General features: G+C 35.1%; 1 protein-coding gene across 1 annotated transcript; it reads left to right on the forward strand.

Annotated features, from left to right (window-relative positions):
- The first annotated feature begins 37,367 nt into the window (after positions 1-37,367).
- Positions 37,368-85,874, forward strand: LOC147398185 (DExH-box ATP-dependent RNA helicase DExH3-like). Its single transcript, XM_086447336.1, has 19 exons — positions 37,368-37,869; positions 41,172-41,326; positions 41,411-41,498; positions 41,874-42,119; positions 54,136-54,231; positions 56,153-56,341; positions 56,479-56,638; positions 56,721-56,851; positions 58,543-58,710; positions 58,817-59,089; positions 73,515-73,709; positions 80,532-80,735; positions 80,976-81,045; positions 81,153-81,301; positions 82,784-83,089; positions 83,241-83,300; positions 83,491-83,643; positions 83,760-83,870; positions 84,976-85,874. The coding sequence occupies exons 1-19, from the start codon at positions 37,453-37,455 to the stop codon at positions 85,447-85,449; spliced, it is 3,645 nt and encodes a 1,214-aa protein (XP_086303462.1). The 5' UTR covers positions 37,368-37,452; the 3' UTR covers positions 85,450-85,874.
- The last annotated feature ends 20,413 nt before the right edge of the window (positions 85,875-106,287 follow it).

Raw genomic sequence — 106,287 nt, forward strand, 5'->3', positions numbered from 1 at the left:
CATATTAGTTGATCTCTGGACACAATCAAATGTGAGATCCGAAGTGCTTTTGTTTGAACCTCAAGGATTTATCCAAAAGTTTTATGAATTTAAAACCTGAGTTTTTATTTCTTTTGAACCTCAAGAGTTTTTTGAAGAACTGTTATCAAAAGGGTAACCTTAAGTTTGAGGTTTTTAGGATTAACATTGCTCCAAAAACAAAATGTCCCTAGTTTGACAATAAACATGGCATTGAAAATAATTGTACACATCATTAAAAAATGCCCCTGGTATAAGGAGGGAAATTACATAATTTAGAGGAAAAAGAAAAATGCCCCTTGTATGAAGGTTTGAAATATTTGATTACCATAAGCGCAATAAAGATCCAACTTTTAATTTTGATTAATTTTATTGAAGATTTTGAGTCAGGCTTAAGAGAACAAAATATTTCCTTTTGAGACTCATCCTAGAATTCACCCTTCTCTCCATTGGTTCACTTGGGGAAGTAAGAATTTTCAGATCGATCGTAGATAAGATACTTGTGGCTTCTAAATCTATGCCTGGTTTAAGTTGAGTATTGAACTTGATTATTCGGACTTCTGATGTTTCAGCTCGAACCGCTCTCAACTTGGGATTTTCTTCTGTTTTTCTTTGTCGTTCTAACTTTTGCCTAGATCGTCTTTTCAAATTTTCAATCTATCGAGCTTGCTCTAACTTTTACCTAGATCGCCTTTTTAGATTTTCGATCTAGCGAGCTTTTTCTTTTTTCTTGGCACTGATTGTTGCCAAAGTTGTCCTTTCAGATTTTCAACTTAGCGAGCTTGCCTTAATTTTTGCCTAAGTCGCCCTTTTCGGGTTTTCAACTTAGCAGGCTTCATCATTTTTTTATCTTTATCTTTTTCTTTTCCTCTGAAGTTCTAAAATTACTGTCTGATCATGCTTCGCTACCCTCCTTGACTTTTTCACACGGTACTTAGGAGGACTTTTATAGGTAGGCTTGGAACTAGGCATAAAAAGAAAGGAATTTTGAGGCTCAAAAACCCAAATGCCCCTTGTGTGGCATTTCATTTAAAATTTTTTTCTTGAACTTTCTTCCCCATTTTGGATGATATTTCTTTTTCTTTTGAATTTTTTTTCTTCTTAGATTTTTCCTTTGTCGGGGAATCTATATATATTTTTTTATTTTGATGTGGCCGGGCCTGAAGTAACTTCTCAGGTTGCCTACGTACCCCAAATTTTTGGGATCAGACCAAAACGTAGTTCAGATCTTCCCTCCCCTAGGTTAGGTGATCGGGCTGAGAAAGAAAAAGGCATAATTTTTTTTAAAAAAAGGCTGCAAAGGGCTGAGAAAGGAGATAATAAACTGGGTAGCAGGAAAATTGATTCGGCCAAAGATGGCCTCCTTAAATGTAGTACCATTTGATCTGGTCAAGGTTGGTTGACTCTGGTAGTTCACTTCCATCATGATCTTGAAGTCTGACGACTTTTCCAGATAGTATTTCCTTAATGAATGAATTTTTCCAATTGGGTTCAGACTTTCTCCTATAGTCGAGGAGAAGTATTTAATCTTCTTTGAAGTCTGATAGTTAAATCCTTGACTTGTAAATGATGAGCTTTGACCTTTTTGTCAAATGCACGGGTGACTCTTCTTAGATAAGCTTGCACATGGTACAGGACTTTAACTCGTTTTCTTCGATCAAGTTTAATTCTTCATACTGCTGTCGAACCCAATCTGTTTCTAACAAATGATTTTCCAACAAGACCCTGAGAGACGAAATTTCCATTTCAACTGGCAAGACTACTTCCATGCCATACACTAAGGAGTAGGGAGTAGCTCCAGTAAAGGATCGAATTGAAGTTCGATATGTCCATAGCGTGAATGATAATTTTTCTGACCAATCTTGATGTGATTGACACATTTTCCTGATGATAGTCTTAAGACTCTTACTAACTGTTTCAACCGTTCCATTGATCTGAGGACGGTAGGGGGATGATTTGTGCTTCCGGATCTTCAACTTTAAACATAGAGTAATGATTTATGCTTTGAAGTACGACCCATTATCAGAGATCAGTTCAAAAGGTACCCCCATATCGACTGATAATATGTGATTTGAAACTCAAGATGTAGTAAGGATAGTGCTGATACATTTTATAACATCTTCTTTGATTCCATCGATATAGACGAGTATCTATTCCGTGTTGAACAACACTCAAGCTTGTACTTAACATACCCTCATATGATCACACGAACAAGTCTTTTGAAATTTCTGAGTAAATTTATTATCCCTTCGTGTTCCTTTAGGGATAAGATGATTTCTATTTGAATCTCTTTAGGAATTATTTTTTGTTTCGAGATCAAAGACATTTCTTTTCTCGATTAAAGGTTGAGCCCGACTCTTATCTTCTGGTTCAGAAACGAAATCTATCAAATTATTAATTAATTCGTTAATGCGCACGAGGTATTCAAAAATTTCCTTTATCCGATCAATTTCAGATGGGGCAACAGACATCTCTATAGACTCGATGAACTAACTTGACTCAATAGGAAAGAGTAGACTCAATCTAAGGAAGACATGACCTTCCTGGAAAAAATGACTCAAGCTAACCCTAATGACTCATGAAAACTAAAGACAAGTACCCACACGAGTTTGATTAGGACTGAGATATTGTTTATAACCGATAGGATTGAAGCACTATGATCTTCATAAAACAACTGGACGATTTTGAGAAATTTTGAGGTCATTTCTGACTGTTGACTTGATATTGACGTTTACTCTAACTAACCGGATTTACAACCCTAGCTAGACGATGGACGATTGAGCTTAGACACAATGATAACCCTTAAACCTCTTTGAAGTTGAATTTAACCAATTTCAGTGTCACCCCTTGATAACATTTTAAATAAACCCTAAGATTTTATTGAATTTTGTGCACCAATCCATTAAACAATTCATTCATTCAATGATTATTTAGAAGGAAAATAATTTTATTGCACTCTTGAAATAATGTTTTTATTGAATAAAAATTTTCACAATTCTGATTATTTTTTGCAATCATTTTCTTTTTAGAAAAACATATTTTGATAATTTTACAAGGTCCATGCAAAAAATAGATTTTTGGTAAAAAACATATTTCAAAAATTTTCCATGCAAAAATAGATCTTTTGTAAATCATTTTTCCTTCATTTTCTTTTCTTTCGAAAAATATTTTCTTCTGAAAAATAGTTTGTTATTTGAAAAGCATTTTCTCTTGGAAAATCTTGTTCTTCTAGAAAACATTTTTTCTTAGAAAACATTTTTTCTTAGAAAACATTATTTTCTAAAGAATAACACTTTTTCTGGAAAACACTTATTTTGGAAAATACTTTTTCTAGAAAACACTTTCCCTTCGTAAACCATTTTTCTTCTTTGAAATTTTGATTTTTATTTCAATTTAAATGGCCCAACCCACCATGATTATTGGATCGGGATGGACTGAGTCATTATTGTAAAAGAATGGATTCTTTATTGGGTCGGTGCACTCATTTTACGACTACAGACTAACAGGAGACCCCTCGCGTCAAAGCCTATCAAGAGGCATATACATGTGAACCCTGCCTACCTCTACACTATATAGAGACCGTCTTTACACATAACGTTCCCCAAGAAAGAAGTAAGAGAAATTCCTAGATCTCATAAGCTGTAATATGTTTTAACGTATCCAATATTACAAAAGAACATATGAAATCTAGTACTGATCCTTGATTGACCCACCGCTTCCAGATATATAGCAACGAATCACTCTTTATAGGTTTTCCCACAATTCTTTTTCGGTAAATAAATTATTTTGTTTTGTATATAATATATCATTTTCTTTTATCGAAAATACAAACAAGGACTAACACCTTTACCGAAAGTAGATCTAACAACAAAGACTAAATGGGAGGATTTACACGAGGAACTCTCACCGTTAGTTTTTGAGTGAATCAATCACTCAAGTAACAACAAAGGTAATTTTTTTATTTTAGATTTAGGCCGTCTTTACAATGTAAATATTTAAAAAGAGTAGAAATCAATTTTCATCAAGCAAGATTGGTGCCTAACACCTTTTAATCTCATAATATGATACTCGTACTCATAATCCATTCATAATTATGTGTTTCTTGTCCGTTTAAAGTAATTTTTTGGTTCCTAAACCATAAAACTAGGTGGCTACTCATCAAAAAGAAAAATTGGATTCAAACTCCATGTATTGAGGGCTCTTGCAATGGTAACTCCACTAGGGGACAATTTTGAGGATCAAACTTGAAAGTTCAAATATTACTATATTGTAAAATTGTCCTAGTTTTTATTCTATTTCATTTTTTTGCTAGCACGGTTATGGGTTGTTTGATTGGTTTTATAGTTTTTGGGTGTTTTCCTTTTAAAAAATTTTTCTATGGTCCAAGTGAGGGTCACCTTGAGTAGCCCAAAATAATTTAAGATTTTCAAAAAATAATGAAATTAGGATAACGGGATTTATGTCGAGAAGGAGTGTCACGTCCAAAGTACAAAGATGTTAAAATGTGAATGAAAAAAATAAAATATCAAAAGAGAAAGAGGGAGAGATTACTCATTTGTTACTCAAGATTGATTAGAACCTGTACGAGAAACTAATTCACAATCCAATATGGTTTCATCTCGACGAATCGATGCCATGGATTTCTTTCATCAAAATCTCGACTTAAAAGAGATTCAGAAACTCAAAGGTCATACTGATTGGGTTTGGAATCTCTCATGGAACCCCACCAACATAGTTTTCGGGATTCCAATGATGTTGGTATCTTGTAGCACGACAAGACTATTTAAATATAACAGAAAAATCCATCCAGATGACCATCAAATTTGTGGGATTGCAAAACAGTTTTGGATGAAGCACATATTAAGACTGTTAGATCTTCTTCTTGGTCTCCATGTGAAAAATTATTGGATACAACAAGCTTTGATTCCACAACTGATATCTAAAAACATATTGGGGATTGTAGACACCCCACTTTTGCACTTTTCTGATTAGTCAACTCGTCAACCCGATTGCGACGATTCCCAATGATGGATGAATATTCTAATATTTTATTTGTTACTAGATATGTTTCAGAAATTCAGATAAAGTATCTCAAGTAAATAAAACTCTAGAAACCACGTTACGATAGGAAAATATGATTCAAAACATAGAAATCATCATTTTTCAAACAAAAAGAAGTTTTACGATAAAAATCACTAAAAAATGATAAAATTACCAAAATACCCTTAACATCAAAACATCCTTAGGGCCCACAATATGCTTAGAAAAATCCTTTCAAACATATAAAATAACAAATTAAAAGTAAATTAACCATTTCGATAATTTTTACTAAATTTGATAAAATTATGAAAATACCCCTCATAAGGTTCACAATCATTTCATACAAACAAATTTATAAGTGACATAAACCGATAATCCCATTGAATTCCTTATGAAAAATCGATTCTAAAACATCCTACAACATCGAAAAATGACCTGAAATGCAAAAGTTTTCTTCAAGGACAAAACGATAATTTTTTAATTTTAAATTTTTTAAATTTTAAAATTAATAATTAAAACATCAATTAATGTAAAGTGAAATCTTAATAAAATTAAATTAAAATTTTAAACGAAGAAAATCAATCAATCAAGCTTTCAAGAAAAAATTTAGATGGTTGTCCACTTTTTTAAGTGGAACCCCCCTGATATTTATTAAAAGACCCTTCCATGTGGGGGCCTAAAGAATTAAAATATAATTAAGGGGGTTCTTCAAAAATGAAAAATATATTCTTTCATTATACGTAAGAATTAAAATCATAATCTAAAGAAACCTAGTCAATCAAATAAGACTAATGTAACACCCTATGTTTTTAACTCGTATCTCGAAGAGATCAGATATTATTAATTCGAAGAATATTCTAAAAAAATAAAACTTAAATTCAAGTACCCGAATTATGCTATGTTCATTTTTGTTGAAAATCGACTTTGCCATTAGTTTCAAAATGATCGAAATAAATAGTTTAGCCTGTAAGCAAGTTTAAATTTAAATTCGGGTGAAAAAATTTAACAAATCCTAGAATTTCGTGTTGAGTGTGACCCAAAAATAAAAAAAATTTGTTAGAGGGAGAATCAGGAAGATTCGAGCACACCATTAGGACCGCAACAAAAAATTATTCAAAATGGTATACTCGTTTATCACATTTCGAGTCAAAATAGTCAAGTTACGGTCAAAACTATAAATAATAAGGAAATTACAAGTATGCCCTCACCTTTGTTATAAAAGAAAGTTGATTTTCTTTTAATCTATTCTTTTTCTTCTCCAAAGTACCCAAACTCAGCTTTTTCTCAAACCTAGGGTTCTCCTCTCTTCACCTCAAGATTTATTGAGAAGGAATGACCGATGAACCCCAACGAAGAAGATAAAATTGTCGGCTACAACCTCATCCTCTTTGTTAACCCATTCACGTCCGTTTCCTCACCTTCCACCGAAAATCAGCAAGTAAGTTAGGGTATCATCAAACTCGAAGCTTCACCTTTTTAGTAGAGACTCGCCTTCCAATGTAGAAGTAAAGGAGAGTGTCATCGTCGAAAGAGTTACAAATTTTCGCTTACCTTGCATCAAACTCAACTCAACATTGACTCTCTCGCCACCACCTTTGAGACTTGTATGAGTTCATCACCTTTGGCATCCACCAACCAAGTAGGGGACTTTCGATTCCTATTGGTAACTTTAGATTTTTGAAAATGTGCATTTAGGGATTTTTATTGAAATGTGTTGTAGTTATAAATCGTAGAAAACTTTTGTTTAATTTTAAAATTCATGGTAGAAGTAGTTGTTTGATGGATTTTATCAAATTTTGATAACAAACTCGTGGGTGGGTCGAATGGTTTGAAGAATGGAAGAATAAATTGAAAAGGGGATCGAAAACTCAAAGGTTCGAGTAAGGTTCAAGACTGTCGGCGGGAAGGGTCGATGCCACCGACACCTACCGAAGGCATTCTGTCGGTCCCACCAACAGAATAAGATTTCTACCACCGACAAAATCAAGAACCGCAAGAAAATTTTGTTCTGTCGGCAGATGCCGTCGGTCCCACCGACACCTGTCGATGAGCATTATGTCAGTTCCACCAACAGCATCCTGATTCTGCCGCCAACAGCCACCGACAAAAACAATTCTCTTCAGAACTGAGTTCTGACTTTTGCCTTAACCTCCTCTTTAATTTTTACTTTCCATTTACTTTAAGTTTTTTAATGAAATTAAGATTTTACCCCCCATTCGGAACAATGGGAATGATTTCGAGATCCGAATCTCAAAGGATCAAAATCCAAATTTTGATTTCAAGAACAAAACGTAGTTTTCGACAAATTTTCAAAATATAATAACTTTGGCATTACTTTGAATTAGATTACAAAAACTATATGGTGTCGAATCTCGTGATCGAGACTTTCATTTTCAAAAACCCATTCCAATTTCGAGAACTTTGAAAAATTGAGTTTCCGACACTTAGCCAAATTTTCACCAACTTTCCTTGTTTTTAATAGCTTTGGTCCCGTACATCATCGGGACCTTGTTTTGAATAAACTTTGATGATTTTCAATGGAAAGACCAAAAATGACTTTGAAAGATTGAAAATGAATGGTTTGACTTAAAGAGACGAAAAGTAAGAATGTCGAGAGAATGAAAAAGGGAATGAACGATAAAATATCAGAATTACATTGTATGTTGTATGTAGGTTGGTGAAAGGATATCCAGGTTATTAATGAAAGGGTTGCATATTTATTTACGATTATGTTAGTGCGTGCGTTGAGTACTGTTATTTATTTTAGGCCGGGGAGCCACAGTTGCATTGTAGGAACTGGATATTCATTCTCAACCCTGTTCTATTAATATCTCTTTTGTTTTAAATGAAAAATCATATATATACGTAACTATTTTGTGAGCTATTAAAGGGTCTGTGAATGCCTTAAGGGATAGTGCGTCACATCATCCGGAGGGGTGCACTATCCTGAGATGTACGGTAAGTACCACCAAGCTCATACGTGGTATGGGACGCATATGAGAGTGGAGTCACAACTAGAATCCGGGTCCATTTATTTCTTATCTTTACTAGTGAACGTGTATTGTAAAGGTGATCGTATATGAGTGTGAAAGCGCCCTCGATCCGCGGGGTGCGTGGATCCGCTTTTGACCCTTGAGGTTTGGGAGTCGCCACCTAGTTGTTAAGGTCTAGGAACTAAACTGACTCTAAAAAAAGGCAAACTAATCTACGAAAGAGAAAAAGAGTCCGGGGATCACGTTACAGGGTTGGAAGGTGTTAGGCACCAACCCCGCCCGGCCAAAGTCGGTCTATACTAACTTTTCAAGTAAATCACATTGCTAAAAACCTAGATAGAAATAAAAATAATAATAAAAAAAACTGATACCTTTCCGATAGCAAGGATTTTGCTCCCTCAGATCTGACAAAAAGAGCTCCTTGTACTGTACTCTCTTGCTTCGTTCTGTCTCCGGATTTGACTTCGGATCTCCTAGATCAAGGTATCTCCTTGTTTTTGAATCTGAACTCTTCAAGTTTGTTGCGGATTTGAGGGTGTTTTTGGAGGGATTTTAGGTGTTTTCTAGACTAAAATTGAAGGAGGGATGTTAGGTAAGGAGTTGGGGCTCCAAAACTAGGGTTTATGAGGAACTAAGGGAGCTTCTAGACCTACTTCTCCTAAGGTTTATGATTTGATACGAAAATAGGGTGTGAGCACCTCTATTTATAGATGTTTTTATGGGTTGATTTGGATAGAGTTAGTATTTAATTAGAGTTCTTTTAATTAGAGTTGTGTTTTAGTTAGACTTGATTTAGTTAGAATTGTGTTTTAATTAGAATTGTTTTAGATAGAATTGTTTTTTAGTTAGAACTCTATTAGATTGAGTTATTATTTAATTAGAATTCTATTATGACTTTTGGTCTTATTTGATTGACTTTTAATGTTTTGACTTTAGTCTTAATTGATTGACTTTTAATATCTTGACTTCAGTCTTGCTTAATTGACTTTAATTTTGACTTTAGTCTCACTAAATTGACTTTAATACCTTGACTTCAGTCTTGCTTGATTTACTTTAAATTTTTGGAGGACCCCTCTCTATTATTTCTTTAATTATTTGGACCCCCAAATTGAGGGGTCCTTAAAAAAATATCTCACGAACCCTCAACAATTTTGCCTGAAAGCCTGATTGATCGATTTTTTTGTTCACATTTTAAAATTAATTTTATTAATGTTTCATTTTAATTATTTAATGTTTTATTTATTAATTTCAAATTTTTTAATTATGAAATTACTATTTTGCCCCAGAGAGGACTTTTCACGTTTTAAGTCGGTTTTTAATGTTCTAGGATGTTTTAGAATCGATTTTTCGTAAGAAATTCAATGGAAATATTAGTTTGTGTGAGCTCTCCCCGAATTAAAAGGTTGTCAGGTCCTTGAGTGTGAGCTCTCACTGACAGTGTTAGATCCTCGAATTTTAGAAAATTCTCTCTGACTAATGTAAAAGTGCACGTGTGTGCAATGGTGTGATGCTTACTGAGTAAAAATGTGTCAGGTCCTAGAGATCTTCTCTCACTGACAATAATGATTCAAAATTGAGATGCACTTATGCAATGAAAACAATCATGGCAAGGTTTAACAATGTGGTAATTGGAGTCATAACATTGTAGGAACTTCATTAAATCCTATTTGAAATTCTTTTTTAGAATTCGAAAAAATGAGTTTCATTTATCGAATTCGAACCTATTGTAACCACGCTTCTCGGGCTAAAGGACTTAAATAATCTTGTTAATTCAATATGATTCAATCAAAGCTGGAGTCTCGTTTCTCGGACTCCGACTAAGGTTTAGAGGAACTTAAACAATCCTATTAAAATTGGAGTTAGGCACTTCAAAAAACCTACTCATTCTATGATTCAAAAAGTTGGAGTCTCGTTTCTCGGACTCGCACTTAGGTTTGTAAGCACTTCCAAAAGCATACTCATTCTATGATTCAAAAAGTTTGAGTCTCTTTTCTCGGACTCGAACTTAGGTTTATAGGCACTTCGAAAAGCCTATTCATTCTATGATTCAAATAGTTGGAGTCTCGTTTCTCAGACTTGAACTTAGGTTTGTAGGCACTTCAAAAAACCTATATATTATTCAAAAAGTTGGAGTCTCGTTTCTCGGACTCGAACTTAGATTTATAGGCACTTCAAAAAGCCTATTCATTCTATGATTTAAAAAGTTGGAGTCTCGTTTCTCGAACTCGAACTTAGGTTTATAGGCACTTCGAAAAGCCTATTCATTCTATGATTTAAAAAGTTGGAGTCTCGTTTCTCGGACTCGAACTTAGGTTTGTAGGCACTTCAAAAAGCCTATTCATTCTATGATTCAAAAAGTTGGAGTTTCGTTTCTCGGACTCGAACTTAGGTTTATAGGCGTTTCAAAAAGCCTATTCATTCTATGATTCAAAAAGTTGGAGTCTCGTTTCTCGGACTCGAACTTAGGTTTGTAAGCACTTCAAAAAGCCTATTCATTCTATGATTCAAAAAGTTGGAGTCTCGTTTCTCGGACTCGAACTTAGGTTTATAGGCACTTCAACAAGCCCATTCATTCTATGATTCAAAAAGTTGGAGTTTCGTTTCTCGGACTCGAACTTACTAAGCCACGTTTCTCGGACTTAGATTTATAGGAACTTAAACAATCCTATTAATTCATTTTATGATTCAAAATCGAGTTCAAAGTTTGAAAGATCAAGCCTTTATTGGCTTATCATGCATCTGGATTCATAATTATCATTGGGCTTCACCGGACTTTTAAGTTTTTGTAAGATTTTCTTTTTATCATGTGATTAAGAATAAAAACTTTGGAATTAAATGACCTTCAAAAATGCCCCTAGTTTCAAGGTTGGCTTTAACTGAGACTTGACTACGAGACTGATGGAATGGATTACGCTTGGACTCTAATGTATGACAAATAGAAGCACTGACATTCTCTTAAATTTAAGACTCTTAAGATTATCATATGTGTAATAAGGAATTCGAACATTTTCTTTTTGAGTATCTTTTGAAAAATGCTTGAGCTAGACTTAAAAAATCTTGATAAATATTAGAATAGAAGATCTTCCTCTTCAAAGTGGTTGATGATTCTACATTTTTTATTAGCGAACACTTAAACAAGTAAACACACTTTTGAAGATCCTACAATGTTTAAGATGACTTCTGATTTCTTCGACTTCAACATTGTCTTCGTCGGATGTGAGCTCTTGGCTGAAAAATGAATATTGTGGCTTGAATGGTTCTACATTTTCTAGTTTCTGCACAAGCTTCCTTCTGAATTTTTCTTCTTGATGGGACCTTTCCTCCCATTTGATGATGCCTTAATTTTTGCCTAAATCACCTATTTAGGTTTTCAATCTAGCGGACTTTATTTTTCTTTTTCTGATGATGCCTTGATTTTTGCCTAGGTCGCCTTTTCAGGTTTTCAACCTAGCAGGCTTTCTTTTTTATGGTTATGCCCTAAATTTTGCCTAAGTCGCCCTTTCAGGTTTTTAACTTAGCGGGCTTCTTTTTTTTCTTGATGATCTTATATAACCAACTCGACAACTTCTTAGTTCTCTGCACCTTAACCTAGTCAATTAGCATTCAGGAGGACTTAATAGGTGGGCTTAGGATATGGTTTAGAAAGAAAAGATGTAAGGCTCAACTTCCCAAAATGCCCCTAGTTTGATATTCTCTCTTTTCTATCAATTTTTTTTTCTAAATGCCCCTAGTTTGGCATTCTTTTATTTTTATCAATTCTTTTGATTCTTTTTACTAATGCCCTTAGTTTGGCATTCTTTTCTTTTGAACATTTCAATAGTAGATTTTTCTTTTGGATGACACTTTCCTTAAGAGAATATATTTTTCTTTTAATGACCGGGCCTGAAGTAACTTCTCAGGTTGCCTACGTACCCCAAATATTTCTTTTTTTCCTTTTGGGATCAGGTCAAAACGTAGTTCATACTAAGATTCCCTCCCAAGGTTGGTTGGTGTGGTTTAGAAAGAAACAGGCTATTTGATTTTTTTTAGAGGCTGCAAGGGGCTAAAGAAGGTTTTCTTTTTCTTGGTAAGACAGGAAAATGGTTCGACCAATGAAGGCCTCCTTTTGTGAAATACTACTTGATTTGTTCAAGGTTTTAGGTACTTGATGTCTTGATTGCTCTATCGAGTAAGGTCTTCTTTTGAGAATGAGTAATCTTCAATCTTCTTCTGAGAATAAATAATCTTCAGTCTTTTTCTGATAAAGAGAAATCTTTAGTTTTCTTTTACAAAGTTGAATGTGATTGACTTCTTTGTATTTGACGTTGACTTGTTCCATATTTTCCAAACTTCAAAAAAAAATCTTATATTCTTTTGCGAATGAGAACTCTTCTTTCTTTTGAGTGAGAAACATAGTAGATCCACTTGCAAGTCTTAGCATCTTTGTTGATGCTTTCAGCTATATCATCTTTGACCGATAATCTTTGACTTTGAAATCACTCTTGACTTGATCTATGTTTTTGTGTAATTCATCCATATATCCTTATGAGATCATGCAAGAAATATTGTTGAATTTCTCAAGTAAGTTTACTATTCTCTCATGTTCTCTTGAGGATAATGTATCACCAATTTGCACTTCTTGAGTGTACTCTTTAATTCCAATATTTATCAAATTTGGTTAGTGAGCTTTAAGTCATTTCTCATGTTAGATTTTATATTCACATCATTATTGCACACATGATAATCAAAAGCTTCTTTATTTATTGGAAGAACATAGACTGACAAACCTTACTAAAAAACAAAAATAAAAATGAAGAACTGAATTCAAAGACTGACGCAACTAAAACTAAAAGAAACTAAAAAGACTTAAAAGACGACATCATTCTGAATGGAGGGACACAATTCTAGAGTCTATGCCACTTCAATTATCTTCGATGGATGACTTGAACTTGCCTGTTTTTACTATGTCTTCATATTCTGATTCAAGCCTGTCAGATGCGGGACAACCCGTTACTTTAATAATTTCTCTGTTCTTCAGTTTTGTCACTGCCTTAGGGTAGTTGAGCTCATTCTGGCATGGAGTGAATGCATTATTAAGATCGATTGGGTGAATGAAGGAAACTGGGTCAACTGATTCAGGTTTGAATATTGATATTAGGTTTAGAGTAGGAGGGGGTTGATTTTGAAAGGTAGGCAAAGGGTTAGTCTTAACATTGGGAGTAGTAGGAGTGGATATGGTGACTTTTCCTTGCTCAATAAGGTCTTGGATAGAATGTCGAAGAGTAATACACCTGTCAAGAACATTACCAGGCATCTGATGGAATTCAGAGAATTGCCCATTATCCATGTTTGGGGGAAGAGGATTAGGCAAATGCTTAGGTTGTAAAGGTGCCAGCAATCCCCTTTTCATCAATTTTTGATAAGCAACACTAAGGGATATTCCAAGATTGGCAAACTGTCTCGTAGGCTTAGCTTGTGAAGGCTGAGTAGCTTGTGAAGATAGTGCGAAGGAGGTGTTGGTCACTTGTAAGGAATTGACATTAAGTTTGAAATGTTTGAGTTTTGACTCAGACGAGTTACCAAAAAGTCCCGAAGAGTAAGCATCTTCAACTTGATTTCCAGCCTCAAGGAGGGATTGAAAAGTAGGCAAGTATTGAGGCATCAAGTACTTGGCATAATTTGGAGTGAGATTCCTGAGGATAATCTTGACTTATTCCTTCTCTTGAGGTCGGTCCCACAGTTGAGTGGCTTTAGCTCTCCATCGAGCAATGAACTCAGTGAAAGTTTCTCCGGGTTTCTGTTTTGTAGTTTCTAGGTCTCTTCTTATAAGTTCAATATCTGTGTTGAATGAGTACCGACCAATAAACTCCTTCATCAATTCATGCCATGTTCTTACCCGAGATGAGTCCAATGACATTAACCAGCGTAGTGCAGGACCTGTCAGGGTTCTTTGAAAAAGTTGAGCCATCTGTTCTTCACTTAAACCCTGAGATTGTATTATGCCGACATATACTTTTAAGTGAGTCCTAGGGCATCCAATACCGTCAAACTTCTCCATATCAGGCATTGTGAACTTTTCTGGTAGACGGACCGTGGGCAACAAGGTCATTGACCCTAATCCAAGAGTAAGATCATCAGGGTCTTTAATGTTCTTCAAAGCAGTTTCAACTTGAGTTATTCGATGAGCTAGGATAGGGTCGACGTGTAACTGATCATCTTCTTGGTTTTCAACGAGGTCAAACACATCTTGAGGTTCTATAGCTTTATCTTTTCCCTTTTCAATTTTCAAGGATTCAATTTGTATTTGGACAGAGGTAATAATCTGGACTTGAAAAGATTCTAAAATCTGACGGAGCGCAGCTTCATCCATGGTACTCGCTTTTTCTTGTGGCAATGACTGACTACTATGCAATGATACTCTAGAAAGACGACTCTTTTCACGGACCCAAAGTGGTACAGATGGAGGTTTAAAACATTTGGGACCAATTATCACTCAATTGGAAGTAAACCAAGGTTAACCATTGACTCTAAAGGTTTGACTCTTAACCACATGATTAAAGTTTTGACATAAAATAGTCCAAGTCTGGCGGAAAATATCGAATCCAAATGCACCATAAGTCTATAGTGACCAAGAAAGTGAGAAAGATTAGGCACGGGTCTACCCCTGATTCGGATTGAACCTTTGATCAGACAAATTAATTTGATCCTAAGATCGAATCTTTCTATATAAAGTGGTCTGGATCTTTAAAAGTGAAACCAATTAGTCCAACTGATTTGGTATTGATCAGTTTGATCCATTTGTCAATTGGGCCAACTGGTTTAAGTGATTCAAATTAATTGGTACATTTCACCGATTGGGTTGGACCGATATTGCGGGTTCTGTTTGATTATTCTGGATCGGTCCGACCACTTACCTGTTGGTTGGATTGAATAAAGCAACCCGGAAACACCCATAGTCATTCGAGTCGTGACCTACAAGGAAGGTTTCTAGACTCTAAGCTTACTACGTGTAATGCATTTCATCTGGCCACCCTTACCCAAATACACATATATACCTCTCAATACGTGGTGACTTGGTTTGATATACCGTATAGGTGATAATCTAAAACCTCAACTTACTTCTCTAAAGTCAAAAATAGCCAGTTTGATCTCCAGTTGAGAGGTGGCGCACAATGCTGAGCAAGGGCCCACTTAAATACCTCTCGTCTAGAATAGACGTAGTCTATCCCCCTCGTACAGTAGGGTACAGCGGGGCAAGATCTTGCTTAGGCACCGATTTTGACCAAAAAGTGCAATTGATATACTTAGATTATCTTTTATACCTATGGGTACGAGTCAAGAGTTGTAGCTTTCATAAATGGTTTGGCATCCCACGAGGGGACCGACCACGTACTAGTACTACGTTGGCAATCGGGACATGTGACTGTGTGGCTTACAATAGGTCAAAGGCTCAGGTCGCTCCAGCCTGGGTGCATCAATATACTTCTCAGAATCACCTGATCAGATGGTATCGATGCCCCCAGTTTGATATACCCTAAGGTACGTGATTGGAGTTGTGGGTTTCATGAATGACGTCGCATCTCCGAAGAGACCGGGCCACGCACTAGTGCCACGTTGGCTAAATGGGACGTGTAAGTGAGTAAAACAGTAAACATGAATGTGGTGTGTGCAAAACAGGGTGGGGTGTGCCCGGGGCCTTTTTCAAACACGTGAGCCCATGGGCCAGATTATGTCATCACATATGGATATCAAATGAATATTGATCAAGAAAATAATCCAAAACCCATCACATCGAAATTAAGATGAAATCAAACACATCACAAATATATCTGTCAAGATCATGGCAAATCAATTAATGAGCATGGCATATAATAATTTATCAAACAAACATTGCAATAGGCATAATTTTTATAATTTTTAAGGTCCAATCAATGATCACTTTTGGGTGATCCAAAATAAATCGAGATTCCAATAGGTGTTACATTGATGATAGAATGACAATGGTTGAGATGAGCTCACTTTCAAGAACATTAATTGTGTTAAAAAGATTTTCTGTGAATTAAGAAAATACAATCCCAACTTGCATCGATGATATCTAAGGCTCCCGATAACGAAATCGAATGAACTCAAGTTCTAAATTAATCTACTCGATGAGATCTACATTTTATTAAGAGGTTCCCAGACTTAATTCTCACTAGAATATTCTGTAAAAACGTTTTAACGTTGCTGTCCCAACTTTCATTCAGAAATAATTCCAGATTTACAGATTGAACTTGCATCGATGATATCTAAGGCTTCCGATAACGAAATTGAGTGAAATCAGATTCTAAATTAATCTACTCGATGAGATCTATCTTTTATTAAGAGGCTCACAAACTTAATTCTCACTAAAATATTCTGTAAAAATGTTTTAACGTTGCTGTCCCAACTTTCATTCAGAAATAATTCCAGATTTACAGATTAAACTTGCATCGATGATATCTAAGGCTTCCGATAACGAAATTGAGTGAACTCAGATTCTAAATTAATCTACTCGATGAGATCTATATTTTACTAAAGACTCCCAGACTTAATTCTCACTAGAATATTCTATAAAAACGTTTTAACGTTGCTGTCCCAACTTTCATTCAGAAATAATTCCAGATTTACAGATTAAACTTGCATCGATGATATCTAAGGCTTCCGATAATGAAATTGAGTGAACTCAAGTTCTAAATTAATCTATTCGATGAGATCTACGTTTTATTAAAGGTTCTCAGACTTAATTCTTACTAAAATATTCTGTAAAAACGTTTTAACGTTGCTGTCCCAACTTTCATTCAGAAATAATTCCAGATTTACAGATTGAACTTGCATCGATGATATCTAAGGCTTCCGATAACGAAATTGAGTGAACTCAGATTCTAAATTAATCTACTCGACGAGATCTATGTTTTATTAAAAGGCTCCCAGACTTAATTCTCACTAAAATATTCTCTAAAAACGTTTTAATATTTCTGTCCAACCTTCATCATTCCATCAATTTGAATCTTTCATTATTTAGGGGTCATCAAAAAGTGATCCTTAATTGAAAAAAAAAAATGCAATGCCCAAAATCATCTACAATCAAGATAGAAAAAAAATAAATAAACAGAAAAAATAAATTCAACTAAATAATAAAAAAAAAACTAGGTCATCTTGGCAATGCTCCCATACTTGGGGTTTTTCAAGTTTGATCCTCAATAGTCCCCAGCAGAGTCGCCACTGAAAGCGCCCTCGATCCGCGGGGTGCGCGGATCCGCTTTTGACCCTTGAGGTTTGGGAGTCGTCACCTAGTTGTTAAGGTATAGGAACTAAACTGACTCTAAAAAAAGGCAAACTAATCTACGAAAGAGAAAAAGAGTTCGGGGATCACGTTACGGGATTAGAAGGTGTTAGGCACCAACCCCGCCCGGCCAAAGTCGGTCTCTACTAACTTTTCAAGTAAATCACATTGCTAAAAACCTAGATAGAAATAAAAACAATAATAAAAAAAATTGATACCTTTCCGATAGCAAGGATTTTGCTCCCTCAGATCTGACAAAAAGAGTTCCTTGTACTGTACTCCCTTGCTTCGTTCTGTCTCCGGATTTGACTTCGGATCTCCTAGATCAAGGTATCTTCTTATTTTTGAATCTAAACTCTTCAAGTTTGTTGCGGATTTGGGGGTGTTTTTGGAGGGATTTTAGGTGTTTTCTAGACTAAAATTGAAGGAGGGATGTTAGGTAAAGAGTTGGGACTCCAAAACTAGGGTTTATGAGGAACTAAGGGAGCTTCTAGACCTACTTCTCCTAGGGTTTATGATTTGATACGAAAATAGGGTGTGAGCACCTCTATTTATAGATGTTTTTATGGGTTGATTTGGATAGAGTTAGTATTTAATTAGAGTTCTTTTAATTAGAGTTGTGTTTTAGTTAGACTTGATTTAGGTAGAATTGTGTTTTAATTAGATTTGTTTTAGATAGAATTGTTTTTTAGTTAGAACTCTATTAGATTGAGTTATTATTTAATTAGAATTCTATTATGACTTTTGGTCTTATTTGATTGACTTTTAATGTTTTGACTTTAGTCTTAATTGATTGACTTCTAATATCTTGACTTCAGTCTTGCTTAATTGACTTTAATTTTGACTTTAGTCTCACTAAATTGACTTTAATACCTTGACTTCAGTCTTGCTTGATTTACTTTAAATTTTTGGAGGACCCCTCTCTATTATTTCTTTAATTATTTGGACCCCCAAATTGAGGGGTCCTCAAAGAAATATCTCACGAACCCTCAACAATTTTGCCTAAAAGTCTGATTGATCGATTTTTGTTCACATTTTAAAATTAATTTTATTAATGTTTCATTTTAATTATTTAATGTTTTATTTATTAATTTCGAATTTTTTAATTATGAAATTACTATTTTGCCCCCAGAGATGACTTTTCACGTTTTAAGTCGGTTTTTAATGTTCTAGGATGTTTTAGAATCGATTTTTCATAAGAAATTCAATGGAAATATTAGTTTGTGTCATTTATGAAATTTTTTATGTGAAATGGTTGTGAACTTTATGAGGGGCATTTTCGTAATTTTGTCGAAGTCTGTGAAAATTAGCTAAACGATTTATTTGATTTCGATTTATTATTTTATGTGTTTGAATGGGTTTTCCTAAGCGTAATGCAGGCTCTAGGGTTGTTTTGATGTTAGGGGTATTTTGGTAATTTGATAGTTTTTTAGTGATTTTTATCGTGAAGCTTTTTTTTGTCTGAAAAATGATGATTTCTATGTTTCTGGAGTCGTATTTTCCTAGCGTAGCGTGGTTTCTAAGGTTTTGTTAGTTTGAGATACCTCATCCGGATTTCTGAAACACATCTGGTAACAAAATAAAGCAATGGAATACACATTCATCATTGGGAATCATTGCGATCGGGTTGACGAGTTGATTAATCAGGCGGATGCAAAAATGGGGTGTCTACAGAGTGGAGTGTTATTTTGGGAATCACATGTACGCCTGATAAGCATAGACGAAGATGATTGGTCACTGATCACTAACAATCTAGTAGTAGTCGAACGTTCTAACACATCGAAAGAGACCCATTGCTTACGGTCACGTCAAACGGCCCGCCTGAGCGGGATAAATGATCACCAGTGTGGTAAGCGCAGCGACCGACCACAAAATCAGGAATTAAAAGTTAGATTTACGTTGTAATATCATGTTCCGACTGGAAGCAATCCAGTCGTGAATCCCAACGCTCAAATTCCATTACTCCACCACTTGTACTATGTCTCTGTGTTATATTTCGAATCATAAACTGAAAAACATGTCTACTATTTCAGTGTTGTCAACTATATTTGCATAAATGGAAAATGTATAATGAGTATGGATGATTGATGCTATATGTAATTTTTAAACTGTTTAGTTGCTCATCCCTAGCTATATGTACCAGTTAATCGTAGTTTCAATTGTAAAACTTGTATATTTTGAAATGATGTAGTATGATTAGTCAATCATGTTAGGTGAGGTTATTAGTAAGAATTGTTTGTGGACCTACTGAGTAATCATTGTTACTCACCCTTTCCTTCCATGTTTTTTTTAGTTGCAGAGCCTACAGTTGGTGAGGCGAGTGTTGAACCACTAGTCGAGGAGCATCTGGTCGATCAGATCGATGACCAGAGTCCATTACCTGATGAGCATCATGACTACTTCTACTAGGAGTCTGTTCTTCCTAGGAGAGGTCTATGTTTGTGGGGCCGAGTGCTAGGTCTATGTTAGAGTGAGGAAAATTTTGTAATCCTGTATATCTTTATTTCTTTTTGCGCAACTCTGACCTCACTTTATGTTGTTCATAAAAAATTTCGTCTTCCGTTTCTTATTCATTGTGGATACGTTGCTTTATACAGGATTGTTTAGATTTGGTTTATCTGGTTTGAGTTTCGTGAAATGCTAACATAAACAGAGGAGACCATGTCGAAATTTCGAGGTACCACCTAGTGCCTCAAGGCGACCTTGGGATTTGTGTTAGCGTTTGGCAGGGCGCCACATATGGTATCAGAGCCTATTAGTAGTTCTGTATTGGGATTACGAGCTCTTCTGTGTCTAGAGTCCATAGAGCTTAGTAAGATTAAAATAAGATCTTAGGTTCATTCAGTTAGTAATGAAAATGGTGTTCATTACTAAATTCTTAATTAAGATATCGATAAATTATTCCATAAGAACAACCTTAGCCTTATAATAATGGATGCCTTGTTGATGATGAACAGAAACGAGATGAGCGGACGGGGTAGAGGTAGAGGCCGAATTACAATAAAAATGGGACAAGCATCGGATCAGTCCCCCGATCCGATAGCACAGCTAATGTCATTAATGGGACAAATGGCTGAGTCCCAGAACAAGTTTAGGGAAGAGATGTTCGAGTCACAGGCTAGGCTAGCCAAGGAGGTAACTGAGTTGAGGGAGCGTCTGGCTTCTTCACAAGAGGCCGACCTTATAGCAGACTCTATCATTATAAATCCAATGAGATTTGTGCTTGATGATCAAAAACATATATAGCATAAATAGTTCAAAGATGGTTTCAAATCAGCATTTCTCAAACCAAAACACAATTTTGTATCTATGTTACTTGTCATTCAACCCAAATAAATTTGCACCACTATAAAATTTAGATACTATTGAATGATTGTCTCAATAAAACAGAGCAAACTTACTTATAAGGGAGCTTGAAACATTTTTCTGGTGAAATCACTACAACATTTTTGATGTACAGGGGCGGTTTACAACAGCGGATAATTTTATCTGCCTCTATTGATATATTTGATGCAGCAGATAATTTTATCCGTCACTATAGATACACTTTTTTGCTACGAATAATTTTATTCGCCGCTATAGGGATATCATGCATACCAAATAATTCACCCTATGCTTATCCATGCCATATAGCAGCGGAAAAATATATCTACCACTACAAAATCATTGTTTTTATATAAAAATATTAGTTTAGTGAATTGTTTTTATCAATTTTTTTTCTTAAATTGAATATAGCAGCGGATTAGTATATCCGCCACTAAAATAACCAATTTTTTTAATAATTTTTTACCATAACAACGGATTAATAAATCCGCCACTAAAACAATCAATTTTTCTCAATTTTTTTAAATTGAATATAGCAATGGATTAATGTATCCACCACAAAAAAAATCAAAAAAAAAATTTGGTTTATTGAGTTCTCTTTATCTATTTTTTTAAAATTGAATATAACAGCGGATTATTATATCCGCCACTAAAAATATCAAAATTTCTTTATCTATTTTTATTAAAATTATAGCAGCAGATTATTGTATCCGCCACTAAAAATATCAAAATTTTTTAAGTGAGTTCTCTTTATCTATTTTTTTTAAATTAAATATAGCAACAGAATGTTGCATCCGCCACTATAAAAAATTAATTTTTTTAAATAAAAGCATCATTTTAGTGATGAGTTCTCTTTATCATTTTTTTTTTTAAATTATAATATAGCAGCGGATTATTGTATCCGCAACTATAAAAATTAAATTTTTTAAATAAAAAATTGGATATAGCAGCGGATTATTATATCCGCCACTATAAAAAACCAATTTTTTTAAATAAAAACTACGATTTAGTAATTAGTTATGTTTATTAATTTTTTTTTTAAAATTGTAATATAGCAGCGGATTTTATTTTCGCAGCTATAGAGCAAATTAGGGGTCTTAACAAATGCTGCACAAAATCAATTGATTGGCGAAAATTTTCGCTGGAAGTTTAGAGAGCTCAAAATTCCGTCACTTCCTCTATTATTTTCTCCTTTTCTTCTCATTCTCTCTCTCTCTGAAATTAGAAGCTCAAAACTCCCACTTTCTCTGTCATTTTCTCTTCTCTTCTTCTCATTCTTTTTATCTCTTTGAAATCCCTAAAAACTTGGGAGTTTTAACGATTCGTTCTTCATCAGTTTGAGTCCCGATTGGAGTTTCTATTTACCCTTCCATTTAGAGGCTTGGTTCAACCCCTGATTTCCAACCTACTTCGTAGTCGCTGTGGAAGTTTCCTTGATAAGGATCATCCCCTTCATCAGGTATTTTGATTACATTTACTTGTGAGGTTCAAAATAGATAGAAAGGATGCAGAGAATAAGATGAGATTAACCACATTTTCACTAATTTGTTAATTTCTAATACTATCTGTTAACCACATACTTCGTGAAACATAACTGGTCTCATTGCCATTACATAAACTTTACTTTTAAATTTGTCACATAAATTTGATGTTTAGGAAATCTCACCTAAAAAGCAAGGTCAACTGAGAGCATGTGACACCCCGCCAAACGCTAACACAAATCCCACTGCTAAATCTCAAGGTACTAGGTGGCACCTCGAAATTTCGGCATGGTCTCCTCTGTTTATGTTAGCGTTTCACGGAACTCAAACCTGAATATAAAGATGTAGAGACAAGAATAACAGCGAAAGATTAATTACCTCTAACATGTAATTAGATCAGAGTGCGGAAGATTATCAATATACAGGCTTACCAAAAATACCCTCACTCTAACATAGGCCTAAACTCTCAATCCAAAAACTATATACATCCTGGACGAAACTGACAACACTAACGGATGTAACCTTAGTGCTTACCAGGCAATAAACTCTGATCGTCGATCTGATCGACCAAATACTCCTCAATTACTGACTCTACGCCCATCTCGGTAGTTGCAAATGTTAAAACTAAAAAAAATAGGAAGGAAAGGGTGAGTAACAATGGTTACCCAGTAAGTCCACAACCAATTCCTACTAATAACCTCCCCTAAATATGATCGAGTAAACATGCTGAACAGTTTAGCAAATGCAAAGTTTTACAAGAGAAAATACGATTAACTGATACATATAGCCAGGAATGAGCAGCTAAACAGTTTAAAAATTTACATCACATCAATCATCAGTACTCATTATAAGTTTTTCATCTTTTGCAAATATAGTTGACAACATTGAAATAATAGACATGCTTTGCAGTTTATAATTCGAAATATAACAACAGATACATAATACAAGTGGTGGAGTATTGGAATTAAAGAGTTGGGATTCACGACTGGATCGCTCCCAGTCAGGACATGATATTCCTCAATAACATAGTAGTTCTTGATTTTGTGGCTGGTCGCTATTTACCACGCTTGCGGGACTATTTATCCGGCTCAGGCTAGTCGTTTGACGTGACCGTAAGCAATGGGTCTCTTTTCGATGTGTCAGAACGTTCGACTACTACTATATTGTTAGTAATCACTGACTAATCATCTTCGTCTATGTCTATCAGGCGTGCATGTGATTCTCAAAATAACACTCCACTCGTATATGACCACCTTTACAATACACGTTCACTGGTAAAGATAAAAAAGGAATGGACCTAGATTCCAGTTGTGACTCCACTATCATACGCGTCCCATACCACGTATGAGCTTGGTGGTCCCTACCGTACATCCCAAGATAGGGCACCCCTCCGGATGATGTGACGCACTATCCCTTCAGGCATTCACAAAACCTTTAACAGCTCACAAAATAGCTACGTATATATATGATTTTTCATTTAAAATAAAAGAGAAAATTAACAGAATAGGGTTGAGAATGGAAATCCAGTTCCTACCCTGCAACTGTGGTCACCCGGCCTAAAAATAAATAACAGTACTCGGCATACGCGCTAACATAATCAAAAATAAATATGCAATCCTTTCATTAATAACTTGGATATCCTTTCACCAACCTACATACAACATACAATGTAAAATGCAGATATCACCCCTCGGGTGTGATTCTGACATTTTACCGTTCATTCCCTTTTCTCATTCTCTCGACATTCTCACCTTTCATCTTTTCAAATCAATTATCCATTTTCAATCTTTCAATGTCATTATTTTGGTCTTTTCATTGAAAACCATCAAAGTTTATTAAAAAACAAGGTTCCGACGATGCATGGGGCCAAAGCTGTTAAAATCAAAGAAAGCTGGTGAAAATTTGGCTAAGTGTCAGAAACTCAATTTTTTAAAATTCTCAAAATTGAAAATGGGTTTTTCAAAATGAAAATCTCGATCACGATATTCGACACCATATAGTTTTTGAAATCTAATTCAAAGTAATACGAAAGTTATTACATTTTAAAAATTTGTCGAAAACGTCAAAATTTGTATTTTGTTCTTAAAATCAAAATTTGGATTTTGATCCTTTGAGATTTAGATCTTGAAACCATTCCCATTGTTCCGAAATGGGAGGTAAAACCTTAATTTTATTAAAGAACTTAAAGTAAATGGACATTTACTTAAATATTTTTAATGAAATGAAGGGTGAGAAATAGTGTATAGGCAATGGAAAAGTCAGGCCAAGAGTTAGAGTCTGTTTCTGACTCAGAAATATGTTGTCTGTGACAGAAACTTGTTCTGTCGGTGGAACCAACGGTTCTTACCGACAGAGGAAAATTTTCGATGGCAGAAGTTTCATTCTGTCGATGGGACCGACAGAATGCCTTTGGCAGGTGCCGATGGCACCGACCCTTCTCGCCGACAGCCTGAACTTCACTCGAGCTTTCGAGTTTTCGATCCCCTTTTTAGATTCTTCTTCCATTCTTCGAATCATTCGACCCACCCACGAGTTTATAGTTAAAACTTGATAAAACATCATCAAAACATCTACTTCTACCATGAATTTGAAATCAAATACCAAATTTCTATAATTTAAATACAGACAACAAGTTTTGTTTCAAAACCTAAATGCACATTTCGGAAATCTAAAGCTACCAATAAGAATTGGAAGTCCCTTACAGTTGTGGTTGTCGATGGTGATGAATCAACACTAAGGATCAATGTTTGGTGGTTCGAAGTCCCGAAAGTGGTTGAACTCGGGTGCCTATAGAGTGGTTGGTAGTGAAACCCTCTTTGAAGGTGTTCTGCCCTTTTCTAATGGTAAACAACGACTCTCTTACAATCTTGATGAGGTTCCAAGTGGTTATGAACAAACCCACTTCCTAATTTTTGTGGGAGGTTAAGAGAAACGAAAAGGAAATGGAGGTTGAATGGGGTGAGGACGTCGAACTCGACAACGCCGACAATGTTGCCTTCTTCGTCGAGGTTCAACTCGGCTTCGTTCACTCTAGAACTTGGCGGGAATGGGTTGAAACCCTTGGGTTGAGAAGTGGCTGTCGTTTGGTCCTTTAGAGAAGAAGAGAAATGAAATAAAAGAAACTCCACTTTCCTTTAAATAATAGACTTGAGGGTAAACTTGTAATTTCCCTTCATGGTTTATAGTTTTTGCGATAACTCGATTATTTGGACTCGAAAAATGACAAACGAGTACACCATTTCGAATAATTTTTTGTTGCGGACCTAACGATGTCATCAAATCTTTCTGATTCTCGCTCTAACAAAATTCCACTATTTTGGGTCCCATTTAACGCGAAATTCGAGAATTTTATAACTTTTTCATCCGAACTCGAATTCAAACTTGCTTACAGGCTAAAGTATATATTACGATCATTTTGAAACTAATGGCGAAGTCGGTTTTTCTTGAAATTAATAATAACAAGATTCGACTATTTTACTCTAAGTCTCTCTTTCGATATTTTCTTCCAAATCTCACCATTTAATTTTCTCGAGATATGAGTTGAAAATTCGAGGGTGTTACAGAGCATATCAATTTAGGTTTTTTTGTTTCTGGAGAAAGTTGTGTTGATCAGCTGGGGTAAGCCGTTAAGGTTTACTAGCAATTGGCATAGTTCATTTTATTTCTGCTCTTAGTTCACATTTTGATGTCTCTTAATTGAGATTTTTCTAACGTTATATCAAATTTTGGGGACTCCAACCAAAGAAGATATTAAATGCATGAATCCAAATAACACAAAGTTCAAATTTCCTCAAATCAAAGGTCACCCATGACACAAGGTCCGGGCTACATCTGTCGGAGGGTTTATTTTCATTTGATCTATCTTGATATTGACTGCAATTGTCTCATAAACCGTCGAAGAGAATATTAACCTTCAAGTTTTGATAGAATGTTGTTGTCATGTTTATCTTTTGATAAAAATGTTAAGATTTTATCTTTCTGCCTGTGTATGAACATGTATGTGTGTGTGCGCACATGTGAACATGTTTTTGGGTGATAGCGTGAGTGTTGGTGTGGCTTGTGGGTGTGTGCATGCGTGTAAAAGTTAAAAAGGAAGGTTTGTAATAAGGACCTGATCTGGTAAGGATATCAATTTGGTTTTGGATCGACAGGGAACCATTTATAATTTGGTTGGCATGCTTGGTTTTGCATTGGTTTCTCAATTGAGATTATCTTCTTGTTTATATGAACCCCCTTTTATTAAGATGTAAGTGCTTTTGAACCTTTCAGAGTTCCAATTTTCTTGTGTAAGTCCAGTGAAGAACCATGAACCCCTTCCCCCACCTCAATCCACTCTCTTTATGTGCAATTTTGTAATCTTGGAATTTATATTATTTTGGCTGTGTTATCTTCTTTTTATCTCCAATGAGTTCTTTGATTATTTTTTTATATCGTGCTACTTGTTGAACAGTAGAAGCATCGGACCTCTTACCTTCGTTCTTTATTTTTTTTTATGTTAAAATTGGTATGATGTTTCATATTAATTGGTTTTCTGAAATTCATACTGCACGCAACGCAGGTTATGTTCAATGCAGTCTTAGAGAATGCATGCAGTGAACAAGAAGCAAGGATGTCTACCATGGATAGCTCCAGCAAAAATGCTGGAGAGATGCTTGATCGCCTCATACTTACTTATAACATGTTGGTTTCTCTCTCTGTTTCTCTCTCTCTCACACGCACACACACACACACGAATATCATGCCACCTTGATGTAGAAAAGGGTGATCCTACATGAATATAGAGGGAAACATTAAAACTGATCATTTTTTACTTTTTTGTGATTTTTTGCTAATAGGACCCATCAAGCATCGATCACCATAGAGCTGATTGAGATTATTTCTGAAGCATCTACCCTTACTGGCTAATTACAGTTTTTTTTTTATTGTTCTAATTACACTTGTGATGCACCCACCCTGACAATGATATGACAATAATTACACTTTTCGTTCACTTTTGAATTGTAGATGAGTACTTTCACGATGGTCCATCATACGGCTCCCCACATACCATTTAAATCTTTGGAAGAGTGGAATGCTGCTCAGGTTCAGCTTAATGGGACAATTCATTGTGACTATCCTCGTTGGTGATGCCTTTTGTAAGGAATTCAACCCGAAATTCCCAACCTGTGAGAAACAAGAAATAGAGAAAAAACACACACGTCGAAAAAGAAAACAATCACACGCACAAGACAGTATTTACGTGGTTCGACAATTTGCCTACGTCCACGGAGTTGTAGAGATTTCACTATTTCGAGAAGAATTACAAAAGTGCGGCTCAAGTCTCAAAGACGACAACCAAAACCTTAAAAAACCCTAATCACCAAAAACGACTTCTATATACTGCGCACAAGATACACAATGGGTTACAAAACGGGCCCAAAAAAATTTTTCCTATTGGCCCAAGCCTCCACTCCATGGATTAAGCCTCAGAAAATATCCCATCAAAATACCACGCAAACATTATTCGGGTCGGGTCGGGTCGTCAACCGGATCAAAATATAACTAGGCTCCACAAAGCCCAACACCTTTATCCTGCTTCATTTTTTTTTCGTTATTTGTTTTGCTTGTTTGTATTGTTTTGTAGTGTAGGAATGGAGAGAAACTACTTAAAAATGCGACGAGTAAAGTAACTAATTAGACTAGTGAAAATAAATTATGTTTACAAGTATGTTTAGCTGAATCATTATTTAACACTACAAGTTAAGGTTATAGGACTTCACTTATAGAGAAATACATTTTTTTTGATATACCAGTGAGAATTCCCACCTTTGGTGAGACTAAAACTCCTTCGGGGCTTGTGCAGTCCCCCCCTTGCAACACTTACCGGGAATTGTGGGCCGTACTATACGAGGGCTGATGATGCAAGACTATGATGCTTAACTAAATAGAAGGTTTGAGTTCAAGATAAGATTACCAAAAGCAATTGAAAAACATAAACTAACCCCTCATTCATCCATAGCATAAGAATATAAAATGAATAATTATATTAAAATTACAAAGCAATCACAATCCCACAAAACTGAATCCCTCAAATAGGAAGAGAGGGGATGCCAATGGAAGATTGGACTTCTACTCGCTTAGAATTTCTATCATAAATCCAATGTGAATTTTTTTTTATTTCTTCAAGATTTCAATAATAGTTTGAAGTTGTGTCATGTTCCTATTAAATAGGATTGGTGTCTATGTGGCACACTTTAGTTAGTGTTTAAAACACCTTGAGGGCTCTTAATCAAGCTGTTCACACAAACCGATGTATTTTTTTCCTAATCAAATTGTGCCACGTAGACACCGTTCCTATCAGGTGCCACATAAGTATAGGAAATCAAATTTTATAAACTTTTTTAGGTTGTGGTAGTTATTATACAGATAAATAATCCCATCTCCAGAGCTCTTGTTTTCTCTTGACTTTGTCACATAGATTCTAACAATGAAGATGAACATATTGATTGACACTCGAACAAAAATACATGTACACAAGCTAAGGTGTGTTCATATTATTGTTACTTGGTGAGAACGTATTTTATGTTGTTTTTGATAAAAAGATTGTTTTTGATTCTTGTTACAGGTCAAACTGAGCCCAGGTTCTCGACTAGAGGTCCACAAACTTATATCTCGGATCTTTCCTCTTGTTAGATAAGTATTTTGCTCTGTCTATGGTATTATATAGGATAGATTGTAGAGCTGAATTTGTATTATGTGGAATCTCAGATGAGTATATCTAAGAATTTCTGAGATACCCATTTGTGATTTTTCTGTGGGGGGTTTATTAACAACCTTGAAGAAGAGAAATACCCATTTGAGAATTTGTGTTTTTTCATGTTTTTTGTTTGGGGTTTGAATCTGTAGCTGAAAGAAGAAGAGGAAAGGCCCATTTGAGGTTTTGTGAGATTTTGATTGATCTTTGGGGGCTGTGGTGAGTACATTTTAAAAGACAACAAAAACCCATATGAGGATTTGAGAGTATTCTTGGAGGTTTGAACATACCGATATGAGGCTTTGTAGATTTTTCTTTGTTTTTCTATTACACCCAAGTAAGATTATATTGACAAAATCTTAATTTTTTATTTTATTTTTCAAATTTTTTACTTACTTAAGAGTTTCCTATGTTGAATGAAGAAAAAGAGATCGAAGACAATGATGTCATGGACTGTTGAATTGGGAGTTACGAGCATTGAAGAGAGCAAAGAAATTGAGAGAGAAGACTTGGAAGATCAAGTAGAAGAACAGGAAGATTACTCAAAGAAAATTCTTCTATGAAAGGAACAGATCACTATAAGGGAACTTATTGCAAGTGTGATTGTAATGAAGGTCAATCTCACAACTGGTCTTGTCCCCAATCTCAACGTCTCCGCTACGCTTCTCGTATTTGTGTTCATCTGGTGGTGGACAAAGTTGCTTCAAAAGGCCAAAATTATCTCAACGCCATTCACTCAGCAAGATAACACTATAATTCAAACATGCGCGGTAGCTTGTTATGTTGGAAGATCTAATTCTTGTAAATTTTTAAGAAAAGTTTTTTTATTTTTTATTTTGGTCTTGGGGTTTTCTTATTAATCTTTATATCTATTGGATTGTAGGTGATTTTGGGTCTTATCTATTGGGATTGCATAAGAAAACATTTGAACAAGCACACGGTCAAAGACAATTGAAACAAAAAATATTTTTTTTATATTATAAATCAAGAAAAACGACTGTCGTTTTTGTCGATTGTTTAAGAAAGTCGTTTTTACTGTTATTTTTTCCGACTATTTTGGTCAGTCGTAATTAAAAAATCACTCATTTTAAAACGACTTATTTTGCGACTGTAGGAGCAGTTGTTTTTGGCGCATTATGACGTAATGTGATGAGGATCTAGAGGATTTGAAAGCACGGAAACTTTATTTTGCTATCAATGATGCTAAGTGCAGTACCGCTGTTTAGCTTTTGTTGATCCATGTATTCAATTTTATTTCCTTCCATTTTTTATGACTATAGATATTCCAAATACACAACATTTCTTGTTAGATATTGGATAAGGGTTGAATCATTGATTTTTCTTAGAGTGAAAATTTCACCCATCTTAAGTAAAACTTTTTAATGTCTAATTGTACACTTTGAGGAATGCATAAACATAGCATCGTAATATAGTATATTTGAAATAAGCATATTGATCTTTCACTTGGTGCTATGTTGCACAATAATTGTCAGTTGGAGAGATCATGTCCACCCCCACCCTTGGCTTCCCCATGACAAGTTAGGGATGAAATGCTGCCAGTCTTCCCATCTTAAATCAAGTTTCCTTGCATTTATAAGTACAAATACCTCGCTGATGAACAACAATTGCTAAGGTTTTAATTCAACCCTTGAAAACTAATAGTTAATATACATAACCAAGCATATTGGATCTCTACACAACAGTGGGCTTAGTGTTGTCATTTCAGATCACCTTGGTGTAATTCTTCTTTCAAGCTTTAGCATCCCAAGAGTTCGTAGGTCAAACTCGTCTCCTCTGAAATTGCCAAAATCTATCATCCCAGCCATATGTTGGACACAAATCGTCAAAACATTGGAGACATTTTGGTTTAGTTGTATAACTATACAACTATAATTATTCCCAAAGTTAAGGATGGACTACCTGGTCTCTCTAAGGTTTTGTTCTATTTCATTTTATGTATCTCAAAATACTCATGTGAATTCTTGACATAGAACTCATCTTTCTTTTGTGGTTTATTTTATACATTTTGAACTCATCTTTAGAATTTCCTTTTTTTTTGTTGGATTTTCTTGTTCTCTTGGTTGGTTATCTAGTTTTCCAATATGAATTTGTATAATTTGCACCATAATCATATTTAATTTTCGATGACGAACAAATTGTATAAATTTTTTATTGATAATGTGAGGTTGTATGACATGTTTTCAAAGTATGGGAATATGATCAGACCCTTGTCACTTTCCTTCATCTTCTCCTCAAACCCATCTAGTAACCACCTTTGTTCTTAGACTCCATTGGGTTTTCCTAATAATTACCCATATGAAACACAAGCCTAATTGGAAGTTTTGTTTGGATAGAGGAATTTAATTGAGAGAGAAAGATGGGCTGGAGGAGAATCGTTTCCATGTTTTTGCATAACACAATGATTGATGTTGAGGGTAAAACTAGTTTCCATCTTTATTGGGTCAAATCAGGATCAATCAAACTTTAGTTTAGTCTGCTTATTCATCCTATTGTGATTTATTTGGCCATATCAAAGCTTTATCCCAAATATTGGTGTATGTGGCTGACTAAATCAGAAATTGAAAATGTCAGAGGAGACAAGCACTTTTGGAGAGTCCAACAGAATCCAAGTTACCCCGTACACACAGTATAAGAACAAATTCCAAAGTCCAAATAGAATAATGGTGTCTCCATTGAACTGGGCCCAACAAGATGATCAATCGGCAGAAACTTTATCAGATTTTGATATCTATTTTACCTTTTCTCTTACGTGCAATTCATCTTATTTTTTCCTTTGCTTGATTAGTCTGCCATTTGGTACTCTTACACTTCCACAATATTTTTAGTGTTGGTGTTGATGCTTGATTAGTCTACCATTTGATATTCTTATACCTTCACAATGCATTTGGTACTATTCGTATCGATATTGGTATTGGTATTTGTGTTGGTGTTGATGATTGATATCATTGAGTTCTTTGGTACTTTTGCACTTTCACAATGTTGTTGGTGTTGCTATTGATGCTTCATTAGTGAGCCATTTGGTGCACTTGCACCTTTGATATGTATTGTTGATGCTTGCTTAATGATCTATTTGGTATGAACTTTTACTAGTTCAGTTTAGAGTCATTTTGGAATGTATTGTTGGTGGTTAGAACGCATTTAGGTACAACTCAAACATGTATATTTAGCTCAAACAAGTACATTTAGTTATGAACCAAATGGTGTTGGTCAAACAGTTACACAATCACAGTACCGTTAGTGTTGGTGTTTCATTCAATTTTGATTTTTTTTATTTTTATTTCTAAGAGTATGGATGATTTGCAGCAGATTTTAATTGGGGTTGTTGATGTTGTAGTTGGTACAAGGTTGTTAGCTTGCTTATAACTTACAAGTAACCTACAAGCTGATTCTTGATTAGAGGCTTAGAGCAAAATATTATTTTGATTAAAGAAAAAAAATTACTAACAAATTTGTAGAGTCAAGAATCTTTAAATAGAATGTCGAAGATGTCTTTTATCTTGTTTGACAAGTAGTGCGTCACTTGAAACTGATCTGTTTCATATATTCCAGATGCAAGGGCATTCTATATTCAAGTGTTTAAGGTTCAAGAGGTATTATATGCTTTATTCATTTAGCTAATTTATTTTTTCAGCTTAAAGGTTTAAATGCTCCATCATAGACACATTTTATAGTAATATAAAGGTTCTAGGCTAATGTTATTAAATACTTAAGAATTTTGTAGGTTCTTTGAAGATTACTAAATCGATGCTTTGAAAATCTTTCCAATGAACTTGTTGAACTCTGAATCTACTATTTTTAGTTATCAATTTGTATTTAATTTTTTTTTTAACTTGAGATCTACAAAATTAGTTTCAATGTAGAGGAAATTCAGTTCGTCTTGTCTTGAGATCTGAATTTTAATTTCTAGTTTCTAGTTTTTAATTCTGATCTATATTTGTTTGTGTTGGCAAAATATATTTATTTTTTAATGATCTCTCCAAGTTAGATTTGGAGAGAATCAGGCCTCTGGAATAATTTATCTGAAAGTCTTGTATTGCGGCAAAAATGACGGCGACATTGCCATGGAGTTATACTACCAGCAATAGTGGCAGCCATGGAGCGAATGATCTAGTATTACTTTGACTTTGTCACTTGTATTGTTCTATGTAATTAGAATTATGAGAATATTTGGATTTGTGGTGTTCCTATCTGGTATTTATGAAATGTAATTCAGTAGAATTAAATGGAAAAAAAGTCACAATTTTCGCTCACTCAATTGATACTGTTGGTTTGTTAGTGGGCATGGTACCTGGTTGCCAGTTTAGACTGAAATGTATACAAAATTTTGGTTCTAATTCTTGGGAAGGGAGATTTGATGCAAGAGAATTCAATGTATTTTTTTTATATCTAAAATCTGAGAAACCAACATCTATGTATAGTCGTACATTTGTTTTGCAAATTTTTGAAGATACTTCATGATTAAATAATGTCATATTCAATTTGTCTAAATCTAGTATTTTTCACAATCCCTTGGGGATAGATATCCTTAGGGAGAGATTAACCATCTTACCCATAAATTAACATTTAAAATAGTTCAATTTCTACTTTTTGATGATTATCACAGTCCCAACATAGATCCATTGTAGCACTTTAGGCCACTTTCAACATAGAACCATGTTCTAGCACTTTCGATAACTAAGTTTTAAACTAGCTACTATTGGCATTTGTTTTCCATTAGTCTTTTCTAAGTATTGAGCAACGAACATTGGTTGTGGAAACATTGAAGGAGACTTGTAGTCCTGAAGTTATTGAACGGTGTAAAATTGAACATAAAGCTTATGTCATACCAACTTTGTGTAGTTCTTTGGTGATTTACTTATGAATTGGTGTGTGATTAGTAAAAGTTAGTGTGGCAATAGCATCTCTTTTATTAATTATTTTAAAGTTTTTAATGTATGCAGGTTGGAGGACATAGGTTGAATGTATAATATATATATAAGAAAAAGAAACTTACAGCAACGGATATTAAGATCCATCGCTATATGAGCATATTTTATTAATTTAAACATTAACCTATTGCAGCGGATATGAAAATCCGCCGCTATATGTAGTATATTATGTTAATTAAAAATTGACCTATTGCAGCGGATATTAAGATCCACCGTTATATGATGTATATTCTATTAATTAAAAATCAACTTATTATAGCAGATATTAAGATCCGTCGTTATATATTTTATATTTTATTAATTAAAAATTAACCTATTGCAGCGGATATTAATATCCGCCGCTATATGTTGTATACTCTATTAATTTAAAAAGTGATCTATTGCAGTGCATATTCAGATCCGAAGCTATATGTTGTTTATTCTATTAATTTAAAAAATTGACCTATTGCAGTAGATATTAAGATCCGCCGCTAAAGGTATTACATTTAATAGCGGAACATATCTTCCGCTGCTACATTTAGCGACCGAGGCAACAACGTCGGATTTTGCTTCCGCTGCTCATCGTCGCAATAGCTTTTACTAGCGGAAAATTTTCCCTGTAGTGGCGGAAAAATCCGCCGCTGTAGACCAAAAATGTTGTAGTGAATGTTGTTTTCTTGATCCTTAGAATTTGCAAAATCAGCAAATTCTTTTAGGCATGTCAAGAACAACGTCATAGCTTTGTCGTAGCGAGTGCTCCAAAATAGATTCACGGGACCAAATCTAGGAAAAAAAATAAATCAATCACCTAAATTAGTTATAGATAAATAAATAAATAAATAAAAGAAGAAAGAATACCAACGAGGGAAAATGTGTTTATTTGGTAAAGACCAAACAAATGGTCTAGGATTTGTTTAGTGGCCAATATGGAGCATAACAAGTCATTGAACTTCAATGGGTTAGTTTAGAGCAATCCATTAACAATCAATAGGTACTTGGTACTTACAATTCATACGCATTGTTGTTATTGTCCATAATCCGAGGGTAGCTTCCCATTGGAAGAATTTTAATTTGATATCTAGTAATCAATAAATTATGGATATCCCACCAACTATTTCATATTGAATTTTTCTTACAAGGAAAAATTATTCACATTTATAAAAAGTTCCATCAATTTCTACAACAATTGACACCAACATTGTTTTAATATCTTAAGCATGGAAGCAAAACTCATCTCCACAAATGATGAGTTTGAACCATGATCTTAACAAACCCCATATAAGTTTATTAATAAAAAATAAATAATTCAACTTCAGAAAGGCTTACTATTACAATTTAAACAAGTTTTGATAAGCATGCTTCTAATTATTTTGGTTGAATTTAAAGGCCATGAGCTCCTTAGTTGACTAAGGGTATACTCAAGCTTGTAGTGGGCAATATCCAAATATCCGCTCAGCAAAGGCATGAGATGAACTAAACCCTTGGTCAACTGAGAAATCATTTTTTTTAAACTCAAAAGAACCATGTCACTAAAAAAGGGAAAATGTCATTTTGATCAAAGACAAAATAAAGTGAAAAATATAACATGCTAAGAAATATATATACAAATAGGCTTAGTAACATAAAAATGATACTCAAACTTTGATCAGAAGTACTGAGCCATGGTGTGGAGGAGAAGGCATGCATGTCCCCAAGCAGCATTTATCTCATCCCATTCAACCTAAATGTTAAGATACAAAAAAATGTCAACATAATCAATTATAAAAGGATACTTTAAAATAAAATAAAAAAGCAGGACCACAGTACCAAGCAGAATTAAGTAGCATAAGCTAGATAATAACGAAGATTTAAATAAAGTTACCATAAAAGTGCATAATTACCTTTAATTTCTGAAAATTTGTAACCAATCTCATATACTGATCACATGCTTCTGGGTAACGAACCATGAATTTCTGAGAGTGTTGCAGTTGTTCGTGTTCGTGAGATGGAGTTGCAGGGAGGAATGACAGTCGTTCGTGCGAGAGAGAATGAGAGAGTGAGAAAGAGGGTTTCAACGACTGTTTCAGGCGAGAGCAAAAGCGAGAAAGAATTAGAGAGTGAGAGATAGGGTTGAGATGGATCTAGTTGCAACTAGAGAGCGAGAAAGAATGAGAGAGGGTCGAGAGGGAGGGAGGGTTATAATATGAGAGACGATAGAGAGAGAGTTCTACTCTCTGTTATTTCGTTTCTATTTTAAAAGAAGAGGGAGGAAGTATTAAATATTATGAAAGTGAGGGACAATGCTATAAATAAGGTTATAGTTTATAACATAACGCATATTGGCTGTTGTTTTTAATCTCGTCCGTTGGATCGCGTGTTATCGAATGGTTCAAATTTGTTTGCTAAAACATTTGATAAAAGGTGAGGCGCCAAATGAGATATATATATATAGGGTCTCGTTCCCCACCCTAAGCTTTACCCTACACTTTAACAACGTGTTTAGTCCTACATGGGTTAGAAGTTTTGGAATGAGCCTGATTTTTGGTGAGGATGATCTCCTCACCATAGAGATCATCCTCACCAAAAATCATTCCAAAACTTCTAACCCCATCAAAAATGGTTTACAAAAAATGGACGATCCACGATTTTTCAACTTGTAAACATGGGGCTAAAAATTTCAGAATGGGATGATTTTTGGTGAGGATGATCTTCTAATCATAGAGATCATCCTCACCAAAAATCAGCCCATTGCAAAACTTCTAACCCATGTAGGACAAAACACGTTTGTTAAAGTGTAGGGTAAAACTTAGGGTGTTGAACATTTCCCATATATATATGCATAGCCACCGAACTCCGAAATGTAAAATTAAACTTCAACAGTGAAATATACCTCTTTTAAATTTTATTTTTCCAAGTTTTTAGAATTTTGTCCTCTACAAACCCATGTCATTGGACCATGTTTGAAATTAAATTTTGAATTAATTTGGAGCAAATTTATTTTTTTAGAATAATATACAAAAAAGGTTTAGGTATTGTTAGAAAACTATGTTTTTATAACAAGGGTCCAATGATATTTGAAATTTTGAAGAGTTTACATTGTTCGATTTATGATTTACTCGTCAATTTGAATCAATTGAATTCTAAAATATCAATTAATTAACTTTTCAATACTAAGGAATAATTTAGATTTTTTTTTATAAAAATTTAAAAAAAAAAAAAAAACTGTTTTTTGATCTTGATCACGAAACTCCCAAATTTAAAATTACTGAGTTAGCTCAGGTAGAGATGTCTTTAGCAAAATGCTGCCCATTTTTTATTATATTATTTAAGTATTATGCCTTTTAAAATAACAAAAAAAAAAAAAAAAATTGGATTTGATATTTCCATCCATTATGGTTTTATGTAAAATAAACATGTATTACACGTGCAACGCACGTGTACTCTACTAGTTTCATAAATTTCAGACGACTGGGGATTTTTGGTTGGAAAGATATTTTTCTAAATTGTGAATCTCGAGGATTATCAACAGTGAAGATAACTCTGTAAGTGTAACAACACCCTCCTCAGGAACACAACAAAACAGATAGAGGTCTCTAAAACCCTTTCTAAAATCTTACCTGTCTCTCTCTCGTTCTCATTTTTCTCACACGAAGAGAGAGAGAGAGAGAGCAACATGACTTGCTCTGCTTTCTTGCAAGGCCATCTCAGAATTGGCCCTTATCTAACCATGTCTCTGAAGCCTAACTCTCTTCACCATTTCCCTCTTCGTTCTAAACCTAAAAAAACCCCTAAAACCTTCAAACCCACCCAACGATTCTCTTCCACCACCACCATCATAAAGCTTCAATCCCATGGCCATGGCTACTCTACCGTTTGTGTTCCTCTGCATCGTTTGAGGTCTGTCATCGTTTCTAGTGTGATTCCATCTAAAAGTGTTGATTCGGATTGGAGAAGGAATAAAGGCCCGGTTTTGATCCCCTTTCCTTCCTTTTTACAACAACAACAACAGAACTTGCCGTATGGACGTTATGCTTTTGATGATTACTCGGAGGATGAATCTGATCGTGAAGTTCACTCACAATCACAGACCGTAAGTTTTTTTTTGTTTTATAATGTGGTGTACATTTAAAAAAAAAATTATTTGGAAGCAGCCGAATAGATTTATAAAGAAGAAACTTACATGACCTAAGGTCGCCAATTACATCCTAATATGTCTCTTATCCTGGCTCAAAAGAGTAGGATTAAGTAAGTTCCTATCTAGGACTTAGACACCCATGAGACAAATTGAAGGAAGGAAGCAAGAAAATCAGCTGGCTTGTTCGACTCCCTAAAAATATGGACAAACTCAATCTCCTCAAATTGCTGAATCAAGTTCCAAATCGAAAATAATTATGTGTTCCACACTCCAATGGACATTGCTACAATTCCAAATCGACTTTAGAGTTTGATTGAACCACTACCTTGCTACAATTCCCTTCAATAGCCAACTTGAAGCTCATGGAAGACGATAGAAATCGGAGGGTGGCAACCAGCCACAGCAACTAGAACCTCCCTAACTCTGGTCCCTGATCAGAGTTCCGTACCCACTCCTAGAACTAGAATAGGAACCCATCTGAATTAATAACCCAGTACCCTGGGGAAGGATTCAGCCATCTGCATAGACTCCAAGTAGGCAAAATGAAGGAAGTCTCAAGGTTCCAAGAAGCAAGGAAGTCTCTATTGAGTCTGGAGTCCTCGACTTTATCCAGGATAGAAGAGAATTTGATGTAGATGTCTTCTTGGATCAAATGAAGAATAGATTCAGCACACTTGAATTCAGATCTGTAGATTCTACAGCACCTCTCCTTCCAAACATGGACACGAAGGAGCAAAAAGCCACCTGTTTGATAAAATCAATAATGGTTTACTTTGAAGTTGGCAAGAACCCATCTCAATTCATCTTCCCAGCATCCTAGATGTTTTTTAACAAGGCACTTCCTTAGGATGAAGCTCCAAACATTCCTAGCAAACGGACAACCCATGAACAAGTGGTTACTGTCCTCTTCTTCCCGTTTACAGAAGCAACAATTAGCATCAGAAATGATCTTCCAATCCTTCAGCTTTTTCAAGGTTTTCAGCCTTCCCTTCAGGGCAATGGTGTACATTGAACTTTCCTGGAAAACGCTTTATTTATGATTGTTTTCATGCAATTTTAAATTATTTTTATTTTAAAATTATGTTTGCATAATTAAAATAATTTAATGTATGGAACAAAGTCATGCTGCAAACAAGCTATCTAAAACAGTTATAAACATTGAAAAACACATTTATGTTCTTCCCAATCACGAATCATCATCCCCAACCATTTAGTTTTGCAAAGCAAGTAGATCACTAAAGAAACAATGCTCAAAACTGATGCAAAACAGTGCAAGCTAACCTAATATGATGAATTTGATATCATATACTAAATTACCAAGGGAAACATGAATCATGAACCAACTATAAGGATCCTATAATAAATAAGATGTTTTACGATTAGAATCTTATCTAAAGTTTTGACTAGATGAGAAGTGTGACCTTAAAGAAGCCGGACAAAGAATACCCACATATGCTAAATTCTCTGTTTTCCTCTTCAGTAAGCACACCAACAGAAAGGGCCCAAATATGTGTAATGGGGATGGCAGAATCCACAGGTGTTGGACTAACTAGATCCTATTTCATCAACAAGAAATCCTTGGAATCACAAGGTGCATTGACTATCTCAAGTTGAACGACAAAGTACTAGTACAGTGAGGGTTTTGCACTTGACTTGTACATACCGTTTCGAGTGATACCAATAGACCCATAAGTTAGGTTTCACTGGCCCAGATTGGAAAGAGTAAAATCTGATTGGACTGGTTATTAAAAATGAAATCCTCTGTACAGGTAGATGGGCTGACTCACTCTTCAAGGCCAAGGAAAGAAAGAGAGAGTGAAAATCCAAAGTAGAAGCAAAAGCCAAAGAAGAAGGTGACGCAACAGAATGTGACACCTAGGATCCATGCTATTTGATTTAAGCCGTAAGAAAAGGGAAAGCCAAATAAGGAAGATATGAGAGCCAAATAAGGAAGATATGAGAGCCCCGAAAGTCATGGACCTCAAAGTATGTGATTACAAGTTTGATAAGGATCATCCTATGAGAGACCCTTCAATTTTCAACAAAAAGGTGCAACATGATCTGTTACTGGCTGACACAAAGTTTTTTAACTACCTTTATGGAAGTGATCCTCCAAGTCGTAGTCCTTCATAATTCTTAATCTAAGTGAAAAAAAGTTGCCATCAAGTGCAGTAATCTCTCTCTCCCCTTGATAGGCAAGTTAGTGGTTTGTAGTTGGAGGATAAAAGTGGGTTTTGACTTGATTATTTGATTTCTTGTACAATATGGTACCGTTTATTCACTGGAATTTCATGTTTGCAATGCTTAATTATTGTAAATTTAGATGTGGAATATAAAGTCAGTGATATAGGACGGTGAAGGAAGAAGAGGAAATTTGGGTGGTTAGGGAATTTTGGTTTAGGATTTAAGCAACAATAGGAAAAGGGTTTCCAAAATCCCAATTGGCTATTGAGATGTAAAATGCAAAGTTTTGTAAATTACGATATTTTGGTTGGGTTTGTATTAAGGTTAAAGGAAAGGGGAAATGATTAAGGGTTGAGGTTTAGGTTTCAAGAATAAAGAATCAAGAATTCTAAAAAGTTAAGAGAAATAATAAAAAGAAAAATAAAGATTAAAAGAAGAAAAAAGAAGGGATAGAAAGATAGAACCTTGAAATCACACTAAGAGTTTATTGAAATCACACCAAGAATGGTAGAGAACTCACTTCACTCCATGAAAGAAATTCATTCTTTATTCATCAAAATTTTTGTTAAAAATAAGCGTTAATACAATTTATATATAAAGAAAATAAATCCAAAAATCCTAATCAAACTAAAATACCAAATAAATAACCTAATTTCGTAACTTTCTCTCTCCTAATTTTTCAACCCTAATACACTTAAATTAAAGACAAACTAAATTTACCAAACTACCCCTAAATATTATACTAAGACCATAGGCTAATAAAACATAAAAAAGAAGCTCCTAAACAACTCAAAACTAAAAAAATGGCTAATCTAAAATAGCCCCAAACGATAAATTTAGATCTAATTAAGTGAAAACCTAAATAATTTCAAAATTTTCCTCGGAATCCTCGATTGTTTACTTGATATGCGTTCCGCATTAGTCAGTTTGGGGTCAGATCTTAAATCCATCATCTTGTGGCAATTCTACTAATCTGTTTTCATATAATTATTTTTTTTTCTTTTGGTTTTGAAATTATTTTGTTGCATGAAAGATACATTTGTTAGAATTCTTACATCTGACCATTGCTTCAGGGTGCTTCCACCCATGAAAACATTGATGAGTGGAAGTGGAAGTTAACCATGCTTGTTCGCAACAAGGATGAGCAAGAGGTGGTGTCGAGGGAAAGAAAGGACAGACGTGATTTTGAGCAACTTGCAGCATTGGCAGCTAGAATGGGTTTGTCTAGGTATGCTTTGTTATTTGATTACATGTTTTCGTATTATTTTTTCTATTATTTGTGCTGGATTTAAAATAAGAGTAACTTTGGCAGCCGTCAGTATTCAAGAGTCGTCGTCTTCAGTAAAGTCCTGCTGCCAAACTACAGATCTGATCTGGATGATAAACGTCCACAGAGAGAGGTATTTTCATGCAACTGAAACATCATGCAGTCTCATTGTGTTGTAAAAGGTTCAAATAACAATTATTTTTCATAGTTAAGTAAAATAACCACACAAAAAATGAAGCCCTGATCTTAACATCTTTGGGAATACCCGACAACGATCAAATAATGGCTGGCTTGTGCTTATCGAGCACCCTTAAAAACTGCCTTCAATTGATTTAATTGGCCAAAATTATTCTTGCTGCCTTGTTTGGCTCTAAATTTTCTATATGTTGCTTGGGCAAAGATAGTTTCTTATTTATCTTTTTCAAAAACCAATAAACATTCACGTATGTAAGGTACTAGTTATTTTCTTTCTTTTTTACATGTCATTGATATTCTTGACTATTGACAGGTAACCATAAATTCTGTTTTGCAAAGAAGGGTGGATGCTCTACTTAGAGAATACCTTTCTCGAAGGCCTATGAATAAGGGAAGTTTGGCAGATAATGCCTTTTCAAAATCAATCGGCAATGGTGTCATTGCCACTGATGAAGGGCTTATTAAGCAGCTGGAGCCTCAGAAATCTACTAGTATTGTCATGGAGAAAATCCATATGAGGAAAAGTTTGCAGTTGCTCAATCAGCAAAAAGCCTGGCAGGTTTGTAATACCTTGATAAATTTTATGGGAATTCTTTCCCTTGGTATTCCATTCCTTTTATTTGTTTTCAAAACTTTGATACTGTAATCTGTAGGTTGTGTTGCCATATTTGGCAGTTTCCTTCATACAGCACTGGTTGCTTTACCTTTGTTGTGTACACAACCTGTGCTCATGTTTGCTTGGTTCAGCGTGTTCTCTCTTCCTAGAATGTTCAGAGTTTTCATATCTTTTAATATCACTGTAATAGGCAAAACAAATAAAATAAGAGAGCTGCTATTGGCACCCCAACTTTACTTATTACACCCCAATTTAAAATAAAGAAAATAAGTGAATGGTTGAAAATAAGTAAAAGTTGGGGTGCCAAGAGAAGCTCTCTTGTTTTTTTTCGCTGTATTTTAATTTTGGAGTTTAGGATTTTACATGAGCCTAATCATGATTGTAAACAACTACTGAAATTGTTTGAACAGGTGTTATAACATTTTGTAATGTTGAGATTATAATCTGAACCTAACCTTGATATTGTTTGAAGAATGTGTTTTAATATTTAATTGGGGTGTGATAAATAATTTAAGTAATTGGGGTGTAATAAGTAAAAGTTGGGATGCCAATAGCAGCTCTCTAAAATAATGGTAAAAGGCAAATAGGTAAATTTAGTCAGTTTGGAGTTCTTGTTTAATGCTGCCCTTTTTTTTATGCATATTTTTATCTTGATATTTCAACAATAGAGTTATACTTATTTCAATCATATTTTATTTATCAAAGAAAGAGAAATGAATCATGTCCAAGATTAAAGTACTGGGAGCCAATTAGTTCATTCCCTTATAATCCTAACAATTGTCACAGTTGGAAATTATTGAATTATTGATGATGCTGAAAACTGGGAAAGCATACAGCTTTTGTCCATTTGTAAGACTTGTGACTTGGGGAATGCAACAAACACCATGAAGTATAAATGTATCTTAATGACCTGTAAAGATCAAGCTTTATTTATTAAGAATAAAAAGGGAGGCCGAGGTGACCATCCCAATGGTTACAATGTAGAAGAAAACTCTAAATTACACATCAAATCCCATATAACAAGAAGATCTTAAAAAAGAACCCCCTTGAACTCCTTAAACAATTTTCCCCAAAGGAACAAAAGGCCAAAGTTTGAAAGAATTAAATCTTGTGTTCAAAATAACCAATGACTGCCTCTCCTCATGCAAGAGAAGAGGTTCGTCTTCTTATTGGATACATGTTTTACCTTTAATCAAAGCTGGTTATCTTTTTTAAATTTAGGTGAGGAAGAAACTTATGCAAATGTTGTGGAATCACCTGGTAGCCTTTGGTAGTTATTATCATGGAGAACAAATCGGAGGGAAAAGTTTCAAAAGGTGGCCTTGATGGAAGAAGTGTGTTGGAAACAAAAGTCAAGGATTAAATGGTTAAAAGAGGGGGATATTAATAATAGATTCTTCCATAAAAGTGGCTAATGTGAGGAGCAAAGCAAACCTCATAAGAAGGGTGGAAGTCAACGGGGAAAGTATTGAAGGGGAGGAGTCGATAAGGTCAAAGATTGTGGATTTCTTCAAAGATTTGTATAAGGAAAGACATGTTTATCACCCTCACCCAGATCTTTTGGAGTTTGATGGTATTTCTTTAGAACAAAGGGCTTGGCTCAAAAGAACAATTGACGTGGAAGAGGTTCTTAGGGCGGTGTCAAAAATGCATGGGGACAAGGCTCCAGGCCCAGATGGTTTTACAATGGTTTTTTTCAAAAGTTGTTGGAACACAATTTGTAGGAACTTAATGAGAGTGGTGGCGGATCTCCAAGAGAGAGAATTATTGAACTTTGGCTTAAACAATTCCTTTGTTGCACTGATTCCTAAACACTGGGGGGGCTGTGGATGTGGCTGATTTTAGACCCATAAGTTTGGTTGGTTCCACTTATAAAATTATCTCCAAGGTGTTGCCAACTAGATTGAAAGAAGTACTACCATGCATAATAGGTCAAGAACAAGGGGCCTTCATCAGAAACAAGGGGCCTTCATCAGAGGTAGATAAATTTTTGATGGTGTTTTTATCGCAAATGAATGTGTAGATTCAAGATTAAAGGTGGAAAAATCAGGGTTGCTGTTCGCTGTGCAAGATTGACCTTCAAAAGGCATACGATTATGTCAATTGGAATTTTTTGAGGTATATGTTGGGACGGATGGGATTTGTGAGGAGGTGGATTGAACGGAAAATGAGGTGTGTTTCATCCACCTCTTTCTCGATCCTAGTCAACGGTAGCCCGGTGAGTCATTTCAACAACTCTAGGGGATTGAGACAAGCGGATCCACTATCTCTTTTTCTTTTCATTTTGGTTGCAGAAGCCCTAGGGAGGATGGTTAAGAGAGCCTCGAGTATTGGTGAGTTGGTAGGTTTTCAAGTTGATTGTGGGGTCGTTAGGTTTCGCTACAATTCGCAGATGGCATTATTATATTTCTTGAGACTTCCTTAGACTAGGTTAGATTTTTTAGGGGCATTCTTTGTTGTTTTCAGGCAATATGGGGGTTGCGACTCTCTAAAAAATATGGGGGTTGTGAGTCAATCTAGGAAAAACCAAGCTTTTTGCCGTAGGGGAGGTTCCAAATGTTCATAGGTGGGTCACAATGTTTGGTTGTGCTTAGGGTCCATTCCCTTCCATGTATCTAGGATTACCTTTGGGGGCGGGGTCTAGGTGCAAAGAAATTTGGGAGCCAATTGTGGAAAATGTGGGAAAGAGGTTGAGCACTTGGAAAGCTAGGTATTTATCCAAAGGGGGTAAAGTCATTTTAATCAAGAGTACCCTATCGAGCATTCCGGTTTATCAGTTATCTTTGTCTCCTATACTTAAGAGCATGGAATTAAGATTGGGAAAAATGATTAGAGATTTCTTGTGGAATGACAGGAATGGGAAAAGAACATTTCATTTAGTTAAGTGGAAGATGATTTGTGCGCCTAAGAAAAATGGGGGGCTTGGTATAAAAGGTTTTAAGTTGTCTAATGTGACACTTCTAGGAAAGTGGTTATGGAGGCAAAATATGGGGGAGAAATTACCCTATGGATGTAGCTTGTGGAGGGGAATCATGAGCGATAACACAAAATTTAAGGAGTTGGTGGCATTTCAATGTGGGAATGGGGAGAGGATTCACTTTTGGGAGGATTGTTGGTGTAGTAGCTCTATTTTATCCACCCAATTTCTGAGGTTTTATGCACTTTCCTTGAAAAAGGAAAATCCAATTGTTGACTTTTTGAATCATTTTGAGCTGGGGAATTCATGGGACTTCGACTTCAGAAGGGACTCTAATGATTGGAAAATTGAGGAGTTGGCAAAGTTGACTTTCAAGTTGAACCAAAATATTGTAGAGCTAACGGGGTGTGATAAAAGGGTATGGACATGTACGAAGGACAAACTTTTCTGTTAGTTCGTTATGTGCTTCTTTGGTTCCATCAGATTTATTTTCGTTCCCAGTGGACCCATTTGGGGTCAAAAGGTACTTGCAAAGGTATTTTTCTTTATTTGGTCGGGTGCTTTGGGCAAAATTATATCACTTGATAATCTTATGGCTAGGGGTTTCAATGGTCCAAATTTTTGCTTCCTATGCAAAGAAAATGGGGAGTCCATTTCACATATTTTGATTCATTGTCCACTTATTCATAAGTTATGGGCTCACTTCTTAAGTCTATTTCAATGTGCATGGGTCTTCCCGAATTCAGTTTTCTCCCTTTTTCAAGAGTGGAATCATAATGTATTTTTGGGTAGGAAAAGGTATCATTGGGCCCTAATCCCTTTTGCCGTATGCTGGGTTACGTGGAGGGAAAGAAGTTGAAGAGTGTTCGATGATTTAGTGGTGGGGCTCCAAGATCTTATATTGGAGTTGTTAGGCTTCGTTTTTTTTTGGGTGCAAATTAGACCCAGATTTCAAAGGGGTGTTCTTTGATGATTTTGTGTTTACATGGGAGTCTTTGTTTTCAAATTAACATTAAGCTATTTCATTTAGTTTGTATTTCTTGTAACTTTTATTGTGGCTGGTTATCTTAACCGGTCTATTCCTAATATATTTTGGTCTACTTATTAAAAAAAAAAAAATTATTATCACGGTTCAAAGTTTTCCGTTGTTTTAGAATGTTTCAACCAACATTGGAATGAGACATTGACCTTGAAACATTGAATGTTTCACTTGAGAGTTGAGATTGTTTGGGTTTTCTCTTGACCCAAACATTGAATGTTAATACAAATCATTGACCTTGAAACATCGAATGTTTCAATTGAGAGTTGAGATTGTTTTGGTTTTTCTCCTGACCAAAACATTGCTTTGAAACGAGATTTTACGCCTTGGTTATTGTAGCGATCCACATAATCTTTCTTTAGTCTCTTAGGGTGTGTTTGATTGCACATGGAAAATGGTGGGAAATCTATTTTTCATCTGTTTTGATTGGTATTTTTCCATGGAAAATGTATTTCTATCCTCATACTAAAATCCAACAAAGTGTGGATTTCATTTTCCCAACCTATCCCCATGGGAAAATAAAATCCACCCCCAAATTAAAACCTTGATCTCTTCTTCTTCCTCTTCCCCACTACCACAACCACTGTGATCGTCAACCATTACCTCCGCTAGCCACCCTCCTCTCTCTATCTCTCTTCTTCTTCTTTCTCCGCCACCCTTGCTCCATCCTCCCTCTCTTGCTTCCCCTTACATGGAAAATGACTTTTCATGCAATCAAACAGACCTTTAGGATGATTCTTACCATCCAATGAAAGCCTTTATACAAGAAGGGACCAATTTTCGGTAGTAAACTCTTATAAGATCTATAACTTGACAAACAAGCAATGAAAAAAGGGACCAAACTGAAAATATGCCTTTTGAATATCAACACCAAACATGACTAAAGTTGATACAAGCCTCTTGCAGGCATTTGAATAGGATAACAACTCTTTGAATTTCCCATCCAAAAGATTTTTTCTAAAATAGGTTGCCACCCAATCACATTATTTCTTTTGGGAAACACATGCCCAATTTGCCACCTTACACCAATTGTCTTTCCAAAATCTAATTCTCTCACCATTCCTACGTCAAAGTTACATCACTTTGGATCGCCTCCCAAACTTTCACTTATAAGAATACTCAACTTCACAAGAGATTTTGGTGGTATTTGGTCAATTTTTGATTAATATACCTATTTCCAAAGAAATCAATCTTCATTACTGAACCTCCAATACCAATTTTGAAGCAAAATTTTTTTAATTATAACTATCTTCTTGATTCTAAACCTCCAATTTTTTTAGGCAGACAACAACTTCTACCTTAAAAGACAAAGCTTCTTCATACTATCTTTTGTCTCCTTCCCACAAAAAATTCTTGATTATTTCAATACAATTAACAACTAAGACTTGCATTTAATGAAAGACAATGGAAAACATGAATGATACTAGGATATTGCTAAGAATTCTCTTGATCAAAGTTATTCTACTTCCAAAAGACAAGAAACACTTTCTCCAACTACAAATACTCTTTGCTAGTATTTTTTGTACGTTATGCCCCTTTTCAAAATGTTAGCTTTGGTTGCTAAGAAGATTGAAAATTTCAAAGGGATTTCTTATAGAATGAAAGAGATGTAAAGAGGAAAATTCATCAAGTAGAGTGGACGCTTGTGTCTACCCAAGAATTTTTATAAGTCCAAGCTTTAGATGATTATTGGATATAAATAAAGCTATTGTGGAGGTGGTTATGAAGGTTTTACAAATAAAGTCATGATGTTTGGTGCTAAACTTGTAGTCTCAAGCTTGGTGTTCAACATCAACATTGGGATAAAGATGAGGTTGGATCCTCTTATGGTGCATGCATTTGGAAATATTTACTAAGTTTATGAAGAATTTGCCGCAAAAATAAGTTTCGAAGTAGCTCAGGGTTTGAGGATTCATCTTTGGATGGATAATTGGTAACGTGTGGGATAATTGTGTGACATGTGTTGTAGTCTTTATGTATTGGTTTTAAGGGTTTATTGGTAAGCTATTGTTTTGTTAGGAGGAATGCCGAAATTATGTGGTAGTCCATTTTAGAAGAAATTTTTAGATAGGGAAATTGAAGAATGTTTTCAAAGTTGGTGTTTTCCTTCTTATTTGTTAGCCTTATTTCAAAGTTGGCACTTCAAATAAGTATCCCGCAAAAAAAAAAAAACTTGAAAGCACCTTGACACATTTTTTTAAACAAGTGGTATTTGGGAATTTTGAAGGTTTTGGGAGCCGCCACCTAGTTCTAGGTCTAGGAACCAAATATGATCCCAAATTGGATTTGGGTTGGCCCACGGATGAGAGAAAATTGGCAAGGGGTCAAGTTACGAGTTGCGGAAAATGGTAAGCACCCCCCCGCTCAACTAAATAGTTGGTCTCTAGTACAATCCAAGAATATCCTAAGGTCAAAAAAACAAGACTAAGGTCTAGAGTACCTTTTGGGGGTGAATTCATCATCATCATTTTATGTTTTCATAACTAATCGAATCCAAAGGCCTTCAAAAAATAGCCAAATTCCATCACATGTTTTCCAAGTCAATGCAATGCTCGTCTTTTATGAAATTTTTTTTTCCAGTTTTGTTCAATGTACCCCGAAAATATAGAGTCGACGTGGTTAGTTTTTTTTGAAAAGGAAACTTTCGATTTTCCCTAATGTCCTAAAAAAAGTGTGCCAACTCGGTTAGTTTTCTTTGAAAAGAAAGTTTCATTTTTTCTTAATGTCCCCAAAAAATAGTGAGTTGACTCTAGGCACATTTTCCTAAAAAAAAATCAACTTTCACTCCGTGCACACACAAAAATAGTGGGTCGGCTCAATGGACATTTTTCTTGAAAAATATTTCCAATTTTCACTCCATGCACACACAAAAACAGTGAGTCAACTCAATATTATTTTTTTTTGTTTTGCTTAAAGTGCCTCGACTCGTGCAGTTTTTAGGAAAATGATTTCAAAACCCCCCAAAATTTCATGACATCAGAAGGATTATTGGAAGAAAAAACTTATTTTCGCAATACCGAACCAAATCCCCAAATCGTGATTTTGCACTATCAAAATAGCCCCCAAATGTGATTTTGTACCACTTAAATAGCCCCAAGAAATTTACCTAAAAAACTGGATTTTCAACTATCCAACACCTCAAAAGCTGAACCAAGAATGTTAGTCCACACTTGCATATAAACAAAATACCAATGCAGATTGGGCCATGGATGCATCCCATGATGTGTGTATGTTTCTTGACTTAACACATGAACAAACTAACTAGTCTTTTTTCTTGCTAAATCAGCAACACATAAGAAAAATCCATGTCATGTTATAGGTCTTCATCTCAGCAATTTTAGGTCACTACAAAGGTTTGTTCAGACCTAGCAATAATGGAATATTAATGCTTTCCTTCTAACCAGTATTGGAGCCAATACAAATAGAATTAGGTTCATATCCAAGTGTTGGATCAACTTGGTTTACTTATTACTTGAGCCATGCATCAAACCTACAAAGATGAATTGAACTGGGCTTCTTGCTAAAAAGTTGAGTTTAAAACTGACCCAAATCCATGGTAACTCCTCTACCAGTTTAATACCTTCATAAGAAGTCAAAGCTGGTGAGACAAGGATAAAAAGAAAAACACAAAGGAAGTAATGATCGGACCCTTACCTGTGATGTACACACCTTGAGATTAACACACAATGTGCTTGATCAGCATGGTTGGAACTCCAAAAGAAAGATGATTAAAAATAAATAAATCAATAGAAAAAGTATTATTTGCTGTGGCCCTTCAAAAGTAAAGTGCATTAAGAGCTTTTGATCTTTCTCCTTTCTAACTCAATCAATACCTCTTGAAAGAGTGTAAAAAATAGAGCACTGTTAGAAAAGAGGTGGATTAGATTTATAAAAGAGAGAGAGAGAGAGAGAGAGAGAGAGAGAGAGAGAGAGAGAGAGAGAGAGAGAGAGAGAGAGAGAGAGAGAGAGAGGGTTATTCGATGGAAACCTTGGATGATCCTTGAAGGTTCCTAACTGTCCTTTTTATAGAGTTTTCCTTGCTGAACACCTTTTAGAAATTTTCAACCTATGGAATTGTCCAACGTGTATTGATTCTAAAATTTCCTTTCTATTCTCCTTCTAAAAAGCCAACATGAATTAATTTTTTGAAAAGATTTTATTTTCCTTTCTTTCCTTATCCACAAAGAAATCCAACTTAGGTTGGGTCTCTAGAAAATTCCCTCCTCTCAAAATTTTGTCAAGTTTCTTCTCTTAAAAGGTATCCAACCCATGAGATCCTCTCTATCTTCTATTTCCAAAACCACAAGGCCAATAAACCTTAACAAAACAACCTTTTCTTTTCTTATTTTGCAACCCATTTTAAGAAGTTCGAGCATGGGATTATACTGAAATTTTGGTTAAGAGTTTTTCTTTGAGAGGTTTCTTGCCAATGTGTGGTATTTTGTGTTTGGAATTATTTTTGAATTTCTTTCCTTTTAAAATATTTAGGTTAAAGTTTTTAGAAAATTTGTTGGTCCCTGCAAGAAGATTTCCCAATTTTACCTTGATAAGATCTCATTGAGTTTTAGTTTGTTTTATTTACTTGCTTGTTGGGTTGTTAAAATGTTTGTGGAGTCCAAAAAGATGTGAGACATATAATGTAGATTCCTTAAGGCGAATTTGTTTGAATTTTTTTTTAACTATTTTAAAGTTTTAACTTTTTTTTTCTTTAATTTTTTAATGTTGAGATTTTATTTAGATTCAAATTTGGTAGGACCCACCCTTAAGAGATTTGGCCGATTTGTGTGTGGCCCCCACAACTTGTTCTAATTTTTCAACTTTGAGTGTGATCATTATTTTATTTTTTTACTATTTAAATTGGGAAATTAAAAATTAAGGTTTGAATTTTTTTTAATGGGTTAAGTATTAAAATTGGTTAAATTGTTTAAATATTAAAATTTGTTAAATTTTTAAATGCTTAGATTGATTAAATATTTAAAATTTGTTGAAGATTTTGAATAGTGTGGTCGAAAGATTTTACTTAGGGTAGAGGGTCTCTAAGAGTATCATAGTCATTTTTTAGAAAATGTTGGTGAAAAGTTTTGTTTAATCCTATGATAATGATTTTTATGTCCAAGGGTTATGCATTCCTAGCGTGGTGTGGTCTCTAGTGTCGGGGGTATTTGGTAATTTTCTCACTTTATGCAAATTTTCTCGTAAAGTTTCTTTGGTCTCAGAATTATCATCTCTATGTCTTGAGTTGGATTTTTCTAGCGTATCATGGTTTCTAAGGTCATCAAAATGTGTAGCGGTCCTAAGCATGCATGATATCTATGTCGAGTGTGTCGGAGAAGGAAAGAAACCATAAAGGATCCGGGAGGAGTCTCAAAAGGAATTGGGGGAAATTGAGAAGGATTTGGGGAGGTGTCCCACATACTTTCAATTTCTTAAATCGTTATTTGTTCATCACTAGGAATCTATATCAATCGGGGTGACAAATTGTTGGATCAGGCTATTGCAAAATGGGGTGTCTACATAACCCTTCGGTCCTAAGCCTCGTTTTCTATAAGTTAGGCTATCTAACTGGAGCAGAACAATAAGGTCTTTGAAGGGAATGGACTATTTTGAAGTTTGAGATATAGAACCCAGGTAGAGGCACTTTCACCATGTTCAAGCTTCCCTTTTCATAAGAAGTATCTTAAATTACCCAACCCATATGAATTTGATTGAAGGAAGGTACGATGGAATAAAAGCTTTAGTTACAAGCCAAGGCCTACCATCCGCTTGGAACTCTAATTGAACATTGGTGTATCTCTGAAAATCAAATGCATGTGATTTTTTCTTTCTATAGAAAGAAATGAGATTTGAAAGAAGACTAATATTATTTCCCCACCATCTCATGTTGGTAAAAAGGACCATGTGTTGGTTGCACTGGATTATTCGATGAGGGAGGCTACGGTGGAATAATGAGCACTCACCCTTATGACAAAAAGCAAGGATATGAATGTATGAGTGTTAGCCCTTTGCAACGTAGGAAAGCATTGGAGGGTTCCCAAGCTTTTTTTTTTTTTGGTGAAATTCCCTATCGGTTGAAAATCGTCTCATTCTCAGAAGAACGATTTGCAATTCTCCTACATGTCCCCTTATTCCCTGCTATGCAAGAGGTTCTTACATCTATTCTGGGTTGCTTTCCTCTTTGAGGTAGATTTTCAAGGAATTTAGAGTAGTGTCTTCGAAAACTTCTTGATCAAGTGGGATCTTCTATGTCACGCATGAGTGTGTGCTTGTGGTCGTCTCTCTCTATGTTAATTGCTGCCGCAATATGTTACCTGGATTCTTCAAAACTCCCTAAGTTACTTGTATTGACCTGGTACAACATGGATATGGGTAATAGACTCATATTGGATATATCTTAAATGTATAGCTGAGTCCATATGTTATTGTTGGTGAAAGCTTAACCAAGTTGGACGATTTAGACCATTAATCTTCCTTACTTATCACCACACCTGGAATTGTGGCATGATTAAGGGATAGAGTGGAACATCCATTATTTTACTTTGCTTGCCACTGAAACCTAGCAGCTAAATCCACGGGCCTCTATGTCGAATTCAGTGATATGTGGAGTATGCCTTGAGAACTTCACCCTCTTCTTTTGTAGAAGATAGGCCATACATAAATTTTTACGAAAGTTTTCTTCAGTTTGATTGGCCACTAGCCTCTTTGTTGATTTGGGGGATTTGACACATCTTAATCATGTTACATCACCATCTCCATCCATTAATATTACCTCATCTTTTACGATGACAAGACCCTCTATTTTGTCAATCACCAATCTTCATTACTTGTGGAACGGATACAAATAAAATTGACTTAAAAATAAGTTGGCACACAACAAATATTGAGCAAGGTTTTCACTTAGTGCTTCTTGAGGAAGTTTTTTTGAATGATACTTAACCAGTCGGATATAGCATGCTCGATATCTTGTTGGCTTGTACTTATGTATGCTAATTGTATTTCTGCGATATCACTATTCAGCTTGTGGTTAGTAAGTTTGCAAGGATCTGGTCGTCATGTTCAGCTTGGTTAGATGTCTTTGATTATCCTTAGTACACCTGGCCATTGTGTTCTTGGCTTACTCTTTTGTTTATCTTGGTGAGTCTCTCTTGGGATGAAGTATGCATGGCTACGACTGGTGATGATTTTTTTTTTTTTCTTTTTCTTTTGACACATCTGGTTATACTTTAAAAAAACCATTTAGACAAAGAATGTAGATTTAACAACTGTGAAACAAACCCTTATCTTGGCAAGTCTTTCTTGGGGTGAAGTATGCATATAGGTACGACCAGCGGCCTTTTTTTTCTTTTTCTTTTGACACATGTGGTTATACTTTAAAAAAACCATTTAGACAAAGAATGTGGGTTTAACAAATGTGAAACAAACACTTAAAGCATGCTATCACAATGAAAATTTTAAACCCTTAAATGTATAGTTGTGTCTTTACACCTTAACATTGCACCCATAGCCCTACCTCTACTTGAGAACCATACCAATGCATGTCTAGCATGGTTATATTCAACCTATCTATAGATATGAGGACAGGGACTCTGGGTTGTCACATCATACATCTTTACATGCTAATCAGGGATTTACATGTGGTAGCTGAGGTGGCATGATCAAGTTCAATGGGGGCACCTCCCACGTGGCCATTCGAGATTTGCCATCTCAGCCTTGCATTTGAAAGAAAATCCTGGTCTTGGGAAATAAATCTGTTACACAACAAAATACCTTTTCCCAAATATTGATGTTATAACAAATCCTGTGGGTTTTTTTTTTTTTTTTTTACGTTCTTTTTAAAAAATTTCCCAAGTATTGATTCTGGAACAACTCCTTATTTATTTATTTATTTCATCTTTTCCATTTTGAATTTATGTTATGTAAATCCTGTTCATCTCATTTATTTGATTGTGCATTTTTAATTTAATTAGCTGCAATTGTTTTTGTAACAATTACTCAATCTTCTATAGGAATCTGAAGAAGGTCAAAAAATGGTAGAATTTCGCAGAAGTCTTCCTGCATTCAAAGAAAAGGATTCATTATTAAAAGCCATTTCACAGAATCAGGTGTGGTATCACTTTTTGTGGTAATTTATTAATTTCATTGATTTTGGTTTGGTTTGGATTGAGAAAACTATGGAAGGCATTATAATCCTTTGATTTGTGCTCGACTTTGATGTATGCAGAATGCTTAATTTTCCTTTATAAAGGTGTGCTTAAAATGCCATTGCTGTGCCAAAGAAGGATTTGTTTATTGTTCTGGTAAAAGAACTAGTTTTTGTTGTGCCATTTGAAGATATGTCTGAGTTATTTACTTGATGATATGCTAGTGAGGAAGGTTCATATTAGCTAAACAATGAATAAAAACTTCAGACACCAAAAATAACTAGTAAACACATACATGATTTTGTCCCATCTAAAATGAGATTCTTAACTTTAAAACTAACCTAAACATATAAATAAGCATGAGACCAATAGTTAAGAGTATCATATGTGGTTGTGAGTTGTGACCTTCCCTTGTGTCAAATGCTTTTCTATTTTACTTTTATGTAGTTAATATGAGATGATTTGATAATTATGGTAATTTCCATGTGCAAATATATCTTTGGCTACCAGATTCTCTAATATCTGCAGCAGGATGTCTTCATATTGTTGTTTTTTTAGTCTGATACTTTAATATCATGTCGGACTTCACTTGTTTTATTATATAAATTGAAGTTTTTAACTAAATTTTCTGCAATATTTGTGCTCATTAAAAATGTAGGGTTCTAGGGCATAAAATGGGTCGGGTTTTATCCGAAATCTGAGTGATCCAAATCCGAATTTAGCGGGTTTGGACCCTTGGAGTTGATCCGAATAAAAAAATGAGTCGGATATGGATTGATGTTCCTTGACCCGAAATAAGTTCCGGGTTGGATACTGATCCATCCCTATAGCCATGATTCAAAATGTTGTTTCATTATATTTCATACAAATCCTTTCAACTTTTGAACCAACCGAGACGAAACTACATAGAACTCGAAACATACGAAACTCTCACTCATTTCTTTTAGAAATCAGAGAACAAGAAAAAGGGGGGGGGAGGGGGGAGGGGGGAGGGAGAGAGGGAGGGGGAGAGAGAGAGAGAGAAACCTGGTTGATGTTTGAGGTAAGATTGTCATCATCATCTTCTTCTTCTTCTTCCTCCTCTTTTTCTTCTTTTGCTTCTATGAGATCGTTTTGTTCTAAAAGAGATAATGAGTTGCCCTAGACTTTGGTCTTCCTTAAAAGACTCATTTATTTAACACCCCTCTGCTTTCATAAATATTTGAGATATCCCATGTCTTCAAACTAACCACTTGGCCCTTGACCACAGTCTTTTGAGGAAGGCTTTTAAAAAATCCTAATATAAAGTATTGAATGTCTCGAAATGTATTGGAAATGTTTCGTATTGTTTCAGTATCGTTTCAATTTTTCACCCAACCGAAACATCGATCCGAAACGAGATTTTAAACCATGCCTATGTCTGCCTAGATCCAAATGATATATTGTTTTGAAAAATATATTTTATGTTTTTCAAAATATCTTTTTTCTACTACTTTAATATAATATGAAATCTTATAAAATAAATGAATTATAATAGCAAAATAGAAAAGAAATGTAGCAAAAAAAGTTGAACAGTCCGAAATTATCTGACCGGACCGACCCGAATCAAGTAATTCGGTCGGGTCGGATCCGGATTTAACGAAAGCAAAATGGTTTGGATATGGTTTTGGCTAATAGGATCCGAGTTGGATTCAGATCCAGATCCAAATAAAAAATTTGGATATGGATATGAATATATTCAGATCTGGTCCATCCCCGACCCATTTTAAGCGCTTGTAGGGTTCCACATTAGTAGAAATGTTTCCATGAAACTCTTCCAGTTCCGAGCTGACAGAAATGGATAATAAAGTAAGAATTTAATATTTTGCTTGTAATAATGTGTACCTTTTTTATGATTTCACAGGTGGTTGTCGTCTCAGGTGAAACCGGCTGTGGAAAGACCACACAGCTTCCTCAGTACATTTTAGAATCTGAGATAGAAGCTACCCGTGGAGCTCTCTGTAGTATTATATGTACACAGCCTAGACGAATATCTGCTATGTCTGTTTCTGAAAGAGTTGCTGCAGAGAGAGGAGAGAAAATAGGCGAATCTGTGAGTTAATATATGCACAAATGTTCCTTTATGACAATTGTTTTTCCAACTACTTGTTTATGTTTTTGATCAACTTCATCTTTCAAATAAAAAGAAAATTAATTATCTCCATTTTTTTTCATTTCCTTTAATGCTAGGTTGGTTATAAAGTTCGGTTAGAGGGTATGAAAGGTAAGGATACCCGCCTTCTCTTTTGCACGACAGGCATTTTGTTGAGAAGATTATTGGTTGACAGAAATTTAAAAAATGTTACCCATGTTATCGTGGACGAGATTCATGAACGCGGCATGAATGAAGGTAAAAGCTTCAGCTGAATTCTGGTTTTATTTATGGTCGATATGTCAAATATGAATTCTGACCTGGTATGCATTGATGCCAGATTTTCTGCTTATCGTCTTAAAAGAACTCCTTACCCGTCGGCCGGAACTGAGACTTATTTTAATGAGTGCGACCCTGAATGCAGATCTTTTTTCATCCTACTTTGGTGGGGCTCCAATGATTCACATTCCTGTAAGTTCAGTATCATTTGTGTGTGCTCAGGCCCGTGCATGCATTTGTGGGTGTCTTCCTTTTTTTTTCCCCTTTCTTTTCTATCTTCATGTGTGGCTAGTCTAGTTGATGCAATCCAAGGGGAGGCAGAATAAAGATACACTTGAGCTAGTCATGGGCTTTATTTGCTTCAACGAAGGAGTGTGTGTCATCTCTGTATTTGGTTGGTCGCCTGGACCTTCTTTTCATGAATTTCTTTATAGAAAATAAATAGAACACACACACACAAATAAAGAAACAAACAAAAACAAAATAAAACAAAACAAAGGAGTGTGTGTGCAGAAGTAAACAAATTCACATATTAAAAGCAGAAATGAGGTTTATCATAATTCCTTGCTATTTACGACGAGTTTATCAGTCAAGCTACAATTTACATTTCCATTTGTATGACAGATGGTTAACAAAACAATATGTTTCTCCTAAAATGAATTTGAGCTGGACCCAGTTGTCATTTGTTAGTTGGCTGTCTCTTTATTTTGGATGTGAGATTGTTGATTCTTTCCTAATTTATTTACCGGAAATGTGGAAAAGAAATGAATGATTTTTCTTGTGACGGACTTAACATAATTTGTTGATTGGAGAAATCGCCATGTTGTGACTGAGATACATAACTGGGAATGTGAAGACGTGAGCTTCCATGCGAACTATCGATTCCTAATCATTGATTCTATCTCAGCATTTATTGGCAGGCAAGCTTAATAATGTAAATGCCGAGCACAAGTAATGTGGTTATGTTCTAATCATGTTACATCTTGACTATTCACATTCAGCATATTTGCTACTATAACGGTATCTTAATTAATTGGTTGGTCACATAGATTGGACGTGTTTCTTTTCCATGGTAATACTCAATTTACTAATATTTTGTTGCTTGATCTCATTTCAATACTTAGTTTTAGCCAGGAAAATCCCATATCTATAAATTTTCACTGGAAAAGGACTGAGAGTCCCATTGTGTTTATGCATCATATGACCTATGAAAAGCTTCACTTAAACGGATAGTCAGAAAGAGCATGCTGTCTTTAAAATCTTCTGCAGGATTTTCCATTAGTTGAAAGTTTCCAGCTTGCATATGGTTGGAAATATTGTCTTGATAATTTTTTACCGTATAGTTCAGAGGCTGATTCATATTTATGGACAGTGGAAAGTTTTCCAGCATGCATATTGTTATTCTGAGACTTCATATTTATGGACTGTGATTCTAGCTTTGTTTATGCAAGGATATCTTTCATGGGTCTGGATCTGATAACTCATGAAGAATGACTTGTGGAAAAAACACATGATCTCAACTGTTCAAACACAAAATCCAACAGTTTAAACTTATCCTCTAGATAAGTAGCTCTGAGATGTGTGTTATGGGGATATGTATAAATCTCGGCCGTTGGATTTTCTGTTTACACTATAGAGATCATGTGTTTTCTCATGAGTCACTGGAACCCAACCCTTCTTTCACATTGTGACAAGACATCTGTTGTCTATTTAACTTAGACTACTCATTAGCAACGAAGTGGGACTACACATTAGTTAAACATGATATAACGTGTTTTATTTTCTGTTCAGTCTCTTTCTGAGTTGAAAATTTTGTCAGCATCAACATAATGATGTTTTTTGTGGAATTCATTACCTAAATTTTCTCTGGGGTCCATTTCTAGGGTTTTACATACCCAGTTCGGACTTATTTTCTGGAGGATTTTCTGGAGACAACTGGGTATAGGTTGAATTCATACAATCAAATTGATGATTATGGTCAAGATAAGGCGTGGAAAATGCAGAAACAAGGTCTCAAAAAGAGGAAAAGCCAAATTGCCTCTGTTGTCCAGGTATGCCAATCCTGTGAGGCTGCATGATTATAACTTTTGTGCATGTTTTTTTTTTTTTCTTTTATTTTTAAAATCTTTCCATCACATTTTTGTAACCTGTGAGCAGGAAACTCTTGAAGCTGCGAATTTTCTGGAATATAGTCCACGGACCCAAGATTCTTTGTCCGTTTGGAATCCCGATTCTATAGGTTTCAACCTCATAGAAAATGTTTTATGTCATATATGTAAAAAGGAAAGGCCCGGTGCTGTTTTAGTATTTATGACTGGTTGGGATGACATTAACGCTCTAAAGGGTCAACTGCAAGCTCATCCTCTTTTGGGAGATCCAAGCAGAGTTTTGTTGCTTGCATGCCATGGTTCAATGGCCAGCTCAGAGCAGGTAATCTCATTTTCTAGTCATTCTATGGGCTACATGATTTGACTCCACTATGCATGTATCATTCTATATTTTCTATGTTTAGTAACTACTTGTATTCAGGAGTTGGTCCTTTGATGTAAGTTATTTGAAGATGACATAGTGTTAGTTAATGAGACTAGAGAAGCTAAACTATAACTCTGGACGGCTGCTTTGGAGTCCAAATGCCTTGTAACAAGTAAAACCAGGACAAAGTATATGGAATGCAACTTTAGTAATGACTTCATATATGCTACTTAGAGTCTATTATCCGTAAGGATGGAGAACGCACTTTCGAAGTGCTACAAGATGGATGTCTACAATCAAATTAAAAGGATCATTATAAGATGGTAGTGAGACTGGCTATGTTTCTGGAAAATAAGAAACATGTTCATGGATTTAGCTTAGCGGTGATAAGCATGTTGAGATGCATGGAAATCTAAGAAGATAAAATTAGAAATGTAAACAATTATACAACCATAGGACCCAATTTGTGATGAACTAAGGGAAAATCAATTGAGATGGGTTGAACTTTGATCATGTGCTACGAAGGTCGATTTGTGGTCCCAATTAGGAGTATGCAAGTTGGACTGTTGGAGCCTTGGAGGTTCTGAAAGAGATTGGAAATCAGAACGAACGTGTATTAAGGTAGGTAGTTAGAGTAGATATGAATGCATGAACTAACGAAAAATATGGTTTTACACACAATTGAATGCTGAACAAGATTCATTCAGCAGACCCAAATTTTTGGGATAAGGAATTGATGATGATGATGATGACTATGTTGTCAGTGTTTATAATAAATATATGCATAAAATTGTGCATTGGACATCAACCTATTTTTGCATGAGGCTTTTTTAACTTGACATTTCAAATTGGTTCCGTGCTCATGTCAGGAACTTAATTTTTAAAGTAAAAGTGACGTGTTCATGTTATATCTTGGCAATGTGCCTGTCACGCCCCGAAATCCCAACACGAATCCCTATGATTCATCGGTTAAAATCTCGAGGTGTGAGGTAATCAATCACACAATCTAACAGAACATTCATAAATAATAATACTTATGAAAAGAAAATACACGCAGCGGAATAAACATTAAACTAACATCTATACGAGAGTCTAGAGTAAACAGAAGAAATCGACAAACACTGATATAAGTCAAGATCTTTAATCTCATAATTCATCAGGTTACAAAAATTTCTAAACTATCATGTTTCTTATCTACAACCAAAAACCGCTAAGATCCTCTACTAGTCCTCAAAGACATGGCGGCGGCAAGACATCAATCTGATCCTCCTCGAGGACCTCCTCAAAATACTCTTCAAAGAACGGTTCTTCAAAAGTTGAATAATCTGAAAGGGGAAGGATAGGGTGAGTAACAGGGGAATGTTACTCAGCAGGATGAACGCCGTTCTAACAGCGAGTCATACTTGCACGAGTAATCAGTTGAACAATTAAATAATGCAAGTTTTCATAATGTAACATACGATAAATGTCTAAGCATACTCAGGAAACAGTTATAATAACTTTCAATCTATCATTTTCAATCATTTAAAGTAACATATGCATCTTTTAAATGAAAATATCTATCAATCATTACAAAATAAGAAAAAGATACATAATAAGAACACGGCGGTGTAATCGATAAGAGAGCAGAGGAACACGCCGATATAACCGCCTCGGCTATGGCAATACGATATTCCAAACTTAACCTCCGATGTGGAATCCCATCGTTATAATCTGATTTTGTGGCCGGTCTAGCATACCACGGTTGGATGACCATTTATCCGGCTCAGACTGGCCGTTGACCAAGAACCCAATACTGAGTTCAACTAACGGTGAGGTCGACCGTTTGACGACTACAGACTAATAGTGATCACTAACTAGCCCAGGAGACCCCTCGCGTCGAAGCCTATCAAGAGGCAATGCATGTGAACCCCGCCTATCTCTACACTATACAGAGACCGCCTTTACACACAACGTTCCCCAGAAAATAAGTAGGAGAAATTCCCGGATTTCATAAGCTGTAATATGCTCTAAGGTATCCCATACTACCGAAGAGCATATGACATCTAGTGTTATCCTAGATTGACTCGCCGCTTCCGACACACAGCAACGCGTCACTCTTTATGGGTTTTCTACAAACCTTTACTGGTAAACAAAATAATTTATTTTGTATATAATATATCATTTCTTTTTAATCGAAAATACAAACAAATTCTGGTAGTGCCTTCCAGTGACAGTTATCTGTCATTTCCATCCATCAACCATCTCATCCCTCTATCTATCTATCACGTTTTACGTGGCATGGCCACTACGTAGAACTGGAGGCACTGTCCCATCAATCAGTCGAGAACATACGTTCTCTCTATCCATCCATCAATTAAATCGATCAATCTATCATCTAATTTCCTACATATCTATTAAAGTAATTTTACTTTTAAAGTAATTCGAAATCCATAAAGCATCAACCAATTCCATTCGATGGTTTTGGTTGAGTCGAGAGACTCGAAAACAAAGATAAAACCATAAGACATAAAAGCTGAAAATCTATGAAAATTTAACTAAGTGTTAAAAAAAAATGATTTTTCAAAGTCGAAATTGAAAACGAACTATTTATTTATTTATTAAAGAACTTAAAGTAATACTTAATTAGTTTTAATGAAATAAATGTAGGAAATGGGTATACATACTATATGGAAGCAACACAAAATAAATTAGAACCAAACTCAACATTCGGATACTTTTCCGAATTGCTGATTTTTCGTTATTTTTCGTTGAAACTCAACCAAAATCGATTCAAATATTATACTAACTATAAAATGATTATATTATATCAAATGAACTAAAACCAATCATAAATAAGCATGCAAACATGATTCAAATCATTCAAATATGTATAAACTTAATAAACAATCGATTTATCAACAATCATATGGATTTTCTATGAAATTATCGCATAACTAGAAGGTAGAAAGGAAGGCAACCTACCTCAAGCTAATTTCAACGGTTGAACGAACTTTAAAATCGCCTCCGGCCAATCTCCAAACTTTTCTTCCGGCGAAAATCGGATTTCTTTGCGTCCACGCGTAACCCTTGGCGAGAGGAACAACTTTCCTTCTTACGCCTAAGCTCGGATTGTTCTCGTTTGGCGTAGATCTGAGTTTCAAATATTGAAGGAAAAGGGTTGAGATTTGTTTGGAGAGAAGAATAAGAAAAATCTGATTTTTCTAATAGAATTTAGATATTTATATCACTTAAGTTGGGACATACTTGTCATTTTGGGAATTGTTTTTCCCGAATGCCAAATTGGACAAACTTATACTCTATTTTGGGTGATTTTTCGACACGAATCTAATGGTATGATCGGTTTCCTTAAATTACGTCTCTAAGGTGTCGTTTACCTATTGGGAAAATATCTAATGCGAAACTCGAGGATTTGATAACTTTTAAATCAATGCACGGATCTAAAATTCTTTTCTCGAGATACATTTTAGGATTTCAGGTCATTACATCCTCCTCCCCTTAATAAGAATTTCGTCCTCGAAATTAAACATACCTCAATCGAAGAATAATTCTGGAAATTGAGCACGCATCTCCGTTTCTTTCTCCCAAGTCGCTTCCTCGACATTGTGATGTCTCCAAAGCACCTTAACTAACGGAATAACTCGTGACCTCAACATTTTCTCTTTACGGTAAAGAATCTGTATTGGCCCCTCTTCATAACGATATGTCTTCCTCTAGATTCAAGGACTGCCAGTCAATAACGTGGGATGGGTCCGGTTCATACTTTCTCAACATCGATATATGAAATACGTTATGAACCCTTTCTAACTGAGCAGGTAAAGCCAACTTGTATGCAACCGTGCCAACTCTGTCTATGATCTCAAACGGTCCTACATACCTCGGCTTTAGTTTACCCTTAATCCCAAACCTACTGATTCCTCTTCTAGGAGAAACCTTCAAGAATACAAAATCACCGATCACGAACTCTAATGGTCGTCGACGATGATCTGCATAACTTTTCTGCCTGCTCTGTGCTACCCGCAACCTTTCTCGAACTGTCTTAATCTTCTCAGTAGTCTCCAAGACGATGTCGGGGCCCAACAGAATACTATCTCCGACTTCTGCCCAACAATTTGGCGATCTGCATGGTCTGCCATATAACGCTTCAAATGGTGCCATGCCTATACTAGATTGGTAACTATTGTTATAGGCAAATTCAGCTATTGCCAAGTGATTCTTCCAGTTACCTCCAAAATCTAGTACACAAGCCCTCAACATGTCTTCCAATATCTGGATAACACGTTCTGACTGCCCATCAGTCTGTGGGTGGAATGTTGTACTCATCTTCAGCTTCGTACCAAATGCAACTTGAAAACTCTGCCAGAATTGAGATGTAAAACGTGGATCCCTATCAGATACAATAGAAACTGGGACTCCATGTAACTTCACAATCTCTGATACATAAATCCTGCTCAGCTTATCCACAGTGTAAGTCATCTTGATAGGTAGAAAATGAGCAGACTTAGTAAGTCTATCTACGATCACCCATACAGCATCAATCCCATCACTGGCCTTCGGCAACCCACTAACAAAATCCATAGTCACGTGCTCCCATTTCCATTCTGGAATAGGAAGTGGTTGCAATAACCCTGCAGGTCTCCTATGCTCAGCCTTTACTTGCTGACATATCATACAACGACTCACATACTGGGCAATGTGCTTTTTCATTCCTGGCCACCAAAAATTTCTTTTCATGTCCTGATACATCTTGGTACTCCCTGGATGAATAGAAAAATGCGACTTATGGGCTTCATCCATTATGTCCTTCCTCAACAAGGCGTTGTGAGGAACCCAAAGTCTACTCTTGAACCGTATACTACCATCATCATGAATCCTCCAACTCTGCTCACCAAAGTCCTCTGCTTTCTCCTGGTACCCTTCCAATTCCGTATCAATCTTCTGCGCTTCAATAACCCTTTCAACAATCTGGGGTTGTACTCTCATGTGAGCTACATAGGATTTCTGTTCATCTGTTTCTGAGGGAATGTTGAATGCGTAATCAGTTGCAGTTTCTAGCATTTTCCATTCCTCAATCTTTATGTGAGCAAACACCCCATCTTTCTTACGACTTAAAGCGTCTGCTACTACATTGGCCTTACCAGGATGGTAATGCAATGTAAAGTCATAGTCTTTCAGGTACTCCATCCATCGCCTCTGCCTCATATTTAATTCCTTCTGCGAGAATAAATACTTGAGACTCTTGTGATCTGAATACACTTCAAAGGTCTCCCCATACAAATAGTGTCTCCAAACCTTGAGTGCGTGCACTATAGCCGCCAACTCTAAATCATGGGTCGGATAGTTCTTCTCGTGGTTCTTCAACTGTCTCGATGCATAAGCAATTACCTGACCAACCTGCATTAATACACACCCAAGTCCCGTATGAGAAGCATCAGCATAAATGATATATTTCTCTCCTGGTTTAGGGACTATCAAAACGGGTGCCGTGGTTAGTCGAGTCTTCAACTCCTGGAATGCTGTTTCGCAACTATCGGTCCATTCAAACTTGACCCCTTTCTGAGTTAACTTCGTTAATGACGAAGCTATCTTCGAGAAGCCTTCTACAAACCTACGGTAGTATCCCGCAAGTCCAAGAAAACTCCTGATCTCAGTAACTGTAGTAGGCCTCTGCCAGTTCATAACCGCTTCAATCTTCGAAGGGTCCACCGATATCCCATTCTTGGAAACCACATGACCCAAGAACTTCACTTCATCTAACCAGAATTCGCACTTAGAGAATTTAGCATACAACTTCTCTTGGCGCAACCTGTGAAGTGTGACATTCAAATGATCCTCATGCTCAAATTCCGTCTTCGAATAGATCAAGATATCGTCAATGAAGACGATAATGAAGACATTCAAGAAATCCCAAAACACTCGCTGCATGAGATCCATAAACACCGCAGGTGCATTAGTCAAACCGAATGGCATTACTAGGTACTCAAAGTGCCCTAACCGAGTTCGGAATGCTGTCTTCGAAACATCCTCCTCTTTGATCCTCAACTGGTGGTATCCCGATCTTAGATCAATTTTTGAGAAGTACTTGGCACCTCTTAGTTGATCAAACAGATCATCAATCCTGGGGAGCGGATACTTGTTCTTTATCGTCACTTGGTTCAGTTTTCGATAGTCAATGCATAATCTCATTGACCCATCCTTCTTCTTTACGAACAAAACTGGAGCACCCCAAGGCGAGCTGCTCGGACGAATGAAACTCAAACCTGTCAACTCTTCCAATTGACTTTTTAGCTCCTTCATTTCTGCTGGGGCCATTCGATAAGGTGGAATCGATATGGGTCTAGTTCCTGGAATCAGTTCGATTGAGAAGTCAATCTTCCTGATTGGGGGTAACCCAGGTAACTCTGCAGGAAAGACATCGGGATAGTCACATACTATTCGGATTGCTTCCACCTTTAGTGACTCTTCTTTCATCTCACTAACGATAGCATTCATGCTATACAAACTATCCCAATCAGTCCCATTCCTAGATGGTTCTATCACTCGGATTACACGATTCCGAATTCCCTTAAACTTGAATTTGAACTCTGGCTGTCCCGGCACACCAAACTTAATTGTCTTGGCATAACAATCTATAACCGCATGGTATGCAGCTAACCAGTCCATGCCTAAGATGATGTCGAAATCTCGAAGTTCTAAGACTATCAAGTTCAGTTCAAATGAACTATCTCCTATCTTGAGAATGCACGAGTTACACACTCGATGTGGCATTGTTTTGTTTCCCAGGGGAGTCATCAACGAAAGTGTCCTATTGGTGTCTGTTGTAGGAAGTTCTAACTTTTCTACCATGCTAGAAGATACAAATGAATGTGTGGAACCTGAATCCATCAATACATGTGCTAAACAGTTATATAACATAATTATACCTTCCACCACATCCTCTGAAGCTGTAGTGTCAGCTTGCGTCATAGCATAGACCCTAGCCTGAGTCATCGAATCACGGGTCTGCTGGGGGATTTTGGGGCACTGTCTCCTCAGATGTCCCAACTCTCCACACTCATAACATCTAACCGGCTCTCTACTGGCCTGACCCGTAGGTGCCCTCTGCGACGGTAGTGGAGGTCTAGCAGTCTGAACTTGAGGCCTCGAAGTCTGTCCCTGGCCTCTAGTCATCTGACTCTGTGAACGAGTAGCCTGACCCCTGCCCTGCACTGGTGCTACTGTCCTCTGTGGAAACTGGCCTGTAGATACTGGGGGTCGGTAACTGCTCTGACCCTGTGGTTGGGTAGTCCACTGCTGTCCTGAACTACTGGGCCTGTAAATCATCTGTCTCTTGGCTGGTGGGGGTACTGTCCTCATCCCAACACTCTGCTCGTGAATGACCTCATCTGCCCGTTCTAGCCTTTGGGCTCTTGTGACCACTTCGGAGTAGCTAGTAACCTCGAAGGCTGCCATCCTACTCCTGAAAGTGACTTTCAACCCTCTAACAAATTTCTCTGCTTTCATCTGGTTGGTGGAAATCAGCTCGGGAGCATAACGAGCCAATTGGGTAAAGCGAGACTCATACTGGTCCACAGTCATGTTACCTTGTGCCAACCGATCAAACTCCATCCTCTTTCTGTCCCTGGAGCTAGTGGGAACATACTTCTCTAGGAACGTTCTTTGAAAGATCGTCCAATTGTTCTGAATCTCCGGTTGGTTGTCTTTTACCGAAGTCCACCAATGTGCTGCACCCCTCTGAAGCATAAAAGAGGCACACAAGACTTTTTGGGTGTCTGAACACTCCATAGTGCACAAGTATTTGTCGGACTCTTCCAACCATTCTTCCGCCATTGTGGGGTCCGCAACTCCATCAAAGCTGGGTGGCCTCATACTCCTATACTCTCTCAAAAGAGCACCCGCAAGACCCTGATATGGTGGTCGCACCAACTGCACATGTCTCGGTACCTGTGCTGGTGGAGGTGGGGGTATACTCTGATCAGGTGTGGAGTCAGGGGTGTGCTCTGGAGCAACCTCAGGCATATGTGCACCTGACTGGTTCTGGCTCCCTATCATCCCAGTCAACTGTCTCATCAAGACTGCCTGATCTTCTATCATTTTCATCTGCCTTTCTTGTATTCTTTCCTGGTTCTGAGACATCGCCGTTATGGCTTGCATCATCAATTCCATTTCTGTTGGTTGTCTAGCCTCAGATGTCCCTGCATCTGTGGGTTGGGACCTCTTGCCTGGCCTACCTCTGCCTGCCATCTAATCCAATCTGCAATTGAACAATCTTTATAATTTCTCCAAATCCAAAAGACATTTCATCAAACTTTAGGTAGAGTACTAATTACACATCAAACATTTATGCATTCAAACATATTCCATTTAATACTACTTAGTCCATTAATTCATCAAATAACTATTGTCTCATACTTCATATCCTTAAGGAATTTCCTATTATTCCTAATCTTATCTCCAATCTAGACTCTAACAGATTTCTAGACACAGAAGAGCTCTCGTCCCATCCGGAACTAATATTGAGCTCTGATACCACGCTGTCACGCCCCGAAATCCCAACACGAATCCCTATGATTCATCGGTTAAAATCTCGAGGTGTGAGGTAATCAATCACACAATCTAACAGAACATTCATAAATAATAATACTTATGAAAAGAAAATACACGCAGCGGAATAAACATTAAACTAACATCTATACGAGAGTCTAGAGTAAACAGAAGAAATCGACAAACACTGATATAAGTCAAGATCTTTAATCTCATAATTCATCAGGTTACAAAAATTTCTAAACTATCATGTTTCTTATCTACAACCAAAAACCGCTAAGATCCTCTACTAGTCCTCAAAGACATGGCGGCGGCAAGACATCAATCTGATCCTCCTCGAGGACCTCCTCAAAATACTCTTCAAAGAACGGTTCTTCAAAAGTTGCATAATCTGAAAGGGGAAGGATAGGGTGAGTAACATGGGAATGTTACTCAGCAGGATGAACGCCGTTCTAACAACGAGTCATACTTGCACGAGTAATCAGTTGAACAATTAAATAATGCAAGTTTTCATAATGTAACATACGATAAATGTCTAAGCATACTCAGGAAACAGTTATAATAACTTTCAATCTATCATTTTCAATCATTTAAAGTAACATATGCATCTTTTAAATGAAAACATCTATCAATCATTACAAAATAAGAAAAAGATACATAATAAGAACACGGCGGTGTAATCGATAAGAGAGCAGAGGAACACGCCGATATAACCGCCTCGGCTATGGCAATACGATATTCCAAACTTAACCTCCGATGTGGAATCCCATCGTTATAATCTGATTTTGTGGCCGGTCTAGCATACCACGGTTGGATGACCATTTATCCGGCTCAGACTGGCCGTTGACCAAGAACCCAATACTGAGTTCAACTAACGGTGAGGTCGACCGTTTGACGACTACAGACTAATAGTGATCACTAACTAGCCCAGGAGACCCCTCGCGTCGAAGCCTATCAAGAGGCAATGCATGTGAACCCCGCCTATCTCTACACTATACAGAGACCGCCTTTACACACAACGTTCCCCAGAAAATAAGTTGGAGAAATTCCCGGATTTCATAAGCTGTAATATGCTCTAAGGTATCCCATACTACCGAAGAGCATATGACATCTAGTGTTATCCTAGATTGACTCGCCGCTTCCGAACACACAGCAACGCGTCACTCTTTATGGGTTTTCTACAAACCTTTACTGGTAAACAAAATAATTTATTTTGTATATAATATATCATTTCTTTTTAATCGAAAATACAAACAAATTCTGGTAGTGCCTTCCAGTGACAGTTATCTGTCATTTCCATCCATCAACCATCTCATCCCTCTATCTATCTATCACGTTTTACGTGGCATGGCCACTACGTAGAACTGGAGGCACTGTCCCATCAATCAGTCGAGAACATACATTCTCTCTATCTATCCATCAATTAAATCGATTAATCTATCATCTAATTTCCTACATATCTATTAAAGTAATTTTTGCTTTTAAAGTAATTCGAAATCCATAAAGCATCAACCAATTCCATTCGATGGTTTTGGTTGAGTCGAGAGACTTGAAAACAAAGATAAAACCATAAGACATAAAAGCTGAAAATCTATGAAAAATTTAACTAAGTGTTAAAAAAAAAATGATTTTTCAAAGTCGAAATTGAAAACGAACTATTTATTTATTTATTAAAGAACTTAAAGTAATACTTAATTAGTTTTAATGAAATAAATGTAGGAAATGGGTATACAAACTATATGGAAGCAACACAAAATAAATTAGAACCAAACTCAACATTCGGATACTTTTCCGAATTGCTGATTTTTCGTTATTTTTCGTTGAAACTCAACCAAAATCGATTCAAATATTATACTAACTATAAAATGATTATATTATATCAAATGAACTAAAACCAATCATAAATAAGCATGCAAACATGATTCAAATCATTCAAATATGTATAAACTTAATTAAACAATCGATTTATCAACAATCATATGGATTTTCTATGAAATTATCGCATAACTAGAAGGTAGAAAGGAAGGCAACCTACCTCAAGCTAATTTCAACGGTTGAACGAACTTTAAAATCGCCTCCGGCCAATCTCCAAACTTTTCTTCCGGCGAAAATCGGATTTCTTTGCGTCCACACGTGACCCTTGGCGAGAGGAACAACTTTCCTTCTTACGCCTAAGCTCGGATTGTTCTCGTTTGGCGTAGATCTGAGTTTCAAATATTGAAGGAAAAGGGTTGAGATTTGTTTGGAGAGAAGAATAAGAAAAATCTGATTTTTCTAATAGAATTTAGATATTTATATCACTTAAGTTGGGACATACTTGTCATTTTGGGAATTGTTTTTCCCGAATGCCAAATTGGACAAACTTATACTCTATTTTGGGTGATTTTTCGACACGAATCTAATGGTATGATCGGTTTCCTTAAATTACGTCTCTAAGGTGTCGTTTACCTATTGGGAAAATATCTAATGCGAAACTCGAGGATTTGATAACTTTTAAATCAATGCACGGATCTAAAATTCTTTTCTCGAGATACATTTTAGGATTTCAGGTCATTACAGTGCCGCATTACCTGGTTAACATGGGTAGGAGGTTTTGAACAAAGCATGCTATAATATCATTTTCTTGGAATCACAATTCTTCATCCATTTTCTTTATTGTCTATGTATAGATGCTTACATCTCTAGGGTCGAATTCAGGAGAGTTGACAAGAAGAGAAGGCTGGTTCTTGAAGAGATTGGCTGATTAGATAGTAAGGAGTTTGAAGGCTTATATTGGAAAAAATTCGTGAGTATACATCTAGGTAGAGAGTGTTCCTCAGAATTTCTAATCTGGAAGTGAAGTTGGAAACTTAAAGCAAAGGTGAATTGGCTCAAGGGGGAAAGATCACTCTCATTAAAGGTGTTTTGGCTAGTATCCCCATTTACACTTTCTCGCTATTCTCACTACCTAGGAATGTGGAAGTGCAATTTGACAGAATCTCCCGGAACTTCTTGTGGCACGGTAAAGAGGGTTTTAAAAAACATCATTGGGTGAGTTGGAGAAAGTTATGCTTGCCTAAGAAGAATGGGGGTTTGGGTTTCCGTAATTTTGGTTACATGAATTCAGCACTGCTGGGGGAGTGGCTTTGGATGGAAAATATGGGGTGAACGTAAATGAGTGGGAGAGTGGTTCGGCTATAAGTGCGTCAGGGTGTTGGGTGTGGAAAGGTATTCTTAAAAGACTTCCGTATCTTACGAAAGTGAAATGTAAGGTGAGGAGGGGGAGTAAGGTGAGATTTTGGGAGGATTGGTGGTGTGGGAATGGTCCTATTAAGGATTGTTTTCCCGAATCTCTTTACTTTGTCGTTAAAGAAGAATCAAGTTATCTCGTGCTTCAAAAGCTTTGAGAATGGGGTGATCAATTGGGATTTTGGGTTTAGAAGATCTTTTAATGACTGGGAGGTGGATAATCTTGGGACATTAATTTCTTTGGTGGAGAATAGTTGCATGGAGAGCTCTTCGAAAGATCAGAGAGTATGGGGAGGTACTAGGGATGAAAACTTTACAGTCAAGTCTTTGTATGATGGTATTGTTCCTAATACAACACCGTCTTTTCCTCATTCTTTCGTCTAGGGTGGTAAGATTCCTCTGAAGATTTTGACTTTTATTTGAATGACGGCCTTAGGGAGACTCGTAACTATGGATCAGCTTATTAAGAGAGGTTTTATTCCACCAAATCAGTGTTGTATGTGCAAATCTCAGGCATAATCGGTAGATCACTTATTCATTGTCGGGTGGCTCACCACATGTGGTCGCATTTTTTATCTTTGTTTGGTATCGTGGGATGTTTTCCCAGCTCAATCAAGTCGGCTTTGGAGTCTTGGTTGACGTGGGGTGGTTCTTTCTTGTCTTCTAAATGGATATTGTGGTTCTTGGTTCCTTTCGCAATTTGTTGGGGTATTTGGACTCATTGTAACCGCTGCATTTTTTAAGGAAAAGATTCAACGCTGGAGGGTTTAGTTCTTTCTATTTTAGAGTTCTTGTTTTCTTGGAGCAAACTTTATAAGGTCTTTAGGGAGGTCTTCTTTGAAGATTTTGTTCTGAGATGGGATAAGGTTTGTTCGCTGTCGTGAGAGTTTTGTTGCTTTCTTTTGTTTGTTTTGGGTTGGTCCTCTCAACCCCCCTTCTTTTTCTTTCTCTTAATAAAATTATCTTTGTTGATAGAAAAAAAAAAGTCAATGCTATTAATAGAGCAAACTATGTTTAAGTTAAGGACAAATAGGAAGGTGAAGGATAACGAGGACGACATAACAAAGGAGTGGTGGAGTTTTATTCGAAGTTATATTCAAAGCCACACGATATAAGTTCAACTTTAGATGGTCTTCAATTCGTTTGTATTCAGAAATTGCAGAGAAGTTGGTTGGAGAGACCTTTTGAGGAGGAAGAAGTTTGGGAGGTAATTACAAAATAGATGGACTAAAAGATCTGAGGCCGGAGGGATACTCAATGACTTCCTTTAAATCATGTTGGGATATATTCAAGGAGGGTTATGATGAGAATGATTGGAGAGTTCCATGGTGAAGCTTTTTTTGGATTATGGATCAAACAATGCTTTTGTGTTTATGGCCATCAAGAAAACTGGAGCAAGAAAAGTGGAGCGGAGGATATCTTCGATTTTCATCCAATTAGTTTGGCAGGTGGAATCTGTAAAAATTATTGCTGAACTATTGGCTTCCAAATAAAAACATTCCTCCCTAACATAATTCCATAGAACAGGGAGCTTTTGACTAGAAGACAAATTCTAGGGGTTGTTTATTGCTAATAAATGTGTGGAGTATTGTGGAAATTGCTACTAAATTGATATGGAAAAAGCTTATGACCATGTAAACTGTTTTTATTTTTATTTTTTAACTTTTACTTATATTTAATTCTTTTTTTTTTTTTTTTTCATTTCAGGAATCTTTTTTCAATTTGTCCACATTAAGCTCTTTAAGTCTTGTACTTTCCACATGTTAATCTATAAGTAGATGAATGTTCTTCAATATCTTTAACGTCCTACTTTTAGCAATCATTACAAGCGCGCATAAGAAAGGAGAGAGGATATCACCTTGTCTTAAGCTCCTTGTTTTGAAGAAACATTTAGGTGCACACCTTTGGCACAAAATAAACTGAAGTAATAATCCTGGATATCCAACTTTTTAATACTTCCTGTTCAATTATGTAATCAAGGACGTTCAAATACTCATGGTTGTATGTCTTTACAAATGTAACCTACAAACCGGGCCTCTATACCTCTCTTCACGAAAGCCTCTCCAGTCATGGTAACCTTGAAATCAAGTTCCTCTTTTGAGTCACTGAAAGGAATTTAGAATGATTGTGGACAAGCTTCCAGCTAAAGTAATTGTCAGAACTCTTAGGCCTCGAAACATTTTTTTTCCCTGAAAAGTTGGAGATGTTGAATTTCGTTGTTTTATTGTTAAATAATTCACTATTAAAGTACTCATCAAAATTCAGCAGAACCCTCTTTGCTTCATCCCATAACTCTTTAGAGAAAACCCAAAGAGAAGCCGTCAAGATCCAGTGCCTTGTCCACATACTGTCACTTCTATTAATTTCACTTTATATATAAATAGTTATTTTCTTGGTACAACTATGCTTATGCCTATGAACTTTCGGTCTGACCAACTTTTGTGTGTCAAAGCTCTTACTTTTCCATAGCTTATACTTCAGTATCAGAATTTTGTATTTATGTTTCTTCATTGAACATGTAGCCATCTTTTATGTATTAATTGTAAACTTGCCAACTAATAATTTATACTCCTGGAATTGCTGATTAAATTTTTATTTCATTTGCATGCAGAGATTAATCTTTGATAAGCCTGAAGATGGAGTGAGGAAAATTGTGCTTGCTACTAACATGGCTGAGACAAGTATTACCATTAACGATGTGGTTTTTGTTGTTGATTGTGGAAAGGCAAAAGAAACATCTTATGATGCATTGAATAACACTCCTTGTTTGCTTCCTTCATGGATCTCAAAGGCTGCTGCTCGGCAAGTAAGATTCTCTTCTGGTTGAAAATTTGATCTTTAACATATGATCTAGTGGTTGTTGCATGTGTGTGTGTGTGTGGTGCTTGCATGATGATATTTCTATTCGTATCTTAACGACTTATCAAAAAAATTAAAAATAGAATGGAAAAAAAAGAGAAGGAAAAAAAACAAAATACAATCATAATTGGCACTCAATTCTGGTTAAGTATTCTGCATATTGAAATTTTAATCCAAGTTCCATTTTACTTTCATTGTCATCAATGCCTTCTCTCAAAAATCCGGTTTGGCTGAATGGAAGATTCATTCAGTTCTGTCTGAAGTCATGTCTTCCCTGAAGTGGATGGAATGGAGGATAATGCTTCTTGTTGGGAGATGGTGAAGTTTTTTACACCAGTTGCCAACCTGAAATGAAATGAATTTTTTTTTTTTTTTTTTGGGAGGGGGGAGACTGGCATTGTAATGTGAAAGAAACACTACACAAGCAGAACTCAAGTCACATTTCTCCTAATCCCAGAAAAATAAAAAAGAAATTTTAAGTTCCACTCTCTTTTTATTTTCTGTGACCGATCTTCTTATTTCAACTTTGGTCCATGTTTCTATCAGCTTGGAAATGGAAATATATGGCTCGGTGTAGAAATTTGGAAATTCTAGTAATTATGGAAATATTATGGACTCCAAAAGAATACTTTCTTTAAATTCTTAGGTCATGATAAAAAACTCAAATACACACTTGTAACTCTTAATATTAAAATGAACAACCACTTGGAGTAAGAAAAGAAATATCAATAGCGTTCAGCATATGTTGACACAGTTATGTAAGAACCGCATTCATATTCAAGCTTACTAAAAGGAAAGTTTTATATGAAGACATCAAGATCAACTGTGATTTATGCAGCTAAACGTTGGGTGGTCAGGAAGCATCATGTTAGTAAATTGAGGGTAGCAGAATGAGGATGCTGAGTGGAAAGACTTGGAAAGCTAAACTTATAGATAAACACGCTCAAGAAAATGTAAGAGTAGCTCTAATAGGAGATGGACTAGGAGAAAGTCGATTGAGATGGTTTGGGCATGTTCAACGAATGGCAATTAAAGCCCTAGTGAAAGTGGGTAGGAACACACAATAAAACAAGACATGGTTCTGGACAAAATTGAATGAAGGAACAAGATTCGTTAAGCCTTATTCAAAACCTTAGAGACAAGGCTTCAATGATGATAATGAATTTCATAGTCAGGCTTGCACATTTAAATGCTCATGGTCATGTCATTTAAGTTGATAAATTTAAAACAACTAAACAGACCTACAAACTACAAGTATCCTATATTTTCTAATTTAAAAGAAAAATAATTAAAAATGTTTATTATATGAGAAATAGAATGGCCTTTGAAGAAAGTTCTCATCATCGCGTTCTTTTCAAAATTGTTCTCATTTTCTCTAGATCTAAGTTATCCATGGAGTTTGAGGGGATTTTATTTGAGGATTTTGTATTTATTGAGGTAGGTCTACTCGACCTTCTGCTTTGTTTGTATACAGTAGATATCTTAATAAGGTTCATATAATTTCTGTTTATGCATATTCTTATTTGTCCCCTTAATTATGCAGTAATCCCTCTCTTGCAATTTCCTTTGATGACTTGAGATTTGTCTTTTGAATTTAAAAAAAGAAATATTAAGCCTTTTCTTTTTCTGATAATCAATAGAAATTTCATTGAAGAAAGGTGGTGGAGGTGACCAACCCCAGAATAGAACCCAATCCCACTATGAGAATTCTCAAGATCACACTCATCTCCCCCACAAAATTGTCAACAAACACCCCTAAATTCTCCAAACACTTGACACAAGTAAAAGAAAAGGGCTAAAATTGAAACTACAATGTCTTGCACAGAATTAGCCTTGCCATTGAAAATTCTTAAATTTCTTTCTTTGTTGCCAAGAACAACAGAGGGTCTGAATGGACTGAGGAAGGCATCCAACTCCAAAAAGATATAGGAAATGCGACCAAACTTGTTGTGTCTTGAAGATCTTGTCTTTAGATGGGAAACTGTTACTAGGGAGTAGTTGCTTTGTTCTTTGTTTGCTTTGCTGTCCTTATTTTTCTTCTTTTCTTAGTTTCTTTGCATCTTCTGAGGACTTCTTGTCTTTCCATCAATAAAAATTATACTTATAAAAAAAGAAGATTTGATCAATCGACTCCTCACTTCTATTACCAAGACAACAACGATTAGGACCCATAAAAACCTCTTTTAGTTAACTGATCTGTGGTAAGAACTTTACCCAACACCATCGACCACATAAGAAGATGAAATCTTAGAAGGGACCTTTGTACCCAAATGACACCAGCCGGAAATCGATTTTTATTTTCTTGCACCAACGAATGATTAAAACATTCTAACCAAGAAGCTTCCATCACGAGACCCCTCCCACACTCTACAATGTTCTTGATCAACCCAAACCTCAACCCTGTCCACAATCGTAGCCAAGCTAGCAATGCCTCTTATTTATTTATTTATTTATTTTTATTTTCTGCATACATGCACAAACAGATTGTTCAAGAACACCTAATAATTGTGCTCTTTTTAATCCTTTCCACCATGAAGATACATTTTCATGTAATATGCTAGATATAGATCATGTGTTTGTTTAGTAGGAACCATTTTACAATCCCACATTTAGCTTTTTTTTCTTTTCCGTACAACTTAGGTTGTCCCTACCACCTTTGCAAGTAGGACTAGTCCCTCTAGATTCACCCAACCACCACAAACTTGTGTATCGGGTACAATTGCTCAGTGGGGGAAGGGGGGAGAGGGATCGATCTCACGACCTTGGAGAGACCCAAGTTTCTCGACATTGCTCCACCACCTGTGCGGTTGTTTACAAATTGAATCCAACCTCTCAAATCAAATCTTAACCATACAATTTGAATCGTGGGTTCAGATACTTTCATATGAAAACCCTACCATTTGCATTGATTTTATGATTTAGGCAGGTTTCATCGTTTGAATTTTACAAGTTTATTTTTTTGTTTTGATTTTTTTTCCAGTACTTTGAACACCACAAAAAAGAAATTTTTTTTATTACTTGTATTGAATATATTTATAACATGCTCCTTGCTATTTGTTTCTATTCAGAAAAAAAAAATGTTTTTTTTAGTTACATAAACATAGTTTTCTATCATTTTTGAGATATATGTTAAATTACAAAGGTCCTTTAAAGGCTATAGGCGTTTACATGTCACGTCCAAGTGGTTATCGGTATGGGCATGGTTCTAATAGGATTTTGTCTGTAAATATTTACACAGAAAAGGATATTGGTTTTTGATAAGTACAAATAAGGATATCTCTAGCCTCTCTTTTCTATATTGTTCCATTTTATCGTTAGGACTACTTTTGTCACGCCCCAAAAACTCAACCCGAATCCCCATGATTCCCAAGTTGAATCAAGAGGCATGATATATAACCCATATCATAATAGTCAATATATAAGCGTAAACGACAAATAAATAACTATATTTCATACCTAATCATTATCCAACAAAACAGATATGTATCCTCAAACATCAATACACTTGACATATATATAAAACAATAACGACATAATACCGTGTTTGTAGCTATATAAGAAAATGACAGCAAAAGACTCAAACCCAACTCTAGGTCAAAACTCATCAATAGTACCAATGTTCCACACCTGGAAGCTTGGACTGATTATCTATAAAGCCATGACATTGAGTATCTTCGGAAGGATCACCTAAATCAGGTGCTCCCGAAATTTGTTATGTCGTAAGGGTGAGTAACAGGGGAGTTATCCAGTAGGGGAATCTTACAATTTTAAATAATAGTACCCTATATGCAGTTTAAACATTCTAGAAATTCGTAAATCATACATGTTTAATATTTAACACATAATTGAAAATAATTGAGCACCAATGTCATAAAATCTAGTAGGAAATTGAAACACAATTAAAAATCTGAAGAAACAATTGTTCATAATATAACATCAAATAATAGAGTACTAATAATAGAGAGTTGAGAGTTACGACTGATGTGAACATTTCAGTCAAAATACGATTATTCCAATACTTCACCAGTGTAGAACCCCACCGTTAGTTCTTGATTCTATGGCTAGCCTTTGCCACAATTTAGGTAGTTATTTTCTGATTCAGATTGACCATTGACCAAGGCCTTAAGAAACGGGTCAAATCAAGTAGGTCACTCTTTCTTGACTACTTTAGACTATTAATGATCATTAACTAGTTATCTTCATCTATGCCAATCTACTGTGCATGTGATCCTTGATAATCTCTATCAATCATGCAACTATCTACATCTTGATCTCTATTATAGATAGAAAGAAAATTCCTGGATTCCTGTTGTGATGTGTTCTTATGCATCCCATAATACATAAGAATTCAAACAACGCAGTTGTTATCCTAGAATAATACATCGTTCCGAAAAATGTCACAGCACGTTATTCTTTATAAGTTTTCACAATCTCTTTAATAAATCACTAAAATACTACATATAGGTATTTATTTTCTTTTCAAAAGTATTGAAAGTAAAACATACACGTGTTTTAAATACCCAGTCCACTCTTAAATGTACAGTTTCATCTCTCTTTTATTTTTTCTTTCTTTCGTGTCTTACACGACCATTAGTCGAAGCATTTCTCTCATTCATGTCTTACACGGCATACGTCGAAATATCTCACCAACTGGTATTTTAAAAACACAACAATCAATTGATAGTTCGTTCTTATATTTTATTTTAATAAATTACTTTTTTTACCCATCTTTTTACTTAGAAATATTTCTTAGAAATCCATCACCAAAACAAGTAAAGTAAATTGTCAACTAGTTTAACTTATTCAAAATCATGCATGTCTATAAAATATGAACAAAATATATGAATTGTGTGTAAAACAACTTATATAGTTGTTGTATTTTCTTTTTTGATAAGTACAAAATACGTATAAAGTAACAAATGTTTTGAGCATTCAATCTAATATACATAGTGTAAATATTATACAAAAACATCAACTTTCATAGTTGCTGTATTTTATTTTTAACATGTATAAATACGTATAAAGTAACTACAAGCATGTACTAAATTCTTTTTAAACAAAGTAGCAACTATTAATATGTTTTAAATTCATAAAAATAGTAATATAAATATTTATAGAATGTGTGCATGCTGTTGAGAATAATTACAAACCAATTTTTTGTTTTAAAACTACTAAATCATAAATATAAAAAAAATTATGTTTTAAACTACAAAATTTAGAAATTCTTTTCTTAAAATATTCCTAAGGCTATCAAAAAAAATTGGAAGGGCCTACCTCCTTATTTCTCTTTCTTTTTCTTTCCTTTTTTCTTTTCTCTTCCTTTGCCTTCTTACTTTTCTCTTTCTTCTTTGTGTAAAATGTGAAACAAAAAAAAAAAAAAATCAGCTGACACAATATTAGATATTTTCAAATAATATCTAGATATTGAAAAAAAAAATTTCTAATTCTTTTCAAATTTCCTAGAAAGTTAGAATTTGGTCAATTTGACTTAGTCAAAATTGTTTGGCCGGAGTTGACTTGACTTGAGTCAACAATGGTTGACTCAATCAACCTTAGTTGACTTGATCTATATATATATATATGGGTCCCGTTCCCCACCCTAAGCTTTACCCTACACTTTAACAAATGTGTTTTGTCCTACATGGGTTAGAAGTTTTGGACACTGCTGATTTTTGGTGAGGATGATCTCTATGGTGAAGAGATCATCCGTATCAAAAATCAGCTCATTCCAAAACTTCTAACCCCGTCAAAAATGGTTTACAAAAAATGGATGGTCCACGATTTTTCAACTTGTAAACATGGGCTTAAAAATTTCGGAATGGGCTGATTTTTGGTGAGGATGATCTTCTAATCATAGAGATCATCCTCACCAAAAATCAGCCCATTCCAATGCTTCTAACCCATGTAGGACAAAACACATTTGTTAAAGTGTAGGGTAAAGCTTAGGGTGTTGAACATTTCCCTATATATATAGGGAAATGTTCAGCAACAAACATTTTGGCAAAACATTTTTCAAAACATGGGTTAGAGGTTTTGGAATGGGCTGATTTTTGGTGAGGATGATCTCTACGGTGAGGAGATCATATTCACCAAAAATCAGCCCATTCCAAAATTTCTAACGCCATCAAAAATGATTTACAAGAAATGGACGGTCCACAATTTTTCAACTTGTAAACTGGGGCTAGAAGTTTTGGAATGGGCTGATTTTTTGTAAGGATGATCTCCTCACCGTAGAGATCATCCTCACCAAAAATCAGCCCATTTCAAAACCTCTAACCCATGTTTTGAAAAATGTTTTGCCAAAATGTTTGTTGCTGAATGGGACCCATATATATATATATATATATATATTGGACGTGACAACTTTACTAAATGACAAGAAGCAATCAATCTTCACAATACAGTTATGGTAAGAATCAATGCCATGATGTATTTTTTTCCTCATGAATCATTATCTTTCTCAAATAAGAAGTGTTGAGATTTTTTTTTTTTCATGATAGATCTGAACTCAAATGTTTTCATTATATAATTTTAAATTTTTTTGATAAGGTATATGTATATTACAATTTGAACTTGTCACCATATGGAGATTCACGCATGTCTCGCTCTAAAAGAAAAATCCTTACACATTTTGTTCTATTTGACAACATTGGGTGGTGACTATAAAGTGCATATCTATGTTATTCAAAACGTCCCTTTCTATCTGTCTGACCAATCTTTGTATCTATCACATTCATTAGTGATATTGGTTTTTGTGTCCTTGATCTAGAGAAGAGGAAGAGCTGGTCGTGTTCAACCTGGAGACTGCTACCATCTCTATCCCAAATGTGTATATAACGCTTTTGCAGATTACCAATTGCCAGAACTTCTAAGGACACCTTTGCAGTCTCTTTGTTTGCAAATTAAGAGTCTACAGCTTGGAAGCATTTCAGAGTTCCTTTCTAGAGCTTTGCAGTCACCAGAACCACTATCAGTAAGCTTAAATATTTTTGTTTGTTTGGTTCTGTTCTAACCTTACCTATTTCTTAAACTGCTAACATGATACCATGTTCCTTTCTCATTACTTTTTCTCTTCAAGTCCTTTCTCGTTAATGTGTCTATATTTGTTTTTCTCTTCATGCACATGGTATTTTTACATGCTTCCCTCAGCTTGCTAAAACAAAGAGTTTGACACTTGCCTTGTTCAGAATTTTGAGTCATGCTTATCTTTCAGGTCCAAAATGCTGTTGAATATTTGAAAGTAATTGGGGCTTTGGATGAGAAGGAAAATCTTACTATTCTAGGTATGTGAACTCTTTATTTTCTTGTCCATGTGGATGCTTCATTACCTTTTGCAATATCTGTGATATTTAAGAAACATGTATTTCATTTTTTTCAACACACTTGTCAGGACGCTACTTGTCAATGCTTCCAGTGGAGCCCAAACTTGGAAAGATGATCATATTTGGGGCCATTTTCAAATGCTTGGACCCTATACTAACCGTTGTTACTGGTCTAAGCGTTAGAGATCCATTCTTAATGCCATTTGACAGGAAGGATGTAAGTAAACTTGCCTTCGTATGCTTGTTGTTTACACCTGTTTGGCTTGTCTTAATATGTTGATTTGCTATTTTAGTGTTCCTTATAAAAAATAAATATTTAACTTGTTATTTCTATTCCTTTCATAGTTTGTTAACTCAATTATTAGCATTTTTTACTCTTTCTTATTTTTATTATAATTAATGAGAAGAAAAATGGACTGAGAAAGCAGAAGATAAAAGGAGATTCAATTTCCTTGGATGGCATACTGATGTAGGATGGTGAGGTAGAAAAGAAATTTGGGGAATTAGGGAATTTGGTAGGAGAATTTTGGGTAAGTATTAAGGATTTAAGTTTGGGTTTGGATAGGGTAAATCCAAAAGGTAAGATGAAAATTTTATTTCACTTATTGTAGTATAGAGACAAGGGTTAAAGTTTAAGATTCATAAGATAAGGATTAAAGGTGAAGAGAATGGAGAAAGGATTAAGGGTTGAGGTTTGTAGGTTTCAAGAATCAAGAATTTTAGAAAACCAAGAACAAGGAACTAAAAGAAAATCAAGAAAAGTAAAAGAATAAAAAATATATATATAAAGATTAGAAGAAAAAGGAGAAATGATAGAAAGACAGAACCTTGGAAGTACACCAAGGGTTTTTAGGAATTACATCAAGAATGGTGGAGAACTCACTTCACTCCATGAAGGGAACTCATTCTTTATTCATCAAAATTCTTTGTTTAAAAGAAAAAAAAAAACCTAATACTATCTATATAAAGAAAATAAATCAAGAATCCTAATCAAACTAAAATACCATATAAATAACCTTATTTTTGTAATTTTCTCTCTTAATTTCAAACCCTAATAAACTTAAATATAAAACTAACTAAAATTACTGAACTGTCCCTAAATATTATACTAAGAATATGGGCTAATAAAACATGAAAATAGGCCCAAAAAACATAAAATTATAGTCTTAAAACAGAAAACTAAATAGATAACTAATATAAAATAATCCCGAACGATAAAACAAAAAATCTAGACCCAAATAAGTGAACCTAAATAATTACAATTTTTTTGTCAGAACCCTTGACCGTTGATTTGCGTTCAGCATTACATACTTTGCATGGTGGCATCTAAATGTTAAAAGTTAATGATATCCATTTGGATATCGCATGGACTCTTCTAAAAGGGTGAACTACCTGCATCGAATTTGTGTGGGATTCTGACACTCCTTGGCTCTATTGTGATACTTTTATTTTTTTTCCACAATTCTTTCCTTACGACGTAGAGATGCCTATGTTTAGATGACATGGTTGGTCACAATTGCCATACTCATCTTGTAACCAAGAAATACAGTGCTGTGCAAAATAAAAGCAAAAAAAACTCGCAACTTCATTTATAGTTTGAAGTTGCTACTTATAACAAATATAGAAAGGAAAAAAAAATTTTCTTACAGTGAATGAGCAAGAATATATATGGTACTGAGGACATTCATTTAATTATCAGCTTGCAGAGTCTGCGAAGTCTCATTTTGCTGGCCGGGACTGTAGTGACCATATTGCACTAATCCGAGCCTACAATGGTTGGAAAGATGCTCAAAGAGAGCAGAATGGATATGAATACTGCTGGAAGAATTTTCTTTCAGCACAAACCCTGAAAGCTATTGATTCTCTTCGCAAGCAATTCTTTGTACTGCTGAAGGACACTGGCCTGGTTGATGACACAACCACATGCAATGCATGGAGCGATGACAATGATCTTGTTCGAGCAGTCATTTTTGCCGGTCTCTATCCTGGAATTTGTTCTGTTGTGGTAACTCTTTAATTCTTTCTTTATATATATATGTTCATTTTTCTCCCTTTGATTCATCCTCTTTGAATTTTATTTTTTTGTGTTTTTCCTGTAAACATAATATAATTTGGTTTTCAGTCCTCAATTGTATTGATCTAAATTACTTCTACAGAACAAGAAAAAGTCCATATCATTGAAGACAATGGAGGATGGGCAGGTCAATCTATACTCGGTATGTGTCAATAGTGTCTTTCCAGCATCTATTGGATTCCATAATACATTATTGTGCCTCTTACATACACAATGCATAAACTATTTATCATTTTCAGGGTAATGCATCAAAAGTTTGTTCATCTGTTTTCTGGGTGTTCTTAATTCTAAATGAGTTAACCATTTTTTTTCTTTTTTTTCTCTCCTTTTAGAGCTCAGTCAATGCTTGGGAACCGAAGATTCCATATCCATGGCTAGTTTTCAATGAGAAGGTGAAAGTAAACTCAGTGTTTCTTCGGGATTCAACGGCCGTATCTGATTCTGTAGTTCTCCTATTTGGGGGAAATGTTTCCAGTGGGGGACTTGTGAGTTCATCCTCTTTTCAAATTTATCTTATGACCGTTCTTTCATTTTTGCACAATATCTTTTGTCCAACTTCTTTCGTCGGGATTTTTTTGAGATCATTTCCTGCTTTTTACAGGATGGCCACCTGAAAATGTTAGGAGGGTACTTGGAGTTCTTCATGAAGCCTGCCTTGGCGGAAACATATCTCAACCTAAAGAGAGAACTTGAGGAACTAATTCAATACAAAGTAGGTGGATTACAGCCAAACTATTGATTATAAATTGAATTTCTAGCATTTCCATCATTTTAGGATTTTTAACATTTGCCGACAAGTTACAAAAGCGAACTTTCATCTTTATCTTTGGGGGCATATTTCTCTTAGGCACTCTTCATGTTATTCATAAGCTTTAATGTCAAGTAAAATGCACCATTCTAAAAAGTGCTATTATCCTACCCAAAATGTGGGAATGCACGGTGACTTGCATACGGAGGATAGGCATATTCTCATCCCATGGAAGGTAAACAGTGGATAGCTCCAATCCTGGATTTAATCTTGGGTAAATCACACATTGACCTCCTGTGGTTTGGCATTATTCCATGTTGACCCCCTTTCATTTTGACAATTGTGCTTACCTCCCCTTTCACAGAGTGTTAAAGTTCAGATGTTATTTTACTATTTTACCCTCTCAATTTATCTGTTTTTTATAATTAAAAAAAAAAAAATTTTAAGTAGAAAATGTTCCCGTCTAAGCATTCACATTCTTACATGTGAACCCATTCTTTTACAGGGATATTTTTGTTTACAAAAATGAATAATATTTTAAAAAGGGTAAAATGGTCCTTTACAAAAAGTAAAGAGGCTTTTTTCAACTATTTAGTTGACGGATGGGGGAGGTAAATGAGTCCATTAAATAATTATAGGGGAGGTACATGCAATTATCCAAATGTTAGGGGTCTACATTGAATTATGCCAAACCACAGGGAGGTGAAGGCATGATTTAATCTTTCCAGAACAGAGCTACGCTGAAACTAAGGCTGGTGACTTTTTCTGGGTGGCTCTTATATTGTTATTTACAATGGAGTCGCATTCGTATAGCAAAATACAATGTCTACGTGGCACATTTTTATTAGAGAATAAGCACATTGGCTGATGCCATATAGAAAAATGGCTTTGTTAGGAGCCCAATGTATCTTAAATTCCTACCAAAATGTGCCACATAGACACCGTTCCTATTCTATTGGAATGGGACACCTTTCTGGATCCTGATTCTTTACAATGTATCTTTGCTTATTTGGTGTTTTTCTGATTTACTATTTTCCTTTTTTCTACATGGATGATTCTCTCTCAACAGCTTTTGAATCCCAAGATGGACATCCTTCCCTACAAAGACCTCCTATCAGCAATGCGGTTGCTTCTCTCCGAGGACCAATGCGAAGGTAAGTTCGTCTTCGGTCGACAGCCCATTTTAAAACGCTCAAAAGTGAGTGCAATGACACAATTATCACCACCTGGGATGATTTCAAGGAGTATGCCTAATGGTGATAATACCAAGGGACAACTACAAACAATCCTTACTAGGGAAGGACACAATATCCCAATTTACAAGATAAAACAACTAAAGAATAATCAGTTCCGAGCCAAGGTTGAATTTAATGGGATGGAGTTCATGGGGCAGCCTTGCAACAGTAAGAAACTTGCAGAAAAGGATGCAGCAGCTCAAGCTTTGGAATGGCTGACGGGTGAGACCCAACCAGGTCCCGAAAAAATTGACCATATGTCAATGTTGTTGAAACCTAGCAAGAAGAAACAACGGAGAAGAACGTGAAATCAAGAGTCGAAAAAGCTGTATACGAGGTGTCAGAATTATAATTTATACTATTATTACCTTTGAAGGAGAAAAGTTTTGGGTTCAACTTGAAATTTGTTGTGGATTCCATCCTTGTGGAGTTATGGATAGAGCCACTCTTACAACATGTGAGGTTCCTACAATGATTGATCTACTCAGGCAGAACGTGACACAGCTTATGGAACACCAATGACGTGGGCTGAAGAACATGACTTCGCTTTGTAACACCAATAAAGATATACAGATGAAATCGGTATGAGGTTGCATTCATATTGGGTCCACAGGGAATCGGATTGATACAAAACTGCCAAATTAGGTGCCAATTTCCATTTGTGTTTATTATCATTTATTGTTTCTAATTATTAAATACCAATTTATATTAGTTAAATATTTTCTGCATTCAATAGTTCTTAGTCTTGCATGGAATTAAATCTAATGTAAAAGAAGCTTCTGCTCCATGCTTGTGTTGTGGTTATGGTGGACATGTGGCATGGGGGGGGTGTGTTTTCGTGATGTACATTTTTGCAGATCTGTTTAGTTTACGGAGTTGTATTCTTGAGAGTTGGACGTATGATGTTCAACTTCTGAGAATTCGCTTTGGTGTTGTAGAGAACTTCAACACCAGTGCGTTGTCAATTTATTTGCACTGGATAGTGTAGATCCTTAAGTAAGCTTTGTGGTCCAAAAAGGTCAAGTGAGGTAAATCCATCGGCCACTTGGTATGAATTTTTATTGTTGTGGGCCTCTAGTTTTGGAATAAATGAAGGATCGAGTTGGGTGAGACCATAAGATTGGAAAAAAGAAAGTATGATCCACAGATTCCCTATCGGTAGAGATGATGCTATTGATTATCCGAAGTTCAACCCACATGCACACCATTTTAAAAAGAATTGTAGGAGTCCAAAACACAAAAGTAGGGAAGCTGATATTGTTGCACCCCCTCTCTAGAGTACAAACATTTGACAAAAAAACTTAACATCTCGACTACAAGCCCAAATCTTAAGACCATCAGAATATCAAGAGCATATCAAGTTAAAAAGAATGATGAAGGAAGCCATTTTTTGAATTTCTTGATCATTTAAGCGTCTCCTGAAACTGAGATCCTAAGAAGAAACATGGTTATTTGGAACCATAAAACTGGACACTCCAAAGGAAGTCTCTCAAAAACTTTTTCCAATATTTTGGGATCAAGAACAGAGAAAGGAAGTAAATGAGTATGATATCTTAATTTAAAGGATCACAACTTGTTCAATAATCAGACCTTTATGTTGCATCAAAGGGGAAGGCTCCACGAAAGATTAAGAAGACGGGAAAGAGCCAACTTGGCAACCCATGAATTCTGCCTAGATTTCAATATTAGGGATATGACCAACATAATGGGAAGCCCCAAAACAGTCTTGAAGCATCCAAGAAGTTCGTTGAAGAATCCGAAAAAAGAGAAAGAGTGACATCTACAAGTTCAAGAGAGGAGACATTTTTGGACTAAATTCAAAACCTCACAAAGGCCCCCTAGAAAGAAAAAAAAAATAGAGAAATCATCCTACCCAAAACATTGATGTTAATGTTGGAAGAGAAAAATGCAACAAAGGATCCCCCCTTGTACAAGCCCTCTAAAACTCTTCGAGAAAAAAAAAAAAAAAAATACTCTAGATATCACCCAATACATCTAATTATATATAATACATACAATCTGGTATAGGACTGGACTAGGCCCAAATTTAATGCTTTGGAAAATTTTGAGGCCAACCCTACTTTTTGGTTCTCAACTCAAGGACCTAACCCTGTTTGTTAGGTAGACCAGACCGGATTAATGGGTCAAGTAGCTCAATTGATATCCTTAAATATAATTGGTTTTCTAGAGAACTAATCCAGCTTGGTTAATAAAGGGGCCAGGCTTAGACTAGATTTTTATAGCTCATTAAATGTGTCAAACCGATTGACACCACAAAGCCAATTCATTGTGATAGTCCTTATTAATACATTGTCCGACCAAAGTACAATACAGATACATCAAGTCTTGGTGGAGGTTTGGTCCCTCTAAAGTATTTGAGTTTTTTTATTTATTTATTATTGTGTGGACACTTAAATCATATCTTTCTGACCATAATAAAATGTGATGGAGAATTTTTTTTAAAAGTTTTTGTGGGAGAATAAATTTATTGGAGTCAATTATTTGGTCAAAAACAGATCTGTTTTGGTGGAATTAATATTTGTTTAAGAGAAGGTAAGGTGGATGTAGTAGACCAGAAGAAGACCCCCCACAACATGTGGGACCATGTCTTAATAGTGTGGGTAGAGAGAGATGCATAGTACAGCTCTATTTTTGCTGTCCAAACTCACTGACTTTATTTATTAAAACAATCCCAAGGTTGGTGAGACACAGATCTGTGTTTGAGATCCATGTCTTTTCCTTTTTATGACACCTTATCTATCTATACTTACTCACTCACTCACTCACTCACTAACTATTAAATTATTATGGACTCACTGATCTCATTGAAAATAGGTTTATTGATTTTTTTTTTTAAAAATTCTAATATATATATATATATTAACGGTCAGGATTTATATGTATCAAGATAACACAAATCTTGATGAGACATATTTTGAGGATTAATTTCAACCATTGGATTTAAGAATTGTGTATCGCAATTCTGATTTACTAAATAACATTAATCTCTATTATCTTTCTTTAATTACATGTTCCTTTGAAAAAGGAATTATGAAAAATCACATTTAACAGCAATCATGATTCCATCAATCTATATAAATTAATATATTTGTGAGTAAAAAATCTCTCCTTTTGTTTCCAAGTTAATTGACAAAAAGAGTTTCAACGTTGAATCACTTTTTTTTTTTTTAATTATTTATTATTACTATATGATTAAAGAAAGGGTCATCAATTTTTCTTCCAACTCACGTGGTATCGGTATCACTTTTTTTTTTTTTTAATTTTGACACAAAAGTTCATTTGACTGATTTGCCGCCTCAAGTCGTACTAGAAAAGTAATATAGATATGGAGGGTAGTTTAGTCATTTAATCGTTATTTTGATTTCTTATATTAGATTACCCGTGACTTACAGTTTGACCATTACATGAAACTAAGACTGACAATCACCTCCCACAACCCCAACTGTGTGTTTTTAACGGACAGCTGTGCTGTTCCCCTTCAATTACTAGAATGCCCTCGTTTTTCATTTCTTAATCATTTTCCTCCATTTTTATTTTATTAACATTTCGTAGGATAATATTTTACTAAGTTAGTAATGATTTTCCCCTTACTAAAGGTCCTTGGGCTCACTTTGTGGCATCCAAAAACATGATCCAATTCTTCAAGTTTGTAGAAGATAAAATTTTATGAACTTTGAAAAAAAAAAATTTCAAAATTTTTTTTAGCAATGAATTTCAATTTTAAGTTTAGGAGTTAACCATCCTTTTTCAAAACCTTGTATCAAGATCAAAAGAAATCATTTTCAGATTTTTTTTTTTTTTTTTTTTTTAATATGAGTTTTTCGATGAAACTTAGATGACTATGGTATTGGATTGCTGATGGGGAGCAAAACAATCCTTAGTAAGGCTTAAAATCTTTACTAAGTTAGTAAGAAAAATGTTTCTCTTAAAATAATTTGACAATAAAATTATTAAAATCAAATAAATTCTAAATAAAAAAATAAATTTCTATTAATTTAATTGTTGAAATATTTTCAAATGGAAGACCATCGTAGGATATATCAAAAAACCTTCAATGTTTTTGGATCAAATCTTTTTTTTTTTTTTTTTTTTGTCGACTAAATTATTTCAAGACAATTTAAAACTTTAAACCATGGTTTCTTCGTTACGCCATCTTTAGTCATCACATATGTCACTTTATTGGTTTTTTTTTTAAATTATTATAAATATTCTACTAACATTTGGGGTCATCTTATGTCTCTCGTCATTTGAGAACAACAACAATGAACATGTGTATCAATCAGGATTTCAATCCATTTTAGGTCCATTTATTAGTTTCTCTTTCTCTAATATCTATGTAGACCTCTTGGTATATAAGATTTCAATAGGACATTAGCAATTGCCTGGATGATGTAATAACCATAGATACCCCCAAAAGTATTTATTCTATTTTATCTTTTAATGTGAAAAATGAAAAAGAATTTTATTGTCATCCTTGCAATAAATCAGCCCATTCTAAAATCGTTAATCTCAATTTATACGTTAAAGAATCGTGAATCGCTCATTTTAACTGTTAGTTTGTGACCACTTTGCATAGGATTATAAATTTTAGAATCGGTTGATTTTTTGTGAGAATGAACTACTCATCATAAAGATCATCCTTAAAAAAATCAGTTTAATTCGAAACTTATTGCCATATAAACAAGTCTTACCAATCATCCCACAAACTTTAATTTTGAACATTCCAAATAATTTGAACTCATTAGTCAAAAGATCCATGAATTAAAAGGTAGTGCCATCTTTTTCGTTCAACCTTTCTTTATCACTCATTTTTGTCAAAGCATACAATCATTATTTAGTTACGTGTGGGTGTAGCCACTTCTCTCACACTTTTTTTTTGCCCACCATGTAATTATGATCTCAACAATCATTATCAAATCTTACGCTAATAATTTTAATTTAGATTGCAAAAGCATTTTTCGAGATAAGATCTTCTTATCTACTCAAAAGCACTTTCATGATTCAAATTAACATTTTTTACTATATAAGTAAATAAAGGAAAAGTGACTCAAACTCACTTTTGACTTTTTCCACATTTTGAGAATTTAAAGTTATATATTTTTCCAACAAAGAATGTCTTTATTTTGTTGACTAATGATAATTTGACTCTCTTTTTTTAGATGCCCTCATATATATATATATAGAATCATGAATCTTTCATTTGTGCATCCCGAAGCAAAGGATCTACTATTTTATGATGGGGGCCGTCTGAACAAAAAGCATCAGATTATCACAATTTTTTTTTTTTTAATTAAACTATTTCTAATATAAATATCAATTAAAAAATTAGAAATTAAAAATTAAATATTTAATTATACAAAAATAAATATACCCAAAAGGTTGGAATGTCTAATATTGTCTCTATGAAATAAACCCATCCCTTCTGTCCTACAAAAGATTTCTTAAATTCATAGTACAATTCAATGCACTTTAATGGTTTTATCTTAATTCTTCCAAAACATAATTTATCTTCAAGTCCCTGTCAAGGGGTCCTTATGTGAAAAAAAGAATGTTGTGGGGACATATTTTAGACTACTCGATTTAATTAACTTAGACATGATGAGACGGAGATTTGTCAGACATTGGAAAAAACTGCAAAAGTAGATACTACTTCAATTTTGACCATTGGATACAAGAACTTTGGAGAATGACATTATTATTCCTAAATCTAAGGTTGAAGTTGAGCTAGTAGTGTACTAAACAACTACTTGGTGTATGGAATCAGTATTCATTAAACTTAATTAATTATCTTCTGACTACGACACTTACTTGGACAGATATAGTCAGAAATGACGGTGTTTTGCGACAACGGCTTAATATCTTACAAAGGATTTTGTTACCAACTGCCCTAAGGGCACACGTTAGGCTGCATTAACTACACTTAACAAATTGAATTTTCTACCAAAATTGCCCTCAAAATATTTTTTTTTAAATGCTAAAAATACCCTCAAATGCTTATTTCCAAGGTGCATAAGCTGCATTAACTAAACTTTGGAAATTGAATTTCCCACCAAAATTTTTTAATGTAAAAAAATACCATCAAATGCTTATTTTAAATTGATGACATGTCCTTGACCTTGGTCTTCTCTTACAAACTACCGAAAGATGACCTCAATGCTCTCATCCTCCAACTCCTCCTCCTTATCACTTAAGTTTTATTTTTCTTTTCAGCGTTTTTATTTTTCTTTTTAGCGTTTCCTCGACTCAATTCTCTTATCTTTCAAACTCATCACATGCACTTCTAGGATTTAGTCATTACTTGGATAATGCACGTGTGCTGCACGTGAATATATATTTATTTGACATAGAATTTATATTCATTAGTTTAAAAATTATAACATTGAAGAATAATTTTCCATTTATATATGTCTATTTTATTTGCAAGTGTGAATTGGAATTTGAATAATTTTAAATGATTAATATTCCTAAAAGAATTTATATTGAGAATCTTTGGTTTATCAGTCTCAAGTAAATTACTTAAATCAAATTTTCATCAAACAACATAGTTTACTCAAGATCTTGAAAAAAAAAGTTTAATGGAAGACGTGGGGGATTTTTTGGATCTCCCACTCCTCGAGATTCATATTGAAATAAATGCTTCATTCTGATCTTCTTCTCTGATGATCTTCTAAGTTTTTTATTGTCTTCTTCGATAAGCCTTCATTTTTTGATCATTTTCTCCGTCGACCTTTACATGAAAAGAAACCGGTGTGGGCCGATAAAAAAGTCTTCGACAATCAAGTTAAAACTTGATTAAAATTGCAGTGCAAATAGAAGAAAATTTTAGCAAAAGATTTATGTGTGATTTGTGTCGTTAAGGCTTAAGTGGGAAAAGTCTCCCTATTTATATATTGAACTCATTAAAAAAGGTAGTAAACTCAATTATAACCATTCTCCCATGTTGTTTTGATGGCAATAAAGATTCATTCCTTATGATTCTTGTAACTTACATGAGGAGTGGCATAAATGTGTAAAAGTCTTAGCTTAGTGGCTATTTAGTTTTCGAGTTGACTTAATCAAAGTATATAATTGTAGTTCCTTCGGGCATCATGTTTAATTTTTTCTACTTGGGCAACTTAGTATGGTTGTCACTTTAGTTACTATGTGGATTTCTCATTAGCTTAGGTGGTTGAACCTTTTAGTGTTGAGTATCACGTTGAGAAGATGGGTCGATCTTGATAGCTGAACCTTTTGGTATTTGAGGAACTAGTCAAGGGGATAGGTCAACTTTGATGGCCGAACTACCTAGTGTAAAAAGACTTATTGACCGAGCTACTTTAGGGTCAAATGATACGTATTGTAAAGCCCCATATTTTTAAATACGAATCTTGAGAAAATTTATAGTTTAACAAATAGGAGAAAAAATTTGTAGAATTTTTGAAATTGATTACACCATTAGATCCACACCGAAAAATTAACTAAAATAGACTATAAGATCACGAAAATCGAGATTCAAGATATAGACTTTTTAATTAAAATAAATGCTATAAATACTAGGACTTTTTAACTCTATAGATACTAAGACCCATGAAAATTTCACATATTCTTTATCTATTTTCCACGACATCTTCTCTTAAAAGAAAATCCTTAAAAAAAATAAAAAATAAAAAACTAGCCTCCTTTGTTTTTTACCTAAATTTTCATTGATTTAGAAGATCTGTTGAATATCGCCATAGAAGAGAAAAATGATCAGATCATCGCAACCTTTGAGGAGATATAATAAATTAGAAATTTTGACAATATACGACACAAAACCTTTGACCCAACTTGATCTCCTGCGTGCATCGTAAAGTTTTTAGCTTTCAAATTTGAGGTATGACACTTTTTGACCTTTCTAATAGTCTTAGTTTTGATTTGCATCATATATTCAATTTTAAAAACCTAATGTTATTTTCATTAAAGTTAGGATAAAGTATATTTTTCAAAAATAATGATTTTAGATGTATTACTTGGTGCTCCACGATGACTCTTTATCTTTTTTTCAAGTTTTTTTGAGTTTTCTGTAACACCCCGGATTTTTAACTCATATCTCGAGGAAAGTAAATGGTGAGATTTGGAGGGAAATATCGAATGAGAGACTTAGAGTAAAATACTCGAATATTGCTATGATTAATTTTGAGGAAAACCGACTTCGTCATTAGATTCAAAAGGATCGGAATATATACATTAGCCTGTAAGCAAGTCCGAATTCGAATTCGGATAGAGAAGTTATAGAATCCTCGAATTTCGTGTTAAGTGGGATCCAAAACAGTGGAATTTTGTTAGAGCGAGAATCGAAAAGATTTGATGACACCATTAGATCCGAATCGAAAAATTATTCGAAATGGTATATTCGTTTGTCGTTTTCCGAGTCCGAATAGTTAAGTTACGATCGAAACTAGAAATGATGGGGAAATTACAAGTATACCCTCAGCCCTCTTATAAAAGAAAACTCACTTTCTTTTATTTCATTTCACTTCTTCACTCTTCTCCAAAGAACTCAACTCAGCCATTTTCTAGACCTAGGGTTTGAACCCATTCCTATCAAGATCTATCCCAATCAAGTCCGAGTTGAACCTCGACGAAGAAGGCAAAGTCATCGGCGTTGTCGAGCTCTACATCCTCACCCCATCCAACCTCCATTTCCTCTTCTTTTCTCTTGGTCTCCCACAAGAATCAGCAAGTGGGTTTTTGTGTAATCACTTGGAATCTCATCCATATCATAGGAGAGTCGTTGTTGGTCATTAGGAAGCGGGGAGAACACCTTCAAAGAGGGTTTCACAACCAACCACTCCGTTGGCACCCGAGTTCAACCACTTTTGGAACTTCGAGCCGCTTAACATTGATCCTTAGTGTTGATTCATCACCATTGGCGTCCACATACAGGTAAGGGACTTCCAATTCTTATTGGTAGCTTTAGATTTCCGAAATGTGCATTTAGGATTTTGAAACAAAACTTATTGTTTGCATTTAAATCGTAGAAATTGGTGTTTGATTTCAAATTCATGGTAGAAGTAGGTGTTTTGTTTATGATTTATCGAATTTTGATAACAAAATCGTGGGTGGGTCGAATGGTTGGAAGAATGGAAGAAGAAATCGAAAAAGGGATCGAAAAACCCAAAAATCGCAAGCGAGGTTCAGGCTGTAGGTGGGAAGGGTCGGTGCCACCGGCACCTACCGAAGGCATCCTGTCGGTCCCACCGACAGAATGTTGCTTCTGCCACCGACGAAATCAAGAAACTGTCGAAAACTTTGTTCTGTCGGCAGGACCGTCGGTCCCACCGACACCTGCCGATGTGTATTCTGTCGGTTCCACCGACAGCATATTGGTTCTGCCACCGATAGACACAGTTTTGATCAGAACAGTGTTCTGACTCTTGGCTTGACCTCCTCACACCTTATACATTATTTTTACTTTCCATTTACTTTAAGTTCTTTAATGAAATTAAGGTTTTACCCCCCATTTCGGAACAATGGGAATGGTTTTAAGATCCAAATCTCAAAGGATCAAAATCCGAATTTTGGTTTAAAGAACAAAACGTAATTTTCGACGTTTTCGGCAAGTTTTCAAAATGAAATAACTTTCGCGTTTCTTTGAATTAGATTACAAAAACTATATGGTGTCGAATCTCATGATCGAGACTTTCATTTCGAAAAACCCGTTTTCAATTTCGAGAACTTTGAAAATTTGAGTTTCTGACACTTAGACAAATTTTCACCAGCTTTCTCTATTTTTAACAGCCTTGGTCCCGAGCATCGCTGGGACTTTGTTTTTAAATAAACTTTGAGGGTTTTTAATAGAAAGACCAAAAGAATGACTTTGAAATATTGAAAATGGATGGCCGATGTGAAAAGATGAAAAGTGAGAATGTCGAGAGAATGGGAAAAAGGGAATGAACGGTAAAATGTCAAAATCATACTCGAGGGGTGATGTCTGCATTTTACATTGTATGTTGTGTGTATGTTGGTGAAAGGATATCCAGGTTATTAATGAAAGGGTTGCATGTTTATTTCCGATTGTGTTAGCGCTTGCGCTGAGTACTGTTATTTATTTTAGGCCGGGTGGCCACGGTTGCATGGTAGGAACTGGATATCCGTTCTCAACCCTGTTCTGTTAATTTCTCTTTTGTTTTAAATGAAAAATCATATATGTACGTAGCTACTTTGTGAGCTGTTAAAGGGTTTGTGAATGCCTGAAGGGATAGTGTGTCACATCATCCGGAGGGGTACACTATCCTGGGATGTACGGTAGGGACCACCAAACTCATACGTGGTATGGGACGCGTATGAGAGTGGAGTCACAACTGGAATCTGGGCCCATTCCTTTCTTATCTTTACCAGTGAACGTGTTTTGTAAAGGTGGTCGTATACGAGTGGAGTGTCATTTGGGAATCAACTGCACGCCTGATAGGCATAGACGAAGATGATTAGTCAGTGATCACTAACAATCTAGTAGTAGTCGAACGTTCTGACACATCGAAAAGAGACCCATTGCTTACGGTCACGTCAAACGGCTAGCCTGAGCCGGATAAATGGTCACCCGTGTGGTAAGTGCAGCAACCGGCCACAAAATCAGGAACTAAAAACCAGATTTATGTTGTAACATCATGTCCTGACTGGGAGCGATCCAGTCGTGAATCCCAACTCTTTAATTCCAATACTCCACCATTTGTATTATGTATCTGTTGTTATATTTCGAATTATAAATGAGAAGCATGTCTATTATTTCAATATTGGCAATCTTATTTGCATAAAATGAAAAATGTATGATGAGTATGGATGATTGATGCTATGTGTAATTTTTAAAACTGTTTAGCTGCTCATCCCTGGCTATATGTACCAGTTGATCGTATTTTATCTTGTAAAACCTTGCATGTATTAAAAATACTCAGTATGCTTTATTCGATCATGCTTAGGAAGGGTTATTGGTAGGAATTGGCTGTGGACTTGCTGGGTAACTTTCGTTACGCACCATTTCCTTCCTATTTTTTTTAGTTTCAGCACTTGCAGCTACCGAGACAGGCGTAGAGTCAGTAATTGAAGAGTATCTTGTCGGTTAGATCGACGATCAGAGTTCATTGCCTGGTGAGCACTAGGGCTACATCCGTTAGAATTGTCAGTTTCATCCAGGATGTATGTAGTTTTTGGATTGAGAGTTTAGGCCTATGTTAGAGTGAGAATGTTTTGGTAAGCCTGTATATGATTAAATCTTCCGCACTCTGATCTACTTACATGTTAGATGTAATTAGTCTTCCGCTGTTATTTTCCTGTATCTACATTTTTATATACAGGTTTTGTTATAAATTTGTTTATCAGGTTTGAGTTCCGTAAAACGCTAACATAAATAGAGGAGACCATGCTGAAATTTCGAGGTGCCACCTAGTACCTTGGTATTTGGCCTTGGGATTTGTGTTAGCGTTTGGCGGGGCGTCACATTTCGATTATAGGGATCTTCTAAACTTTCCTAATAGTCATAGTTTTCAATACATCATTGCTTTTGATTTAAAATCTTGTATGTTTTATTTTAAACTAAGAAAATATTGATCTCTTATAAAATCATGTTTAGAATTGTTTATTCAGTATATTTTCTTATTGAATCGATTTAAAAAATTATTTTTGAAGAGTTTTGATAGATTTGAAAAAATTTGTCGAAGGGATGACCAATCCCTTCCTCTTGGTCAACCCAAAGAAAATTGACTGACCAAGACTTCGCCCCACGAAGAACTTGAGAGAGAGAAACTCTTGGGTTTAGTCGACCAAATTACCTCGATTACCCAACCCTATGTAAAAAGTTCCAGTTCAGTTTGTTTTCAACACTATTTTTTCCCTCCTGTTTGTACACTTTTCAACATCTTAGTTTAATTAAAAACATTTAAATAAATGTCATTTTTAATTTGAGTTTTTCATTTATTTTAAGTTATTTAATGAAAATAAAATATTATCCCCCCTCCCATTTAGAAACAATGGGAATGGTTTAAAAATTCAAGTCTCAACAAATAAAAATCTAATTTTTAAGTTCACAAACAAAATGCGATTTTCGACGTTTTTGTCAGATTTTCAACTCCTGACTTCTTAGACTTTTCGTTCGAACTAAACTTTAAAAAGTATATAATGTCAAATGTCTTATTTAAGACTTCATCTTTAAAATCGTTTTCAATTTGAAGAACTTTAAAAAATCATTTTTTCAACACTTAGACAAATTTTCATAATTTTAACCAACCTTCAATAGTTTTACCCCGAATTACCTACATAAACTACCTTTTACCATTTTTTATTGTTGTCTTAAAAATAATTCAAATCAAAATTAGATATTTAGCTATCCAATTTCTTATACTTGAAATGGTCGCAATCAAAGAGTCATATTTCAAAATCTTGTTAGTCAATCTCATTTTTTATAATAGATACTTACTTAATTTAGAATTTCAAAATGGATGTTTACTGACAAACGTATCTTTATTCTTCTTTACAATTTTATTTTTAAAAAGATTATGAATAAAGTAATTGATTGAAATGATTACGGTAAATTCTTGAATAAACTTTCTCACATTCCTTTGATACTAGAGAATTGCAATTACGAAAGGAATTGTAATATCTCCATTGTGGTAATTTTCTCATCTTTGATTATGCACATAAGTTCAAAATAGTTTGTGAGAATCTTACATCTATTGGTTGTTTTATTAGGGATTCTAAGAAATTTTTTGATTTCTCAAAGGATTCGATCCAAATTATGAGTCTTTTACGATAATGATTTTAGTAAAATCACATGTTTTTTCCTTTAAGGAACTTTTGTCTTTTCTTCAATCTCAAAAACTTCTTCTTAAATCTCTCCAGTACTCCAAATCAACCTATGAAATTGATTTACAGTCCAAAAAGGTGGACATTTCGACTCTTATTTAAATAGAGGAAGATGTCGAAATGATAGAAGAAACTCCAACAACAAAGGCAATCATTAACAATACCAAAATTTTACACATCCTCGACCAAATGGGGAAGGGTGTTTTACTCAAAATAGGGTTCAAAATTCCTCCATTCAACATGAAATTCTTACTACTATGCCTTTTCTTCCCAAATTAAAAGTTGTTCGTCAAATTTTTGGAAAATAATATCACAGTACTCTTAAATGCTATAATCTCAAGGCATTTTATTTTATATTCTTTTTATTTATTTTTATTATGTTGTCAACTAGGTAAAAGCTATCAACTTCTTTTTTCAATTAATGAAAAACAATGTATTTTTCTTTTACAAATATTTCATATGGACATTTGAGGTCTTTCTCTCATTAATTGAAATTTTGATTTTTGTTACTATATCATTTTTTATAAATGATTATAATCAATATTGTTGGTTTTATCCAATGCAATTAAAATATAATTTTTTTTTTCTATATTTCTCAAATTTCAAAATTTTGTTGAAAACCAACTTAATCACAAAAGCAAGATTTTGCAATGTGATGAAGGAAAAGAATTTTTAAAAAATCTGATTTTTTAACACATCTTAATTCATGTGAAATAGAAAAGAGAATATATTGTCTTCATACTCAAGTCCAAAATGGTGGGATTGAAATAAAACATCATCATATTGTAAAAATGAGATTTACTCTATTTTTTTAAAGACATGTTTCGACAAATTTTTGGGTTGAAGACTTTCTACAGTCGTGTATGTTGTTAATTATCTTCCTACTATTATGTTTCAAAACAATTCTTCATACATCGTGCTCTTTGGTAAGTTTTATTCTTTTCAATATTTCCTAGTATTTTAGTGCTAATATTTTTCTTACTTTAGATATTATTCTTCTCATAGACTTGTTCTGAAGAGCATTACATGTGTTTTCCTTCGTTATAGTCTCCAACATAAAGGATTTTAAAGTCTTGATCTAAAAAATGTAGGTTATACATTTCTTGTCATGTTCAATTTGAGAAGAACACTTTTCCCTTTAGGGATGAGATCTCAACCACTTAATTGAAAAGTTCTTTGATTTAATTCTATGATCTCATATTTAGAATATTAGATAATAAGTATTCAAAATATGAACAACCATCAATATCGCAATAGTCTATCACATCTTCCACTCATGAACATTCATTCAAGAAAATTATTTATTTCTATTCTACATTACTTTTAGATATTACATTTCTTTCACATAAATATGTTGTTCTTCAACAATAATTCAATACTTTCTATTTCGCTTCCAGTCTTACATAAAAATATAACAATCTTTATCTTCACCAATCCATGATAGTGATTCTTTCCTGCTAATACCTATTGAAAAACAAACATTCACTCGTATGATACCTCAATCAGACCAAGATTAGTGTCATGTTCATCTTACTGATATGTCTATTCATTTTGTTGCCAATGACCTTGGTTCCACGAAGCACCAAGGAAATCTTGAGACCAGTCATTAAATACCTATTGTAAACATGAAATGTTCATCATTGAATCTCAATATTATTTTATTTGGAGTCGACACCATTTTTTTTAATAAATGGATGTGAATGGACATTTGAAATGATTTTAAAATCGATTTTATCATTTTAGTGACTCATGCATGGATAAGGCATGGTCTACCTCTACCTAAGATGTTAGTAGGTAGGTCTGGTTAGAAGATGGGGAAGGTGTTAGGCACCCCATCCTCTCCACGAAAGGTGTTATTTTGAAACTTGACCAATCTTTTATAAAAAATGCATAAAAATACATGTTTAGAGGTGGTGTATGCAATAAGTTTACATATTTCCTCAGAAAAGAGTTTTGATATCAATGTGAGATATTGGGAACATCTTATGAAAAAAGAATGACCCATCTAACCTATATTATTTTCATGTGTAGGAATATTGATTTGGACTTTTTAGAGAGACTTTATTATAGAGTTCTCTTAATGCCACAACCTTAATAGAGGGTTAGGAGTAGAAGATGCAAGTACTTGAAAATAAAAACATAATCTATACCTACCTTATTTCATTTATATACTTAAATGATGTTGAGTCTTGAAAGAAGTAATTTGAAGGTTGAGAGTTTTAGTTGATGGTAGAAGATGAAGGTTGTTGGTTGATAGTGAAGAGATGAATGAGTTATTGAGTTAACAGAGAGTTACAGAGGTAGAGTAGAAATTTTGATAGAGTTTTAGTTGAAAGATGAGGGTTTGAGAGCGTGAATTACTCATAGGAAATGATATTATTTATAGAGTTTTTCGAGAATTTTTAGTGATAAAATGGTCCAACCTTAAAAATAAAAAGAAATGGCATGAGGCCTTGATTGTTTTTTTTTTGAAATTTTCATTTTTATGATGATAAAAGTAGAATTGTGAGAAGAAACCCTAAAAGTATTTTTTATTTTTTATTTTTTAATAAATATAGGTGAGAGAACAAAAGTGTTTTTAAAAGGGTGAGTAGGAGAATGACATGTGTAAATGTGAAGTGGTAGGTAAAAAGTAGACCTTGATTCATTTGTAAATAACTCGTAAAGCATTTGTAACACCCCGGATTTTCAACTCATATCTCGAGGAAATTAAATGGTGAGATTGGGAGGAAAATGTCGAATGAGAGATTTAGAGTAAAATACTCGAATATTGCTATGATTAATTTTGAGAAAAATCGACTTCGCCATTAGATTCAAAAGGATCGAAATATATACAGTAGCCTGTAAGCAAGTTTGAATTCGAGTTCGGAGGAAAAAGTTATAAAATCCTCGAATTTCGCGTTAAGTGGGATCCAAAATAAAAAAATTTCGTTAGAGGGAGAATCAAGAAAATTTGCCTACACCATTAGAACTACAACGAAAAATTATTTGAAATGGTATATTCGTTTGTCACTTTCCGAGCCCGAATAGTTAAGTTATGATCGAAACTAGAAATGATGGGAAAATTACAAGTATACCCTCAGCCCTTTTATAAAAGAAAACTCACTTTCTTTTATTTCATTTCACTTCTTCACTCTTCTCCAAAGAACTCAACTCAGCCATTCTCTAGACCTAGGGTTTCAACCCATTCTCACCATGTTCTAGAGCGAACGAGTCCGAGTTGAACCTCGACGAAGAAGGCAAAGTTGTCGGTCACGACGAGGGCTACAACTTCACCACCTTTGGTTGTTCATTCTTGTTCGTTTTCTCCATCCTCCATCAAAACCAGCCGGGTAGCTCGAGTAAACCTCAACACATTCCATCCGAGGGCTTCATCGAGTTAGGAGCTAGGTCTATACTTCATTGTAGAAGCGAAGGAGAACGTCATTGTCGGATACCTTTCAAACCCTTGCTTAATTTGGCATCCAAGTCAGCCCAACCTCGACTCTCGAGCCATCCAACCCTGATTTGTAGTGCTAGCTTGTATCCTTGGCGTCCACAACCAAGTAAGGGACTTCCAATTCTTATTGGTAGCTTTAGATTTCCGAAATGTGCATTTAGGGTTTTGAAACAAAACTTATTGTTTGCATTTAAATCGTAGAAATTGGTGTTTGATTTCAAATTCATGGTAGAAGTAGGTGTTTTGTTTATGCTTTATCGAATTTTGATAACAAAATCGTGGGTGGGTCGAATGATTCGAAGAATGGAAGAAGAAATAAAAAAAAAAGGGATCGAAAAACCCAAAAATCGCGAGTGAGGTTCAGGTTGTAGGTGGGAAGGGTCGATGCCACCGGCACCTACCGAAGGCATTCTGTCGGTCCCACCAACAGAATGTTGCTTCTGCCACTGACGAAATCAAGAAGCCGCCGAAAACTTTGTTCTGTCGGCAGGACCGTCGGTCCCACCGACAACTGCCGATGTGTATTCTGTCGGTTCCACCGATAGCATATTGATTCTGCCACCGACAGACACAGTTTTGACCAGAACAGTGTTCTGACTCTTGGCTTGACCTCTTTTATTTCATTAAAAACATTTAAGTAAATGTCCTCTGTCAATTCTCTCACAATTTGTTGCACTCTTTCATATTCTTAGTTGAATGCATTACAAGTTTTATTTTTTAATTTTGAAAGGTGGATGACGTTTGATTTTGATGACTTGTGTAGATACGTGATTTTCAAATCCGAAAATCACCACTATGTGGATTTAGAGTTGTCACTATTCTTTTTTAGAAAGTGGTGTGAATGGTTACCTATAATGTATTTTTTATAAAAAATTATCGTTTTGGCATCATCGTGACTCTCGTATGGATAAAGTACCAGACTACCTAGGATCTACATAAGGGTTCGGTTAGAGAAAGGTGAATGTGTTAGGCACCCTTCTCTCTCTCTCTCTCTCTTTTTCTCCATCATCTTATGAATTTCTAAATAAAATTAAATAAATGAGGAGAGAAGTAGAAGAAGGAGATGGAGAGGGAAGAAAGGAGAATTAAAATAAAAATCGTACTCTAAACTCCTTGAAGCTTTTACTTTTTTTTTTTCTTCTCATCGAGTAGATTAATTTAGAACTTGAGTTCACTCAATTTCGTTATCGGGAGCCTTAGATATCATCGATGCAAGTTCAGATTGTATTTTCCTAATTCACAGAAAATCCGAATTTGTCTAATGTTTGCACAATTAATGTTCCTGAGAGTGAGCTCATCTCAACCATTGTCATTCTATCATCAATGTAACATCTATTGGAATCTCGATTTATTTTGGATCACCCAAAAGTGATCATTGATTGGATCTTAAAAATTATAAAAATTATGCCTATTGCAATGTTTGTTGGATCAATTATTATATGCCATGCACATTAATTGATTTGCCATGATCTTGACAGATATATTTGTGATGTGTTTGCTTTCATCTTAATTTCGATGTGATGGGTTTTGTATTATTTTCTTGATCAATATTCATTTCATATCCATATGTGATGACATAATTTAGCCCATGGGCCCATGTGTTTGAAAAAGGCCCCGGGCACACCCCACCCTGTTTAATTTTTAATTTTTAATTTTCATTTACTTTAAGTTCTTTAATGAAATTAAGGTTTTAACCCCCATTTCGGAACAATGGGAATGGTTTTAAGATCCAAATCTCAAAGGATCAAAATCCAAATTTTGATTTTAAAAACAAAACGTAAATTTCGACGTTTTCGACAAGTTTTCAAAATATAATAATTTTCACATTACTTTGAATTAGATTACAAAAACTATATGGTGTCGAATCTCGTAAGCGAGACTTTCATTTCGAAAAACCCATTTTCAATTTCGAGAACTTTGAAAAATTGAGTTTCCGATACTTAGCCAAATTTTCACCAGCTTTCATTATTTTTAACAGCTTTTGCCCCGTGCATCATCGGGACCTTGTTTGTGAATAAACTTTGAAGGTTTTCAATGGAAATACCAAAATAATGACCTTAAAAGATTGGAAATGGATGGTTGATTTGAAAAGACGAAAAATGAGAATATTGAAAGAATGAGAAAGGGATGAAACGGTAAATTGTCAGAATCACACCCGAGGGGTGATGTCTGCCTTTTACATTGTATGTTGTGTGTATGTTGGTGAAAGGATATCCAGGTTATTAATGAAAGGGTTGCATGTTTATTTCCGATTATGTTAGCGCGTGTGCTGAGTACTGTTATTTATTTTAGGCCGGGTGGCCACGGTTGCATGGTAGGAACTGGATATACGTTCTCAATCCTGTTTTGTTAATTTCTTTTTTGTTTTAAATGAAAAATCATATATGTACGTAGCTATTTTGTGAGCTGTTAAAGGGTTTGTGAATGCCTGAAGGGATAGTATGTCACATCATCCGGAGGGGTACACTATCCTGGGATGTACGGTAGGGACCACCAAACTCATACGTGGTATGGGACGCGTATGAGAGTGGAGTCACAACTGGATTTCGGGTCCATTCCTTTCTTATTTTTACCAATGAACGTGTATTGTAAAGGTGGTCGTATACGAGTGGAGTGTCATTTGGGAATTACATGCACGCCTGATAGGCATAGACGAAGATGATTAGTCAGTGATCACTAACAATCTAGTAGTAGTCGAACGTTCTGACACATCGAAAAGAGACCCATTGCTTACGATCACGTCAAACGGCCAGCCTGAGCCGGATAAATGGTCCCGCAAGCATGGTAGACACGACTAGCCACAAAATCAGGAACTACGATGTTATTGAAGAATATCATGTCCTGACTGAGAGCAATCCAGTTGTGAATCCTAACTCTTTAATTCCAATACTCCACCATTTGTAGTATGTATCTGTTGTTATATTTCGAATTATAAACTGATAAGCATGTCATTTATTTCAATGTTGTCAATACTATTTGTATAAAATGGAAAATGTATAACGAGTATGGACGATTAATGCTATGAGTAATTTTTAAACTGTTTAGTTGTTCATCTCTGACTATATGTACCAGTTGATCGTACTTCATCTTGTAAAACCTTGCATGTATTAAAATGTTCAGTATGCTTTATTCGATCATGCTTAGGAAGGGTTATTGTAGGAATTGGCTGTGGACTTACTGGGTAACCATTGTTACTCACCCTTTCCTTCCTATTTTTTTTAGTTTCAGCACTTACCGAGGCAGGTGTAGAGTCAGTAATTGAGGTGTATCTGGTCGATCAGATCGACGATCAGAGTTTATTGCCTGGTGAGTACTAGGGCTACATCCGTTAGAATTGTCAGTTTCATCCAAGATGTATGTAGTTTTTGGATTGAGAGTTTAGGCCTATGTTAGAGTGAGAGTATTTTGTAAACCTGTATATGATTAAATCTTCCGCACTCTGATCTACTTACATGTTAGATGTAATTTAGTCCTCCGCTGTTCATTTCCTGTATTTACAGCTTTATATACAGGTTTTATTATAAATTGGTTTATCAGGTTTGAGTTCCGTGAAACGTTAACATAAACAGAGGAGACCATGCCGAAATTTCGAGGTGCCACCTAGTACCTTGAGGTTTGGTATTGGGATTTGTGTTAGCGTTTGGCGGGGCGCCACAGCATTGGTTGATGTATATTTTTGAAATTGACTAATGGGAGAGCTCCTATGTATGTATTTGAAGATTCCTACCTTTTGTGGGTAGGATTGGAAGTTCTCTCAATTTTGAAAATTTTTATAAAGATCAAGGTACCATTTTAGTTTGACCAAACTTTTTAAGAAAGGCATTCTTGAGATTTCTGAAAGGAGTTGACTTTCCAATTAAGTTGGAGAATTGAGGACTTATAAGAGACCACCATGTGTCATCTTTTAGGGAGGATATAAGATTATGGGCTTGATATGGACTTTATTTTGAATTTTGGTTATAAGCTTAGGATGGTTTAGGTTTGAATATTTGGGTTATGGACTTAGGATGGCTTAGGTTTAGATATTTGGATTAAACTTGGATATGGGCTTAGTATTGAGTTAAGGTAGGGGTAATGAATTGGTTAATAGAAAATGAGTTTAGATTAGACCAATTTATGGATTTGGAGCAATTGGTTAAAGAAGTGGGTATGAAATTGGATATAGATTAGGGACAAGGTTTGGACATGTAAAATGATATGACATGATGCATGTATGCATGTATACATGAAGAAAAGTGTTAAGTGACAATTATTATGCAACGTGGTCTTGTTGAAGGGTTTTAGGCTCTTAATTGAAATGAACTTAAGATTTTGAAAATTTAGACTTTTTCCAATGAATTCGTGCAAATTGGGGTGTCTACACATATTCATGATGTTGCATTTTTTTTTCATTCATATATACATTACTACATTTCTTTCTTCACCATCAAATTATCAAAATATTTATTTTATGATAAAACATACCCATTAAAAAGAAGCAATGGATGAGGTAATTCATACACTTAATTTAAATCAAATCTAATCTTTGGAACAATACCAACTTTATATGAATGTTGTTGATTGTCATTGTGTTTTTAAAATTAAATTAAATACTAAGGATATGTGGAAAGATACAAAGTCAGACTCATTGCTAAAGGGTATAATTAACAACTCAAATTACACCACGATGAAACATTTAGTTTAGATATTAATCATATATCTATTCATGGTGGTCTTTCTTATTACTATTCATGAATGACCACTCCGTCAACTTGATGTTAAAAATACCTTTTTTATAGCATTCTTCGTGAAATTTTTTTTAATGATCAACCCCAAGGTATGAAAACCCATATTATCTTCATCATGTTTGTTGCCTTCATAAGGCTCTCCATGA

Source organism: Akebia trifoliata, chromosome 7 (assembly GCF_017979445.1).
Source record: "Akebia trifoliata isolate Shusen 1 chromosome 7, ASM1797944v1, whole genome shotgun sequence".
NCBI lineage: Eukaryota > Viridiplantae > Streptophyta > Magnoliopsida > Ranunculales > Lardizabalaceae > Akebia > Akebia trifoliata.

What these genes read in the sequence shown, in the direction of transcription:
- LOC147398185 (XM_086447336.1), top strand. Translation starts at nt 37,453, where the DNA reads ATGACTTGCTCTGCTTTCTTGCAAGGCCATCTCAGAATTGGCCCTTAT. An exon ending in AAATTGCCTCTGTTGTCCAG is followed by an intron (nt 58,711 to 58,816) that starts GTATGCCAATCC and finishes ACCTGTGAGCAG; the next exon opens with GAAACTCTTGAAGCTGCGAA. An exon ending in GGAAAATCTTACTATTCTAG is followed by an intron (nt 81,046 to 81,152) that starts GTATGTGAACTC and finishes CACACTTGTCAG; the next exon opens with GACGCTACTTGTCAATGCTT.